Raw genomic sequence first — 114,792 nt, forward strand, 5'->3', positions numbered from 1 at the left:
TATGTGCTTAAGACCAACACAATACATTCTAACTGATTTTCCAGTTTAAATGACGGCCATTTTCCAAGATGGCCGCCAAAAAATACCATAGAAATGGATTTGTTGCACAGAATTGATCAAGCAAGTTATTATACAAGCATGAATTTTGGCATGAATGTGCTAAAAAAACAATACAATCAAATCTACCTGACTCGCCACTTGAAATGGAAGCCATTTTACAATATGGCCGCCAAAAGACTGAATTTAGCCCAGGAGTGAGCAAGAAAATGATGATACAAGTATGTAATTTTGTGTGTTTGTGCTAAAGAGCAATATAATCAAATCCACCTCATTTGCAACTTGAAAATGTAATATGGCAGCCATTTTTAAAGATGGCCACCAAATAAGACACTAGAACTTCATTAATTGCAATTAATTTAGCAGATGTGGCCCAAATCAATGTTAACATTCACTACATTTCTGTTTCCTTCTATGATGAAGTCATTGGAAATTCAATCAAGCAAAAAGGCACATAACTGAGATTCAGTGTTTCACAAATGAACTATGTACAAAGACTACAAACCCTGGAAGGGCTAAATTAATCTTAGAAATCTCACTGAGGGACAATAGAAGACAGCGTATGCAACAGCATCAGGACTGACAGAGCCATGCACCAACTTGCCTATCTAAAATACGACTGTACAACCAGAGCAGGCGATAACAGAGCATGAGCATTTTTTTGGTAACTGTAACAAGGCAAAGAACTCTATGCCAAGAAGAAAAATATGGCAGTAAGTATCTCAGCATGGAAAAATAACAGTCCATTTCACAGCAAATGTGGGCAATTTTTCAAATGTGTTTTTAAGAAAACACCATCAACATTTCACCCTTTGGAATTAATTGATGCATGGAACGGTTATTTAAATTTCAATTCGTTTTAGGCTGATTGGCAAAATGTGATTCAGAATTTAGTGTAGGTATTTTAACAGAAAGACGCACATGTATAAAAATGCTATTTGTTTTTCAACAATGTAAGCCTGTTTTAACAAAGCTGTGCAAACACATACAGCAGGTGGAGAAGAAGAAAATGCCTTTGATGAGTGGTGTGGCAGTATATCAATATCAATTGCTGATTATTCTGACCATGTCACAAGTAAGATGTAATATTTCTTTACCCACCCTCACCTTGAGCATGGAAAAGGGCAATGTTGCTACAGTTAGTCAAACCAAACTTTTTTTTGACGTTGCGGTCAGTCAGGCTTTCCGAGTGGTTACACAGAACACTTAAATGCTAGTATGCCTCATATATAATATTCCTGTCTGTTCTTACTGCCCTACTTTGTAGCCTACTCTCCTACTACAAATTACACTTTATATGCCGTTTTACATTTGAGTATATGTACTGTATATAACTCTCGATATCCTTACAATATTTAGACCAAAACTATCTGAATTAAACCAGCCACTGAGGTTATTCAGAATTAATTTTAGCCACTTACAGCGACATTGGACCACTGCTGATTGATTCACTCAGGTCACCTTGTTCTCTAACTCTGGGGCAATTGTGGGGACAGTCGCAGAGAGCACAAATTATAGTGAGCGGCACATTATTACCATATTATTACCGTTAGTACCATTAGCACGTTATTAGTGTTTTTAAACGCCCATATCGAGAAAATCATAAATTACCGTTATTAGCATATTATTACCACAATGGTATCGCATCACGCACCACCCTCCATTGACATCAAGAATTGTCATTATTAGCATGTTATCACCATGTTATCAATGTGTTATAAGGGGCTTATTTGTCGTTAATAACTGTTACCGCTGTTATTTGCATGTAAAACCAAATGCGACCGGAAAGACGGAAGTCATTATTTGTCGATGGAGGGTCGGCGAATAAAGCGACCAAAGTGAATTCGCCGGGAGCGCCCCATCTGGGCGACCAGAGCGATTAAGCGATTTAGCAATTAAAAGTCAGCTAATATGATGGTAATGAGCGGTTCGGCAAAAAAATTGGAATGCTCTTATCTTCGAATGTCCCAGGCTGACAAGCCAGAGCCGTTATGTAATTAGCTAAATCAAACATGTCAATGTCACGTCCAGAGCGAAAAAAGCGAATTCATGACAAAGCTTCTTCAACGACCTTGGCTACTTGGTAGCTGAGGTTGTTTCTGGTGTACACGCATCTTTTGTTTAACAGCAACATCGAGAAAACCATGAATTGCCGTTATTAGCATATTAGTGTCATTGTATTATTGGGGGGGTGGGGGGTGGCATCACGCAACGCCCTCCATTGACATTAAGAACTGGCATTATTAACATGTTATCCTCATGCTATTTGTGTGTCATAAGTGGCTTATTTGTCATTGTGGAACAATTTTAATATCTGTATCACTTCATCATCTATGGAAACATATTTAAGGAGCGTGAACAATTATTTACACCACATTTGCAATTTGTACATTTGAAATTTGCAAATTTCTTGGGTCTTTTTGGACGCCATCTTGGAAAATGGCCAGCATTTCAAGTAGCAAATCAAGTGGATTTGATTGTATTGGTCTTGATCACATCCATGCCAAATTTCATGCGTCCATCATAATTTGCTTTGACAATTCTGTGCAATAAATCAATTTCTAGGGTCTTTTTTGGCAGCCATCTTGGAAAATGACCACCATTTCAAGTGGCCAATCAGGTAGATTTCATTGTATTGCTCTTGAGCACATACATGTTGAGTTTCATGCTTGTATCATAATTTGCTAGGTCAATTCTATGCAACAAATCAATTTCTGGGGTCTTTTTTGGCGGCCATCTTGGAAAATGGCCACCATTTCAAGTGGCCAATCAGGTAGATTTGATTGTATTGGTCTTAAGCACATACATGTCGAATTTCATGCTTGTATCATAATTTGCTAGGTCAATTCTATGCAATAAATCAATTTCTGGAGTCTTTTTTGGCGGCCATCTTGGAAAATTGCTACCATTTCAAGTGGCCAATAAGGTAGATTTGATTGTATTGGTCATAAGCACATACCTACCAAGTTTCATGCTTGTATCATAATTTGCACGATTCTTGCCAAATTGGCCTTAGTTAGCCGCTCTACTAGAATAGAATTCACTTCTTATTGCACAAGGGTATGAATAGCATACACTGCTAATTGTACCAGGGGTGCAAATAGCCTTACCCAATAAAATAACATTAAGTAGGTTAACCATAGGTTCATAATGCATGAAAAAAATGGTGTTTTGATCGCAAGTGCCAACATTATCGGATTCCATTCCCCAGATTTCGCTCATAGCCATAGAAAGAAAGAAAGCCGTAAAAATGAACAAAATCTCTGTGGACCGACCTTAGTGTGCTTTTTTCCCCTAAACTTGATCATCAGACTCTGCCCCGCCTATTTGTCAACCAAGGAGCCGCTACTGGTTACCATAGCTGTCTTTTCTCTAGTCCTGGGCCTATCGGAAATTGCGACATAAGCTCATTGGTTTCTTTTTTCTTTCCTTTCTTGTTCGCGTGTTGAAGCGATAATGCATTTAAAGCAATGTAGGCCTACATCATGTGAGCCAGAGCCGATATGGCCAGAGCTGCTGCTCTGTAAAGGTATTTCTGTCCCACCCAAATTTGCTGAACTACTTGCGAAGTAGCCTATTCATCACAGACATCACACGAAAGAGCTTTTTTCTCAGCTTTTAAACAATGTTAGTGGTTAGTTGTGGTAAACGGTTCGCGAGAAAAGTAACTTTAATTTAATCATATTTTCTGCTCCCTACCCATTCATCTTGGTGGAATACTTCGCGAACATTTCCTCAACACATGACAAACCAAATATCAGAATAAACAGCAGACCTTACCGAACACAAAGGTGTAAAGCATTCCCCTGTACAGTTAGCCATTCCAGAGTAATCCGGTTTTAAATTTGCAGCAATGTCTATATGCATGTCTCCAACTTTGGGGTTCACAATGTGTTTAAATTGTTCAATAGGCCTACATGATTTTATAACAGGCCAAATACAAAATAAATGTTACAAATATCGCCTAGATATCTGTAAGCATTACAGTCAGAGGAGGATATACATATAGGCCTAGGGCAGACAGACGCTCATGAGTTCATGCTTTGTTTTATCGCTGGATTTTAGGATAGCCTATTATGGCAACCGATTGCATTCCGAGCTACAGTCAACTCTAGCAGGCATTAAATGACTGGAGACTTTGGGAATTTAAAGATATAATTGCTGTCTCTGCTATTGCTTTTGATTTATTTGCAATAAAAGTGGGCTGGACATAGCATCAAAGCATAAAGATTCCCCTTTCCGCCTTGACCCATTCACACTGGTGCCGGAACGAAAAAACTCGGCAAAATGTCTAGGGGGCTTGGTAGTAAATTTGGCAAGACACTTTGTCCCGCCGTTCCGCCTCGGTCTATGTGAAAGGGACAGTCGTTCCGCGATTCTGGTACATAAAATTGCGGCGATTTTGGCAGTGTGAAAAGGCCTTGTGAGGCTTGACCCTCCCAGCACAAACTCTACACCGTCTGTGGTCTACTTGAACAATCCCTATGTCAAGGCTGCTCTGCATCTCTCCCAAAGCCCTCAACTGGCAGATATGCAGGTGAATATAGAAGTTTTCAAGTAAAGGTTCAACCTGTGCTTCAACTAGCACTGTAGTGACCTGGGATGCTGGTAGTTTTGTACAGTAATAGAATCTATGAGGAACATACAAAGTTTCAGACCATGTAGGATGTTTCTACTTGCCAAAGAATTACATTCTTACATTACATTCTTACATTACATTTACCAATTCAAAAAAGTACTCATTGCAGCAAGAATGTTTTGACTTCTATTATGCTTGTTCACATTTTATTTATACTTTGTTTGCTTTTGCAGTGCTGAAGTGCACTACAACTACAAGTTCTTGTACATGGATGTGAAGAAACAGAGTAGGCTACCTTAAGCTTCTGAGGAAACGTGTGAGTTTTATGGGACAAGAACCAGACAAAGTAAGCTATGACCTATGGGGGACACACAGCTGCAACTGCCACATGAGTGCATATGGTATACCAAATGGTATGCAAATCTAATTGTGCTTCTGCCACCATGTACATCTGTACAGAAATACCGCATTCTGCTGTAAAATGGTGATGTCGACATGGTCTGCAGCTTCCTTGGTGCTGAGTGGTTTGTCGATTCCCTCCAACAACAGGCAAGCTTATCTCCCCTTAAGCAGTTTATGTCCAGGCCACCATGACTATGGTAACGTGTTTATTGTTGAAATATTATATAACCTAGGTGCAGGTGCAGCGACAGACCTGGAGCTACTTCAGTGGTGGTGGCCAACAGATTGTGGCTTCATCAAGGAGTTCTCCAACCTGGCCTTCCTCACAGTCAAGGTAGGACAAAGATGGTAGAAGCCTCACAATGGCATGACATGTTGATAGCTTTTGTTTTAGTTAATTGTCAGTGTTCAAAGTTGGCACCACACACAGATTCCCCTTTTGTGTAACCTACCCATTTTCAACTACTATTGTGTAGGTATCTTACCACCATTTTCCCTTCTTATGTTCCCAGGGAGCGGCGTCACAGTGTTCCTGCTAACAAACCCATTGCCGCTTACACAATGTTCTACCGGTTCATAACCAAACAGCCTTACTGAGAGGGGTCCTGCTCACTCGTCACCACTTCCACACTTGCATTACTTGCACAGCCTTTCTTTGCATAGGCTATGATTATAACACTGAAATACAATCAGCACTTGACCTACTGTATATGAATGTTTTAAGGAAAGATCTAATGATGAGGCTGATGACTGCCTGTACATTCCCTACCCAGGCTGTGCATCAGCTCTAGTATGTTCAGCATTAAACGGTACCCTTTTATCAACAGTTTGTGGGAATTTGTCTTTTATACACACCTCGAAGGGATTTTTTTTCTCATTGTCTGTGAAATGTTTACATGTTTTATGGTGTTCTGGGGAAAAAGGGGGGCTACATCGCATTTGGTCTGCTGCAACAATTAGCTTCCACTATGATCAATGGAATGTGATAGCGGTGCGTACGTTAAAAAATACACCAGTCTTGTTTTTATGCGCCGCGAATGGAACACTTCAGTTGCGTGCCTGGTGTAGCGTCCCCCCGTCCCCCCAGCTAAATGCACAAATACACAGCTAAATTTGGAAATCTTGCATCAGACGGTGTGTGAGTGTGTTCATTAGCCTTTTAATCATAACAGAAGACATCAATACATGACTTGCAATATCAAACACCCACAAGAAAAATGCTGTCTAATACAACTGTAATAATACTCACTCAGTAGCACATAACTCAATTGATTTATAACTGAATAATCATCTAAACATTTACCACATTGTCTACATAAGGAATTGTACAAATGTACTGCATACAATTAAGCCTACCACATTTTTGACAGGTTCTAAATACTGGTTTAGCTTACAATGTAATGTGAAGGGTTTTTTTCCCACTCAGTCTCTATTACTGTAGTGTGTTTGGTGTACAAAGTGAGGTATCCCATTTTAGGGTGAGCCAGTATTTTTTTCTGGAACAACCCGGAAACCTTTTACCACTGGAACAAATATTGCATCCTTAAATGTTTTACTTGGTGCAGTTATCTGAATAACTCCATTTAATTGTACTTGGAATACTTGCCAATGCAAACCAGCATCCTGGCATCAGATGCTGGCGTATGGTTTACTTATACCCTAACATGCAGGGGATCTGAGGAGGATCCACACAGTGCTCTATGCTTTTAACTTAAATAGCATAAGTTTCTAATATTGTACACATGAACACAACAGTAAACATTAGAGGGCTGAGAAAGCTGGAGTGAGATGGATCTCCACAGATCTACCCACTAGCTGGGTACTGTCCCCTTTACCTTGTCCAACCCCTTCAGGAGAATGTGTGTAACACTAAGGTTGCAAGTCTACACAAATTGGACGGTTGAACTCTAGGAAGAGAGCATATGTCTCTCTAGGGTTTAGCACCTACTCCACAGTCACCAGGAATGGACATCTAGACTGAGTTGTCGCGCTCTGCCACTTTGCTCTCAATGATTTCTCGTAGACCCTTGGTAAAGTGCAGGTTCGCTCCTATTACAATGTAACCCTGAAAGGTGAAAGGTGACAGATAAGAAAATAAATATTTAACAAAATGTGTGAGAACAAACTGGAGCATATGTGACAATTTATCTGTAGTAGGCCTATTTTCCAAACTGAAGGGAGAGTTATTACTCTTTTGGACGGATATCAGAAAAGATTATATAAAGCTTACATTGTAATAGTTCACCACTTCTTCAATGAAGTCCATTCCATCTGCCAATGGGATCTGCACACCTCTCTTGGTATAATCTATAGGATAAGTGGAAAAAAATAATACATACTTAATTATTAGCTAAATAATGCCAAATCATCTCACTATAATAACTGTTACACTGAAACCAACACAGTAAACATGGCAAGACCCCTGAGCCAGGCTTGTGCAAAATTCCAGAATTGAATTGAAACTGGCTCTTAAATTCCAATTCAATTCTTGAATTTTACTTGCATTTCAATTGAGGTAGCAAACAGGAAGCAGAATTGCAATTCAAATTGTGCACAACCCTGCCCTGAGCTTAAAGTATGAGTAAAGCAAGGTCACTTACTGTTAATAAGAGGCACCACAGAGATCTGAAGCATGGTTTTCAGTGGCCCTTGCAGGGGGATCAGCTGTACAGAAAGAGTTTGAATATACTTGTCAAATGTTTATCTTATCTGCCTGGGACACTGTACTTGTACAGCAGGACAAACATCTCAAAAACAACACGTCAGTAGCTCACCGCCAGTGATTCCAGAGCAGATTTGTTTGAGAAGATTTTAAACCTGGAAGAAAAAAAAAAGTTTGAGGTTTGAGTACATGAGGTAAATGGAACAGGTGGCATAGTCCCGAGAGGACTGATTTAGGTGCTATTACCTTCTCAAGTCCATATTTACGGTGAGTCTCTTCCCTTTCATCGACACCTTGGCATTAAATTTGTTCTCCTGCAATTACAACCAAGAAACCGACATGAAAGCTGACACGTATAAAAAGGGTTTGTGTAGAACAGTCGATTAACAAGCCCTTCCATGGCATAAACATGCTGGTCCAACTGTGGGGCCCTAACCATGGTCATGCTGCTTAGCTGGACAGGAGGCTGGCCCGGGGGCAGCACCAGGACGTTGACGATGGCATTGACCACCACGCTGGCTCCAGTGGATTTGATGGTACAACGGGGGGAAGCAGTGACCTCCAGCTCCAGAGCCAGCGGGGCCTCCATTAGGGCAGGGTTCTGATGGGACAGAGTGAGGAGGTCCTCAGTGGAAACTCCATAATAGCCATTTTAAGAACAGAGAAAAAAAAACAGTTCATGCTTATAAAAAAGGGGGCATGTTTATGGGAAAACACTCACAAGCATCATGAGGGTCCCAAAGTAGGTTGTTCTCAGAAGCATCTCCAAATCCTTTGACATCTGGAGATGCACAGGTTATCAGTTGTCAGTCAAGTTATCAGTTATCTGTGTTGGTTGAACGTTATTTGAAACAACTGTTGTTACATGCAGAAGTTTAGATATGTTTATTACATTCAACATTGGCTATACTTACCCGCCCATTTGAAATCTCTGTTTTAAACATTCCGGCTTTAAAGTAAGCATCCAAACCGCTGTCAAAGAAGTATTCTGACAACGCCAGGTAAACCATCTTATCATACTCTGTCATAATTGGAGTTGCGCCATTGTTCGGCAAGGTGTCATTCTCGTTCTGAAGTTCATAGAACATACCCTGCAGAGATAGAAGACAACAAGGATAAGAACATAAGATAGCTCTACCTTGGTGAACTATTGTTTGATGTTAGTGACAAAAGTATGCTGGTCACCCTGAAATCCATGTCTAGACTGCTGTCTGTCACCACCGGATCCTTCAGCAGGGAATAATCAATACCAATGTAACTGTCCACCTCTGAGCGCACTGAGGGCAAGAGTAACATCAAAACAAACATTTAAAAAACAAATAGGGCCTATATTGTAATCACTCTACACTGACTGGTGTATTTGGAAAAATCAGTAACCTACCTGGAATAGTCTCCAGTAAAGCATTAATCGAAACCAGACCTGCATGATCCAGGGAAGGACATATCTGAAAAGTATGATTCAACATATTTTTTATTCAGTCATCATAGGTCTACATAGGGTGGCTTGCCCCAATGAGGGACATTTTTGCTTTTCGGACTTCAGTAGTAGGTTTTACTGCTATAATGTGAGGGCAACACATTAAATCCACATCCAGTTTTGATCACAGGACCCTGCAGCTTTGGCTTTAGTCTGGAGAAGAGCTTAGGTGTCCCACATTAGGTAGTGTCCCACATAAGGACAATTTAGTGTACTGTACATGTTATTGAGATGAAAAGACAGCAATAGCGAGTTACTCCTAAAATTATCAAATTGGCGCATTTCCCTCTTCCATGATACAGAGTTTATATTTACAGAAAAAATAATGTTATTTTCTGTTCCCTCTGGACTCCTAGAAAGTACCAACATTACCTGTTGATTTAGGAGGAAGCGCATTCCAGTGGTCAAGAATGTCGCAACAAAGTCATATACTCTCCTGTGAGGAAGGAACGTTTCAGGTTTACAACCAGCATACAGAAGAGATGCAAAAATATGTCCTTTGTAATTCGCTCATTAATTTGTTTGTTTATTCATTCATTCACACATACAGTCACAGTTTGAATCACATGTTCATACATCCATTCACTGACTCAGCCAGGTACTTACCCAAGAGTGCCACTGAATTTGGCCTTCATCTTGGTAATGTAGGCATCACAGGTTATATTTGAGATCTTGAGGCGTCCCACTTCATCTCTGATCAGGTTCAGAGCTGTGTGGATATTAACACCCTCTGCAGATGCGTTAATAGTGCCCACATCATAACTGGGAAACAAAACCTTAACGTCACACAATGGATGTGTAATAAAATACTGCAGATATTATAATGGCATTAATAATAGCCGTTTTCAAATAAACCTTCTCTCATTCTTATGAGAATGATAGTAAGGTTTGTAATTAATTGAAGGAATATGTTCATAATTTGTGTGCAGGGCATTTCAAAATGGATTATCCACATGTTCATAGGGAATGGACACTTGTATGATTGAACCATGCAACACAGGTCAATAAAGGAATGCTATTTTGTGGACGTAAACATTTAAAATCTCTGTTAGGCCATACAAACCTGACAAGAGACCATTAAAACTTACAAGAACCAGTAGAGAATCCGTCTATGAAAGTTTAAGGTGATGGAGGAGTTCTCCACTTCAAAGAAAAGGCCCAGGTCTGGCTGGAAGCGCAGGTCAACATGCGTCAGATTCATTTGGGTGATCTTCACACTGAGAGAGGCGCAGAGTCAAGAGCTCAAAACTGAGTGAAGTGGGAATAGAATATACAGACTGCAGGTATATTTTTACAATGGAGACCTACAGGCTCTGACTAGTGACTCGAAAGGGCGATCATTATTGAGTTTCATCAACAGATCTGCCTTGAAGTCATACATCAAGCAAAGTATGCATACCAGTTGGTACTGTTACAGTATTCTGATAAACATATAGATAGTGCATTAACAACAGGATAAATAGACAGTTTGGATTGTCTTACTTGTTAATAGTGTACTGAAATCGCCCATCTTTTCCTTTCATTTCTGGCATGGTGATGTTGCTGAGTTCTTCCTCCACAAACCTCTGAGTTTCATATTTCACTAAAAAGTAATGCTTCAAGTTACAAACTGTTCTGTATTCTCAATAAAGCATTATGACAAATCAATTAACAAATAGGTAAGAAAAAGTGTGTTGCCAATATGATGCTACCTACTACCTAGTTGAAAAGTTTTAATGGGTTATGCTTAATTTAATTGGGCAGTACATTTCATAGTAAGACAACTGCAGCGTTTCAGTACATTTTGCTATTTCTTAAATAATCATGAGCAACTGTTGCCTTCAAAAAAGTGACCCCTGTGCTGCAGGCCCACTTAGTGGCTGCATCAAAAGCATGCCAGGAAATATTCTGTTATGCTACAGTACAGTAGGCCTACTTAAAGTACAGTATAAGTTCTGACCAGTACCTGGGATGGACAGGTACTGGTACTGACTGACCAGTACTCTGTACCATGATAAAGAGAACAGCCAGTCTCTGACAAAACAAATCTTGCTGGACTAAGATCTACAGGAAATTATATACACACTTACACATCTCAAGGCCCCTGGATGTGAAACGGATCTTGCAGCCAGGAGTTATGTCCGCCATGGCGAGGGGTAACAGGAAGAGGACAGACAGGACGAAGGCTGTCATGGTGCCTGAGGGAGCTGGATTTAACAGATACAGCAGCATTCAAGTGTACAGTCAGTATGACATAATCCGATAGATATGACTGAATATAAAAATATGGACCCTTATTGAATATTTATCTAATGGATGACAAATGGTAAATCCACAAAAGCATAGGGATGCTGCCACTGTACATTTTGAAGTTGTCAATGAAAGACATTGTCAGTATGACTGAGTATATGACATTTTCTTTTTTATTTCTCTATTATGAGTATAAATACAGTATAATTACAGACCTTTCTCTGCTGAAGGGTCTTAGCTATTACACTATCCTAATCTAGCTTGAATTTCCCCTTGGGGATCAATAAAGTATCTATCTATCTATCTATCTATCTATCTATCTCTAACCTTTGCACCTTTTGAGCGACTGACCCACAACAATCCTCCACAAGTATGATGTCTTTTTTGCCAAATATGAATCATTCAGAAAAAAACAGTTTATTCCAACTTCCCTCAGGGGTTCCCAATAAAACGTCCAAACAAAGTGCACTCCCAGACGGAGCATTAAAACTCCAGCCCAAACATCATTCCCTTAATAAATAAACCAAGCTCATATGATGCTTTTTAGCAGAGGAAATAATCATGGTCAAGCATTTTACTTAGAGCATAAAATAAAACAGTACAGCCTCCCATCATATCATTCTGGCCTGTGTATCTCTCATCACAGCCTGTTTGATGTGAAACGCACTTCCAAATCCTGCACCAAAATCCCCATCAGCCTAAAAGCAATAACATCTGTGCTAAAGCAGAGCATGAAGCTTAAAAAACACGACACAATGAGAATACCTTGCCTTTTGCCTGGGTATCTGAAGTAGTCTATCCAGTGCGAAGGTTGTAGTCCGAGTTTGTCTCTCACCGCTTGTGTTTGCCTGCTGTGTGAGTGGTTGAGTGTGCAAGTGAATGTGAATATGAGCGCGAGTGTGTGCGTTTGATAGGCGCGACATGCAATGTTCAGCTTTTTGTCTGCACGAACATTGGGGGGCAGCACTGATCACTATAGAAACCATTTAGACTGAGCTGTCCGAAAGGAGAGGGAGAGATTTATGTTCTGGCTTGTCGTCCTAACTGTTGAACATTTCGATGATCTTGCACAACATACGACTAAAATTAATTGACAGAAGTCACATTTTACCTCATCTTTCATGCTTATACAAAACAATAAAGATTTTGCATGACGCAGGTCTTTGCCTGGGGCAAAACAGAGGAAGATTGTCAGAGGGAGGGCACAGGGCCAGCGCGACTGAGAACGAGGGCTGAGGCGGGGACAGCTGTCTCCAGTCAGCCAGACACAACTTTAAGGACCATACAATCAAAACAACGTGGGCTATGAATAGGGTTACTGCTGGTCAGTGACCCACACCAGGCTAACTGTTCCACCTTTGTCCATGGGGAGACTCGTTCAGGAGAAAAAAGGAAATGTACAAGATGTCCCACTCTTTTCTGGGAAGTGCAGAGGTCAAAACCTTTCAGTTCTGATAAATATTCTTTACCAGAAACTGGTGATAAACAATCACAGTGTCTCCTGACCATCTGCTCTTCTTCATTAAATGGAAGCATATTGACAATTTTCTGAATTTCGAATACATTTCACCTATACTGTTGGCTAATCTTCATAATGGATTTTAACCAGTGGATTAAGGCTATGCATAACATTCACCATGCAATAATAGGTCTCCCTGGATGGTATTGCCTAAAATATGGCAAATGTCACTGGAAAGCCTGAACAATTCAGTGATATTATAGTAGGGGAGGGAGTAAAATGCTTACATTCATTAGTTATACAGGCCTACACATGTGTTTTGGCTAAAAGTTGTTTATTATTATTCTGCAAATATTGTTAATGTTTAATCTTTTGAATGTGATGAAATAACAGACTCGTATAGTTGTATAGCATCCATACCATTGTGTTCATATCTGGAGCCATTCCGGACCTCCTTAAGCGCTGTTTTGCAATGAGGAGTGGTCATTGCTGTTCAAAGCACACAAGTTTTCTACTTTCCAGGTCAATGCCCTGTGAAAACCTTCTGGCCAGTTTGCACTTAATGGGGGGAGGGCTCAAGCTTGAGTCAGTGTTTTGCTGGAGAGGACCATCTCCTTTGTGATGTCAAAAGGACAGGCAGCACAACATGCTTTCTGCCGACATGTGACACCAACTCTTAATTTTATAATCTTTTGGAAGAACCCTTCAAAACTTGATCCCACTAGAGTATGCAAAATATGTATAGACCCTTTCAAAAATAAAAACAAAAACAATGCTTGAACATTCTATTTGGTTCCCAATCTACTTCCTCTGCATTAAGATAACATATGGAATGTTAAAACGGAAGGCTTGTGGGGCCAACTATGATGCTGATAATAGAACTCTCTTGAAAGGGTCTATAGACCCTTTCAACAAGGTAAACAAAAACAATGCTTGAACATTCTATTTGGTTCCCAATCTACTTCCTCTGCATTAAGATAACATATGGAATGTTAAAAAGGAAGCCTTGTGGGGCCAACTATGATGCTGATAATGGAACTCTCTTGAAAGGGTCCATATAATTGCAGAGATATGCAGTGTATTCTTCACATTATGAGCAGAGTTCTGTTGACAAGCCAGATGTACTATGCCAAATGCACTAAATCTGTTAGAAAGATAACATGTGGAGAATTGTCTTTTTTAAACCTAAAAATGTAGACTTTTCCCAACAAGTCAAACAGTGTCAAATCAAACCCAATATATTGGCTATAGAACATGGGAATAATAAGACAAATGACGCTTGAAAATGAATAAGTGTATACCTACACTGAATGTCTGTAAAAGAAATAACACTAAAGCACTGACTCACTGGGATAATTGTAGGCTCCTCTTCACTTTGTCATATAGTTCAAAACAGTTTCAACTTGTTTCCTATTATAAAAACCCAACCCAAGTTATCTCTTACCTCTTCTTGTACCATTTTTCAGGCAGTTTTCGACCTTCCTCTTAGTACCAGAATTAAACCAAACTCTTAAACTTTGCACAGCATCATAGCATTTATGTCTTAACATCACTCCCCCAGGGATTGCACAATAAAAGTGGAATACTTACAACAGCGCCTTGGGTCCATGAATGACTGAGAGAGCTTGCCACTTCAGCTATGTCCCAGTACTATTTTTTTTGTCAGAAAAAATAAACAGGCAAAGTGTTCTGCTGTGCATAAGCCCCTTCTCAGTCTGACGCTCTGTGCATCTGTTCTCCCAGCATGCCTTCCCGTATTTATGCAGGCAGGTTGAGGGGAAAGGGGAGTGACCCAGCTCACCCCAGTCGCATGACTTTGTGGTTGATTTAATAACGGTTTTATTTCATAAACATATGCTTAACAGCACTGTCAGCCGTGCCCACAGATGAATGCTTACCATCTTAAAGGAGAGTTGATCCAGATAATAACAAAGACATGCTATTTGAAGGTGCTGCAGTTTTTGAGCGTCCTCAACACCCCCAATGTGCTCAGTTTAGTATATGTGAGGAAATATTTGTATTGCCATTTTAAAAACCGAATGGTGTATCTGGGTGTAAGGGCAACAAATACTGTATTTCCCTTTATGAACAACAGCTTATCCTAAAGAACTTGTTGATGTGCCCCAACATCTTGTAAGTTAAGAAAAGGTGCCTTGTGTTAATGGGATGTATTAAAGGCCATGCTAGAAATGTAAATTGCAATGGGCTAAAGCTGACAATCCATGAAAAAAGTCAACTGGCTATACCAACTTTGGCCACCCAGAAAAAATGTCTCTCTGGAACTGGATAAAGGTCACACACGCAAACTGCTATACTTGGCTGCTAAAAAGCGATGTTTCAGGCAAGCACTAAAAAAAAAAAAAAACAGTCTCCTGGAAAAAAAGTGAGCCAATAAGCAGAAAATTGCATGCTAGCAGTGAGCTAAGCTTTCCAATAAGGCAACCACTAATTATGATGTGTATGTTCTTTTTCTGGATTCAGAGACCTGGGGCCATCTAAGGCAGGGTCTTTTATTCATCACGGCCTGCCCTGCACTTTTCTGCTGAATCACATGTTCTGAGGGGTTAGGCCAGTGAAGAACACTAGAATGTAGATCCCAGCAGACGGCTAGCCACAGGGCGGGTCTTGGTGCTAAGCTGGCGCTGACACTGTTTAGGGCAGTTCCAAGACCGCAAAGCACCGGGGTGATGTCTCAGACCACCATCTCTGATCAATGTTGCTTTGATGTGCAGTGCATGTCAGAGTGAGAAGACTGACCAAAAAAAAAAGAACTTGTACATTGAAAGGAGGGGAAACACTGCACAAATGCAGAAATTGGGTTGATTTCAACAGTCATACTCTCTATTTAAGCTTATTGTAAGGGAGGAGTCATAAGAAACTTTCTTTTTCAAAATCAGACTTAGATGCGACCACTGGAAAGAAAATATCAAAGGAAAACATGAACCGAATTGTAGTTTAATTATTTATTCATTTTCTTTTACATTGAAAATCTCTGCCAGCAAAAGGACCAATCACATATGCAAATAAAGATGACAAATATATAATACATAAAAGTGTAAAGTGTAGTAAAGTTTTTTTTTTTTTTTTTTAAAGTGAAAATTCTAAACCTTGTATTTCTAAATGACAAATGTGTCCCACTCCCATCAAGTTACTTGATAAGTGAGCACAATTTCAGTCCATCACCAGACAAGAATCTGAGAGAAATGTGAGAAACGCTTCTGAACTGCATGTCATTCACATCCTCATCACTAGCAAGGCAAAATTATTTCTTCCAGTAGTCTATTCATCCCATCATGATCAATATGTGCACTATCCACAGTCTGAGGAGCCTGCATCTTTTGACATAACATCAGATGACAAAACAATAGAGAACATTTTGATTGCAATGCTGGAATTAAATGAGTATAGGCTAATCAACAGTTAGTTAAATAAATATGTAAGCAACGTTTTAAAAAACGGAATCAGAAAGGTCATACATGGAAATAGCTGTAAAGGGAAAACTGATGTTAAAATTAGGACACCATATGCCTTATTAATTTACCAAATCCATTTCCAACAATCCAACCTAACTTGGTCTGGATTCCTTCCAAAACAGACAGACAGACAGACATAACCATACGTATAGTAGCTCGCTTAGGCTATTACAGCTATGTAATGAAACTACTCGGCTACAAATCAAACTATTGCAAAAATGAATGGGTAGGAATTATTTTGCTACTTTTACGGAAATTCCATCATAAAATGTGTACCTTAGGGCACGCTAAAAAAATAAGTACATCAATACGGCAGCTACAGCATGAAAACAAGACTGCTCGACTACTGCCTCTCTACATATGGCTACCGCTCATTGACAAATACTGTACTAAACAGCGCTAAAATTAGCGCCTGCGCATTACCCAGGCCCGAGTCCCCGATACAAGATGGCGGAGACGGTGGGGAGGGAGAGGCGGAGGCGGGTCCGGATTGAATAGAGCAAAGCCTATACAGGATTCCCGACGAACCTCAATAAGGTAAGGGAATTAACTATGTGATTGGTCAAATAAGGGTATGTACATATGGCGGAATATACAGGGCATCATAATAATCTGTCAAACGTTGCACTTCGGTCCAATGCATAACAAAAATAAACAATATTCTGTGCAGGGGGCGCAGCAGCTTTCACTGGAGAGCGTGCGCCATCTTGTCTAGTGTTTCCAAACCAAAGTGCGCGCCTAAAATTGTGTATGCGTTAGCTCGGAAAGAGGGCTCCAATTGTACTTCCTGAAATACGATTTCAAAATTTGACCGGACATTAATGTTCTCCTGTTGTTTTCGATCATTTCTATGTAAAATTATCCAAGACTTAACCAGTAACTTTTCGTAATTTACCTGATATTCTGCATATCCCCTGCCCGGGATCGACGTTGCTGCTGGTTGCTTTGTTGTGTAGCGCAGCTACCCGACGTTTTCCCCTCCTCCTTCGTGTTTGTTTTCGGGCGGCTCGATCTGGGGTGGGCGGTATAGCAGGCGCATGCGTGTCCTGCGCTCATTTGAGATGTTAACGACGACAAAGATAGAAAACATTCACAGCAGATGTCGATTTCGATCATAATGCTCTTCGTGTATCCAGAAATAGCAATATAATTTCCCACACCTTACTGTTCATATTACATGATATGACGGAGCAGTTTAAATCGCCCACAATAATTTTATGTTGCCTGCTTGTTAGCAAGCTAACTAGCGAGCTACATTAACGTTTGTTTTGCTAGCTTGCTGTGTAATCCCCTGTCTGATGTTAAACATTAGCTAGCCAACCGTTTTGAAGGACAGCTGCTTCATTCAAACAGCAACGTTAGGTTCCACTGTCATTTTAGTGTTGGTTTTCCTGGTATAAATCACGTTATTATGAGCGTGTTATTAACACGTTCAGCTGATAGATGGAACTCTGATGATATCGCACCTTGCACTTTTTGATTTATTCCACATACGAGCACATGACGCCATAAGGAATTAAGTTAGTTTCCTGAATGAAGCAACACTACCTGCCTGGCGTTAAAGAAGGCGAAGGCTATCGGCAATGGGCCTCTAGATTACCACTTTGTGCGAATACATAATGCAGCAAACATGTGCGCAATACATTTTATGTTGTTTACCCCCTATAATGTTGGAACATACACTTTTCTAATATTGCCCATGTCAAAGCGCGTCTTTAAGATAAGGTATGTAATTTCAGGGCAGGACAGATGAGGAGAAATGACAAGTGAAAATCACGGCACAGTGAAGGGGGAGTCAGCAGTGATGTCTCCTACCGGGTCCTCATCCCAGGGGCCACCACTTCTGCCCTCAACCAGCAAACCAACCCAAGAGCTACCTGGTATGTTGGTGCAGAATCACGATGAAGCACAAGTTTTTAAATAAAACTCCATGTCTTATTTGAGATGCTATGGTTGTTTTTGTTGGTTATTGTCTGTTAAATCTCTAATGTAGTTTCAATAAAATAAACTTTACTGTGGTTGTAGCTCTCCTCACCTACTTGTTCAGACAATAATTGTGTGTTCTGCGAATCAGAAGTCATTACTTAACAATGTCTAATGTGATTTTTGTAGTGAAGAAAGCATAGGAATAGTATTACTGTTTAGTATTAGTGTTTACTTTTCTAAAGTTAGTGTAAATGACATTAAAACATGATTATCTTCTTAGATGAACTGATTCAGGCTGGCTGGACAAAATGTTGGAGCAAGAGAGAAAACCGGCCATATTACTTCAATCGTTTCACCAACCAGTCATTGTGGGAGGTGCCTGTTCTTGGGCAGCATGATGTTATTGTGAGTGAAGGAGCTTTTTGCCCATCTCCCCCAACATGTTGTTTTCTCTAGTGAATCCTCTTGAGCTAATTTTCTGGCCTGACCTATTTTTTGTGATTTATATTAATTAGAACAGACAAAATAATTTAATTGTTTAATGTATGTCTATGTAGTCTGACCCTCTGGGTTTGAATGCGGCCCCGGTCGGTGGGGAGGCTCCGGGTGCTGCTGGAGGGGCTGGCGATGCAAACATGGGTAATGGCCAGCGCAAGAGACGCCCTTCAGAGGAGGCTGCTTTTGGGGGTCCCAACAGCTTTAAGAGGCCCAAGGTGAGGCTCAGTATTATGGTTGTTTTTGTTGTTGTTGTTGGTGGTGCTGTTTTATTTCCATTCATTGATTCACCCAACTCTCTTAAAGGCCAATAGTGTGAATGGAACTTGCTTTTTTTACAATTTTCAGGTGGATATACCTGTAACTCCCACCACGCCTACAATTCCCATATCACCCAGCACCCCAGGTGCCAAACCATGGAATTCCTCTTCAGAGGACAAGCAGGCACAGCCTACTACACCTACTCCCACCCCGGCGTCTGCATCTGCGCCTGCCCCCACACCTGCTCCCGCTCCCGCTCCCGCTCCATACCGTCCTTCTGTGTAAGTACCTCCACCACCTCAGCCACACCCACTTTGCAGTAGCACCACTCCTAATACATTTGAATGCCACACATGTTCATCAAAACCTACCTTACTCATTTTCATCTATGAAACATCTTTCAAGGTCCTCCTTTGTTAGATGTGTTGAGCTGCTGCTCAGTAGGTTTGTCTAATTACTGTCAGGAGTACAAACATTGCTCTTCAGCAAGCAATTTAATCGGTATGATACCTATGTGCAGAGTGTATTGGGACCTGGACATCCAGACCAACGCAGTAATCCGAGAACGGCAACCGGCTGACCACCTGCCACCCCATCCGGAGATTGAGATGCAGCGTGCCCAGCTCACTACAAAGCTCCGGCAGCACTATCATGAGCTCTGCTCTCAGCGGGAAGGTATTGTCACAGTTCTCCTTCTGTAAAGTCAACAAGCTTGTGCAAAGATTACTGTGTTATCTGATCACTTATTTTGCATAACATTTTTCCAAAGATACAAGTTGTCACTGTAATGGAATACCTGTCAGACAAGTTTATGTAATGCTGAAACCTACAATGATTAATTTAAACAGGCAATGGCATTTAGATTCAAGGTTGTCATATGCTCCGTTTCTCAGTTGTTACTGCCGTTTAACCCTTGTAAGACGTAACATATTTTTGTTACTTGACGAATGTTCCCAGGTCTGGTGGATCCACCACATTATTAGGCTTTTAAATCAATACAGCCATAACCATTTATGTAAAAATACTTATCAGATGTTTACTTAGCTCAATTACCAATGATATAGACATCATATATGGTTAATATGATATGATATGAATGGTTTTGGTTTTGTGAGAAAATGAGGAAATTCAATTACAAACAAGGTGTATGGGTGGAAAAAACAAATAGAATCATCATTATTGATGCCTATTTCTTAGAACTTAATCAGAACAGGTGCAAGTGCTTGAAATATGACAAACATTATTACACCCAATCACCACTTATGTAATATGTACATGTGCATAATTGAACGCAAGTTATTTTCACAGAAAATGAGCCAAGGCCAGTGAGTTTGAGTTTGAAGAAATGATAAATAGCATAATTCTTCTTTTAGCAAACATTGAAAATGGGTCCCACAGACCTGAACACCTCACAAGGGTTAAATGGTGCTGATTTATCATTAGTGCACAAATTGCCATGATGATCCAAAGTTCTGTAGAAAAAAAGATCCAAACGTCCCAGAACAACAGCACTCAGGAAAAATGCCCCGCAACATTGCTGAAATAGTTGCCTCGTGTATCGTTAGCCGCTCAGGGGATGGCCGCTCAACTGCATATTCCCAGCTTCTATCCATAGAGTAATAAAGTAATAAAACAAAACAAACTCCAGAGTTCTGATGAGGTCTTGTGTTTGGCACAGGTATTGAGCCTCCCCGTGAGTCTTTCAACCGGTGGCTTTTAGAACGGAAGGTGGGGGACAAAGGTGTCGATCCCCTGCTGCCGAGTGAGTGTGATCCTGTCATCTCGCCGTCCATGTTCCGGGAAATCATGAATGACATCCCCATTAGGTGAGAGCTTGCCGTCTCTACACAGGGCAGATTAATCTGTCTGAACAAACTTCTGGAATGATAAGGCCAACAATCCTGCTGAATTCCTCAGTCACCAGTGAATGCTCTTCACAGTAGTCTACAGACAAATCGGTGTGTTGGATTGTTAATGCGCTGAGAATTACTAGACGATATTTTGTCCAATGGTTATCAAGAACAAATTTGTTAATTTCAAAATTAACAATATGCTTCATTGCTTCAAGGTACAAATTTAGCAGATGTTAGGTTTTTCATCCATGTTTTGTGTGCTTCATGCTATGTTTTTGCTGTATTTGCAGTATAATATGACAGAAACGCGTTGAGGTGGATCTGTGTGTTGTAGCATAACAGTAATCAAATACAACTCTCTGAACTATCTGTCTCACTGTGTGGTCAACAGGCTATCGCGCATCAAATACAAAGAAGAGGCACGGAAGCTCTTGTTCAAGTATGCAGAAGCTGCGAAGAAAATGATAGACTCAAGGTATGTTAACAGTGCCCCCGCACCTTTAAATTACTAAGGGCTAGTCCACACGTACGAAACCGATCTTTTTTTCCTCCGTCTTCCCTGAAACCGCATCAAGAATATTTGCGTCCAAACGGATCCATCTCAACACGACTCAACACGTTACTTCATACCCCAGGCCTATAGGTGGCACTGTTTCTTTACAGAAATTGACCAAAGTTTGTGCTTTACAAACAGACAGAATAGGCTATGACAAAATGGCTAGTGCAAGGAAACCAGAATTGTTTGTGTGGACTGATGGTGAACTGTCAACTGTAGTCAACTGTAAAACTAATAAACTTTATTTTACGGTTTGTGAAGGATGCAGTCCCGTCCTTTATTTGGCTAACGCAGGTAGGCCTACTAATCACCTTTACTTTCTTTGGTTGTAGGATAGTCCGTGATTCACATTAGTTTTGGCTATCACTGCAATTAGGCTACTAACGCAAGGCTTACCCAAGTTCTAGGCTATTTTGTCGCCACATTTATAATATTGCTATAAAACCTTCGTTAGTAACAGTCAATACGTTTGCCTGCATCAAATCAAATCGCGCATTTGCATTCAGTGTGCTACCATCGGCTTAACATGAGTTCTAAGCGTCTTTGTATGCTTATATCTGATTTCACTCGACTGTGAATGCATGTATATATGTATAAGACATGTAAAATAAATGAATGACACTGGCACTACGCACAAATTAATGTAGCCTAAACTTACACCGCACTTTCCTAATAACTTAAGTTCTCTCGCGTCACTGACAGTAGCTAGAATGCATTAAAAAATACCGTGAAAAAACAGTGTTCAGTCCACCAAGTCATAAGCTATCGGCGCTGCGCAGCACCAGTTGTGATATTTATCTTACGGAGTGTAATCGTAGGTAATGTCATGTATGAAAACTAGTATTGTTAGGCAATACTATAAGTGCAAGTCCAGGGCAGCTGAGGTGTGGCGATGACAGCATCGATACGCAAGCAGTATGTGCGGTTTTGCTGTCTAAACGAATTCAAACGGGCTACGGTTTCAGATTTCTCCACTCTGGGACCAGGTTTCAGAAAAGTGCGGTTTCGGGCCAAGACGAAGCAAAACCTCTGCGTTTAACCTAAAAAGCGTCTCCGTGTGGACAGGCCCTAAGTCTGTAGAAATGAATGGGAAGATGTTATCGTTTTTGACAAAATAATAAAAAAAGAAATTTAAATACATTCTGGAAAGTCAGTTAAACCCCACAGCTTAGTTAATTTTCAGCACAGCAGCACAGCTCTGATTTTCACTTGATGCTTAAATACTTGTAGATGCAGTAGACGCTGTCTGATCAGTCTTTTAGTCTGAAGTATACTCTCGGGCTGTGTCCTGTGTACACACCCAGGGTATGCCCTGAAGCCCTATGTAAAGCCCTCTGTAAAGAACCTGGGTGTGATCATGGACAGAGAACTTACCTTTGACAAACAGATTAAGTCCGTAGTCAAAGCTAGTTTCTTTCAGTTAGAGCGTAACTTTCTGCAAAATGCATCCTAGGGTGTTTTTGTGAATGTACCCGAGTCAAACTTTCATTTAAAAGCATAATTACGTCCGAAGCACCACTTTTAAGCTTGTCCTTGTTGTCGTTTTCAGGTCAAATGGCCTTTTGAATAGGAATCGTAAGGGCACTACTATTTTGATACATGATCGCGTCAAAATCGCTATTTTTAAAAAACTAAGAAGGCTCGACACAACATGAAACTTTGATCGAAGAGTCATCAGTTTCTACACATGAACTTGAGCATTGAGAACATTGTTTGTGTACACAGAGTTTACTAAAGGAAAGGTTTTGAACTACTCACTTTTTCTGCTTGCCGCCATCTTGCCAGTCAAGAAGTGAGTTGTCCAAAACCTTTCTTTTTAGTAAACTATGTGTACACGGACAATGTTCTCAATGCTCAAGTTCTTTCTTAAGTAATTTTGTGTGAACGGGCCATTGAAAGACCAGGCTGCACAAAACTTGTTGGGCATGCCCCACAAAAAGATCCAAACGTCCCAGAACAACAGCACTCATGAAAAATGCCCCGCAACATTGCTGAAATAGTTGCCTCGTGTAGCAGGCAGCCCCACAAGGATGACACGGAACCATTGTTTTTCGTTTTAATCTTTCGTTTTAACACACACAGACATGCACAAGCATGCACACCCCATTATCCCCACATACACACTCACAAGCGAAAACACTCAGAAGCACACATATACACAAAAACAAACAAACTCATAAATACACAAAAGTTGCACAAGTACGGGCTGGAGTAAGAGATGGAGACAAATTGTGCGTGATTTATTTTTGCGTAGAGAATGTGCAGGACTGAGCACCGGTCATATTTTGTACAGCTTTGCGGTACATCTAGTTTTAATTTAGGATCTACTTTGTTTTGCTATTACCATTATTATTATTATTTTACAGCACTTTGGTAAATTGTTGTTGTTTTTTAAATGTGCTATATAAAGAAAGACATTGACTTAAAGGTGTCACTTTGCTAAATTAATTAATTTAAAAATGCACTGTACTGCTGTACAAATTTGTGTTGTCACTTTCTTTTTTCATACACAAGGATTAAAGTTCTCCGTCATAGGATGGATTTCCGTCAATTTGATTTTAGAAATGTCATATTTGAGATCGATGCAGATCCGATAAGAAAAAAATAGGAGGGGGGGGGGATTATCACCGTTGCTTTTCCAAAGAACACGTATGGAGGACTAGATAGATAGATAGATGGATACTTTATTGATCCTCGAGGGGAAATTCAGGACTATAACGGTCTAAAAGTTGGATTATAGTGACACATTAGATACAGCTGATGAGGTTGGCCAATCCGTTTTTGGATATGATATTGTGAGCTCTGTGCGAATTCGGAGAAGCGTGCCGTGACCATACATTTTGGTAGGGCAGAAAGTCTGACTTTTTTTAATAGCCTATCATTTTGAGCTACATTAAAATGACATATTTTACTGGACTTTGCTGTATGCTTAAATCATGTCACAGTCAGAATTGTAGATCAGTAACACATCAGTTAAGTTTGCACCGTTCTCATCACGTTAAACCAGCGAAGCATAACAAAACTTTTTTTGTTTTGTTCTGTCTGGCCTGCTGCTAACTATCTAATATTTTTAAGTAGTTGGGTTTTATAACTGCAACTCAAGACAGTTGGGTGTTATGGATAATTGTCTGACCACTCGTTGTAGAAACTAGGTTATATTATAGGATATACCTCATTCTCTGCAGCAACCTATGCCATACCTTTGAACACCGTTGCCTTCTCGTTTTTGCGCTGTCAAAAGATGCTATTAAATCCACTAGAAGCTAAACCAAGGAAGACACCAGGGTTAGCTAACATATCTTCTAATTTAAACCTAATTTAACAGAAACTCAACACGGTTAACAGGTGCAACACTACTCGCCATTTCTGCATCTTGAAATGAAACGATAGGCCTAATTTATAACTGGCGGAATAATTTGAGTAGTTCTAGAATATGACCATGGGGCAGACTACTTTACGACCATACAGGCGTCTTTTAGCGCGGATTGCAATCCTCTTTAAAGCCGCCAGGGTTATGCGATAAATTATTGAGGAACGCGATCGTCGAGGTGCCCTGCCCCAACATTGCATGACACATTACACTCAACGAGAATCGCCATCATCATCCAAAAGTTGATGTCAATAGACCAGAAATAGTTGGAAAGCCTACAGAAACTATAGATAATTAATGTGACAATCACATTATTAAAAGTAGACTTGGAGCAATGATTTACTGAAGAACTATTTTTTGTGGAGGATGCTTCAGGTAGTTCACTGCCCCACCTGCCCATATGGACCGCACGCTCCTAGAAGCGTAGGCTGTGTTCTTTCCGTGCATCAATGTAGACAATTTCTTACTATCGCGAACTCTTGTCAGGGGAGGTCATTCATTTTGGGTGTCACCTATGACTTAAACAGATAGCCTTCTATGCCACCCGATGTAGGCTACTATTATTGTTACAGTTTTTAATCAATGCAACTAACATTATGTGTAAAGCGACGCAATATAAACCGTAGCCTATGCAATTTATTATCCCGTCTGTTATGACATGTACAACAATGTTTTTCACAATTTGCGACGGAAGGTTTTGACTGGGCGTGTTGGCATAAAAAAAAATAATATCACTGTCATCATTGCGAACTGTTGAGTAAGGGGGTCAGTCTGTTTGTGACGCACAGACAGCCTTTTAGCCTATTTTGCTTAGGCCTCACTTTTAACGACAGTAGGTTGTGAGTGTATGTTGACAAAAAATAACCATACAATTAAAATAGTCAACTTAAAACTTTCTATAAAATATTATTAATTTATAGCACAAAACCATAACCAATAGGCCTACCAGAACCTTGCATATTAGCGTCATGATTTGTGTGCGTCTATTTGGCAAGGCCACTAGCTGTCATGGATGCGTTGTTGCTAAAGGAAGGCAGGTGTCAAAAGTTAAAAAATAAATGGAGATGGGCAGCTGTTGGAAATGGGGGAGAACTAACAAGCCATGGTGTAAAGAAATTAAAGTGCCAGGGGTTTGCTTTTGCGCGGTTCGCTGCAAGAAAATTGTTTATGGATGCAATAGGAAAACGTTTTAGCACGCCACCAATCAGAAAACCGCCATAAGGTTAACGTTTGTGCACTTCAGGACATCTTACCTACCTGGTGCAACTAGCCACCACGACAGAGGTAGGCTACGTTTATCTATGGCTGACCGTTTTTACGTTTAGAAAGTAGGCTACGCATGTCTTTCATAGCGCAACACGACCTGTCCCTCACCATATCGCAACCTCTTGTCAACCTTATACAATCTGTTGCTGAAGACAAAAGCACCGTCTCCAGATTGTCGTTATCTTGGAAAACTGAGTTGTCAAAAACTGAGTTGTCAAAATTACCATGTTTTCATTAAATGCGGATGAGGCAACAAATGGAAATATGAACAATATAGTGCTCGCACTCCCGCTTTCACGTTGACTCAAAGTCAAAGTCAGCTTTATTGTCAATTTCTTCACATGTTCCAGACATACAAAGAGATCGAAATTACGTTTCTCACTATCCCACGGTGAAGACAAGACATATTTTACCAATTTAAGTCCACAGACAAACATAACATTCAAGTAAACAAAAAAGTAAGTAAATAAGTAAATAAGAGGGCACATATAATAATGAAAAAATAAGAGCAGCAAAATTTGGTTGAAATTGTGCATAGACAGTCAATGAAATACTAGTGCAAAGTCAGGCCAATAAAAGGCTTGGGTAGTTCTGTTTGACCTAAGTAAGAAAGAAAGTGGCATAGTGGTACAAGTTCTGTAAGAGCAGCAGAAGTGTTGTGTTTTCAGGACAACAACACCAAGTTGTAAAGTGTACAAGTGTGCAAGTGTGCAAGTGGAGTAGTGCAGGCGGCCATTTGTGGGTCCAATGTCCAGGATGTTATGTAGCTGAGGGTGGAGGGGGGAGAGGAGGGAGAGAGTTCAGCATCCTTACAGCTTGGTGTATGAAGCTGTTGGTGAGTCTGGTAGTGCGGGAGCACAGGCTTCTGTACCTCTTCCCAGAGTCTAGATATATCTAGAATGTTCTGGTTCGTTACTTTGATGAGGAAATGGGAAGTCTTCCAAACTTGATTTTATAGATTTTACTTGGTGTTGAATTGCATATTAACAAGAAAAAAATCTCCCCTTTAAACACTTTTGGCCTGAAGTAATTAAATAAGAGTGCGTTAAAGCCTTTCTACAATATTGCTGCAGTAGAAAAGAACAGCAATGGCTAATCAGCAATGGTCAGGGATGGTACTAAAATATATTTTTGTTCATCAGGAAAACTCTGTCTCAATCAAGAACACTCTCAATTTGCCTTATTCACATGGCGGCCATTGGCGGCTAAAACGAGGCTACAGGGTACACAAACCATAGGATTGTTATGTTCTATGCATTCACCTGTAGGTGGCATTAATTATATAGTAAGTGTACCCTGTAGCCTCGTTTTGGTTTAAACAATGGCCGCCGTGTGAATAAGGCGAATACTCCCTTTACTTTGCTGTTTGCATGTTTTTGTACATTAAAAACCAATAGGTCGCGATCGCAAAAGGGGTGCTATCTCTATAGGTAGATAAGAACAACGTATGACTTATGGCCTGAAAAAAGTTCAGTCAAATGATTTTTTTTCACTTTAATCCCTGCATACATACTCCATACATGTTGGACTTTTGTTCCTCTTACCTTATTGTTCCTTCAGGAATGCCACACCAGACAGCAGGAAAGTGGTGAAATGGAATGTGGAGGACACCATGAACTGGCTGAGGAAAGACATGTCAGCAAGCAAAGAAGACTACATGGTACCTCAAGCATGGCCTTTTTACGCTACACTAGTTATTACATACTAGTCCGTATGTGTGAACCATACTGCAGAAGTTTATTTATTTCCTCCGCAATTAAAAATTAATTTTTAAAACATTTCAGGACCGCCTCGAGCACTTAAGGAAACAGTGTGGGCCCCATGTGACAGCAGTTGCCAAGGACTCGGTGGAGGGGATCTGCACCAAGATCTACCACATCTCAGCCGAGTATGTGCGCCGCATCCGCCAGATTCACCTCAACCTCCTCAAAGACTGCAACATCACAGGTTGGTAGAAACCATTTGGTGAATTTTCTACATCATTTATTTCTGTAGCCTCAAAGATTAAAAGTTGTTGTTACCTGAAGCAGAGACTTTCTAATGAGGAGACACAGCACTCAAAAAATCCTCCATAGAAATGCATGGGGCTAGTTTGTAACCGTTGTCTACACATATCACACCCCTTCCTCGGCAAAACGTCGACATGTGAATACATTGAGCCAACCATGTGGTGTGATGTGAATACATTGAGCCAACCATGTGGTGTGATGTGAATACATTGAGCCAATCATATGGTGTGTTGTGAAGACATCGTGCCAATCATGTGTTGTGAACTCGCCGCTGGAGCAAGATTGGTGTCGTGAAACCTTGCGCACGCGCATTTCTGCCGAAGAGGGTGCCCGATGAGTGGCCAAAAAGCGTTGCTATATGGCCGCCGAGTGGAGGGACTTGCCTAAAAGGACTTTGCCTGAAGTACAACAGCATATCAGTGTGACAATTGTTGTGAGTCTGACTGACTGTGATCAAATATCATAAATATCAAATATCATGTCATAAAACACAGTTGGATTTCTACAGATCATTAAGACAGGGTGGAGTAGGCGACAGAATATACAGAAACACAACATGCATTTGTATTTCCTTGTCAGCATCACATTTATGTATGCTTTATGTAACCTAATATATTTACAACTACAGCTGGTGATGCTGCCTGGGAAATACAACCATGAATTTGGTGCCTGAGACCAGTTGATTTTTGGGGCTTGTTTCAGTTGGACCACTGCTGCCACTATTGCTTCTGTCATACTGTGATTCAACTACAACAACAACAACAACTTGCATTTATATAGCACTTTATTGAGGCACCCAAAGTGCTTTACAGTGAAGGGGAACCTCAATAACTACCACCAATGTGTAGCACCCAGTGGGTGATGTGGAGAGTGAGAGAATTACACTGTGGGATGATTAGGGAGCCAGATGGAATAAGCCAGGTTTGGGACTCACCCACTGCTTTGCTTTCCCTCCAGTGGACAGTGCAGAGACTCCAGACGTGCAGGACAGGCTGGTCTACTGCTACCCCATCAGATTGAACATTGCCTCGCCTCCCCAGCCCCGTGTAGAGCTGCACTTTGAGAATGATGTCGCCTGCCTTCGCTTCAAGGGTGAAATGGTGAAAGTCAGCCGCAGCTACTTCAGCAAACTGGTGAGGATGTCATCTGAAATGGGCATAGAAAGATGTAGACATGTTTGGCTTGGCTCCATGTCATAAAATGATCTACCTAGTGCTTGTATTCGTAATTAGTTTTAAATTTGACATTGTTTTGTGGTCATTTTGTGGTTCTGCTTTTAGGAGCTTCTTTACCGGTATAGCTGCATCGATGACCCGAGGTTTGAGAAGTTCCTTTCGCGTGTGTGGTGCCTTATAAAGAGATACCAGGTAAGCAGCACCCACCCCACGTCCTTTATAATAATGTGGAGTGTGACTAGTTGCAAAAGTTTACACTGTTTTAGCTCCATTGTCAATTTTTGACCTGCTAATTGCAATTAAAAAAAAACATGACCTGAATGGATCTCCCTTACACATGAACCTCCCTGTTGCAGGTGATGTTTGGCTCTGGTGTGAATGAGGGCACTGGTCTACAGGGGGCTCTCCCCGTTCCTGTGTTTGAGGCTCTCCACAAGCAGTTTGGAGTCACTTTCGAGTGTTTTGCATCGCCGCTCAACTGTTACTTCAAACAGTTCTGCTCTGCTTTCCCTGACACCGATGGTTTCTTTGGATCCAGGGGGTAGGTGTATTAGTTACATTTGTTTGCAGACTAAAGCTATAACTGGCAGATGATGTAACTAAAGCTGTATATGCCTTTCAGACCTTTCCTAAGCTTCTCTCCAGCCAGTGGATCATTTGAGGCAAACCCCCCTTTCTGTGAGGAGTTGATGGACGCAATGGTTACTCACTTTGAGGCAAGATGGACCATCTTTTCTTGCACTTCTTTTTAGCTTGTTGATGGAAAATCTATCCAACACTTGCTTTGTTCAAAAAGTTTATCATTCTCTGGCTCACTTCTGCTGTCTAAAGGATCTGCTGGAGCGCTCCAGTGAGCCTTTGTCTTTCATCATCTTTGTGCCGGAGTGGCGAGACCCGCCGACCCCTGCTCTAACACGCATGGAAGCCAGCCGGTTTCGCCGGCACCAGCTGATTGTTTCTGCTTTCGAGCACGAGTACCGGAGTGGCTCCCAACACATCTGCAAGAAGTAAGTGTACTCACTGTTGAAAGTGATCAATCCTGACAACATACAAACAAAACCAGCTTTGGGACACCAGGGTGTGATTGGGCAAGGTCTTCTTGGGTGTTTTTCAACCAACAGAGGAAGCTCAAATTTTTTGAACCTTGGTGCTATCTAGTGAACCAGCCTGCATTTCCAGTTCCAGTTTGAACGGTTGATGCGTCATCAACAGAGGGTGTTGCATGCATAAACAAGAGATAATGATATGCATAAACAGGATAATCTTGGGTTGTCCCATTGTACTGAGTGGTTTCAGTTATTGACATCAGTGTTTTCATATTGGGGTATACATAGTAAAATCTGTTGTTTTGTGATTCGCTAAAATTTTTAGATTTGCATACATCTGTTCTTGTCACTGTTTTGGTTCAATGTTATTAATGTGTTTGTGCATCTAATTGTATTGCAGGGAAGAGATGTACTACAAGGCCATCCACGGAACAGCGGTGCTTTTTCTCCAGAATGCGGCCGGCTTTGCCAAGTGGGAGCCCAACGCAGAGCGCATTCAGGAACTCCTGACGGCCTACAAAGTCTTCGGCCGCTCCCTGGCCTCCCCAGGAACCTCGTCGTCGTCCTCCTCTTCTTCCTCCTCAACCGGAGGTGGCGCTGGAGACAAAGACTCCAAGGCAGGGCCTGAGCGTTCTGCAAGCCTAGACACGGCAGGCAGCCAAGACTTAAATAGTCCAGGAGAGAAGACCACACCAGATGCAGCAAGTGTTTAAACAGAGGAGGTAGTGAAGAAATGTGTGTTGGGATGTGTGTGTGTGCGTGTATGTATGTGTGTATGCATGCAAGACGCAACTCTGAAGTGCTGCTGAAGGAGTTCGTTATTGGGATAGAGTCTCAGTTAATTAGCACTATGGGGAGGTCTATGATACATGTTTACTTTCTCGCCTCTACTATTTAATATTAGTTGGTTTGAGTTGTCATTACAGTTTTTTTTTATCATTGTTGTCTTTTTTTAATTACATAGTTGTCGAGGGTGTCGATTGGCATTGCAGTTGTTCTAGACTTTGATCTGTCATTCAAGTCATTGTTCTTGCTTGCTGACAGTGCAAGTTTCACTGTCTAAAATTAGGTGAAGAAAATCCTTCTGTAGAAGGAAGTGTTTTTTTTCCCCTTTTTTTTTTCTGTGAGTGTGCAACAGAAGGGAGACGTACAATCCCTCGATTTTTGGCAGCTATGTTTTTGTAAACCCCCCCTCTCCAAAGTGTGGAGGAGAAACATCATCAGTAAAGCCTTGTACATACCACATCCCCATAGTATAATAGATTCTTACATTGTGCATTACTTGGCCTGTCTACGTGCAACAGACATTATACGTCACTTAGCCTGTCTACATGCAAGGTCGTCCTCTCTGTCCCTGTCTTCAATGAAGAACTGGACTTGATCTTGTTTGAAGAGTTTATTTTCTTTTTGTGGACAAGCCGCTTGAGACAAGAAGTCCTTTTCAGTGCATCTCTTGGTGGTTTCAGGAGGGCCGCCACCGTTGCATGAGGTCCAGATTCACAGAGCTCAGTGGCATACATGCGCGTCAAAGTGTTGTGTTTTTTCCCCCCTGCCCACCTCCACCCCTACCTGCCTTGTCGTATCAGCTTCCTGTTTTTCTTATGTTCCCTTGGTGGAGAAGGAGCTTTCTCAGACAGAGATGATCTGTCGACGGAATGCTTGTGTTTCTTTCTGATGCAGACCCTCTTGTTCCCTTTGCCAGTATATCCACCATGCCCCCTTCCCCCCAAGCTCCTTTTGGGACATTGTAAGCCCCGTTGAAATATATCAAATGCCTGGATCCATGTGAGAGAACAATCATGCATAATTATTAAGACATATATCATAAAGACAGGATACACAGACAAACTAAAGAGTCAGTTTGTTTTGGTTTGAATAACCAAATCTATCGTTTATCGTCTCTGCTCATAACCTTTTGTCTGATTTAGCGGTCACTGGCTAAAGCAAGGTGCAGATATTAATTGTCATTCATATAGCCTTCTTGTCAATATCAGACTATGATAAAGATGTGCCTGTAAACATATTGGAATGAAGATCAAATCACCAAATCAGGTTTATTTGATCATTTCTAAATTATCCCTACTGCAATTTCAGAGAAGTAAATATCGCCACCTTATGGACAAGAAAGTGAGAAGAAAATGTTACTGTTCAATATAGTATGTAATGGTAACTGAGAGGCATGTACCCCTGCCACCCCCCAGCCCTTTCCCATTTGGTATGGGAATACAGTTTTCCTTATTACCTTGCCCTTTACCAAAACCCTCCTTTTTTAAAAATGTTTAAAGTCATAATATGTACGTTTGTCTGTAATATTGAATATAGATGAGTACATACAGACAAGAGTCCTATAGGATGGTGTTAAAGGTGTTTTTTGTTGTTTTATTATTTTAAATTTAAATAACTAGTGGCATAACTAGTGAAAACCCTATAAAAATACATGCCTAAAAACCCTATAAAAATACAAATTTGCCTGTTACCGCGAACCACTTGCTGAATGGACTTGCTCTCAAGTGTAATTCTTGCCTGCTGTTGCATTACAAAGTTGTTTATAAAACATTTGCAGATTCATCCCTAAAAATAGGCTGCAGTTGGCAAACTAATATGTTTGTGTGATCCATTGAGTCTACCTCTTGGTGAATCTTAGTGGTCGAAACGGGACAGGATATCCTGTTAGACGTTGTTTAAAAATATATTGCATATTAGAGTTACACATTAATGGCTGTCTGATCATTAGGCCTATAGTTTTGTCCTATTTTGAAGATGATTTATCTTCATTTTTTCACAGTGGCGTACATTTATGCTTAAAATTATTTATAACCTGATAATTTTGTCTTTTTTTTTTTATTATTTTATTTGAAATGTTTACACCTGTTTGAGATTAGATTGCATCACTAGGCAGCGTAATGAATGTAAAATTTAAAAAAGAAAAAAAGAAAAGCAGAAGTCATACTGTATAAAGGATTTGAAAAAATATACAGTATATAAAAATATACACAGACACACTTATTCTGTTAGGCGCAATATAAAGTGTTCTTGTAGATTTTCTTCTTGATGTTCAGTTTGGCTTTGTTATTGTAATTAGTGTTGACACTACAATAACTGTCTCATGGTTGCCGAAACACCCATAGAATGAGCTTAGATCTGTAGCCTCACAATGTCCCATCCACACCCTTTGTATATAATCACAGTAAAGGTCTCCTTCTCTTAGTTTTCCTCCACAGATAAATGTCATGGTCTCAATAAGCCAAAGGCTTTGGCATAGGCCAACTTGTCCATGCAGTTGACATTGTGCTATTCTTGTTTGACTTTTGAACAGAAATTGTAATTGTAACCTCTGACTCTTGAGGACAGAAACTTCAGTCATCAAGATTCTTTGTTTGAGCGTTGAGCACCTGTTGGATGAAGGTCCCTGCGTGCTTCTGTCACCAGCAAAAAGAGACTGTAGATATTGTACAGGAAATTGGTATGAAGTATGTGTTATATTTCTCTATGCCACACAGTTGTATTGAGCTCTTTTGAAAATTTAAATGTATTTTTGTCTCGTCTCCATGCTTTTTTATTTGATTTAATTTTTTCATTTGTTTCTTTTTTTAAAACAAAAATCTGTTTGTAAATTATACAGTTTATGAAACAGAGGACATTTTAATCTAAACCAAAGTGTTATTAAGAAGAATTTATCTTGTAAGTACACGTAGAATTATGTATGATTTGCATCAGTAATGCACAAGGTGTAACCAGCAAAATTACCCCTTGAGTTTATTTTTGTATTTCTTTTGTGTTCTATCAAAATTTATGTTCGGAATTTATTGTGCATGAACTGATATTTTCACAATCTAAAAATATTAAATGTATGTATTAAATTAGCTCATTGACTTTGTTCTACTTAGTCATTTTTATTAAGAATTTTATTTTCATACATTTTCCGATGTTCAATCTTTGAATTTACCTGATTTGTTTACCCTTAAGTTCGTTCAGTGTGTAGATCTGTATACTAAGAATGTTTTTATTAATGTACTTCCTATGGGCAAATATAAGGTGAATGTAGATTATGCATATTGGTGTTCCAATTGTTCTTAAAAAAAAAAACAAAGTTTCATTTTATTGCATTTGTTTCGTAGACAAACAATGTTTCAATGATTCTTCTGATCTGAAATCAAGACACATACCTCCACATTCACCTAGTTAAATGTGCGTACCATGTAGGCTTACCCTCTGCTTAAATAAACTCATCTGCAATAATTGAGTTCTCAAGCCTGTCATGCAAAGCTATGCGAAACATTTTCTGTGTATATTTAAAAATCATATTATGGTGAAAAATTACCAAATTTAATAAGTACAACAATAAAAACCCCACAAATAAAATTCCTTCCAAATTTTGAATTGATGAGCAAGACACTACAAAGATGGCCGCTTGGCCTGTCTGCATAAACACGTCATCTCGACACGCCCAACTTCTACGATTTCGATGTGGTAACCCATGTTCATACTCCGTAACACAAGGTGGCGTTGTAAATATCATTGAATAATGTTAACAATCTGCAACATCGGGCAATCTAGACGGCTAAATGTGAAATTCTCCACCCCCAACAAGTTGACAGTGTGATGCGGAGGTGGATTACTTTTTGTGTTGAATTTTTGGGTCGGGAAAGAAGTAGCATCGTTTGTACGACAGACATAGAGGAAGTTGATATTTTACAGAAAACGTGCTGAAATTGTGAAATCATTTGGGTTCAACGACTGCATAAGTTCAAGCAATCGTACCTGTTTAGCTGTAGTGCTAGGCTAGATAACGTCACATACGTTAACGTTAGCCAACCTCGGGTAGAAGCTAGGTAACGTGAGGCGTCAAATCGATCGAGTTTTTAGACCTAAACCAACGATAACGTTAGTCCTGTGAATACAGAAAAAAGTATCTGTAACTTTGTCCATTTGTGTGGTTATCAAGTCAATTTCGATTTTGAGATGGGTGCTCATCGAAGTGAAGGTCGCAGCAGAGACTGGCTTCAACAAGATGCCACGGAGCATCAGGTACAATCAATGGTATGTGTCCATTGTCAAAAAGCTTTTGCTCGATGACAACTGCTTGCTATCAAAGAAAGCTGAAACCTACAGAAAAAGGTTGTAGATAGGCTTTGGGCAATGGCAGTTAACTCTTAGCTTGCAACCCAGTTAAAGTCCTGAGGTGGTCTTCCTATCAATTGTATCGCCTGGGCGCGTTAGCGCTTTCTTATCCGATAATTTGTGCTAGGTTTTTGTTGCCTTGGAAAATGTCGTTTTCCTACTTCCTATATGGTGTATATATATAAAACTATAAAATGATAAAGTATAATCTCTACCTGTAATGTTTTCTGAATAAGATGGTACCCGTGGGTAACGTTAGGCTACAGATGATGTAGTGCCACTGACTGGAGCTAGTTCTACCCGTTTGTGTGTGCCGTAGGAACTAGTGAAGTCAACTGACAAATGCGTGTCAACAGATACATGTAGCTTATGATTGATTTGTCTATCTTTGTGACTTTTTTGTGTGTTTTAGAATCCATGGAACATAATGATAAAACACAGACAGGTTCACCGTAGAGGTCGACGATCACAGATGACTGTAAGGTAAGTTTACAAAATTATTTTAACTACATAGGACTGCAGCTATCGATTCCTTCGAGTAATCGGATAAAACATAATTTTGCAATTTATTAATATGCACAACAAATGTCATGCTGTAAACTAGTCCTAGTCACTTCAAAGTAAATTAATTTCTGTTTTATGTATATTTGTGCATCTGCAGCATTTACCATTACTACCAAATAACCTCGCTTACAAAATAAATAATGCAGTTTTTCGAAGTATACTACATACTACAGTACAGTGCAGTACAGTAGTATTTTCATGACCAAAATACTTCATTCCTCAGTACAGTAGGCAATCACCCAGATAGCAAAATCAGATTGGCAGATAGTGGACCGCTGGTGGTATGCTGCCAGTGGCATGCCACTTGTGGTTTGCCGTTGGACCACCATCTCTTTAAATTTAAGTTGTCATGAATATTAAGAAAAGTTAATAAAATGGTATATGGAATATAACTGAACAAATGAAAAGGTTTTTAGACCAACAGTGGCAAAATATTGGGCAATTTGTCTGCAACCCGCCAGCGGACTGCCAAATCTGCCCCCAGTGGGCAGACAGGTGGTCCGCCAGCTCTTTGCTATCTGGGTATGTCCAAAATACTGCAAATATATCCTCCAAAACAGCAGTTTTGACACTGAAGTACTGCAGTTATTTTATTTGAGAGAGAGACTGGATGAGTGTGTGTGTTTTTTTTGGTGTATTGCTCACTTGCAATTTTACATGAGTTAGTTTACTACTTAAAGTTTCCACAACTTAACATCATATCTACTCATGACATTAGGCTACAGCCGCTACAAATACTGTACGTTCTAACTAGCTAAAACATTAAATAAACTAACATCAATGTTTACGTTGCCTTGTGTCGGCTACACTTGGTGGGCTGGTGAACTGGCTCAGATGTTGAATCATCGTTGACGTGCTGTTGTATGCCAGTTCTGCTTTGCAGTGAACACATTGCACCTTGTCTTCTTTTCTAAGTTTGGAATGATCCCAAAATCATTCCCTGCCTTTTACGGACGATTTCTTGGCTCTCCATCATCGCGCCAACTTGGTAATAACAATCTGTGTGAAACAATAATTCCTGAGCTAATAGCTAATAGGAATTAAACAAAGCTTCGAGGCAGAGAATTTTCCTCAATCGTTTTTTGTAATCGAATTGTTCGAGTTACTGAAACGGTTACTCAAGTAATCGTTTCTGCCCTAGAACATTAGTAGAACAATGGTAGGGTGGCTGTGCACCATTGAAGGATAAAGGAACCTTCCCTAGCATTTGGCCCTATGGTTTAAGGGTTGATTCCTGAATAAGGTTTCAGACTTTGCACATAAAAAAAAAAAAACAAGCCAACCCATTGTAGCAATAAAGGCCTTATAAGCCCAGCCCAGTGAATCTTCGAAGATGTCATACATGGTGTATCACATCCCACTATTCACATGCTTTGTATGTCCTCGCTTCGGTTCACCACCTTGTGAACATTCATCTTAATTATTTAATTAGTTGACCCTTCTGTCCATTGTACATCCTAGTCTCTCTCGCTAAATAAAATGTGAAGGAGAATAAGATGGAATACAACAACAATGGAGGAATCAAGGAACATATCACATCAACTTTGAAAGTTACGGTCAGACGCGTAGTGTTTGATTTTTCAAACATATGAAGATCTTTTCCTGGTCTTTGAGCTGGCTGTTGACATATGTGAAGTAAGGAGAGGGGGATTTTCACCTTGGACCACTACGTAGTGCATTACAGAAAACACTTTTGTGCAGGATCCTTCTCTGCTTTCTCACCCATCAGTCCTCTCTCTTCACTCCTAGTTCCTTATCTCCTTTGGCAGCAATTAGACAAACGAGACATCCTCCTTGAACGATTTCCAGGCCCAAACTGGAGAGAGGACCCTTGCAAGAGAATGCACCTCTCGTGTTCAGAAATTGTAAGAGATGTAGGGTTGGGTATCGTTTGGGTTTTATCCGATACTGGTGCTAAATCGATACTTTTAAAACGGTGCCTGAACCGGTACTTTGTTTTTAAAATGTTTTAAATTAAAATGGTCTAAAGCATGAATTGCTTTTTTTATTATTGATAAGACAAATTTGAACATGAAATTGAACTGTTATATTCAATTTACTATCAATATCTCATTGCTCCTACGAATAATACATTTAAATGTTAAAACAGCTTGCCATGCATGCACACACAATGGTAAGCTCTGCTTTCAAGTTTACCCAGTGTAGGCGATTTGTCATAAGGTATGTTAAAACCGCTTGCCATAAAACTGCCAGGTCATGGACAACGGCATTTGCAAGCAAGCTAATCTAACAGGGACTCTGCTTTCCAGTTAATTCAGTGTGTTCCCAAATGCATGTCTTAACCCACGCAGTGGTTTTGAACATGTTGGGCTACATGTCGGTGTTGAAGTGTTTAGATTCCCAGCGCTAGCCTAGTAGGCATTTTAACAGCAACTATGGCTATACGCTAACACCAGTCAGCTGAGTTTAATTAGCGATAACGTACGGAGATGGTTTCGTAGCCTCTTTGACAGCTCAGTGACATCAGGTATGTAACCTACATATTTATGTTTTTGCCAGCTAACTTTTAACATGATCTTCATATTCTATTCCTTGTGATGCTATATGGGCCTCATGCACATGAAAGATTAATATCATGCCATTATGTTGTTTAACACACCGTGAAATAAAGTTTTCACCTTACAATTTAGCTGATAACATTTCAAATAAATGTCAGTTAGCGCTAGCCTAGAAATCTAGACGCACCCTAGCGGTGGCAAATTAATTTGCTCAGCCTGTACGTCTAGTATCAAACCATAGGGATTTCTATTGGCTGACGCCATGGACTTCATCCAATCACAGCGCTCTATTTTGTTAGAGAGTCTTAAGGCGGGCTTAACAGGATAACCACAGTCCTGTGACGGTGAACAACAAGGAAGGTGGACGAAGAGCGGTTGTTTGAATCGGCGTTGGCGTCAACTTTGGAGGAGTTGGACTTGTGCTTTTCTTTGAAAGTTGAGCAACACAATGCACTTAAGTAATTCCTTTCGAAGAAGGATGTATTTGCCGTTTTGCCGACCGGATACGGATATGGTCGTAGCGCTGGCCTATTGCATGCCTAGGCAGTTTGAAAGACAATTCTCTGCCCGCCCCTTGGATTAAGCGAGGTAAATGGTTCGATTCCAGACTATACATTTCAATGATATAGGATGACCCGCCAGGCTAAGTTAGCGCATTAGCAAGGATATTGTGTAACGTGTAGGCTAGCCTACTGTTGATGTTGTTTCATAGCCTTTTGCTTGTGTGTAGTTAGGCCCACTGCTAGATTTTGACAGGAGCTCGCGATATCGCTTTAAAGTAAGCTACTTGGGCTCACGCAAGCTGTCAAACACTGTCCACTCGCCTATGTGGTTCACCCCTCTGGTTTATACATCCAGTGTTTATCATATGTTAGCTAACTGTATCTGGATGTGTTGCTATCAGAGCAAGACGAAAGAGATGGCGCATGACATGCAGTGATGCCTCATATAATTTTTTTTTTTTTTTTTTTTTAAACGCTATTTAAGCACCGAAATGAGGCACCGAAATCCACGTTGTTATTCGATGCAGTTACTACCGTTTGCGTCGGCACCGGTGCCATATTAGAACCGTGTTTCGGTGCCCAACCCTAAAAAGATGTGACGTCATCATGTACCAGGATGTCCCATTTTTCTAATTGACCCTTTGCGAAGTTACTGTTGCTAGTTCGAAAACCGGACCAGAGTTAGGTAGATTCTAGCTGTAGTGTGTCTGTAAAAATTACATCCCAAGAGGCTCTTTAGGAGAGCCACAAACCTGATTTCATTTAGAATCCGTCGAAAGACTCCAGTATGACATGGAAAAACATGCATAAAAAATCATATCTGGCTTTGTTGGGTGACAGATTTTGACAGGAAGCGAGTGTGATTCACTGATATTAATATTAGCTGTGCTAGATAGACTTGCATGCATACTACAAGGGCACTGGGTCATGTCGTGTAAGGAACATGGTACTGCAAATAAACAGAAACATAGCCTACATTGCAGAGCTACTTCCACTTTATTAATTCATGGTGAATAAATGTTACACTACCGTGAACAGCCCTATGCTTTTCTGACGTGATGATGCTAGCACATTAGCAGTGATTAGCTAAGTATGCTAACGTTACTTATCTACAAGTCTCCTCAAAGTGACAACCATATTATACATAATGCTGGCAATGCTGAGAACAATAAACATCCTTGTTTGTCTTACTTACATTGAGTTAGCTGTGTAGCCTAATCTACAGTTTGCTAAGGAGTAAGTTAACCCTTTGCTTAAAATGGGGAGAGCTGGGAGGATAGAATTTAATTCTAATTTAATATAATTACAGAAAGCATAATCAAGATTGAAAGCCATTATTCTGTGTATTGGTGTTGCCTTAATCCCATACACGTCATTTAGCCGTCCTTTTCAACTCGCATCAATAAATATAAATATAAAATCCCATAAAACATGACAAAAATCAGCTGCTCCCAATGCATTTCTATGGAGCCGTAAGTTGAAGCTGTCGGAGTGTGTCTGCCTGCACGGAGCTACTGTCTGTGTTCGATGGGCAGGGCTTGTGATCGTCAATTGCTGGCATAAGAGACTAGAAACGAGGAGGCAGGACCAATGAACCAATGAAGCACAGGAGTGTCCTATGTGAACATGTGAGCATCTTTTGAGAGATGGGTCGGGTATCTGTGCATGTTTGTTTGGAGCCTGTGGGCAAAGGTAGCAGAATGCGTGAGGTTTTGTATATCCCAAGGTGAACAGTTCCCTCCCCTTTCTTCCTGTTCATTTAAAATAAGACATAGTGGCAGAGGCTTTCTAATGAGGAGACACAACACTCAAAGAATCTCCCATAGAAATGTATGGGGTTAGTTCGTAATGCAAACATGGCAGTCCTCTATACATTTTCCTCCCCTTCTGCCGCCAAAAGTTGACGTGAATACATTGTGCCAATCATGTGGTATGTTGTGAATACATCGTGCCAATCATGTGTTTTGATCTCGCCGATGGAGCGAGGTTGGTGTGTCGTGATTTGTGGAGCATTGCACACGCACAGTTGTACCCAAAATAGATGCCTGATAAGTGGCCAAAAAGCGTTGCAATATGGCCGCCGAGTGGAGGGACTTGCCTAAAAGGACTTTGATAGCGGTTTATAAATCAAAATAAATGATCAGGCAAAAAATGACTTAATGTAATGCTACAGCTGCAAGGTACGCTACTTGTGGCTATTGTTACATTAAGTGTCCTCATGGGCCCAGACTTGACATAGCTGCAAATCTCAGGGCACCTTGTGTAAATGTCAGTAGCAGAATGGTTACTGTGTGCCTACAGCCAGGGATAGAATTTAGACTTTTCAAATAGCATTCATACACAGTTAAGCTAAAGGTTCCTTTGGTTGTCCATCGTTGAAATATCGGTTTACAGTAGAGGACGGCGCCTTTAACCAGTTAGAACCTCTGTTCTATGCTGTAGGAAAACAATGCACTTATAATACAATGAAAATAATTGTTGTGCTGTTCCACTCCTGTAGTTACACTGATCCAGTTATATCCATGGATCTCCTGAGAACTGTTCTGCAGCCCAGCTTCAATGAGGACATTTTGGCGGTCTTCAGGAAATATATGAAGGTCAGTGGATGTTTAAGTAACCTGAATTTCAGACAGGTATGGTGTTTAATTTATTGTGCTATAAGAAGGGGATTTCCCACAGTGGCCAATCAAGCCTATTTCACATTACACAGCATGACTCGAAAAAATGTTAACGGTGGTGTATGTTACATGGCCCAACCCATCATGAGTTTGGAGGGGTCTAGGATGCCAAACAGAGACATCAACCAGAACCACCTTAGAAACACAGCAACAAGATTTCACATATATCTGAGTCAAAATGGGTCATAACAATGACCTCAAGTACTCTGTGCTCCTCAGCTATAACCACTGGCTTGCATTTTCAACAGTCTTAGACAAGTCCTTTACAGCTCTTTTTAGTAATCGTCCTCAGAAACTAAAAACTAACACCTGACACCTATCTCCACTGGTCGTGTGTGTGCTTGCCTGCCTTCTTTCCATGGCTCTGCTACCAGTTCTGCATACTACTGCAAACTTATTAACCATCTCTGATCTCATAGTAGTTACAGCAATTCACTGTGTCAACTTAGAATTGACCCTTCCAAAGCCACGCCCCAAAACCGCCACAGGCCAATCGGGGCTTAGCAATCCGTAACTAGGCATGGGAGGCCTGGCAAGCGAGTTTTGCCATGTTAACCTATCAAAACTGACTGCCTGTGGGTCATTAAGGGCACTTATTTGGATGTGTGGTGCCCTAAACCATGTAAAAACACAGTGAAATAGCATGTTGCACTATAGAAACATGATATAATTTGGAACAGGTATTGTTCTAACTATTAAAAATGGCATATTGTATGATATTTCCATAACCGCCAGATACACGCTTCATGATGACGGCAAAAAGTTGTTAACAGACATTCACCAAGACGTATAGCCTGTCAGTAATCTATCTAATATAACACCTATTTCAAGTACCAATCATGATATGTTGTCAAATATTGAAGTTGTGGGAAGTACATAGCTTAAACTGTATGTTCCTTTCGTCCCCTATTACGTTTCATTCATACTGGTCAGGAGAGACGAAAACAACATGCACATTCATCTTCTGCTTAAATAACGGTTTTGTTCAGAGCTGAAAATGCAACTGTATTTGACAGATGTAGGTTGCTAGTAGTGTTGCACGGTGTATCGATACTGAAAAGGTATCACGATGCCTTCACGCAAAAAACGATACGATTTCCGACGTTTTTAGAATCGATACTTTGTTAAAATAATAACGTTCTGTGTCTGTGAACTGCTGCTCTCACTGCTCCTTGCACGCATCTAGGCAAGTGGGCGTGTCAAGCAGGCAGCTCTGAGTGAGTGAGTGCGCAGGCAACGTCAACATAGTCTTTCCCGACAGTCCTCGGCCTTGTGGATAGAACAAAAGGTGAAATCTGGAACTATGTCGGATACATCACGAATAGTGAATTCAAGCCATCAGGTACACAGAGGCCTGTTTGTAAAATATGTTTCAAAGTCATTTAAAAGCAGTAGGCTACACATGGAACTTGGCTAAACACCTCGCAGACATATCCCAAAAATTTTAAAGAGTTCAAAGAACGACAGGTTAACGAATATAGAAAACACGACTATATGGTTAGTGCCAAGTTCTTCTCTTCTGTTTTAGTCTAGCCTAAGTGAAACGAGTATGGTTCTCTGGGATAAATTGAACCATCCTTCATCAATGAATTTTGACGTGACAAAAAGAGCTGTAATCATTTTGACGAGACATAACGAGCTGTAATTATGCTAACGTGATGAAAGCGCAATGTTCACGCCAGAATAACATTACCATAACTTGTAAACAATCTATTTCATGTTCGGTCAGTACTATTAGTAATATTTGTCATGGCATGTAGACTGCAATTTGTTGCGTGTTGAGTCCTAATAATAATAGCGGGTTATTGTTACGTGAGCAAATCATGTTATCAAAGAAACAACTTTCTGGTCACGGTCCGAACACATCCGGATGTAACTCGGCGGAAATACTCGAAAATGTAGTCAGATTGTAGTTTCTAAGAAGACTGCAAAACGGACTCCGACTTGGCTTTTTTGCTGTTGAAATTGTAAGTAGCCTACCCTTGGGTGAACTTCGTTTTTGTAATGTGATTTGATAGTTTCTTGAACAATGTGTTTGCTCGACCGTTTTATTGTGAGCTACCAAAGCTGCAGGGGGAGCTATGTCGTGAAAAATGCGAGCCCAAATCAGGCGAAAACCCAGAAACAGCGAAGGAATAACCAGACCTGCATAGGGCTTCTTTAAAGCTACTTTATTGCCAAAACACAACACAATGTAAATGAACTATAACAAACAATAAAGGACTTAGTCATACAAAGTAGGCCTACTATTTTACTGACTATAAAAAATAACAATTATGTAGAAAGTTTAGAAGTTTAGAACCCAGAATTGACCTGCAAACTACAAAAGTGCACCGAATTCAACACAAATGACTCAATACACTTGGAGGAGGTATGAGTCCTTTTTTTTCCAGATATCTTTTTTTTTTTCCAGATATATCAGTAGTATCGTTTCAGTATCGAGCATCGTGATATTTATGGCAGGTATCGTATCGAAGTCATAATTTTGGTATCGTGACAACACTAGTTGCTAGTGACAAAATATTAGCTTTCAGTGTGGCACGATGTCTTGACATTTCACAAGTCCCGGTTCTCCCCCTATGTAATAGACGTGCAGGGTGCGAAAGCATAGCAATAGTGACTAAGGAGGGCGGGACTTCTGGAAGAGTCAATTGCATTTCGACATCCAGTTTCTAGTTCTTTGCTGTGTCACATCTTTCTGTAATGCTTGTACAGTATTCGTCTGATGTTCACTTTTCTTATTCTTTTTTTTAAGTTGGTTTTCAGCCATAGGAACCATAAATAGACATGGATAATACAATGTTCTGGTGTGACCATCCTAAAAATACTGTATATGTAGGCCTTTGTGTTGGCAAGAATCTGGCAATGGTCCACATATCTACATGATTACAATTCAGAGTATTGCAATAGTATGAGCAAGGCAGTGTACTGTATTAGGAAAACTATCATGAAGAATGAAGAACTCACTACTATATGCATAACACTAAGAAATAGTAAGAACAGGTTTTTTTCAGTGCAACCTGTTTTTGTGCAGTCAGGGCATGAATGGGATCTGTATTTGGAGAGAAGGAATGATAACAGATAGATAACTGCTGGTAAAGCACTGCTGTCTACAGGTTGAGGGTTTCAGCAACACAAAGTCAGCCACTGTCTGCCACAAATTTTTGCATGTAACTAAAAATGATTAGTGTTTTAGAAAATTTAAACTTACAAAACATAACATTATGATGTTCTGATGTATTGATATGTATTATACATTCCCAAAATAAGTGTCATCTATTGAATTTAGTGGGCAGTTTGAGACTTTGAGACACATAAAGGTTCACCTGGATTCAAGTGGTTCTGTAGCTCTTTGCTTTTCTCTGAACCGAGAAATATGGTAAAAGTTTCACATGAGATTAAAAAGCAAGTGCACCATAGCGACGCAGGTTATTTGCTATTCCCAATTTTGGCAAACTATGGTATGTGTCAAATACAGAGGATGATGATAAATATTGTTTTGTCTGGTCACTATGCATTGGTGTTTTTGGCTAACAAAAGAACTCTGTGTGTCTCATTAGTTCTTTGAAAAGGGTGCTGTTAATGTAAAAGAAAACATTGGTGAAGAGGTCCAGACTGATCAGCTGATCAAGGAGGCTTGCAGAAATTGTCTCGAACACGTAAGAGTTGCACTTGTATAACTCTTTGAAAAGGGAATGATGCATTTGAATTTGAATGTCATGTGAACAGAAGTCGTTACTTATGCTCTGACTCTCTATATAGGCAAAGCGTCTCTTTCCTGAAGGAGAGAAAACGACCAATAGACCAGGTGTCGAGCCCCCTGTCAAGGTGATCTTTGAGGATGATGACTTGAAAAACTTCAGATTTCAGAGTCTGCTTTGACTTTTTACAGGGATACAATTGTTGTATAATTGTGTTTTGCAATTCCTGGTAATTAGCTATTACTATTAATTAACTGTTTATAGTTATTTGAGATTAAGATCCTAAATCAAAGGGAAACTCTTTGCAAACACTGCTCTGGGTTTACTAAACATATACTATATCAATTTCCAATTCTATATAGAGAGCTAGACAGATGGAGGATGATTCTAGTCAGAGGGGAAGCCCTGTGCCAAAAAAGGTAAAATTATCTCACTATCCAGATTTCCATACTATACTGGTGCTTGTATTGGTGTCTTTATCTATCATGTTGACATTTTTGTTTGCAGCGGAAAGGGCGACCCCCAGGACCTGCCATCCCCTATGACAGACCAGTCCAATTCAGCACCCCGTGAGTGTGACCATTATGCCTGTTGCCCTGAAAAACCACTGGCTATTTTAACAGCAAACTAATGGGACATGACATCTGTTTTGTTTTAGGGCAAAACCTAAGGCTTCTGAGGCTGTCAAGCGGGAAGGACCAAAGGTCACTTTTCAGTCACTTTTTATAAATGATCTATGTTGTAATAACTATATTTCTTGCTGTCTGATTATAACATCTTCATTCCTAACATTTACAGTGGGATCCTTCCAGACTTAACGAGAAGAGCACATTTGTATTGGGGTCAAGGGCAAACAAGTAGGTTCAAATTGACAAATTTACACCACCTCCTCAATTTTATAGTTTCATTTTTGTGTGATCGAGACTGCTTAAAGGTGCTGTCAGCGATTGCGCATGACTTTACGTTTGTCTATGTTCATGTTGATATTTAAATATCTTTGCAGACACTTTTGTCCAATACAACATGTACATTGTATGTTAGCCAAGGATCAAACAAAACACACCAGAGAGATAGCTCACCCCTCCCATCAGTATTCCCAGAGAAACTCCACACAGTGTTTTGTTTTTGTTTGGGGGACAGGCGGCCCCCACTTTGTTTCCAGTTTTCAATCCTGGGCTGCCTACAGAGACTAGGTTTTTTACATTGTACTCACAGGATGGGTAGCTAGCGGATCAAGAGATGTTCACTGAATGTGACCAAAAAAAATTTATAGGCTTGAAATCGTGTGTGATCGCTGACTGCACATTTAACTATGTTTTTCTCCAGGGCTTTAGGAATGGGAGGCACAAGAGGAAGGATTTACATCAAACATGCAGACCTCTTTAAGGTACAAATGCAATGTCATCAAACATCACAAAATATAGTCAGCCATTCAGCTAAGACGAAGCCAATGCTTCAGTCCAAATCAATGCCAACTTATGACTGAACACGCGCATTTCCTTGCAGTATGCTGCTGATGCCCAAGATAAGCACTGGCTTGCAGAGAAACAGCATATGAAGGCAACTGGTGGAAAAATGGTGAGACAGTCTTATGAGGTTATTGTGTGTGTGTGTCTGTGTGTTTTAGATTTGTAAATTGTAAACCTCTCATTCATTTCATTCTTGTTTTATTTTTGAAGGCCTACCTCCTTATTGAAGAGGATGTTCAAGATCTTGCCATCAGTGACGACTATAAGTATGCAAAGTTTAACACTTCTGATAATTGTTTTATAAATGTTTTTGGGGGAATTTACCAAGAGCTATTCAACTATCTCAGTAGTGCTTATTAATGTTGTCTGTCACTCCTTAGAGATTGTCCTGACCTAAAGATGGATGAGTTGAAGCCATTTGTGGTGCCAATATGGATGATTGAAAAGATGCAGAAAGCAATGGACTCCCAGAGGTCAGAGAAGGACTAATATCGAGGACTGGGCTAAAGGTCACAAAGTCAAAAGAAAAAGCTTGACAACTAGTTTTCACATGTATTCCAATCATAGCAGTAAATTTTCCCAAAGCAGGGGAAACATTTCACAGCCTTAATGTCCAAGGCTCTCCTTTTCAGTCAGCCTGCGTACTGACTGATGCCTCGAGACTTTTTAAAAACAATAAATGTGTGCGGTGTTTGTTTTCCATTGGTCTCGTTGCTGTAATAATTGCTATGATGTAGTTTCAGACACAGATTTTGACACATAATATTGACACATTTTCATATGTGCTTTATTAGGAAATACACAAAAAGGCACCTTTTTTATAATCAACATTAGATCATAGTTCCTCAGGTACCATGTCAAATTATAGTTTATCTTTTATAAAAAATTATTGATTGGAATCGAATCAGGCAGCCACTTGTGAACTTCCAAAGATGCCTTACACAAGTCCTGTAAATGGAGAGTGTGAGGGTGCTTGTGTGTTATTTTGCTTGCCAGTGCTTTATACAGCCTGTGTACATAATTAGTTTTTACAAACATCTGGTGCCACCGGGTGTAACACCTTACTGTGTTTAGTTTAATATTGAATATGTTAAGGAAAATATTTTTTTGAACTATATTTTGCTCACACAGGTGTGTATGTCAATTCACTCTGTAAGTTATTTTATTTGTGTATGTGTCACTCATGAATGAAAAGGGAATTTTATACTTGCAACTGTCCCTAGCTAATGTCTAAATGTCAGTAACTGATGTTATAAAATGACTGATAACAGTTTTTTTTCCCTCACACAATGTTTCAGTAGTGTAGTCTGTTTTGTGTTTTGAAATATAATGTGAGAACTGCTTCATAGTTTTATGAATATCTTTACAAATGCAAATTGTAAAAAGAAAAAAAAAAAAACAAAGAAATGTGAACGATTTTGCAATACTATTAAATATTTTGTTTTATATTGCTGGCAGTCGTTCTATTTTTATTATTTTGGATGAAAATGTATTTTAATTTATTTTTCTTGTGCTGGTTTAACTTCCTGAATTTAAAAGTGCTCGTTCAACTTCCTGAATTTGAAAGTGACGTTTTCTGGTGACGTATAAACTAACGGTTAAAGACACGCCCAACTTAAGCAAGTCATCCAATTAAATCAAAGTTTCATTGGATGCGCATCTTTCAATGGTTGTCAAGAGTTCTCAGTGTTTTCCAATCATGATCCATGATTGGCTGCCAGAGTAGCTAAGGCTGGGAAGCTGTGTAAAGGAAAAGAATTTAAACAGAGGGGGCGGGATATAATTTGAAAATTTCACCGCATGAACTCATTTCAACATTTAAAGCCAAAAGGCAGTAACAGCAGGTAAGGATCGTGTGAATCTATCGTTTGTGTTTCAGTTATTACTGAAACATATAATTTAACTGATTACCCTTGTTATCATTGCTATGTTGATGTGTCTTTAACGTAGCTATTGCTAACTTACAACTTATCGATAGAATGCTAGCTTCTACACCAAGCCCACATTTGCAAACACTCAGACCGTTTCTGCGTAGCACTAACGTTAGAATGCTACAGTCAAACGTTACTTAGTCCTCTGTTTTAACACCGATGTCATTGTAGATTAAGTTAATTAGATCTATAATAGACATCAAGACTTAACCATAAATGGGTTTTAACGTTAACATTGGTTTATGCAACTGCTAGCAATTCTTTAGCTGAAGGTAGAGTGGCGTAACGTTAACGTTAGCTGAGTTATGTCTGATGGCATAGCATTTCTAGATAGCTGTCAGAGTGGCTGAAACGCACTGATATATTTCTCATTTAAGTTATCGATAAATTATATGCTAACTTACCCTAACTGTCTGTCCTTTGGTGCCGGCAGCAGAGAGATGTTCTCTATAACGTTAGCATACGTGGTTGTAAAGCACCCAATGATTTCTCTCCTTTGTCCTGTCATTTCTGTTAGTAACGTTTTAGTCAGATTATGTCAAAGTCTCTAGACTCTTAAGTGACTTAATGACTTTCTGTATGTGGTGCAATGTAACGATAATGCTATGACAATAACGTTACAACTATATCACAATAGATCAAGCAATGGCTTCTCAGAACAGGGATCCAGCCGCAGCCTCATCCGCAGCAGCATTGAAAGGCAACGAAACAAGCGTAAATGCACTAAAGGGCTCTGTTTCTAAAAGGTAATGTCGAGGTTTAATCCTTGTTCTATGAGTAGTTTTTGGCTAGCACTAAATGTAGGTGGATTTTAGTCCGTGGCACTTATGTTTATCAATGTAAAGGCCGATGAGATAAATAGATTCTTGTTTCCACCCCCACCTGTAGGCTTCAGCAGGAGTTGATGACATTAATGGTGAGTCTAAAGAGAGACACCATCAGCTGTGTGACTTCTGGAAGTTATTAGTCCTATAATGTCTCATTTCATGTACTATTTTTTTTTTTTTTTTTTTTTTTTTCTTTTTTTACTTTTAATCCTTTTGTCTGTAGATGTCTGGAGATAAGGGGATCTCTGCTTTTCCAGAGAGTGACAACCTTTTTAAATGGATTGGTACAATAGATGGCGCGCAAGGAACGGTGAGTTTAAACGTTATTTTCTCAGTTTTGTTTATAGTTTATTACATAACATTCAGGTTTTGGTCCCGAGTTGTAACGGTCATAGTTTTTTCCTGAAATATTGTATGTGCTGCTGAAACATTTTATAACCAGTTTTCATTATTGTATCCAACAAACAGGTTTATGAAGGTCTGAGATACAAGTTATCACTAGAGTTCCCCAGTGGTTATCCGTACAAAGCACCCACTGTAAAATTCGTCACGCCGTGTTTCCACCCAAACGTTGATGAAAATGGTTATATCTGTTTGGACATCCTGAAGGAGAAATGGTCGGCCTTGTATGATGTTCGATCCATACTGCTATCGATTCAGAGTTTGCTCGGAGGTTAGTTTGTGTGTGTGTGTGTGCGCACGCATGTGAGTCAAATAAATCTGTGTGCTACATTGTCTTCCCTACATCTCCTAAAATGTGTCCTTTTCCTCCCTACATCTCTAGAACCAAACAATGATAGTCCAATGAATGCTGTAGCAGCTGGGCTTTGGGCTGATCAGGAAGGTGAGTTTAGGGGTAGTTTGCTGTATTGGAGTTTATACTGTTGAATGAAAATAATTTTGTCTATATTTACAGAATGTCCCCCCCCCCCCTCTCTCTCATACTCTCTTTAGCATTCAAGACCCATTTACATTCGACCTACAAGAATTAACGACAATCTGGTTTCCTCATTTGTTTCCTGTATTATACTTCTGTCTGTCTTTCTTTTCTGTCTTGTCTTCTAATTATGTAAAGGAATTGTCGGGTGTTTTGTCTGTACTATACTTTTATGTTATTAAACTGTGAATAAAATTATTGGTTACATTTGGTTGCTTTTGTCAACTTATGTGGAGTGATAAGTAATTTATAAGAGGGGGCTGACCAACACTACTTAAGAATGTTTAAAACCTTGTATTTTTAAAACTTAAAAAAAATGTACCACCCTTCAAGTATAAATATGCATTAATCTTTTGTCCAAACATCTGCCATTATTTCATTCTGTTTTCTGTATTGTATATTCATTTTCTTTACTAAAATGTCTGGAACAAGCACTAAGCTGCTGATATACTGAATATATACAGTATTGTGCAGAAGTGGCACCCATTAGATTTGTTTAGCAATGTTATGATGACCATATACTGTATGTTTATTTCTCATTGTCTTTTTTTTTAGAATTCAACCAGAAAAAGAATGTAATATGAAAAACAAGGTTCTAGTCTTTTGCATCTATTTGATTGCTTGTTTTTGCAGTGTTATAATGACCAATCTCACAAGGGGGAAGCTGAAGCCAGTTGGTACTGGTTCTGGCTCTGAGACATTGGTATCAGAGGTGGGAAGGAGATGATGACACTTTGACAGCTCAAAGACCTTATTGAAAAGTTGGAAGAGTTCATTGCTTATCTAAAGTGTAAAAGGATTCTATTCAAAGAACCTTGATGAGGCAAGCTGACACCTGGGAATACAATGAGGAGGGTCACGGGAGATGTACAGTACTTTTCAGGTGGCTCCTCCACTTTGCATCCTGCCAAAATGCACCTGACACTGCAGCGTCAGTATTAGGGGGAGTCATGGTCAAGTCAGCAGCTGATCTTGAGATCCCCATCATGGTATCTACCAGCAGCTTCTGGCAGGCCAGACATGCCCATCAATGGCCTGTGTGGGGAACGACGGCTGCATCAAGAATTTTGCCCTTGGTTGATTGGTCATTATAACACTGCTAAAACAAAAAATCTAATGGTAGCTTGAGACTGAAATTGGACAGATACAGAACGAAAACGACATTTTATGTGTATTTCAATGGCCTACTCTACATATTTCTTGTGTTCTCTGGTCATATTTTAATTAAAGGAGTGAGAAATAAACAATATGGTCCTTGTAGCATTGCTGGAACAAAACATGTAAGGTGTCAGACTTTTGCACAGTACTGTATGCTTATAGTTTCTTGGTGTTTTAAGCCCCCAACGTTGTCGTCAAGGCAGCGCTGCCTGGAAGGCGCTATGGTTAGGCATAGGTTAGGATTAAGTGCCTTTAAGTCAACGGTGGCCATGCTGCCTGGAAGATGACATTGAGGGCTTAAAACACCATCAAGCATATTTATACACACACACACACTTGTCTATTTCAAGGCTAGGTTAACTAAGTAAACAGAGTAGGCAGCTTAACCTGCAGTTTAAATGGTGGCAGCAGCCTGTAACGCTGTCTTGTGATACCACCTCTACCTGCATCAAGTCCTCTAGCGTTTCATCCTCATCTTGCTCTTCCTTCTCAACCTCCACCCAGGCCTTCTGTGTGGCCTCCACTGTCCACACGGGCACATTGACCCTCTGCAGCATCTCCTGCAGCAGAGAGTCCATCCTTGAGATTTGTGTCTGCAGGTCGGGGCATGGTTCATCCTCTACACACACCCAGGGTGTCTGGACCGTAGCGGCGCGAGCCGCAACCTCAGATTCCCCAGAGTAGCCTGTCTTTACCAGGGCGCTACGGTCGCGACGCTGAGTAAGTGGGAACAGCTCTTGCAAGGAGCTTGTTTTGCGGAGGTCCTTCTGAAAGGTCTCTAGGCCAGACAGGAACAGTACCCAAAGGCGCTCCACCTGCTCTCTGTCCTCCTGGGCCTGCTCCGTTTCTGTCAGCAGTGCTATGAGTCTTCTATGCAACCCTGTGGTAAATGGGTGAAGAAGCATATGATATAGCCTATGAACAACATGAGGGGGAAGTAGGCAATATCAGTTTTCTCCTGGCTTAGTTGGTCATACGCTTAAACATGACACTACACATCATACATTTGCCACTTTAGTATAGGAAAGCAATGGCTATTTTCTTGCCATTAGTAAACGTTTATCATTTTGAAAGATTCCTTTTGAATCTAGATTGTTTTGTCTAAAACACCAGACTGCCTCTGATGCAGAATATTACACTGACTGTCCTCTATATAGACTCAGAGTATGTTTTGAGATGCCTGATACAGGTTACCCGTGTAGATCCGGTGAGCCATCGCTCTGATTTCTGCCAGTTCTTCCCTGAGGCCACTGCCGTCCGTATTACTCCCCAAGGAGGAGGCCATTTGCTGGAAGCAGGCAGTCACTTTGCTCAGGGCTGCCAGCGCCTGCTCACACTCGGTCACCTGCCGCCGCCTGGCTTGCAGCTCTCCTACTGATCGTCGCCAGTGATTCATTTGATATCGGGGTATACTTTCAACATTCAAATTACCTGTTAAAATGCATCAGAAATGGCCCAGAGCCTGGGTTTCAATTAACATGTATTTGTGTGTGTTCATTTGATATCAGGGTACACTAACATTCAAATGACGTGACAAAATGCATCAGAAATGGCACAGAGCCTGGATATCAATTCATAGTTTTTTTGAAACCTATTCAAACTGTCACCCTTACACATTTGTCATTTATCTCATCAACCTTAAGGATCTTTCCATCACAAAGTAGGCCTACAGTAGACGTTCTCAAATGCAGAGTATATAAAAAAGATTTTGGATCGTATTTGTTGAGGTAGGCCTAACTTTACATGGATATTGATCACAATATATGTGAATTGATTCACATCTGTGCAAACCCTATTATTCTGGGGAGAAAAAAGTGATTACAAGTGATTTGTCCTTCATGTGTCACATTCGGTGTTGCCAGCCTGTTTTCATCTCTATAAAACATTTCTATTATATTCCCAGTATAAATGGACACATGCATGCACTGAAATATCCAAAATTGTTTTGAATAAATATAATCACATACCTCGGTTTATGCTGGTGTATCTAATATCTTGTGGCGTCTGTGAAACTGACAATCCCTCGCATGGACAACTCTGAAGCTCCCCACTCTGAACACTTTCCGCTGCTTTCCACACACCCTCCAATATTCCCTTCTGATGTATGGGTAGGAGTCACTCCTCTGGGAGCTGGGTTTCAATTAGGCCAGTCAAGACAGCTGATGCCTCTGAGCCTCTGAGCATGACACTAATAGGGGGCTGAAATATCCATGGCTTTTCTCAGAAGTGCAGAAGATTGAATCACTATAGTGCTCCCTTGGAATATTCTGATTTAACTGTGTGTGTGTGTGGTGTTCAGCCGTTTATGAGGGAGATATGGTCCCCTGGGAGCACAGTGGACAGATCCTTCGTTGAACCCTTGTGCTTGTTTGAAAGCCACATGTCACTTCTATCCATGATGCAACAGGTGTGCTCCCGTGTGTAGTGTCTCCAGCGCAACCACTCTAATATTAGCATATTAACACAGCAAACATCAGCACTCACGCTGGCTCTGGATGTACGACCCAAGTCCCTGGGATCATATTGCTATTCAATTTTAAGTGTGATTACATTTATCTTATGGCACATTTATAATGCTTAAATATGCCTTGAAAAGTTGTGAGAGGTGGAGAATAGTTTGTCACATTACAAACTTGTAAAAAAGTAAAATCAATGCCTGGCTTATCAGTAAATATACTTTAAGCTTGTCCATAGGGCCTACATAACTTGTTCAATGAAATTGTCAAATGACAAATTGTGTGATAAGACTCTATAGGGAATATATATGGATATGTTTTGGGAATGCCCGCTCATTTTAAGGTTTTGGAAGTATATGGCTACAACACTTTCAACATTTTTGATGGTTGATATCCCTTTATGTCCAGGTTTATTTTTATTAGCGAATTACTGACATTATGCCTAATTTAAAAGAATGTTAATGGCGACATTGACTGCCTCAAAAAAGATCATTTTGAAAGGTCGGTTTGGACCAAATATTCATTTGTCTTTTGCCTGGCATTCTTTGGATATATTCATTTTAGAACGTGCACCTACAGCCAGATTTCATGATTCTCTAACTGATCAGTAACATTATCTTGGACGCAATTTATAAGGTTACATAAATGAAACCGTGATTTTTGGAGCATACCTTTTCACATTAAACACTGCATTTGCTCTGAGACATTTCGAAACATCTTTCAAGTCCTGTCTCCCAAAACATTGAGGTGTGTTAACTTTCTTTTTCTATGTGTCACTGAAGATTTTTGAATGTTCTACAACAGTACACCATAGAACAGATGGTTAAGTTTCTCGGAAGCTGAAATTGTTTATTTCATTTTTATTTTTTTTCACTATCTTGAGATAAAGATGACCCTATATTGTGTTAATCTAAAATGAAAAAAAATATATAGATTTTTTTAAATTATTATTCTCAATGTCAATGTCAGTTTATTTACACAGCACTTTTAAAAACAACAGCAGTTGACCAAAATGCTGTAAATTAAAAAAAATAAAATCATAACTATTATCATAAAGACACAACACATAATCAGAAAATACATAATAATACATAATATATGTAGGCCTATTATATAATATAAATATAATTACATAATAATACAAAATAACATAATAAGTAAGTCAAGTAAATAATACTTCTACTAATAATAATGAGATAAAAAAAATAAAAAGAGGCCAACAAGAAGATAACAGGGCCAACTCTTAAAATAGATTCAAAGCTTAAGAATAAAAATGATTTTTTTGTGGGACTTAAAGGAATTATCCGGAGTAAAATGCACTTTAGATCAATTTACGGAAGATTGAGAGTACATACGTTGAGTTGACATCAAAATCATTTCATTCGGATGTGTTTTGAGAAAGTTCGATTTTACCGTTTTTAGTCAAAACTCGTTAGCCTGGAAGTGACCAGGGCATGTCATTTTGCCGCTACAAAACGCTATTTTTATACCTCTTCTACAGTTCCAAACAACATTACACTTACGTGGTAGTGAGTAGAGGGTCCCTAAAGCCAAACCGAAGTATCCCGAGGTCTTTATGTGGTCGGATAGAGAGTCCAGAATGAATTTCATCAAGCCAGTACCTTTCCGGAAATGTTGCTGCTGCAGCTGGCATCTTTAGGGGAAAGTCCATAGGAGTCGATTGCATCACGTGGTTGCACGACATCATGTCACGTGACATTTCAAAATTCCAACCTGTTAATAAACTAGGGTTTGCTGTTGCATACAACTTCATTTCAATTTCGAAAGAAATACTGGAGTATGTTTTTTTTTTTTTTTTTTTTAACTCCACACTCGGCAATTGACTCCTACAGACTTTCCCCTAAAGATGCCAGCTGCAGCAGCAACATTTCCAGAAAGGTACTGGTTTGATGAAATTCATTCTGGACTCTCTATCCGACCACATAAAGACCTCGGGATACTTCGGTTTGGCTTTAGGGACCCTCTACTCACTACCACGTAAGTGTAATGTTGTTTGGAACTGTAGAAGAGGTATAAAAATACCGTTTTGTGGCGGCGAAATGACATGTCCTGGTCGCTTCCAGGCTAACGAGTTTTGACTAAAAACGGTAAAATCGAACTTTCTCAAAACACATCCGAATGACATTATTTTGATGTCAACTCAACGTATGTACTCCCAATCATCCGTAAATTGATCTAAAGTGCATTTTACTCCGGATAATTCCTTTAATATTGGTCAAAGTGGGCCAATCTGAAGGGGCAGATTATTCCAAAGTTTGGAGAAGCTGAAAAAGCACAATGTCAATATTTTGGTTTTGGGGACAGTGAAAATAAATTGATTAGAGAATCTGATTGGTCTTGCTGGGGTATACCTTAACAGGTCTAAGAGATAGGTGGTGTCTTGACCTTCCAAACATTTATAAATTAACAGAAATATCTTGAAGTTAATCCTATAATGTACAGGAAGCCAGTGAAGTGAGGTTAATGGGGAGATGTGTTCATGACATATGGACTCAAAAAGCTATCTATCTAAGCAGCATTATTCCTAATATTAGGATTTCAGTCTTAAGGGGTTAAAAGAGTTAGGCCTAATAGAACTAAAAAGTACATGAGGTTTATAACAGTTTTTTTTTTAAATGATCTTTATATATATACACCAGCTGTGTCATAAGACACTTAATTGCAGTTTGTCTTTTTTCCACTTGTGTTCAGCCTTCTCGCCTAGCCACACAACTCCAAGTAATGTCATTTAATCACAGTTCAGAATTAGAATTAGTTCTCATGGTTTTCAGCATCCAAGATGTTTTTGGAAGTTGAATAAAGAAGTGAGGTTAATTCCTCAGTACAGTCAGGGGCGGGCAATGAGTCTCAATAGCATGTTGGAAAGCATCTGAGAATTGGGTAGCAGAGGACTGCTTAAATGTGTGTCAATGACAAGTTAAAGCACATGGTTTCACACAACAAGGGAGGGCAATCTCAAATAAAACAGACATGTGATAAGAGAAAACTGCATTGCACACATCAATCCTTAAGTATGTCAGGACCACATGATAATAGAAAATCTAATGTTTGTCCATGCTTATGTGTAAGACCTTCACCCGCTACAGATTGTACAACATTAAAAAAGTCAATACACTTTAAACTCTCCTATTAGTGTCAAACGTCTTAAAACCATCAGCTTAGAAGGACAGCAAGCATGTTAAACTCTCCTACAATTAAAACCCTGTCATATTTTGGCATAATTCCAGCTAAAAAATCAGAAAAGTCAATAATGAAGTATGTTATATTTTGGTGGTTGGCAGATCACAGCAAACAACAATGGGTGAGCTCGATCAAACACAAACATTCAGTTTAAAACTGGAATTGAACATCGATGACAATTGCATACAATTACAACTTTTCTTGAAAATAGTTTGCACTCCTCCCCCTCCTCACCCAGTTGTCCTTGGGGAGTTGAAGTAGCCTAAGTGCAATGTGGTGGCAAGAGCTAAGAGAACAAGACTCAACAACATTCAGCCAAGTCGCCATAATAAACAACATATCAAGTTTAGGTGAGGTGAACAAATCATTCAGAATAAATATGTTATTTGCTAGAGATCTAGCATTTATCATGGCCACTTTGATTAAATCCAGGCCTGTTCTGTCACCTCTTGTTGATGTTGAACTTTCCAGCATAGTAGTCTTTTGGTGGATGGGATTCACTTCTCTGCAGGACAGTGGAGAGTCGAAAGCAGACTGGAAGCCACACTGCATTGTGATGGACAGGCATCATGCATAGAAGACCATGGTGTGGATGTGCGGTTGTCTGTAGCCAGGTGGATATCGAAGGTGAGGCCGAAGCAGACTGGTAGCCTAACTGTGCTGTCAGCTGTTGTGATGGACAGACACCATGGATAGCAGACCAAAGGATGTCAACACTGCAGCCGGACCCTCAGTAGACATACCCTCTCTGGCGTAATATCCCCGCTGCCCAGCAGAGATGGACAACCTAATCACTGGGAGGAGCATTGGTGGAGGAGAACTTCAGGAGTTTGAGGGGAGTGTAGTGTGAATGGCCCACAAAGGCTAATCAGCAACACTCCCCGTCACACACTAAAGGTACAGTCTCACACCTGCGACACCAGAAAGCGTCCTCTCAGTGAAAAGGCTAAAAGCCGATAGTCAACCGACTAAGCATCTCAGCCAAGGTCCACGCTGGGCATAGATAGACATCTGAGGGCAGCAAAAGAGACTGTAGAAGCAACATCTAAAGAGACAGGAGCAACGCAGGCCAGTTTGGAAAAGTTAGTATTGCAGTTACTGTGAAAAGTACTGAGTGACAGATATATTTTAGGAGGTTCACATTGTTTTGCTTCAATTTCTTGAAGCTGTGTGCAGCTTCACAAGGACCGTTCACTGACTTACAATATCTGTGGAACAACCTCGACGCTTCCCTACTCCCTGATCTCGTTACCTAACATGGCACTTGTTTTGATTTTATAATGAATCACATAAGATTTTCCATAAGAACAGATACCACTGAGAACACTGTGCTCTCAGTGTCTAGTGAGATCTGTCTAACATTGAAATGGCGTTACGTGCCTAAGTTCACCAAAGTGATATCAGCAAATTTAACACACTGTTTTGATTCTTTATTGAATATCTAGTAACAGTTTAGGCGGTTTGAAGGTATTATTTGTCCATTCCATTTGCAATGACGTACACATTTTTAACACAACATTAAAAGTACAAGTACTTGGGCATAGACATGCCTTACAAAGGCAACTAGAAACGTCAAATGCATACAAGGTGATTATGCTTTAGCACATCCTTATACTATGTATTTCCATAAAGTAATTTGACCAAAAGTAGACAGTAATTCTACCAAGGAAATATTTAATATACTACATTTAACTGCCAGTATGTGATAAGACCATGTTCTCTTCAACAACAGCTGAGCACTCACAGTTATAGCCCATAGTGGTGAGCTGTTACAAACACAAAAATGACAGCTGTCTGATACAGGTTGAGCTCTATATAAAACCATTAGTCATGGTCGTCCTTTCACAGGTTATCCCAACTGTCACAGTCCACTGTGAATAGCCCTGCATACAAAGTGGATTATGAAGAATTTTCTGTTCAGTGCTGGTATACTCTGGATTAACAGGAGAGGGGCATTGGGGATGGGATAAGGGGGCAGATATGCATCAGTGATTTGGCTTAGTCTTTACAGGTCTCGCTATGAGTCACTACGACAGACACCGACTCCCCGACGAGTGACTCTTCACATTATGTAGCAATAGCCTCCATGATTTCATGGCACAGGCACTGGCAGAAGCCGTAGAAGACACACAGGACCAGCGTGGAGGGCACGAGGCTGACCAGGATCACCCCGAGCGTGAGCTGCTGGATCATCAGCAGGTAGATGCCCAGCGGCAGCGAGCTGAAGTAGATCAGGCAGAGGAAACCGATGAGGAAGCGGGGGATGGTGCGTGACGTCCACATACGGCACTTCTGGATGGGCAGGTGGCAAGGCAACGAGTCCAGGCTGGGCGGGCGGTATAGGCGCACCATGTTGAGCATACTCATGGTGTCCGAAGACTGTGACTCGCCCGGCACCTCCATGATGGTGATGACCAGGCAGTCGGACGAGCTGTGCGACTGGTCCCCCCCGCCTCCGCCGCCACCGCAGCCGCCCCCACTCAGGCTGTTGGGGGTGAGGAGCACCTCGCCGGGAGTGACCGAGCCGCTTTTCCTGGCCTGGTCCTGGTAGGCGAGGATGGCCAGAATGTTGCTGTCGTCCTTCAGGAGCCAGATCTCCTCGTCTGGGACGTGGGTCTCGTGGCGGCAGAACGGGCAGCTGATGATGCTTGGGGAGGACTCGCCAGTCTCTACAATTTTTTTTAGGCATTTGGCACAGACGCGGTGCGTGCAACTCAGCACCTTGGGCTTGCGAGTGCGGGTGTCGTAGCGGTTGTAGCAGATCTTGCATTCAAGCTCCTCCAAGGTGTAGATGAGAGGCTGTGGGCTCTCCACCTCGAGATCCAGCTTTTGGCTCATCCTGAGACAGTGGGTGGTGGCTGGGAGGATTGGGGGGGGGGGGGGGGGGGGGATTAATGGTGAGCTAATGGAATGTAGCCACCAGGCCACAAACAAATATGGCAATACCAAAAAAAAAACTCTTTCCCTGGAAGTTATTCCCTGATGCACAATTAGTTTGGAGAGATTTCAAGTCTTGACATGATCTTTTAAAAACAAACACAGCCTGAACAATTTACATCAACAGTTTAAGAGGAGGAGACAGTCTTGACAAATTATGGCACTCAAAGACTTTTCTAACAAGGCCCTGATATGTTGCCAGTGGTCAACAATACCCTGAAATGAACATTGATATTCTGATTGATATACTGATATTCAGGAATATGCACAGTGAAGCATGCGTCCGTGTTCCGATTAAATTTACATTTATCAGGAAGACAGTGAATACCTAATCAGCATTCAGAAACATCTGAAACTCTATCACAGGTAACATTACTGTCAGTCTATGGTAGGTTGCCTTCTTAATAACACATTGGCTGGTAACCTGTTACTTCTAATTCTCATTGTTTTGAAATCAGTAGCTGAGCCACTGATAAGGCTGTATCCAGATTTAGTCTTCATTGACGGCTGCATTTACTTGACATGAACTTGGTAAGTTTTACATTAAGTTGATAAGTTTGCTTACATCTCATGTTAAAATGAAACCTGTGTTCAATCTTAAAAAAGTCCAGCTCATATTCAGATGTCCGGTTGAGTTGTGACCCCAAGACCTTCAGGATGAGTGGGATTAATCCTCTCTAAAAGAAAAAGAAAATACAGTGGGAAAAAAAAACATCATTTAGGATGACCACAGAAACATGCAGCAATGGAATTATTATTAGAAATTCATTGAAAACCTAGAAAACATTGAAATCTATCCTCCTTCCACTGAAATGACCTTTAGGAGAATATTCTATTTCTCAGTTATTCATTTCAGTCGCATTGCTCGTAAAATGATAAGAACGGACATCGCACACTTGATCTGTCTGAGCCCTTTGCGTGCGTATCTCACAATTCCACATAAATCTGGAATACCTTTCCTGTTCTCCTTGGACCTCTGTCCTCTCCATCCATCACTTAAAAGCCCCCCCCCCCCCCCCCTTCAGGGACAAGCTGCCTGTAATGTCATACAAGGAAACTGTGGTCCTCCATGTAAGAAAAGAGTTGTGGAATTTATGGTTGTAAAAAGCGCACACACATGCCAGTATCAACAAATCCTCCATCAATTATTTGTTCTTGACAGAAGACAAGACAAGCAGTGTGCACCCATGCTGATAATAAAGCTGGAGACACTGGACACAACAAGATGACACGGTTCGGTATGTAATATTGCTCGGCTGTGGTGATACCATTCAATCTCAATGGATGTGTGTATCACTATCACTCTGAATTAGTCATGCTCCATTGAGAGGAATTAATCAAAGCACAATGTCACATAGCGGCAGACAGAAAAACAAAACAAAAGACAGATGACGGGTGAGGGGTGACACGGAATTCACTACAAATAAAGAGTTCTGATTATTTGCCTTTCTGTTTAAGTATTATGCAACACTTTCTTCTCCTCTCCTCCTCCGTCTTTCTTCCTCTGTCTCACTGAGCGCAGGTTGTTAGAATTTGAACTGAGTCTATAAATAGCAGGCTTGTGGGGCTGGATACACAGCAAGCTTTATATAACACATCCTCTCTCTTACACACACACACACAGAGAGAGAGAGAGAGAGAGAGAGAGAGAAAGTCAAACTCCTTCCCACAAGATGTGTTTAGACAATCTCAAGACAATGATTAGACATACAAGCCCTCACACAACACGCATATCCACAATTGTAGCATTTTCAGATAGGAGAGGAACACCACAGACCCGATGACTGTGACTGTCACCTCACATTGGAGCCTGTCTCCAAGGGCCTTCAATGAGAAGGATGGAGATATATAAATAGGACGAGACAATTTGGTTGAGGGTACACCAGTGGGTCATTTTTTGATGTAGGAAGAAGGACTGGACAAAGCGTGTGAGAAAGGCCAGTGTCTAATTCATTATCTATTAAAAATGCATTGCTTTGTGTCGTTTCAAGAGCATAGCTTAAACCTACACGCATGACATGATTTCTGCATGGCATGACAACTGACTAGCCATGGAAATATTTATGAAACTGCTTTTTAAATGTCCACTGTACATTATCTAGATGAGGTCAGCAAGACTTAAGAAGTAATTTGAAGGAAAACATGGCAATATTATTCCCCAACAATGCATCCATCCACTTGAGCTTATTTGCTTCCAAATCCACTCATGTGCATCAGGTAGGCAGGAAGCACCATCATGCCAACTGACCCACTAGCCAAAAGAGATGTTTTTCAATCCCCACAGCCAAACAACAACCAAACCATTCATCTGTACTTTCTAACATAGGGGAATGTAAATTAATGCTCTGCACTAAAAGGCTATTATTATGGGGTTTTACTGAGGCCTTTTCATGTAGTGTGCGGAGAGAGCACCTGTAGCACCCAGTCTAGCATGGTGCCTCAGCCACTGAGGTGGAGGTACAGTTATGCCAGCTGGATGGCAGAAAAACAAGCAAACACCATCTGTGTCCCTGTCCTGTGGTAAGCAAAAATGACATCAGCCACCTCCTCGTGCGAAGGACTATTCTGAGGTGTGATTCTTTTAAAGAGGCAGGGCAACACATATGCAGTCTGATTATGATCAAAATGATCTGCCTTACTTGCAGAATGCAAGCCAGCTTGTTCATTTCCTTTTCATTCATCTGAGCATCTGACTACAAAAATGACAAAATGTTTGGATTTTGTTATTCATAGAGTTTCAAAATTAAAGTTCAATTCATGAATCAAGAGGATTTTTATTTTAGGATTCAAGAGCTGATACAATCTTTTTGTTCACTTGAATAGACAAGTAGATTAAAAAAGTGATTACAGATTCTTGATTGTAGCATGCGGGCTACCTAATTCATTATTTACAAGCAGGCAAGCATTTGATTTGCAGCATTGCCAGTATAACTTCATGTCACCACACATTTTCCTAATGGCTTAAAATATAAAGCCTACAGACAAGACAATTACCACCACAGTGCTGGGATTTAATTTCACCACAGCATTCATTTCAGGCAGAAATACATGGTTCAAGATGACTTACCGAAACAATAACCTCTCTTGACACAATTACGATAATGTCTTGATCGTAAGACTGGCCAATCCATTTTGGACTAGGGCTGGAAGGCCATTGAGAGCAATTACTGAAGCTGTGTTAGGTGATCTATCATGTAAGGCACACATGAAATATCCAAAGACTCAGAATATGAAACGAGTTCACCAAAGAAAGAGCAAAAATATTATGACAGACAGAATTCTGGGCCATTAATTTCTTTTGCTTTTGACATTGGGATAGGGACCGATTGAAGCCTGCTGTTTAAGAAGCTCGTTGCCCCACATTACAAAATAATCACTAATAACAAAAGGACTAATGAATGACTACACTGCATGCTTTAGGATTTTGTTGAGAGCTTTAATGTAATTGCACACTGGCTTTGCCTGTGTGAATCAATATAAAATCCTTAGAAAAAAATCAGGCTTACTCTGTCTTATATGCCCTTCATTCATTCTGATATTTTCCTACATGAAGGGTTTTAAAAGGTTAAGTGTCATTGTCATATTCAAGTGTACAAAGAGCATCTTCACTCATAATAATGGATTATGTCAATCGATCTACACTGGGAGGAAGTCACTTATTTCTATAAGCTTTATAGGACAGGTTGACACTAATTCTATCTCAGAGTATACAAAGAGGCATTTATACTCCTCTTCTTTTGAAACACACAAGGTCATCACTAAAGATCTAGACAAAATAAAGGACTTGGACAAACTTTATGCATTTCTTTTAGCAAATGTGTGCAATATTGTAATAGCTGGCTGATGCTGTGGCTTGGAGAATCATAAGCTAAACTTTTCTGTAATTATTTAATTGTAAAAGAAAAAAAATACATGACTGATTCTATCCATATTTCTACTTCTTTCATGTATTTCTATTCTGACTTTCAACCATACAATTAATTTGATATAGTTATTGATATAATTGCTATAATGAACACACTGAGTCTGACATGTAATTCAGATCTTGAAACTGTCAAATAACCTCAGCCTCAACATTGCCAGACATAGAGTATTTTTTGGTTGCATTCTTTAGTTGCACAATTTGTGTCAAGGTTAAATGTCAAGTGTAGGCTATATCATATCAATCTTACTATCAAATGAAGATATAATCCTTCATTACTGCACAAAGGTTTCAGCCCAACACATGGGATTTCCATTAGGCATATGAATTCAGTTTAGACTGGACTTTGAGGCTGGTTTCAAATTCCATGGCTATAGTTTTAAGTCCCATATATTAGGCCTAAAGGATTTCTTGTTGGTTAGAGCTGTTGAAAAAAACATAAACATTTAGAAATAAATAAGCCTAAAGTTCAGTACTCCCATATACCCTATTTCCCCAAATGTTAGATTGAGCGTATAAGCTACATTAGTCAAGGAACATTTTAACGCAGCCACAGGTTACTGCTACAATTAGCTCTACACTGCAGTTGTTGTTGACAAAGATTTTATCTAGTCTCTGGGGGGTTGCGCGAATGCCATCAAAAATGGACTCCCCGGGTAGCCTATCCTACATGTTGGGAAGCCTGTTGGTCGCACCTTTCATGCATCAGTAACATATCTAAGCCCGTTATTTGGTCGTTCTGAAACAAACAAATATTTTATCAGACGCTGCGTTAGGAGGCAACACACATTGCCAAATAAATAAAATCAGTCAGCTAATTTGTTGTAAAGAAAAACTCAGGGACATCATAGTAGAATAAAATGAAATTTTGTTAAAACGTTCACATAGCCTATAGTGTAGACTACACTTTGCTTTTTTTTTTTTTTTACAGTAGCCTAAGCTATACCGTTAAGGAACCAGTCGATGGCGTTTTAACAATGCGAAATTGCCAGAATGATGACCATGACTTAATGATTATTTAATGTAATTAATTCTGAATTCACATTACCCTTTGGCTGCAGCATATACTGGACCCAATATTCGATGCACGAGCCAATATTCGCCGCAGTTTTGTGCACTCACCCTTAGTTCTCGTATGTAGGTCGACACTCTTCCTTATGCTTGTGTCTTTTGTCAAGGTCCGAAGTAACTGCACCTTATCGCTCCATTATTTTTATCCCGTTCTGTCGCTTGCTGTCGGTGAGTCACTGGCGGTCTTGAGGTCCCATCTGCCCGAATGGAACTGCTATCCCTCCATCCCCCTCAATGCGGTAGTGCTGGAGCATCACAACCTGCACTGATTTCTCCTCTGGTTGCTGTGGCAACAGGACCTAGTGCATGCAGCCCCCTAGAAGACTTGACTGACAGTCAGTGTATTCTTTGACCACATAAACTAATCAAAACACTTCTTAAAGTTTGGGAGATGGCAAAATGAGAATAGACATAAAATGCTGCAATGTTTTTGCTGTAAAATTATACAGGCTAAAGATTGCTTGAGACACCTTGATTAGACCATCAAATGAGAGCATAGCCACTACTGAACAATGGATGCATTTTTTTAGGAAAATCATTGGCCCTGTTTACATCTTTGATGTTTACTGTAGTTCACAAGTGGATAACTGAGACATGCTGTTAGCCTTGGTACAATGGCCATAGCTAAACATGCAACTCTGGGGCCTCCCATGTCCTACCTCCCTCCATTACTCACAAATGTACATAAATAAATCACACATTTTCTTTCTTGAATGCCTGCTGCTGCATGTATGAAATGTGCCATAGGCAAATGTCCAATATGAACTTCCCTTGCATAATCCACTAACTGTCACTGCCATCAAACGAACAGTCAGGAAAGTCTGGCTGTTGAAATGCTGTTCTGATTTTTTCACTCACTTGAATTCTTGAAAGCTTTGCTTTGTGGAAGTTTATGTCTGTTTTTCCTTTTTGTTTGTATAGAGCCAATGGTTGTCCCTGATTTTGGAGTGAAAGTTGCATGTCTTTAGTTCAATGCACACTGTGCAATGCTCAGTTACAGGGCTGATCTTGAGTTCATTTAAGTTTTTCAAATGTCTACTTTTGCCTCATGCCCATACACCAGCTGATTGCAAAGTAAAGCCTTAACCCCCTTTTGTTGTGCTGCACTGTGACCTCTCTTGGGCAAATAAAGTGCTCTGCCTCTGAAGCAAAGTAGTAAAAGCCTCCAAATTATTGCTCTTCAAACTTAAAAACTACAAGCACTTGACAACTAAGCACCCTGGCCTGAGGATGTACAAGGCTCAGAGATGTATGAAAAGGTCTGTCAGTCAGTATTTGGCTAATTTAACATTTACAATAGCTTGACAATATATAATTCAAACACCTGTGTTTTTTATACAGATTTTTAAATGAAATATTGCTCACTGGAGGTTAAACTGCTACGGTTATTCTGCAGTTGTGGAATCATTTTGTGGCACACCGCACCATGCAGCAGGCTGTAGTCCCAGGTAAAAACTTCACTGCTCTAGAGCATCCACCCACCAATTCTGAGCATCGTCATCCTTCATGTATAAGGTATGACCTGTCAAACTGGCATAATGCAGGACATCTTCAGAACTGTGCTGTTGGTGCTAGGGTCCTCATGCATATTTTATGAATCTGTGACTATGATAAGTCAATGTGAAAGTAATGCTGTAAATGTTATACTGGCCATTGATACACTCTCAAAACACAGATCTGGTAACAGTGGCTGTAGAGTCAAAGCCAATATGGTCAGTTTTAGATTTTATTCATATAACGTAAACTGAGGCAAGTTCCAAATGCTGATCAAGACATTTTATTCCTGGAGTAGCATAGATGGTATTTGTACAACCCATTCACCCACTGTCTGGTACTGACTAGCATACATGCCAGCTAGTTTCTAGCCCACTGTGTTCCACTCTTCACACAATGCAATAGCAATAAACTTGAACCATATTTGTGGTTTCTTGGTAATAGAGTGAGATACCAAATATTACTAGAGCAGGGGTATTTGTTCTTATTTTCAAGGAACTCTTGATCTTACAATTACCTTCTTTCCACATCTCTGACACCCATCGCAACATCGCAACTGTTAGTTTGTTTTTTCAGATTGATTGTACTTTGCGTTAAAATAGGTGCTGCCTTTCTTAGCCAGGGCTCACTTGGAAAAGACTAGAATATGTAACAGATATTCAATACTCTCCTTAGTATAATAACTAATTCAATTGATGGCGTTACCAAAATCTTATACAAATGTTACACATTACTAGATGCAAGCTTTAATTTCGTTTCAGTTTTGGGATAACTGAACACACACACACACATTCATAAACTGAACAAAAACACACGCATGAACATGCGCACATCAGGAGCGAACACACAAACACACTCAGGAGTGAACACACACACACTCTCTCTCTCTCTCTCTCTCACACACATACATACACACCATTTCATCACTCTGGCACTAGTGTTTTTCTGTTCCAACATAACTTGTCATTACTTCTGGTGCTTTGTCTAATTGAAGACTTGCTCATGTAGCCTAAAATGTAGCCTATGTCTGCCCAATAGACAGGCCTAACAAAAAATGGCAGAAACATTAAGAAATTTACGTCAGAAATCAAAAACCTGTGTCTGTCATTTAGACCTTAAGTTAATGGAAAGCAATCTTTTGCTTATTATTAATTTCTTGACCAGCTTATTTGCAGGAGTTTAATCAAGATTTGCTTCTATTTAAAATGAAGACATTTCTTGTGCAGGCTTTAGACCTTCTAACTCATCTCACAGGGATACACAGATCTCATCTCATCCCATTTAATCTTACAAAGTGACTTTAACTTTTTTAGCATTTTCATATAGAACTAGGCCTAGGCAAAGCATACTTTCAGTAATAGTTCTACAAAGCCTAGCCTACTGGTGGTAGAGGATCTCTCGTCTCGGGAAAACAGGATGGAACAAAGTATCTACTGTGATATTCCGGACGAGCTTAATTTGTCGGACCATCACTTCCGTTTGTTCAACGATAAAGGGGGACCCGGCGGAATATTCTTCGCGGGTCAATTTTTAGATTTCTCTGGTGTAATCCGATCTAAATCGGGACCATCAGAATCGCAACCATGGTGAGAATCTATGTTTATACTTATTTGATTATGTTTAGGCGAAATAGTTAACGTATTTTCATGGTACTTATGGGAGAAATTGGATTTATGTTCTGAATTTGAATTAGCTAGATTGCTAACAGCTAGCTACGACACACTAACGTCGCGGGTCTGTAACGTAGTTAGCTGAAGCATTTACAACTTTAGTTTAGCTCAGGAAGTGCATTAACTCTACATGGAATTTGAGAATTTGACCATTGTTACAAATGGACAGGAGTGGTGTACTTGGTCGTCACCCTTTAGCGGTGCTTCATTTATTCTCTTAGAAGTTGTGCTTTGCAGTTGGAGTGCTTGGCTAACATAAGCTAACCATGCAAACTATCAAAGACCCCATAACATTTGCTATTCCGAATGAATAAGAGCGATTCTGAATAAATGTGTTGGAGTATATTGGTCCTATGTAATCATGAACGGTATGTAAAGTCAGCTCTCTAAAAGATGTTTCCAGCTGCAAAATTGCTAAGCTTCCTCCTTACAACGTTACGTTTACGTTGGGTGTTAGTTACTTGTAGGTATGTGTTTGAGTTTGTTTTGCTGGTATTGAAAAAGGCCTAAATCCTCGTTAAATTAACGTTATCATTTAATTCTATGTATGTTTATGTACATTCATGCATTCTGTTTTCAGACGGTTGGCAAAAGCAGTAAAATGTTGCAACACATCGACTATAGAATGCGGTGTATATTGCAAGACGGACGGATATTCATCGGGACATTCAAGGCTTTCGACAAACACATGAACCTAATCTTGTGCGACTGCGACGAATTCAGGAAGATAAAGTAAGTAGGGACAAAATGGACCACACCTATGTGATAAGATTTTTACATCCATCAGTCCTTAACCGCTGCTTTTCTGTTTTCAGGCCCAAGAACTCCAAACAGCCTGAACGCGAAGAGAAGAGGGTACTGGGTCTTGTGCTGCTCAGAGGAGAGAATTTGGTCTCCATGACTGTGGAAGGACCCCCTCCCAAAGATGTAGGTGTTTGGTAGTATTTGAATGGCTGAGCCTTGATTTAATTAAATGCTGTTTACTGTGTGTTAAACTTGTCTGGTTCTCTTTCAGACCGGCATTGCTCGTGTCCCTCTGGCTGGTGTGGCCGGAGGTCCCGGTGTTGGTAGGGCCGCAGGCCGTGGAGTACCCGCTGGAGCTCCAATGCCTCAGGCTCCTGCTGGCTTGGCTGGTCCAGTTCGAGGTGTTGGTGGCCCATCACAACAAGTAAGCATGGGTTTATGTGCTGCATAAGTCATTATCCTTCCTGTTATCATTGTAGCTGCACAACAGGGCAAGCTGCTTGATGCAACCTCAGGACTGAGCTCCAGTTTCAAAATGTGTATACAGCCTTTTACTTTTGCCATTTCAGCTGTATTGTCTTCCAGCCTAAGATGTCATTTTTCACCTCAGGTGATGACTCCTCAAGGTCGTGGCACGGTTGCAGCAGCTGCGGCTGGTGCCAGCATTGCAGGTGCCCCCACACAATATCCACCTGGCCGAGGAGGACCTCCGCCACCCATGGGAAGAGGAGCACCTCCCCCTGGTAGGCATTTTGCTGTTTGCTGGAGAGCTATTAGTCGTCTGTCTTATTTAACCATCGTTTCACCTAAATGCAAGGTTGTCATGTGGCTTTGGTCTTCCATATCCTGTTCATTGTTTAGTGAACTGGACAGTGAATTGGCACTCTTGAAGTAAAAAGATAACGGTCCTTTGTCCACAGGTATGATGGGTCCTCCCCCTGGCATGCGCCCACCCATGGGCCCTCCGATGGGAATGCCTCCAGGCCGTGGTGCTCCCATGGGCATGCCCCCTCCTGGCATGAGGCCCCCTCCCCCTGGCATGAGAGGTAAGGCCAATTTTGGATGAACTCTAAAATAAGAGTATTTCCCCTGTGTTTGTGTAAATGTGATGTGTGTAGTAATGCAATGGTTTAGGTGTTTAAATAAAAAAAATAATAAAAAAAACCTTTCAAGACTTCTGAAACTCAAGTCCCCCCCCCCCCCCCCCTCCTTCTCTTCTCACTTTAGGACCTCCCCCACCAGGAATGCGTCCTCCCAGACCCTGAGCAAACTCAACCGGGAAGTCATCATGATCCATTTTACTTGGCCGAGAATGGGAATCTTGAATAAGACTGTTGTATAGTTTGATTTGTTTTTTTTGTTTTGTAATTTGTGTTTTTTAAATAAAAGTGTCTGAAGGACAAATTGGTTTGTGAATGTTCCAGGTTTGTTTTGCAACACTACTGAATTGATTTATACAGTGACTTTAATGGCAACGAAAGGACTGTAGAATGACTTAGTATTTTGATTCGAGTACTTTGCCTTCCAACATGATTTTAGTTTTGAGTTAATGTTTACATGTCTGACCTGTTTTTGACCAGATTAAAACCTTTTTTTCTTTTTTCTAACCCTTGTATAGTTATTTAAACTTTTATCATAGGGTCTTGGTAAAAACGGCAGATTCTCTAATTGGTTTATTTCAGCTCTCTTTTGCATGAGAATCTTATTTGTAATACACTTTTCCTTCAGATGGCACCAGGCGCAGGTGTGCATACTTAAGACCAAACTTGAAGAATATTAATGTTTGAAATATTTTCAACAAACATGTACACCGTTAAACATTTGAGCATCTAGTGGTGAAACCAGGCTAGTGGTTTCTGAAAGGAGCCGTGTTATAGCGAAGGCTGTAGTGGAAGGTAAACACGGTTTATCCACCTATCAAAAAAAAAAAATCACACTGTCTAACTATCAAGAGTTTATCAAGATTGCAACTTTTAACATAAAATCACACATTATTATCCACATCCACAATATGTACACTATATACCATTTAATACCACTGGTATGGTCATAAACATTGGACGATAACCTCCACTATCATGAACCATATTCTGAATACCTTTTTAAAAAATCCGATACCGCTTTACGCAGTCCACCTTACCGTGATCACAGAATTCATAATTTACCCACCTCTGATTTTAGCGCTACACCGCTGGTTATAGCTAGGCCTATTCAAAACGGTGAACAGTGTAGCCTACGATCAACTGCGTTTCCTAAGTGAAACCAACGTGGTAAACATTTTAGTGAGCATCATGTCTCGTCATTGATTTTACTTGACATAGATGCTTGTTTTTTATGTTGTTGCACCACTTATTTTGAGCTTATTTTGAAATACATTTGAAACATATTTCTGTAACTTGATCAAATTCAATGAGGGAATGTTTCTCGTAGTAGGGAGTGCAAAAAGGCGCATATCGCATTCGCAGAATCCTCCGAAGCGATAGAGGGCAGTAGACAAAATACAGAGTCTCAGAAGACACGGCGAAGTGTGTAGCACACGTGTGCCACCAGAAATGTTGTGAAGGTACCTTTTTTATTCGGGATTTACAAATGGTTTACGCTGCTTTTTTTTAAAAGTAACAAACAATTTTAAAACGGCAAGGCATATTTCACTGAAGATACGCTGCGTCATTTGTTAATTCCCAAGCAGACTTGGAACAGCTAACGTTAGCTATTTAACTTATCGTTAGTTCCATACCTGGTACATCCAACGTTATCGTTGGTTCCCTAAACACAAAATGTTATCGGACTTTGGGTTTATTGGTACTATACACGACGACGATGAGATTCCAGAAGATCCAGATTCGGAATCTGACGGGGAAACTGTGAGTAACGTTAAAGTTTATGTGATGAAATGTGGCGTTTTTGAAAATGTTAAATGGCCCCTTCAGGTGGTTAACAGGACGAAGTCGCCATGAAATGCCATTGTTTTTAAGCTCAATGTGATTGATAACCTGTGCAAACATCCTACGTATTTTCCCAGGAACAGCCTATTGTTTTAGGACGCGAGAAGAAAGCTTTGAAAGGACGTAGCAATGTCTTCAGTGCCGACTTCGAGTTTGGAGAACGAGATGGATTGTACAGTGAGGACTGGGCTATGGCAGACGTTATGGCTCAGATAAAAAAGAGGGTTAGTTTACTTCTTGTTCTTGTGTCATTTTAACTGCTATAGATGATTGTGTCAGGCAGGCACATGTGTCAGATTTCTGCCTGGCAGATCCATCAGCAGAAAGATGTCGGTGGAAGTAATACTGACTGGTTCCTCAGTTTTAAGTTTTAAGACCACTAAACTCATTTGCCCTGATCGCTCATGTCTGTCGTCTTTCAGAAAGCACCTACCACCCTTGATGAGAAAATTGAAAAAGTGCGCAAAAAAAGGAAAACTGAGGTGAATCTTTTCACTATTTCTGGGTAGCCTTTCATTGTTTTTCTTCTGAATAATGCCGTCTTGACTGAGAAATACTAACTGACATGCTTTTCTCAGGAAAAAGCTTTGAAGGAGGGAAAAACATTACAGAGCTCTGACAAAACCAAACTATCAGAGGATGGAGATGGTGATATTAAAGAAGAGGAGGATGAGGATGATGAAGATGCAGGCGAGGATGATGATGGCGGCGAGGAGGAGGAGGAGGATGATGATGATGATGATGATAAGGAAGGTGGTGGTGATGATGCTGAAGCATCAGGGGATGAAGAAGATGATGACGAAGAAGAGTTCTCCTCAGCAGATGAAGAGGTTCTCAAAAAAGCAGGTGATTACTTTCACAGTATTCAGATGTTATCCGAATGCTCTTGTGCCCTAGAAAAAAATATTACAGTGAGAAATGTGTATTTGACACTTATTAACCTGTGCCCCCTGACCAGTGATGTTTATACACACTGAATCAGCACTGTTATAATATTTGTCAGTGCTGTTTCTCCATACAGAAGAATTGTTTTTGATATAACCATATTATGTGGTAACATTGATGTTGATTTTATTCAATGTAGATACTCTAAGGGAGAAGAAAGGCAAGAAGAAGGCAGGAGCTGAGGTTGGTCACTCATGTCTTTGGCTGTATCAAACGTTGGTTTTACCACAACCACTAATTTGATATTAATGAAGTAATTCAGTATTATAGGACACTGTTATACTGTATGGTTGTTTTGGTCTGCAATAGTTGTCTAATGTAGTTAAGGTTATTAAGCAATGTGATCTAATTGTCTCATTTCCTTGATGATGACAGCCCCCCGAAGCATTTTTTGAGGATGCTTCCAACTATGATGACAGTCTAACCTTCCAGGACATGAACCTCTCCAGACCAATACTGAAGGTAGGCTTTCTTACTCGATCACAATATCTGCTCTGCCACAAATTGACCCAATTCAACCCACACAGGTAGCTCATATCATTTGAAATGAAATGTATTGACTCTTAAGATGCAACTATGTACTTGCCACTATGCTTTAGATCTGAGGGCAGGACAAAACAATTAGCATATTACATACTTTACATTTGCCCAGCTTAGGCCTTCTGTTACTTTTGTTCACATATTTTCAGCCCTCACAAATGTAAACAAACATTAGTCAGTATTCATCAGTTAAAGATCTGACTCTCTTTGTCTAAGTGAGAGCAATCTGAAGATGAGCAACGCGCTTGGGTCACACTCATTCAATTATTAACGGTATCTGTTTTGATGTGCGAGTTGTGTTTCTAATTTCTCTCTCTTTGTCTGTAGGCCATCACAACGATGGGCTTCAAGCAGCCCACCCCCATCCAGAAGGCCTGTGTCCCCATTGGGCTGATGGGGAAGGACATCTGTGCCTGTGCTGCCACTGGCACTGGTAAGAGCAACTCCGTCTCTTTCCATTTAGAAATTCATTCCAGGGCTTAGCTGCCAAGCTGGTGTTGAACATGCGGTCAGTACAGTGTTTGTATCCAGTGAACATCTGAAGGGTTTTGGAGTCGGCATATTGTTTGATGTTTGTAATGGAATTTGTGAGGCTTTGGGACAGCAGACTGATTCTGCACTCTGAGGTAATGAGCCACGTGGCCATTTTCCCCTTCCGTAGTCTTGACGGAAGGTTTGAATGCTTGGACATCATACCTCTGTGGTCAGTATTAATTTACACTTGTGATGTTTATTTACACTAATTTAACCCCCCCCCCCCAAATCAGGTAAGACCGCAGCATTCATGCTGCCCGTTCTGGAGCGACTCCTGTACAAGCCCAAGCAGACCCAGGTGACTCGCGTCCTAGTCCTTGTGCCAACCAGAGAGCTGGGCATCCAGGTCCACACTGTGGCACGCCAGTTGGCACAGTTCACCAATGTCTCCACCTGCCTTGCTGTGGGTAAGCAACTCTCCATCCAGCCAGTCTAGAGACTATGGAGTATGGCCAAAATGACTGGGCTAGCTTCTAACAGCTTCTAATCATTATAGACGCCATTTTACAGGCTTACACGAGGCTCACTTAATGCAGTGAAATATTGTTGAGGTCTTTTTAAGATCTTGAATAATCTGTCAAGAGATCTCAATGAATTTTTTAATTTTAATTGGCAGCAATCTTTTTTTTTCTCGCCATAATCCTCTTTGTATACTGCTCACCATAGAGATGTTTTGGTTGTTCTATTGAACACACTTTCTCCTAAAAATCTAGATGTAGAAGTTGCCTCTCGTAAGTGTTAAAGGTGGCAATGAATTGTCTGAAAAGGTACACAAACTTTGACTTTGATGTTTGATTTTGCCTTTCCAATACACTCATTGATTGTACTTGTGTAAAACACTGCGTCTAGGCACTAGAAGTTTGAGCAGTGGACTTGGCTTATTGTACCCCACTCTCTCTGCTCTAGGTGGCCTGGATCTGAAGTCCCAGGAGGCCGCGCTGCGAGCCGGACCCGATGTCCTCATCGCCACGCCGGGCCGCTTGATCGACCACTTGCACAACACGCCCTCGTTTGAGCTCAGCCAGATCGAGATCCTCATCCTGGACGAAGCTGACAGGTCAGACAGATAGTGGCGTGCGAGCCTACGTATTGGAAAACGGCACCTGAGAACTCTTTTCTGCGTCTTTGCTGAGCTCTTAATCTGTGGGGCTTTTGTTACTTCTCGCCCAGCTGCTGAGTCACCAACTGAGGCTGCGTCTTGCACCGGCCGGATGAATAATTTAGGCCCCGGGCACTGAGAATAGGACGGCCAGGGCATGTCATCCAGATCAAAGGGGCTCATGTGTCTCTCTCTCTGTGTTTTGTTGTGATTGCCCTTCAGGATGCTGGATGAGTACTTTGAGGAGCAGATGAAGGAGATCATCAGAATGTGCTCTTACCAGAGACAGACCATGCTCTTCTCAGCCACCATGAATGAAGAGGTTTGTAGGGCTCATTGCTTATTGGCCCAAGTTAGCTAAATGTACACACTTTTTACGCATGTTTGTGGGACATGTCATTTGTTTATTAATATCAGATATTTATATATAGGCACATTGTTGTTATACAGCTCTGGAAGAAATTAAGAGACCACTACACATTTTTCTGATGTCATACGGTTGCTGAGTGACATTGGAATGAGTTGACGGTCATATTCAAATTTGCAGTGGTCTCTTAATTTTGAATCACCGTCAACTCATTCCAATGTCACTCAGCAACCGTAGGATGACATCAGAAAAATTTGCAGTGGTCTCTTCATTTTTTCCAGAGCTGTATATATCGCTCATATGTAGGCACATTGTCATTTTTACATTAAAAGTGTATTTGAAACCTCGAGGTGAAAAAAGAAACAAGGCAGAAACGGTTACCGTGCCCTTATTGGTTGAATTGAACAGTTATTTGTCCGCCACTCACCGGCGCCTTAATGCAGGTGGAGCCCCCCCCCCCCCCCCCCCGTATTCTTTTCTGAAGTGTAACAAAATGTTAGCCTAGAAATCTAGACGCACCCTAGCGGCGGCAAATTAATTTGCTCAGCCTGTACGTCTAGTATCAAACCATAGGAATTTCTATATTTTCTCGAGTCTTAAGCCAAGGAAGGTGGCTATGGCGAACGAAGAGCGGTTGTTTGAATCGGCGTTGGCGTCAACTTTGGAGGAGTTGGACTTGTGCTTTTCTTTGAAAGTTGAGCAACACAATGCACTTAAGTCATTCCTTTTGAAGAAGGATGTATTTGCCGTTTTGCCGACCGGATACGGATATGGTCGCAGCGCTGGCCTATTGCATGCCTAGGCAGTTTGAAAGACAATTCTCTTCCCTCCCCTTGGATTAAGCGAGGTGAATGGGTCGATTCCAGACTATACATTTCAATGATATAGGATGGCCCGCCAGGCTAACATAATGTAGCGAAATCCTAATAAATCCAAACGGGTCTAGAGGAGAGGCTGAGACTGACTGACAAACTGAACCACGTGGATTCCTGTAACTGTCCATGAAAACAAGCCATAGTAGGTAAATATCATAGCAAATAGCCTAAGGCATTGAAACGGCTTTAAACACATTTCTTTCACTCATCTCGCTGAAGTGAATGCAGAACATGGGCTGTTGCGCAAAGAAATTAATTAGTGATTTGCATCTCCTTTCACCAAAAGTTGTTAAAGTTGTTTGTGTGGTATTTGATAAGCGATGTCATGGGTAGGCTGACGTGATGAAGGAGGGCTTTCTGTTCCTGTTTATGTACAGGTTTTACATAGGCTCAATAAGCTACAGTGCATGTTAAGCTACATTAACCAAAAGTGCACATTTTTGTAAATAAGCAGGTCGGGTATCGTTTTGTCATAATTAATATTTGCGGTTTGGGGAGTGGGGGCTCAAAAACCTCTTTAGCCCAGAGACCTCGGTATTAAGATGCCCTTGCCTCCCCTGCCCCTCGTGCGAAACTTTCACTGCTCCTAGCTGGAACACCATTCCTCTAGCCTGGACAAAGCAATAACTGTACGTACACACCGCCGCCGAAGATTCAGGAAGTCATGCATTTTCAATGGAAGCCGGCTTCTCTCAGCTGCCAGAAGCGGAAGCGGCAAATCCGTCAGCGTCGTGTTTTGGGCGTCTTGAGCGTCAAGCAGAAAGTTAAGTCAGTCAACTTTATGGTAATGAGCTATGACGCGGTTCAGCGACCAACGACTAGCAACCAATCAAATAGAATAAAGTATTAAGATAGAACATGATCGAACGTAAAATGCTGTCACGTCAGAGCGGCCAAAGCGTCCAAAGCTTCCCTATACTTTTTTGACAAGCGTCCTTGACAGGGCAACCAGAGCTTCTTTGGAAGCTCAATTCGGCGGCGGTGTGTACGTACAGTAATGAAGACTTGTATCCATGTCTTACTTATCACTGGGATTAATGCCTTCAAATGAGTGGCTTTGGAAAGCCTGTCAGTCTGTTGCATTTGGCCTGTCAGTCAGCGAGCAGTTGTTCACATGATGACATGGAGTACATGCTCTCATTTAAATACCATTGAAGTGCCAGCAATGCTTCTGTCGGCAGATGCCCCATTTGAATTCGTTGTCTCAGACTCAGAAGAGTGACTGTTGGCATTCTGGCACCATGTATTCTTCAGCCATCTGTGGCTGAATACTTGCTAACACTCAACTGTGTCTCTCTAGGTGAAAGACCTGGCCACAGTCTCCCTGAAGCAGCCGGTGAGGATCTTTGTGAACAGTAACACGGACGTGGCGACCCTACTCAGGCAGGAGTTTGTGAGGATTCGGCCCGCCAGAGAAGGTGACCGGGAGGCCATTGTGGCAGGTGAGACTGATGCACGCCCATCGGGACACTATTTCACCAGTCTCCCACTGAGGTATTATTCAAACCAACGCCACAAGGAGCAGTTGTGCTAATCCTAAATTAAGGAATTATACTGCTGGAAACCGAAGTTCTTTACCCCTCACACTTCCATTAAGTGCCCAGCCCCCCCATCATCCTCAGAGATGTTCTATCGCTAAAATGACTGTCCTTATGGTGTTTCTGTCCGTAACGATTACTGATGCTGCTGGTTCAGCAGAAGTCTCTGGATATATACCTGGCAGCAGGACGCTCTAATGCGTATGCATACTCCCATCTACATCTGTGCGGGAACAAATGCAACCAGAGACATACCTAGAACCAGCTGACAGTTGTAGTAGCAGTGTGTTTTGCCGTAGGTTGTTATGCAAATGTATGGAATTACCTAAGTTTCAACTGCCCACCTTAGTAAAATCCCTCGTGCCGAAATACAGTCAAACAACTCAAATACTGTAGATATTGTCAACAGAGACACACACACACACACACACACACATCTCCGGAAAAAAATTAAAGACCACTGCACATTTTTTGATGTCATCCTGCGGTTGCTGAGTGACATTCGAATGAGTTGACGGTCACATTCAAATTTGCAGTGGTCTCTTCATTTTGATGACCGTCAACTCATTTGAATGTCACTCAGCAACCGTAGGATGACATCAGAAAAATGTGTAGTGGTCTCTTAATTTTTTCCAGATCTATCTATATATATATATATATATATATATATATATATATATATATATATATATATATCCTTCAAAACCGCTGTACTGGCTTATACTAACAGCAGGTGGCATGACTCCACTTACTGTTGTCTAATTTTATCTCTAAATAATGTTTCTGTATAGCTTTGTCTTTGCAAAACATAATAGCATTATAGAAACAACTATAGAAAAATTGCTTTGCAATTGAATAGTTCATAGAAATGCTGCTGTGTCGTCCAGCAATTACAGAATGAAAAACATTTAGCAAAATTATTCACCAAAAGTACGTAATGGCAAGTGATTAGTCTGTTGGTAAAATTTCAATAAGAGTTACTATTCCCAATGCACATTTTAGGCATTTCAGTGATCCTCTCATCTTTGGCCCCTGTGCAGATTTCTTTGTCTCAGTTTTTCTGTTCATCTAGTTCTCTTCACTATTGTAATAAAGCTTTACTAAGATCAGATTAACACATTCACATAGACCTTGAGAGCCTTACAATAGCATATTTGATTCAGCATGGTTTAATGTTCTGACTACAACAATGCCCATGAATTGGATGCTATTAAAGTATAACTTGATTTCTGGTACGGTTCATTTAATCCAACTCTATCCAATATTCAATGATTTTCCTTTAAATTGTGCAGCTATAGGATTTTTGTATGTTGTTGCCTGTTACATGTGAAGTGGTAATTTCTAAAGGGACTAATTTCTCAAGACTTGTACACATGAATGATGGCCATAAGAGATGCTAACTGCTACTTTGTCATTCCAACGGCATGTGTAGCCCTGCTGACCAGGACCTTCCAAGACCATGTGATGCTCTTCACGCAGACCAAGAAGCAGGCCCACCGCATGCACATCCTGCTGGGCCTGATGGGCCTTAAGGTGGGCGAGCTCCACGGCAACCTCTCTCAGGCCCAGAGATTGGAGAGTCTCAGGTACCGTCTCATGAAGTAGCTTGGATCTCAGTGTAATATGCGTGGTTGTATTCACACCTAAGGGACGTAATAACGGTAGTATTATTGTTGTCTGCAGACGGTTTAAAGATGAGCAGATTGATATCCTTGTGGCCACAGATGTAGCCGCCAGAGGTCTGGACATTGATGGTGTCAAAACAGTAAGTTATTTGGAAATGTCCACTTAACCTTATGCGTTATGTAATAGAGCCATGGTGTTCTGTCAGATGGATGAGTAAATGAGAGCATTTTATGCTTATAAAGGATTACCTAAAAGAGGCCATTTGTAAGCAGATAACATTAGGAATTCTTGTAAAAATTTCCTTTAAATAAAACAGCGAGGCTCTCTTTACATGTTACAGTAATTTTCTCTGCCCCAAAGAAATCATTCTTAACATGAGATATTCTAATTGTCTTCACAAAATGGGAAGGAAAAGAGTGTTGGCGAGCCATGTTCTTACGTATAGAACATACTATTTTACCGGGAACTGGGGAAAAGTGCTTGAACGTTTTTCTCCAAGGTCATTTTAAAATGTGTGATTTCAGGAAGCTAATGAACCAATTTGACCGTGTTCCCATCAATTTTCCCCCTCTAGAAATGATCTAAACATTTCTTGGACATCCGTGTCGTAATCTCTCTAAGCCTTTGACACATGCTTCATCCAACCAGTCTTGTCCTTCTCTCCATAGGTCATAAATTTCACAATGCCCAACACGGTCAAGCACTACGTGCACAGAGTGGGCCGGACGGCGCGAGCGGGCAAAGTGGGCCGCTCCGTGTCCCTGGTGGGCGAAACCGAGAGGAAGATGCTGAAGGACATCGTCAAGAAGGCCAAAACGGCCGTCAAGGCCCGCGTACTTCCTCAAGGTAAACCACGCATTCTGTAGCACTTTTTTTTTTTTTTTTATGAGTCATCACCACGTCTTAGCATTTCTAGCAGTTTTCAAGCTGAATGGTCTGCTGTGATGACATGGTAACGCACTGTTTCTTGGCAAGAAAAGTTGCTGCAGTATGTTCATGTTTTACATGAACTCTTTAGATTTTTACCTGTCAACATCAAGACTTAAAACGTTACAAGACCAGGCCCAAAATGGGTCACTATCTCTTTGCTGGCTATGAACACGAGTTATCGGGATGCATTAATAAAATGTCCTGCCTGCTCCCAGAGGTGATCCTGAAGTTCAGGGATCTGATTGACAAGCTGGAGAAGGATGTGTACGCCGTTATGCGTCTGGAGAAGGAGGAACGAGAGATGTCCCACTCAGAGGCACAGGTAACGACCCGACCTGCCTGGTCAGACGGCTGACCAACAAAAACAATACCACCTTGATGTACGGTATCTGTTGCCTTTGGGTTTGGGTTTCTGAGCTTTGGTGGTTTTGTGTGTCCCTAGATCAGCTCGGCCCAGAAGAAGCTGACGCAGAGTGCTGATGAGAAGGATATGCCCAGAAGTTGGTTCCAGACCAACCAGGAGAGGAAGCAGGATCGCAGTGAGTATTCAGGCACAGAGAGGGGGCAGAAATGTAAGCCCGCGCATGTTGTTAAACTTAGAACCCTGCTCTTTTTTCCACTCAAAAGTGGAAGTATAGCCTCAAAAAGCTGTTTGATGTAAAGGGAAAAAGTGTAGCCTTTGTGCTGTCATGTAGTGCGACCCAATATGAATGAGTGATGAGCAAGGCTATTGCTAATGAGCTCATACAGCACTACAGCGGTGGAGCTGGCATTTCCTCTTCATGCCTGCGCAGTAGCTCTACTTTTATGCTCGGCCTAGTGTCTCGGAACAGTCAGGGTGACCCATTTTATTTCCCGTGTGGCACAGCGCAGCCTGAACTCGCTCATCTCTTTTCTTGCTCAGTGACGAAAGCTCTGCAGGAGTTCGACTTGGCCCTGAGGGGGAAGAAGAAACGGGTGCAGTTCCTGAAAGATGGCAAGAAGAAAGAAATGACGGTAAAGAATGTCAACGTGGCCTTTGAGTTTGTTTTCAACGCTGTGGCTGCCAGCACTGGATGGCACTAGGCAGTGTTATCATTGAAACTTTAGCAAAAACAGTGAAGTTGGTGTTATATTAAGGAAATAGCCTTGAAATATTGAATTCAAGTCATATTTGATGTCACTTTCGTCCTATGTTGGCCTCTCCCAGGCAGAGGACCGGGCTCAGTTTGAGATGCTGAAGTCCCAGATGTACGCAGAGAGGGCTGCCAAACGGGACCGCAGACCCAAGCGAGCCCGTGCCTGTCCAGAAGACGAACCTGTCCAGAAAGGTACACCTGATGAGCGTGTGTGTGTTTGTGTGTGTGACAAAGCAGAATTTCCAGTACTGGCCAGTTCTGATGACACTGCTCAAAGTAGTCAGCTACGGTTTTACTTGCCTCATGGGCCAGTAGTCCGGTGAATGAGATTGTTGGACGTAAATGCAAGGGGATCTTCCCTCAGCAGTATCTTACCTGATGCCAAAGTATGAAACTGCTAACATTATGTAGGCATGCACAACAGATATTTTTCTTCTGTAAAAAATAGGATCAGTCCCTGTTTACTTGTGGAATGTTGAAACTACTCTACTATTTAATTGCACTCTGAGAGATTGACGATTGCTGTTAGTGAGGTTATATTTCTTCTATGTTAACTCCAGCAAAAAAGAAGGGTGGTGGAAAACCTGGAATGAAGTCAGTGTTTGATAAGGAGCTGACCAACACAAGCAAAAAGGCACTGAAGCAGTACAGAGCTGGGTAAGTTTCTACAGGTTTCTGCACTACATTGATGTGATGTTACCATGTAATTTATTTTCTGTGTAAATCAAATGTCTAAAGCTGATGATGCATGAGGAAACCTTTTGAGCAATGTTGCTGGGCAGTGTTCCACATTATTGTGGTTCTAGCATGTTCCAGTGGATATTGGGCAACAATTTATTTTCTGGAGAACTTTAATCATCAATAGAGAAATAGTCATGATCATTCAATCAGAATAATGCAGTATTCAATGGATTATGGTTATGTGGTTTCCCAGCAACATTGGTCAAAAAGTTGCCCCAGTGTATCATCACCTTAAGGCCAGGGCTACGCCGGGTCTGCAACTGAAGCACTCCGTTTGCGTACCATAAAAAGAGACTGGGCTAATTTTTTCGAACGTATGTGCCACCATCACGCCTGGTGTAGTCGGTTCCACTGACTATAGTGGAAGGGAATTGTTGCAAGACGCTCCATGAACGGAGTGCTTCAATTACGCACACAGCGTAGCCTCCCTGTAAAGTAGAAAGACATTATGAATTGAATGGTCCTGTCATCTTAGACAGGATTGGCTCATGTGTGGACAGATTGTGTTCCTGTTCTTTTTAAAACTTATTTATTTATTTTTCAACCAGGCCATCGTTTGAAGACAAAAAGAGACTGGGACTCTCCACAAAGAAAGGGGGAAGTTTCAAATCCAAAACCAGGTGATTATAATTGTTCTGCTTATAAAAGGACTACTTGTGTCCCCCCCAACACACACACCAAGACCCCTGGCAGTTGGGTTAGCCCCTTGAGCCGTGGATCTGCCCAAGGTTTCTTCCTTGCTAAGGGAGTTTTTCCTTGCCCCTGTTGCTCTTGGGTGCTCCTTGTTGGTGCCCCCCCCCCCCCCCCCCCAATCCCAATCCTCCCCCACCTTTCTTATGCAGCCCTTGCTACTTAATGTACTAAACCCCTCTTCTACTGCACTTTTTACCCCCCCCCCCCCCAATAAATGCACAAATAGGCTGACACCAGACATAATTTCACTGCATTTCTTACTTCCAGTAACTATATGCATGTGACAATAAACGTCCTTGTATCCTTGTACTTCTACTTACTTGTTCTTGATGTACATTTGTATCAGAAAAACACATCTCATATGGTTGTCTTTCTTTTTTTCTTGCCTGTAGATACAAGAGAAAGTAGAGCTATTCTTCTAGTCAACGTGGAAGAGAACAAAATGGAAACTGAAAGTGGACAAGACTTGACACATTTGTGGTTAACAGTTTTTTTTATTTTTTTTTTATTGCAATAACAAAAACATTTTTCCTCACTTTGTGAATATACCATGATGATGATAGCACCATTATTATGACTTGTATGATGCATAAAACCGTATTTATATGGTTGACAAGTTTGACAACCCAGTTACCTGTCGCTCTTTGACTCTAATGCAATTGTTCAGTGTATTTTTTGACAGACAGAGTGTACTATTAGTCAAAAAGGCATGTAAATAAACAAGAACAGTAACAGATTATGTAAGTGAACGTTTTTTTGTGCTCACTTAAAAAAATAAAACACTTGGGTGTACTTCCTCTATAATTAAACAACCCTCATCTACATGATTGTTATATGATACATGGTTTCCTTTCTGATGACACCACACTGAAACACTGAATCAAAAACGAAACCAAGCAATAAGGATGTCAAACAAACGCAACTAGAGTCAGTGTTTAAGTCAGAGGACGTCCCGACTTGACACAGCCGGTTCGGTCATGAGAAGCAAGCCAACAAGCAACCAAACAAAAAGGTAAGACTGAAGTAGTAGCGTAACATGAAATTCATTGTGTTTCTAGTAGATCATGCAGTTACGTACTATGGGATATTAACATCGTTGAAAGAGCATGGATCAGGAAGTAGTATAATGGCAACCATTTATTTTTAAGTACTTACATACACCGGCAAAATGTCCTGTATCATCGCTAGGGTGTGAGACCAAATATTAGATGTTAGGGCTGTCACATTTTGAACAATTGTATAGTTTAGCCTAGCAGTGCTACAACAACAAACCCCAATGGCTAGTTATTAGTCCTTTCATGACTCGTTCAGTTGTGGATTATTCGAATTTCGAAAATGGCATTACTTACAACATACATTATAATATACATCAGATTAGTGTTGAATAATCATTAAGAGATGATTAACCTTGTTGTGGTTTCGTGATGAATCATCAGTTGCTTGGAAATGAAACTAGGCCGAGTTTTTTTTATTATTATTTCAGAGCGTCCACCAGGTGGCGGATTTTATCTATCTAAAAAGTAACATTGTAGTTTTCGGAGTAACAATTTACAGTTTTTCCTCAGTTGCTTTGGTGCTTTTCTCAGATCAGACTGAAAATTCTCATAACTATTAGTTCAACCTCCACAACATTTAGTCATTTGTGCACATCATAGTAGCAATTTCTCCTTCCTCTGAACAAATTGCAACTGCTTTTGAACATGTATCAGTTGCTTTGTCATGTCAGTCAAAATGAACTATGGATGCTGAATAGTCGTTCCCAATAAAACTAATAGTCTTCATTTCATTGCTTGAGTCATTACATACAAAATTGGTGAACTAGTTATCAAATTCTGTCACAATGCTGTAGAATTGCAAATAGCATATACAGTAAAACTATGAAACGTACATATTCAGTGTCTTACTCACTTACTCCCCTAACTACAGCAATTTGTAACTTTACTGTAGTTTTCAAATGGCTATACAAGTACTGTATAATGCTGTCTTGAGCATTTTCAGGTAGTGTCACCGAGTTCTGACTTTTTTTGCATGGGAAAACACTGAGAGCTAATTGTCGTAATGAAAACATGACAAAGCCATTTGACTATCTTGTTCATAAGCGATGGTGTCAAGACTTCTCATTTTGATGACACAGGCAGTTTCATTGACATAAATACTTGCTTTTGAGGAATGGACTATCCATTGTGAGCAAGTGACGTGCTTTTGCAGGTTATCCACTAGGATTTGCAGTTTGCACTAATTGTTTTGAGAAATGCACTGACTGCTGTGTAAATGTTAATAGTGATGTGAGAAAAGCACCAAAGCGATTGAGAAAAACTGTAAAGAGTACAGATGTGTTTTGCAACTGTAAGGAGTCTGACTAGGATTGCATAACAATTTTCTAATACTAGTTGAAACAAATCTACATAAACATGATGACCATGAGCTGTTTGCTTGTGATAATTAGTTAAATAATACATGAGATATCTGACTGGACTATGAAGAAGGTAGGATCCTAACCTTTTTAAATGTATTAGCAAACATATTTTTGGGAAGTAACCCTACAAGATTGTACTCCATCATCTGTCCATAGTTGAAACTCTAGGCTACAAAAAGCACATCCTTAGAGGACGTACGGATAGAAAATGGAGAACCGAAACAGAGGGGAAAGGGCAAGACCAAGACCAAACGCTGGGCAAAGAGGAGGTAATATCAACCATCCCAAACATTTCGACCTCATATGCTCTTCGTTTTGCATAACTCATTTAATATAATAAATCTGCGGGGGGATTCTCTATTAATTTTTTGTCTTTGTCGGTTGCAGAGCTTGGAAATAGACAGGCCAATGGTGCACCAAATTGGGAAAGACGAGGTGGTGGAGCTGGAAGAGGTGGAGGACGTGGCAGAGGAAGAGGTGGGGCAGGAAGGGGAGCAGCAAGAGGGCGTGGAGGAGGGCCCATGAGAGATGCCATATTCAACAGAGACGACCATCAGGAGAACAGGAGGGCCGAGGGTCAGGCTCAGAGAGGAGGTGGGGGTGATGAGGCCCAGAGAGGAAGAGGAGGGAGAAATGGCGTCAGAGGCCGATGGGCAGGGGCGGGCAGGGGCACTGGGAGAGACGGCACACCTCCGGTGCGAAAAATAAGTTTAAAATATTTGGAGGAACTTATGGAAAAGGAGGCTTCTGAGGTTGCCATTACACTGTCCACCAACAGTGGTCTACAGGTTCTGCTGGAGGAGAGAACAATGGGTCATGATCTGGTCCAGCTGCTTTGCGAGATTTTATGCAAAGCCTTCCAGTCTAAACATGACCGCAAGACTGTCCAGCACTTGGCCAGAGTGATAAAAGATTCCGGGTTTATGCGCACGATACTGCCACATTATGTGACTGGAATGATGTCAGACCACCTCCCAGCTCGGCGAGAAAGATACCCGCAGAATTTGGACACCATCATAAGTCTGCTAAACAACGTGTTCAGCATCTACCCCGCCAGTTCGGTCGGCGTGGTGTCCACCCTGGTGCTGCTCCTGAAGCCGGCCATCAACCAGCTGCGAGCCTCGGGTCTGGACATCCTGGATGAGACCGAGGAGAGCCTGGACAAGGTCCAAGAGCTGGTGGGTCACCAGCAGCAGAAGGCCCGCGAAGGCACGCTGCGCTCGGACAACTACTCCTTCCTGGCGGCCGACGAGGACGCACCTCCGGGGGAGGAGGACTTCCGCACCATGACCATCTACCCCACGCCCGAGGAGTTCCACCAGGATGAGAAGCCCTTTCTGAGGCCCAACATCACGTCGCAGCGCTACCCTAGTGGTCACGTCTACCTGGACACACACTTCCGTCTGCTGCGGGAGGACTTTGTGCGGCCCCTGCGCGAGGGCATCCGGCAGCTGCTCCAGACGCAGGCTGACCAGTCCCTGGATGGCACGCCCATGAAAAAGAGGCGTTTTGATGACATCCGGATCTACTTTGACACCCGGCTGGTCGTCCCACTGTGCACTTCCACGGGCGTTGCCTACAAAGTGCAGTTTGACCCGCGTCCTCTTCAAGTGAGTACACGAGATGGACATTTAAGGACAGCAAGCTGTTACATCAGTTCACAAAACTGTTTTGAAAGCTACTTCAAAAGATGAAAATCACTTCATTATTTCAGTATTTTTTTTTTGCCTGACTGAAGTAAAAATTCCCCAGTGAGTCTTGTGAATTGTGTGGTTTCTCAGGTGTCTGGAGTTTTGCTTTGAGCTAATGCATTTTTATTAATATATACTTCCTGCTGGTCTGCTGGCTCTTTGTAGTTTGTCCGCTGGCAGAATTCCAAGCGGCTGATCTACGGCTCTCTCGTCTGCCTGTCTATGGACAACTTTGATACCTTCCTATTTGCCACGGTGACTGACCGGAAGGTGGAGGACCTCCAGCAGGGGCAGGTCCTTCTCAGCTTCTCTCGGGACAGCCGCCCAGCACTGGCCCGAGTGCAGCCCTCCGACTCTTTCCTGATGGTGGAGACCACAGCATACTTTGAGGCCTATCGTTATGTCTTAGAGGGCCTTCAAGAGCAACTGGTGGAAGACCTTCCCTTCCAGAGGTTTGTCTCTAAAACATAGAAAAGAATACAGATTGATTTATATGTGTCTTATCAATCTGCATATCTGTATGTTATTCTATATAGATATCCTGAACTCTGCACAGTATGGAATACAAATAGTTACTTATGTAAACATCATTGCAGGTATATTGTAGAATGCAACCCAGATATACATCCCCCTGCCTATCTTCGTACGGAGCCAAGGCAGTACAATCTGTCCAGCATCGCAGCTGAGGGCTTTAAGGACAGTGTGCAACCTTTCAACCCCCTGACCGCTGACGCGTGGCCCAGTGAGGAGCAGTTGGGGCTGGACGAAAGCCAGATCAGAGCCCTCAAACTGGCCCTCACCAAGGAGCTGGCCATCATACAGGGACCACCAGGCACAGGTGACACAGATAAACAAGCTACCACAGAAATGAACAAAAATAAGCAAGAAAATGCAAACAAATATGAATAAAAATGATGTACAATTTTAGTGTAATAGTATAAATATTGAGACCCGAGTTGACCTGTGATCCAGATTGGTGCTGCTGCATAATCGTTAGATTTGACTACATTGTAGAAAATATGCTTGGCCTCAATGTTGCTGAGTCAGTGTTCTTGCTGAGGAGGAATGTTTTCTCCCCTGCTCCTCCAGGAAAGACTCATGTTGGACTGAAAATTGCCCACGCCCTTCTGGATAATCATGGAGCCTGGGGCTATGGCTCTCCCATGCTGGTAGTGTGCTACACTAATCATGCACTGGACCAGTTCCTGGAAGGTAGGTGACCCTCTTTGATCTGTGGCAGTGAAAGATTAATTTATGATAACGAATGCCACTGTTCTCTGGTTATCTGGGGCTGCTGTAGAACAGCTACTGTGCACAATGCCTCGTGCTGCTTTAAAAGTTGAATTATTTTCTGCAAGATGTGTTGGTTGAAAAAACATGGAGGCATTGAAATGAATGGCAGCAGTGTTGAAGTGGGATCTGTTTGGGCTCGGTGGACAAGCCTTGGTTGTTGACCTTCACATTTATCATTAGCCTTTCTCTTCCAGTGACCATTGCCTCTCTCTCTCTCTCTCTCTCTCTCTCTCTCTCTCTCTCTCTCTCTCTGCACTTCAGGAATTCACAAGTTTTTGGAAAAGGGCATTGTGCGGGTCGGAGGGCGAAGCAACAGCGAGGTGCTTAAGCGCTTCGCCCTCAGGGAGCTGACTCGCTCACCGCAATTTCGCCGTGAACTTCCCCAGCATCTCCGCCGTGCCTACTTTGAGGTGAGCACCAGGAGACCCCCATCCACCCCCAACCTCACACGTCAACACAGTGGACACCCCCACACAGATGTCCATCCTGCTGATCACATATCTTGAGAGAGATCTTGAGAGACTCAAACCGAGTCCACTAAATTGAGTTCATATATTTTTTGGCTCATTAATGCTTGCACCCTTTTAGTGCTGTGTCCTCTGAAGCCTCTGTCTGTCCTTGCTGGACTCTGATGCCTTTTTTTTTTTTTACGAAAGTCGGACCATGATCATCGCTAAATGATGATGAGATGAGGGAGCTTAAATTTGATCACTCTCTCTTTGCCGTTTATGAAGATCCCAGAGCTCTGATGCCTCTGAGACACTAGGGCCCCCTGTCTCTCCGAGCTTCAGTCAGTGAATCAAAAAAGCTCTCTCCATCTCCCTCTCCCTCTTCCTCTCTCTCTTTTTATGCCAGTCTTTCTTATCTCTTATTAATCTGTCGGCATGGGGCTCTCCCTCAGATCCATAAGGAGCTGGCGGAAGCCGAGCAGCTGATTAAAAGGCAGGCCGCCCAGCTGGAGTGCAGTCTGCGTGGAGTCATCCACGAGCAGTTCCTGGAAAGGTACATCTCCGAAGTGCACTGGGACAGCCTGTGTGTGCAGCCGGTGAGTCATGCTGTCGCCTCAACAGTTTTTTTTTTTGTCTTCTTCTTCTTATACTTTTTGTGCGTTGGTGTGGTTTTGAAGTGATTAGACAGGGTTGGAACATTTTAGATTCAGAAAAACAAAAAAGGCCTGTGTGCATTTTTTTTTGCTGAAACGCACTGTAATGAACTTTCGGATTCTACTCATTGCTTCTTTATCCAAACAGGTGCTAATTGGCAAATTCATTGAACAAAAAAAAACTGGCAAGGACTCTCACAAGACTCTCCACCTGTTTAATTCACAACAGATTTATTTTTGTCCTTCCTGTTCTTCTTGTGGGCTTTATTTATTTGTGTGTGTGTGTGTGTGTGTGTCTGTGTGTCTGTATTTGTATGTGTTTCAATTATTTTATTATTTATTTTCCTTAACTGTGGCTTGATTAAAATTTAAGCAGCCCTGTGAATTTCTCACCTTGAGGTAGTGCAGAAAAACACACAGCTGACAGGCCCCATGCAGCATTGCATGTTGTATGAGAGTCGATCTCAGGAAGTACCAAACGGATTTCAAAGTTTCCTCGAGAGCCATGTGTATGGGGCTGGCGGTGGGGTGGAAGTCACAGGGTGATGGGTAGTGGGCGTCGTGAGATTGATTGGTGTGAAATTGCCTGATGATAAGCCGAGATGCATTCAGATAGTCCTCCCCAAAACCGCTTCTGATTAGCGGCGCTGTGGATTTCATGAAATGTTTACCTTCAGCTTGCAGATGGGTTCCAGAGTGTCGGCGAACGGCAATCCATGATCCTGGAGTGGTTGGGCTTCGGATCCACCCATTTCCAGTACCGGCCCAACGGGAACCACGGTGAGCGCCGTGAGCAGCCCGTTTTGAAATACTTGAAATACTCATTTTTCATCTGTGATTTACACCACTGTGACAATCGCCGCCATAATAACCACCATCGTCACCATCATCATTAGCTGTAAATGGGATCAGACGTCCCAGACCGCCACAGAGCTATACATCACCATTGTCCCCTTCACTCCCCATCTCCCCTCTCTCTGCTTCTCTCCCTCCATCCGTCCGTCCAGACGAGGAGGAGGATGGCGTGGAGCCGGTGGACGTTGACCTGATCGAGGTGGACGAGGAGGCCGATCTGATCCAGGCAGAGCGTGTCCTGGACGACGCCATCCATCGAGACCAGGACCGCGACCAGGAGCGAGAGCGCAAGAAGAGGAAGGACGAGGAGAACGTGGAGGAGCTGGCTCATCTGATGCTGGCCATGAACGTGGGCAGGGCCCGGGCAGAGGAGGAGCAGCAGCCTCCAGGCCAGAGCCAAGCCGGGGAAGAGTGGGAGGTAATTAGGCAACGGAGTAGCAGCGGAGGGGGTGGGTGGGGGTGATAATTACCCATCACTCCTCTGCTCACTGAGGCTGCATTAATTAACTAATGGAGTGCTTTAGTGTTGGAAATGAGTCTGTTTTGTGTGTGTGTGTGTGTGTGTGTGTGTGTGTGTGTGTGTGTGTGTGTGTGTGTGTGTGCGTGCGCTGGGGTCCAGATGCAAAAGCAGCAGAAGAGGAAGTTGAAGCAGACCATGCGCGCCGAGCTGAAGAAGAGCTCGGCCATGACCGAAGCCGAGGAGGCGAGAGTGACCAACATCTGGACTCTTCCGCCAAAAGAGAAGTGGAAGCTGTACCGGTAAGCCCCCTGACTCTTGTCAAGCGCTTGCAGTGGCCACACCACCTGTTAGATGGCAGTGTTGGACAGGATACTCATGCTGGCCCGACTGTATTCAATGCATGGGGAGGCAATGCAAATGAACAAAGGCTTTAAGATCAAAGGATTCAAAATCAAGATTCCATCTGGAAAGAATTCAAAGTGAAATTAAAAATTAATGTCAGGTTGTGTCATGTCTTTTTGACCCATTCAATGGGGCAATAGTGGCACCCTTTTAAGCTGGGTCTTGATCAGGGTTTCCGTGTTCCTTGTTCCGGAGTGTTTCATTGCCACCATTGCTTGGGTGCTTACTCTGGGGGTGGTTCCGGCTTCTGGACTTCTGGACTCTGGAAATCACCTTGATACAATATCAATTACACTACTGTATTATCTAATTAAATTGATTAAATTAATCAAATCAAGCTGAATCAGATCCTCTTCTCTCCGTCAGCCTGTGGATCTACCGGTTCCAGACGGAGCAGCGCACGCGGGTCCTGCAGACCGAGCAAGTGTACCAGGACGCGGCCGAGCGGCTGGCCGAGATCCGCATGCGGGAGGACCTGTGCGTGCTGCGCGACGCCAAGGTCATCGGCATGACCACGACCGGGGCAGCCAAGTACAGGCAGGCCCTGCAGGAAGTGCGCCCCCGCCTGGTGATCGTGGAGGAGGCGGCCGAGGTGCTGGAGGCCCACACCATCACCACGCTCAGCAGGGCCTGTCAGCACCTCATCCTCATTGGGGACCACCAGCAGGTACAGCACCTGCAGCTCCACACACACACACACACACACACACACACACACAGATACAGATATAGACATAGACACACACTGAGGCTGGCAAATGTTCACACACACACACACACACACACACACACACATATTACATGAACACACTTCTGCTTTTTCTCTTGAGGCAGAAGACCATTTTAATTGTTAAGGATCTTATTTAACTAAACCCGACATGGGTTGATTGTCATCAAATCTCATCACACACATCCGCTTAACACTGAAATGGAAACGCATTGGATTTCCAGGAGGAAAGATAACTGCTTGGTCATCAGTATTTGACATCTGAAATTACTTTCTGGGATGTGTGTGTGTGTGTGTGTGCGTGCGTGCGTGCCTTGTTGTCTTAACAGCTTAGACCCAGTGCCACGGTTTATGAACTGGCCAGAAACTTCAATCTGGAGGTGTCCATGTTCGAGCGCCTTGTGACCGTAGACTTCCCTTACGTCCGCCTCAACTACCAGGTCTGTGAGGTTGAAGGGTCACTCACACACATTTTCACCCTTCTAGACTTTTCACACACTATATGTTATATATATGCACACTACTGCAAGAGAGATTGGACCCAAAAGCTTCGGGGGCCAGTTTTCATTTGAGTTTGCTGCCACTGAAATGGAATTTCCTCTCCTGCAAATAAAAAAAAAACACTTCACAATATCTCCAGGTTTCATATTTTTATGCGCTGAAAGCGAACGGATTTGGTAACCCGTCTGTGTTTGTATTTGTGTCTCATCCAGCACCGAATGCGTCCTGAAATCGCCCGTCTGCTCACTCCCCATATATACTCGGAGCTTGAGAACCACCCCTCTGTGCTGGATTATGAGAATGTTAAGGTTTGTGCCGTAAACTGTCTGCTGATGTTGAAGTGGGATTGTATATGACGTCTTAAATACCACATGATTTATGAATGACATTTTCAGTATCACACAGCTGTCTGCAATGCAGAAATGGACTGTGAACGTAACGTCTTTGCTGGATATATCCTTTCTTTATTGCTCTTCATCTCTCTTCATTACTTTGGCAGGGGGTGCTTACCAACCTGTTCTTCGTGGAGCATCAGGCGCCAGAAGAGGAGATCAAGGATGGCCGCAGCCACCAGAACATGCACGAGGCCACTTTTGTGGTGGCGCTGTGCCGCTATCTGCTCCACCAGGGATACCAGCCCTCGCAGATCACCATCCTCACCACGTACACAGGCCAGCTCTACTGCCTGCGCAAACTCATGCCCTCCAAGGAGTTCGCCGGGGTCAAAGTGCACGTGGTGGACAAGTACCAGGGCGAGGAGAACGACATTGTCATCCTGTCGTTGGTGAGGAGCAACCGGGAGGGGCGCGTGGGTTTCCTACAGATCCCCAACCGCGTGTGCGTGGCGCTGTCGCGTGCCAAGCAGGGCCTGTACTGCCTGGGCGACATGGGCATGTTGAGCCGGGTCAAGCTGTGGAGCGCCATCCTGCACACGCTGCGCGAGCACGGGCAGGTGGGGCGGGCGCTGGCGCTGAGCTGCCAGAACCACCCGGAGCGCCGCACGGCGGTGGCGTCGGCGGCCGACTTCGCCGGCGTGCCCGAGGGCGGCTGCAGCCAGCCGTGCGAGTTCCGGCTGGCGTGCGGCCACGTGTGCACGCGCGCCTGCCACCCGTACGACGCCGAGCACAAGGAGTTCCTCTGCGTCAAGGAATGCCCGCGGGTGCTGTGCGAGCTCGGCCACCGCTGCCCACGCCTCTGCCACCAGAAGTGCGGCAAGTGCAGCCTGCCCGTCAAGAAGGTGATCCCGCACTGCCAGCACGAGCAGATGGTGCCCTGCCATGAAGACGCCTGCCACTTCGTCTGCCAGGTGCCCTGCGAGAAAGCCCTTAAGTGTGGTCACGTGTGTGACGCCAAATGCGGGGAGCCGTGCACGGACCGCTGTATGGTGAAGGTCACCATGACGCTCAAGTGCGGTCACACCCAGAAAGTGCACTGTTATCAGGTGAGAGAGCCAGAGGAGCCGACCTGCCAGACCAAGTGCGGCACCACGCTCAAATGCGGCCACCCGTGCCCGGGCACCTGCCATGGGTGCAAGCGCGGGCGCCTCCACCGTCCGTGCAACAAGAAGTGCCAGCACGTGCTGGTGTGCTCGCACCAGTGCCACGAGCCGTGCACGCGCGACTGCCCGCCCTGCAGCCGGCCCTGCCAGAACCGCTGCGTTCACAGCGCCTGCCGCAGGTCATGCGGGCAGCCTTGCGCCCCTTGTGCTGAGCCCTGTACGTGGAGTTGCCCGCACCGCCGCTGTGGCAAGCTCTGCCACGAGCCTTGTGACCGAGAGCCCTGCGACGAGCCCTGCGATAAGCGCCTGCCCTGCGGCCACCCTTGCATCGGCCTTTGCGGCGACCCGTGCCCCAGCAAGTGCCGCGTGTGCCACCGCGACGAGGTGTCCGAGATCTTCTTCGGTACGGAGGACGAGCCCGGCGCTCGCTTCGTCCAGCTGGAGCACTGCAAGCACCTGTTCGAGGTGTCCTCCATGGACACCTACATGGCCCAGGACGAGGACCAGAAGGCCGGCTTGGACCAGCTGGTCATCAAGCTGAAGGAGTGCCCCAAGTGCCGCGCGCCCATTCGCAGGAACCTGCGCTACGGGGCTCACATCAACCGCAGTCTGGCCCAAATCGAGCAGGTCAAGGAGAAGATCAACGGGAATCCGAATGACATTAAGCAGAAGCAGAACGCCCTCAAAACCCTCCTGAGAGAACAGGACAACCTGAGAGACTTCCTCCAGGCGGAGTATGGGCAGGTCCGAGACAAGCTGGACAAGTCCATCCTCTCCCTGCGGGAACTGTGCCACCAGGAGAACCTCATCATGTTCCTGGAGCGCCTGGGGAAGCTGCTGAAGACCCAGAAAGAGCGCATGTCCGGCGTGCCGGCCGAAGTCTTCTCCGTGCGTCTGGGCCAGTGCCTGCGGTTCCTGGAGGGCCACGGTCAGCGCTTCTCCGAGCAGCAGGTCTGGGATCTGGAGCGCGAGCTGCAGAGGCTCTCCTACCTGGCCGAGCTCAATAGCCGCTGTGGGAAGACCAGTCTGATGATGCTGGGTGTCCGGGTGAACGAGGAGGTGGACGCCCTCAGGCAGGTGCTGGAAGACACACGCCCGTTCACGGAGGCGGATGAGCATCGGGTCAAGCAGGCGCTGGCTGACCTGGACGCCAAGCTGCCCCGTAGCGGGCTGGGCATCGACGATCAGGAGAGGGTGATGATCGTCAAAGCTATGGGTCTGCCCCAAGGCCACTGGTATAAGTGTCCTAACGGTCATGTCTATGCTATTGGAGACTGCGGGGGAGCCACGGAAAGTCGGAGGTGCCCAGATTGCAATGCCGTGATCGGGGGTGCCAACCACAACCTTACAGCTGGTAACGAGGTAGCATCTGAGATGGATGGCGCTCGACATGCTGCGTGGTCTGACGCTGCAAACTTGTTAAACTTCCGCCTTGATGACCTGTGAGTGATTTCATCACTTTGTCAGCTTGTGAAATATCATTGATTCATGTGTGTTTTTTAAAAACTGCTTTTATTGTTTTCAATTTCAACATTTTTCCATATTAGTGTGATCTCAGTATGAATTGTGACATGCATTAATACTTATTATGCAGGGCTATGAATGTAGAATGATTTGATATCTGTAAAATGAATGCACAGTGATTTTACCTTTAAATAAAGATTTTAAATATATTTTATTTCATGCTGGAAAACTACCTGAAAATGATTATAATGATATATTATGAATTACGAACTGTACTCCTGTCCATATACACTGGAACTCCATGTGAACCAAACAATGTAGATTTTTCATGACTTGGTTAATAAAAAAAATATTATATTTTAAACAGATGAGGAGCATTTGTTTTGGTGTGTTTTTCATTCAGATCAATAGGTGGCAGGAGTGTATCCTCCTTTCAATGGGAGCGATGATCAAAGCTTTTAGAGATTAAAAAACACCAAGTTGAAGATGGAAAAAACCCAGTGATAACGTTGTGTGTTTGCTCATGATCTTTTGTCAGATAGGAAGTGTTCTCATTTTTTCACCTTCTATCTGATTTGGCTCTATCAGACACGGGTCCTCTTCCATGTATGCCTCCATATAGAGAAAAAGCATAAATGAAATAGATCTACTTCCCCCCCGACCGCTGAAAGTGCATTTGTGTATAATACTTAGATGCTTTCAGTGTTAGTTTGTTTTAAACCGCACTCTGAAATGCACACACACACACACACACACACACACACACACACACACACACACACACACACAATCCCTCTGCTGAACAGATAACTGCCTAATAGTAAAACATTACCAGGATTTGCAATCCAAATTGCTGGCAGTCATGCGTAGGTTCACACAACAGCAGCTCTTTTCCAATCTGGGGGATGCAGTGACGGCTTCCATTTAGTACTGTTTTGCAGCAGCTTGCATTAGTTTATTACATGATGAATGTAGCCTTGTCAGCGTCTAAACCCGAATGCGAACTCTTGGGTTCTCAGCTGGGGGAACAGAAAACTGTGGTGTCAGGATGCGTAAAAACAAGCAAACCTAGACGGATGCCACTCTGTTGTGTTCATGGTGTGCGTTTTTCGGGAGCGGTCAGGAGTAAAGAAAAATTGTAATATCCTCTAGGGTGCACTGCATCATCGATCACGTCAGCTCCCTCTTAAAGGTATTCCTCAATCACTCCAGTGAGTTTGGGGGGCAAGAAGGGCAGAGATAGGGCCTTTCTGCCCGCTTCTGTGCCTGGAATGATTTTGCATGCAACTTTTGCCGGGTTCCAATTGCTCCCCCACCGTTTCATTTCTTAACCCAAGGACAGTAGATTATGGGGACACTGAGGCGTAGCCCGAGTTTGAGGAGCGAGAACGGGTAATTTTCATAACGATGAATCACTGTCATTGTGCTTAATGGGGAGAAGAAGATCACTTAAGTGCCACAGATTGAGCGCAGGACTTGGAGATGGACGGGTACACACGCACACACACACACACACACACACACACACATACACACTAATGCTTTGCAGCACCAAGGAGTGTTGACAAAATTAAGGGTGAGTAACGGCTGGATGAGAAGACCGGAGCAACAAATAGCAGAGTAACTCGCGTGGACAAAGAAAGACAGTGAAGCTGTGCTTGGGCTGACGTAAGTCTGTGGCATGAAGAGTATGGGAAATAGCAGGGCATGAGAGAAAGAGAGAGAGAGAGAGAGAGAGTAAGCAGAGAAATTCCACACACTCTCCCAGATGGCTGAGCCCACATGGACATTCTCACAAACCCATCATGCAGACCCAAGTGTGAGAATAACAACAACACACGCTTCCAATCTAGAGGTTGTTTGAGGATGTGATAACAGTCACAGCGAGAGCTTCTTGTCCAATTAAAAGACTTGAGTGGAATAATTTGTTGTTTACATCACAAAACACAAACACTAAAATGTGCAGTTGGGTGCATTTTTTTCTTGGCCTCAACAATGCACTGGTGATAATCCTACATTTCTCTTTTGAAACTGGATAACTCATTGTTTTTCACTCGAGAATGGTCAAATACTGGCATAATCACATTTTAATACTTTTTCAAAAGCGTACAAAATACACAGTGACATCCCTTATCCTACAATTATGATGGCAGTCCATCATGATGTAGTTAGGGGCAAAGATTAGAGCAGTGGATGGTTGACTTATGTCTTGCCATCACATGTTATCTGTTGGCTGTATGGCACAGAGAGTTGAATAAATATCCCATGATTGCCATGAGATTATATAGCCTCCTGAGGTTTGCTGCTTTAATGAAACCTTTGGGGTTTTGGTATGCAGTGGGTTCAAAAGGGCTATGGAACTGAACTTCAAATGACACAGTAGGATCTAAGATCATAATCTAGCTCTGTTATATTGACTTACGATAGTAGATAAATGGGGAGATACTGGCTACCTGGCTTATTTATTAATAGTGTCGGGGGAACCTGTATGGAACACACATTTATACATAGTATGCGCACATATATTGATGTCATGATGAGACTGATGATGCTACAGTATGGCTTTGAAACCCTTTCAAATGTATTCTGATGTATGGCTACAATGTATGGCTTTTATGTGTGCATGAGCTGTGAAGCGCAGTATAGTGCAAGGCTCCTATAAGCCACATTTATCATGGCAGCTTGCTTGACTATTGATGGAGGGATGGGAACTGTTTGAATATTTTATACAGCTTAGTGGTTGTAGCTTCTTTTTGTTGCCATGGCATATGTGCATTTAGTACATATACGCAGGTACATCAGAGGTTTTAAGGTATGGCCGTTTGACGATAGTTTCTGGTTTTAACACACCCCCCCCCCCACCCCCCCGACGTTCTCTGGACGCTCTGCGTAGTCCCTTCTCATATGTGCACCCCCCCCCCCCCCATCTGCTATCGTCTTGCTGTTACCTAAAAGGGAAGTTGGAGTTAATGATGGATTACAGTCACTTTGAAGTATCATAGTGTTATGTTCAAAAAGACCCTGAGACACTGTAGAATGGAAGTGTAATCCATAGCACTGTGTCGGGATTAGTCATCAATAATGGACTATTTCAGCGTGACTTCTCATTCCCTTGCTTTTGGCTAATGAGCCCCTTTAAGTAACACAGAGTGAATATAGACAGTATGGGGCTCTCCTGGAGCACCTCACAGTTAAACTGTGTGTAAGCCGTAAGTGAGGAAGCAATGCTTTTTGTCTAAAAGACGTCCATAAAGCAGAAAGGATTACATTTAAAAAGACTGCCTCAATTAACACCGTCTCCTCAGTGAAAAAAAGGAGTTGAAAACGAACCCCAAATCGTCCTAATCCACGCGTTAGTCATTGTCAGTGACATTGACCATGCACCGCCGTCATACGAGTGGGGGTGCAACTGCACAATTTAGGAGTTTAATTGTAGGGCAGACAGGGGTTAATGAAATCTTGTATTGTGTATTTTCAGTGGTTCCTTGTTCTATTAGCCTCGAGCCGATCTACCGCCTCTGTGCTCTCAAGTGTTTTCAGAGCTGGGAGAGATACTAATAAGGCCAGTGACATGGCAACCAAATGTTGACCCAGGCAGTGTTTGCAGATATGGGTGAGACTGTGTTAATATGGAAATTATTCTTTTAAAAAAGCTTTGTTTATGAGTGAAAAGATGAACTGTGGTAACTCATGGATGCAGTAGGTTTCAAAACACATATCACACCTCCAACACTTTGTGATGGTGTCGCTGGAAAGATATTCTTTAATGTTCCTGACAGTCTTACCTACAAACAGTAAAAAACGCATTTTAAAAACACATTTTACTGTAATTATTCCCATGTTCACACTCCAAAACTGATAAGTACCACTTGGCTCTGGTAAAGAGAACTGCTCACTTTTAATACCACCAAGGCACTAATCTGTGTGTGCTTGCAAACAGTGGGAATCCACCTTTTTCTTTCTTTCTTTCTTTCTTTCTTTCTTCTCCCTCTCTTTCGCAAGCTGTTGGGTGGCCAAGCCTCTCCTTCTCCCTGTGACTTTGACTCTCTGCTTGGTATGCAGCTTTGCTTCCAGGGGAGTTACTCGCAGGACTTCTGAGTGGAGAAGGAGTGGACCGCTGTCAGGGCCTTAATCAACCATCATTCCCCTACCTCCTGGGCTTACCTTTGCATCAGGACAGCGCTCCAATACTCCCCTTTTTTCACAGTCTGACCCTCGCTCCAGTGCCTCTACTGAGCGAGTCCATTTTTGTTGTTTTTGTTGTTGTTTGTGTGTGTGTTTGTGTCTGTGTGTGTCAGGTTTAATTGAGCATTGCCATGTCCTCTGCCCGCTTGTCTTGTAGCTGTTTGTTTTCTTGTTATTCGGACCATTAGCTGGTCAGCGCAGATCAACCTCAACAATCGAGTCAACAACGAGCCTTGATTGAAAGCAAAGAGCATCCAATAACATACTCACTGTTTTTGCTGGACAAATAGTATAGTATATATACTCTTTTGATCCCGTGAGAGAAATTTGGTCTCTGCATTTATCCCAATCCGTGAATTAGTAAAACACACTCAGCACACAGTGAGGTGGGTTACAAATAAATAACAGTGATACACATTAAAATCTATCAATTAAAGGCAAAAAACTTTGAGATTCGAGGTGAACACATTCTCCAGTATTCCTTACCAAACACACAACAGAGAGAATTGTTGTTTTTCCCTTCTGTTTAAACAATTGACTCCTATTTTGTCCTGCACTCACACCACTCACACCAATGCACCTTTGAACAGATTCAATACATACCTCCTCTAACACACATACAATTATAGTCACTGCACCTGCACATTACTAACGATGGCTCGGGATGTCAGCATGTTAGGGAGGGCACAGTCAGTTTAGTTGACCGTGGCTTCAAAAACACCTCATTAAACTCTGCAGTGATGACAGGCAAACTCATCCAATCAGCTCATCCCACTACAGATGGCTGACAGATGTGCTGCCGAGGTGTTAACTTGTGTACCACGGGCACTCTTAAACCAACTAATTCTCTCTCATCACACCGTCAAGTGCCCCTTGATAGCTTCGAGTTTATGTTTATCTCTCTGGATGTGAACCCCCCCCCCCCCCCCCACTCCCCCCAGGCTTGGCCCCATGTGGCTGTGAGGGTATCTAGTTACAGAGCTCACAGGAACTGAGCATCCATGTTTTACATCGCCATACGGGTAAGCCAAATGCATCATTCCAACCCTGATTCTTTTGGGGCCGCAGCCCCAAAGATGTGTAGTAATTGATTCAGGAAGGAGAGATACTAGCGCAACACTGACTTCATGTTTGATAGCTGGCTAATTAAAGCTAGGTCAGCATATTAGCTACTGATTGCTTTCCAGGTCCCTTGAGATATATACCTCACACCTTTCAGAGTGCGATGTCACATCGCATAAAAACCATGATTAAGGCAGACTGAAACACAGGCCCAAAGCAAGTTTAGCTTCTCATTGCATTTCTAGAGCATATTAAATGTGAATGAATTTATAAATCAACTTTCAATATATCTCATGGCATTTGAAAAACAATTCTAGTGGTCCTGGTAAGCATATTTACTCTGGTTTGATTTTAAACTAACTTGAATAAATCTATAAGACTCACTTTAGTCTAATTGGGCTTTTGTGAGCACCTGTGTGTGGATTACCAAGTGACATCAAATTGTTTTGCTGCAATGGGGCTTGAAGTGCTTTGTAACTTTGTATTTATTAAAATATTTTTTAATGAAACACCATATGTGCTTTGCAGAATTTGCAATGTGTTTGCCAAGGGATTAAAACTTAAATATGTAAAGAACCACATGAAACAAGGAGTCCACAAGCCACCCCACAAAACAGATATAGAACAGGCAATGCCCCCCCCACCCCCATCCCATTATGTTGACATTATGATTATGATTTCTTCAATGCATCAACCTAAGATCTATCCAAGCTTTTCTGGACTATGACTCAATGCCATCCAAAGCCATCAACCAAACTTCCTGCCTGTCCAACATAGGTAGTTTCACAATTAGGGTAAGCACTTTGTTTCACAAGGCCTGATAATTTAACTTTCTTGAAATGTATGTTTTTTTGTTGTTGTTCATGTTGTTGTTTTTTTGTTGTTGTTCTACATCCGTTTAATCTACATTCAAAAATTAAGGCACCTGGTCATTGACACACTAGAAATGTATACTTCCAATGTTAAATGTGGGTTAGAGTGGACGTGTGGACCTGAAAAATATGTTGTTTCTTCATCAGAATAAGGTTAAATATTTGCATACAATATTTGTAGTGTTTATTATTTGGGTTGGGTTTGGGTGTTGGAGTGGACAAAATCTGGTTGACGGAAAACTTTAGTAGTTAGGTTTTACAACTACATCAGTTATTATGATTTGTTGGTAGGCTGTTACATGGTTGGATGCATATCCAAAGTATTTCTTCTGCTAAATATGCTCAACCAGGTCAGTATGTGAAAGTATGTGAACCCTTTGAACAGTTTGGAGTTTTCATGATTTTCTTATTTGATCATCACCAGTTTTTAAATATGAACTGTCAGGTGTGTACATTTTTCAAATGCATGGACTTGTTTAGAGGGGATTGCATGAGAAGCCAAAAAATCATGAACCATGGAATTAATGCATGTAAAATAATGTAAAACATATTTGGGTGCTGAAATAATCAATTACGCATACTAATCTTCGGAAAGGGTTTGAGCAGCCATGATTAAAAGAGAGAGGAATTTCACCAAACCACTGTAGTGCCAAGGTATACCCACAGGGATCAACAATGCCAAGAGGAAAATAGATATCTGAGGACATGAGGAAGAGAGTAATGACAGCCCATCAGTCTGGGGAAAGCTACCCTCTCTAAAAGATTCCAGCTCCATTTATCCACTGTAGGACAAATTGTTTGCAAATGGAGGGTATTCAACATCACAGCAACATTTCCTAGAAGATGATGCCCATCAAAAGTATGACAAAGATGCACCAAAAAGATAATAAAAGGCCCTTTCACACTGGCAAAATTGCCGCGATTTTATGTACCAGAATCGCGGAACGACTGTCCCTTTCACATAGACCGAGGCGGAACGGCGGGACAAAGTGTCTCGCCAAATTTACTACCTAGCCCCCTAGACATTTTGCCGAGTTTTTTCGTTCCGCCACCAGTGTGAATGGGTCAAGGCGGAAAGGGGAATCTGGGCGGGCATTTCAATGCTATGTCCAGCCCACCACAGGAGATTGCAAATAAATCTAACTGATCAAAAGCAGCAATAGCAGAGACAGCACATTATGTCAGTCTATAAATTCACAAAGTCTCCAGTCATTCAATGCCTGCTAGAGTTGACTGTAGCTTGGAATGCAATCCATAATAGGCTATCCTAAAATCCAGCGATAAAACAATTGCATGAACTCATGAGCGTCTGTCTGCCCTATATGTATATCCTCTGATTGTAATGCTTACAGATATCTAGGCGATATTTGTAACATTTATTTTGTATTTGGCCTGTTATAAAATCATGTAGACTTATTGAACAATTTAAACACATTAGGAACTGCAAAGTTGGAGATATGCATAAAGACATTGCTGCAAATTTAAAAACGGATTACTCTGGAATGGCTAACTGTGCAGGGGAATACTTTAGGCTACACCTTTATGTTTGGTAAGGTCTGCTGTTTATTCTGATATATGGTTTGTCATGTGTTGAGGGAAAGTTCGCGAAGTATTCCACCAAGATAAATGGGTAGGGAGACGGGCGCAAAAAATATGATTAAATTAAAGTTACTTTTCTCGCGAACCGTTTACCACAACAACTAACCACTAACATCGTTTAAAGGCTGAGAAAAAGCTCTTTCGTGTGATACATGTGATGTCTGTGATGAATAGGCTACTTCGCAAGTAGTTCAGCAAATTTGGGTGGGACAGAAATACCTTTACAGAGCAGCAGTTCTGGCCATATCGGCTCTGTCTCACAAGATGTAGCCTACTGCTTTAAATGCATTATCGCTTCACTACCCAACACGCGAACAAGAAAGAAAATAAAACAGAAACCAATGTGCTTATGTCGCGATTTCCGATAGGCCCAGGCCTAGAGAAAAGACAGCTATGGTAACCTAACAATTAGGATTTGCTTTGCCTACACTGCTGTTTGGTTGTCCCAAACTTTGAGACTGATCCAACTGAATCTTATCAACCCGAACTACGATGTTCAGTGACAGGATGCAATGCCTAATAATCTCACTGCCTTTGGCATAACTGCTAACAGTGCGCCTAGGCCTACTGTTAAACACCTGGAACATATTAAGCTTCTGTTTTCTTTTCATGAAGAGCACTAGGCCTGGCCTACGCTTGAATGATTTGACTGAATGGAACGTTGCGTTTTTAAAGAACTGCTTATTACGTTGAGTGACAAAGTTTACACTAATCATCATCTTCTAATGTATCCTTATGTTGAGATGTCCATTCTCTTTGCCCTAGGCTATAATTTGTGCGCGAAGCATGTTTCAATTAAGACAGTACACAAGCTATTAATAATTGTTGTAATATTGAATTATTTCATGAATAAATTGTACGCACAGTACATTGTACGGCCAACGCAAGGGGCAACTGTTATCTTCAATTTCCCTTCCAAATTACGTTTTATTGTCTGAAGACATCTATTGCAAGAATTTAACATTCTAACAGCATCAGCAAAGCAAATGCAAGCTGACCAAAGTGCAGTCGGTTCTCCCGCCATGGTTTTTGAAATCACACACCTGCTGTATCTAAAGGCCCACGCACATAAGGCCTGCTACGACTATCACTCTACACGCCCCCTGTTGCACGTCACAATTTAATTTACTATAGCTGATCCTGCCTCCTGGCTCCTCAAAATGCCGCATCATGTGAACAGATCAGCAGGCCGGCAAATTTTCACCTCGCTTTCAGACACAAAAAGACGGCAAAAAGATGTCCCCTCTTCCCGCAAATTTAGCGGGATCTCTGTGTGAAAAGGCCTAAATTGAGTAAAAGCCAATCCACACATCACCTCTAGAGAGTTACAGACCTTGTTGGCAGCATCTGGAATACATCTACATGTGTCTACATGTAGCCTCTGCTCTCAAAAAAGAACAAAACTGCCCAATTCAACTTTCAGAGGCCTTCTGGAAGTCCATTCTCTGGACAGGTGAGTCCAACATAGAATTATCTGGTCACAATACAAATCGTTATACAACCCAAAATCAGAAAAAGTTGTGACATTGTGTAAAATGCAAATAAAAACAGAATGTAATAATTGAATGTAATTGCTTGATAAGTTAGTTGCAAAAAGGACAGAGACAACATATCAAATGATGAAAATAACAAATTTGACTTTTTCATGGAAAATGTATATTCATTTTGAATTTGATACCAGCAACACGTTTTAAAAAAAGTTTGGATGGGGGGCAACAGAATGCTGGTTGTGTAACGATAAAGAAAACAAAAGGAGGAATGTTTCACAACTGTAACTGGCAACACGATTGGGTATGAAAAAGAGCATCCCAGAGAGGCAGAGTCTCTTAGAAGTAAAGATGTAGGGGTATTTATCACACTGTGTAAACCTGTGTGAACCAATGATGAAACAATTTTAATACTTCTGAAATTGTGAAGTATTTGGAGAGTTCATCATGTACAGCACATAATATCATGAAAATATTCAGAGAATCCAGAGAAAATTGGGCCATACTTCAAATAGCCTACCTGCCATTTCCATAAACATGATATTCTTTACTTTCTTCAGCATCACAATTGCATCAGCATCACAACATATTACAGAATGTCTTAGTGTGGTTCAGTTTTCTCAAAACTGAACCACACTAAGACATTCTATGTGAACGTATGTCTCATAGCTCATCTCGGCTTGTCCCCTGCACTCCGAAATCTGGCGGTAGTTAGCCGATGCTACCAACAGGTTTTCAAAGGGGGTGCCTCGGGCATCGGCCTAGCCATGCAAATAAATCATTGTTTTACACCATTTACGAGGCTCAAAGTAGCTCCACACTTCATTGGTAGACTTCCGAGGGCCCTGACATTTAAAACGAGACATTGAGAACTTTGAAAAAGCACTGGTAGTTTATTTACAAGACAATTTATACAGACAGTACCTTCAGGAAGTTTACCGTTCGCCGCCATCTTGAATTTAGTCACGATAAGTCGAGCGACGAGTACGAATGAACAGGTATGATAAGGGATCAAATTCCAAAAATAATTCTGTGGAAATGCATGGATTCTAGTTGTTTCCAGTAGCAGCAACTGGAATCCATGCATTTCTACGGAATTATTATAAAAGTCTGAGACAAGATGGAAGTTGACACCTAGAAGTATCATGCATGTTGACTGTTTACACCATGACTCTCTGCGACCCTGACACCCTGCTTTCTGTATGCCTTGGTGGCTATGTGATTTGTGCACCGCCAAACCCATCGATCCCCCTCCAAATTAGAACAATTACTGCCACCTCACTTCCTTTTTGCTGCCTTTCATTAAAAATGGCTCTGTCGATACCACTGTTTATGCCAAGATTAATGTGGTCTATGGCTGACAGGATGTCATTAGGTGATTATTTCATTGAACGCCAGCAAAAGGAGAGAGTAAGACAGGATTGAAAAGTTAGGGGGGGAAAAAGAACGCTTCACCTTGGTCAATTTGTCTTCGGCACACACGGCTCCGTGTCATTTAATTGTAATAACTGTATAAACAACAAGTGTGGCATCTCTCTCTGGAGTCTCCATCTTTCCAAGAACGCTGAATGAAAATGCTATAGGCCTACCAACTGCAATATTTATACAGTCTTACATTATAATAATGACTTGCCCCTGCATTCCTATACCTTTATATTCAGTCATGTGTACATATCCATGTGTACATTGGATATGGAAGAAAATAAAAAACAAAGTTGTCATCACAACTTTCACCACCTCTAACACAAAGAAGGAAATGAAAGTCAAACACAAAGTGTCAATGGTGAATACTAAGGAAAGGAACCCTTGGCTGGTGAGAGCTGTGGAAAGCATTTGGGAAAGGTTAAAGGAGTTTTGCCATTCTTCTGTCCCTCTCCACAACCTCTATGTAAAATAAGAAACATTTCGTTTTCATGCGGTTGACTCATCGAAACAATGTGTTACTTGGGCCAAGAGCTGTCCGACTGGCGTACCACAACGGTGTGTAGGACGTAACAAGAGACGACACACACAAGACCCCCTAATTTTGTCACAGCCCACTGCTCGTGGATCGCAGATCCTCTGGAGGAGAGAACCACCCCCCCCCCCCCCCCCCCAACCCACCAAAAATAAACTGAAAGAACTCTGTTCTGCACCCTGGGCACCCGGCAGCCGTAGAAAATGAATTTCGACAGCTGCACAGGCACAGATAGTCACATTGTGCCACGACAGCAAAAGAGCCACGGGCAACTGGATGCAGGAGGGCAGAGGGGGTAGGGTGAGGACAGGGGCTGAAGCGAGGGGTGGGTGGCGCGGGGCGGGCAGGGGGGGGAGTCCTCTGTCAGACCCTTTTCTCCTCCGCATTGTTCTCGTCTGTCTGCCCTGGACCGGTGCCCTGTCAGGGCCCTGTCATGGGGGCATCGGCGTGTCAACAACATCTGCTAACGATCGGTGAACAATTAGCCAGTCGCCGAGGTTGGTTTAGCTGAAGGGCGCAGCCTCCAAGCCGGGGAGTCCTCCCTGCCTCCACCTGACACATGTGCCAACGAGTCGGATGTGTGGCGATTATTTAAACAACCCCAAACAAACAAACAAACAAACAAACAAACAAACAAAAACCCCAGCTGCATCATAGACGGTTCCGTGTGATACGGATACACGGAGAACCATGCTGCCACTTTGCTGATTTGGTTGGTGAGTTGAGCCCTTGTGTCTGGGACAGCTGAGCTTGGCCGGTACTCCTCACTGACTGTGTCAGAGATAAAAGCATGAGTGAGGTGCAGGATTATGACATGTCCTCACAGAAGGCAAATGCGGGATGGCAGTGTGCCTTCTCGGCAGTATTTCATCAAATACTGTCTCTGAAAATGGCATCTAAAACAGGAGCAAATCCCAAATATGAACAACGGTAGCACCGGGCTGTTTTTGTAAGCAAAAGGTGCTGTGTGTAGAGTCCTTGTGCTTGTCATAAAAAGTGATGGATCTGTGAATACATCCTCATCCCTCCCTTGCTTTGATGTTATTCAGGGGCCAATGAGACATTTGAGGGTTGACCTTGGGCTGTTTGCCAACCGCTTCAATTTCAGTGGCTCCAGGCTTCGTTTTAGACATAAGCAGTTCTGATTTACAGGTGGAAAGGGCAGCGCCACTGGGATTAATTTGAATGACAGAAATTAAATCACCTCTATATACAAAAAACGCCCCAACTTTTTTCCCCCCACCAAACTCTTTTTGATCAAAGACTGCGTGTGTATGATGGAGGGTAGGAAGGTTATTCTACAATAATAATTGTGAAAAAAAGCGTTGCCTATTATGAGGCTTATAACTGCAAACACACAAGAAGCAATTTGCCTGCTTGTTTAAAGTATTTCCCCCTCTCTCAATCTATAATTCTTTTAGTGGCTTGGGGATATATATGTGCATAAATCTCCCCTCAGCAAGAGGGAGACCACAAACCTCTTTCACCACATGAACATTAAAAGGAGTGGTGGTTGTCAGAGACGTACTCCTGCGTGGAGCCGGATGAGGGAAATGACTTTTTGGACTTGCATTCTCCGCCTGCCGTATGACCTCGACGCGGGCTGAGGTTAATTGGAATGTGCTTTAGGAAAAAGGGACAGGTTTGCCTGGTGTCAGAGACGGGAAAGAAGTGAAGGGCTTTGTGTTGCACGCAGCCCACTGCAATTCGGCTTCTGACTAATCTCCCTCTCAAAGAGATGGACCCCTCGTAATCTGCACTTGTGCGAAGTCCGCCACATTTTAATTGCCTCTAATTTTGTTTCATTTATTAATATATTATTTTTTCATTTATTTATTTATTTATTTGCTTCTACTGAGGCATATTCCACGTGTACCACTCGTCACTTGTTTGGATGAATTGTTGGTTACATTGGTTGTGTCTTCAGGTCACAGTGGTGGATTTCTCTCTTTGTTCCTGCTACTGTGCTTCGTGAAACAGACCACCCGATGAATATTCAGAATTTCAGTCTCTCTCTCTCTCTCTGAGTGACACTGTCCAATTAAAGGGGATGCTAATTTGGCCCATCTTCATTTCGTAATTAACGAAGGCACAGGCATGCTCAAACTTATTTCTGCACTAATTGGTTTAAACTTGTCATTTGGTTTGCCTCGGCAAACATGTGTAAGCTAAGCCTCTCTCCCAAGTAAATTATTTCTGATTGGACATGCTTCTTGTGGTGCACACTTTGCACTGGGGGTGGGGGGTGGTGGCATAGAGTGGGCGGAGATTCTGTCATCTCAATGTCGTTGTCAGGAGTACCAAGTAGTTCTGTCTGTGCTTTATCCTGTGTTCATATGAAGATGAATGCAACACAATGTGCTTTATCACACTGGTATAGCTGACACTCCATTCCATTTAGGTATTTTATTGAGCTTCTATTTACCTTGTGTGTTTGTTTTTATGTACATTGATTTAGCAATTCAAATATATCATGAATGAATAAATAAATGAATGAATGAATGAATGAATGAATGAACACCATTTTCCTCTTCACTAACTAAATGAGAAAAGCATGAGTGGAGCATTGCATTGTTGACTTTGTGTGAAACCAGTATGACAAGTAGTTCATATACTGCGCCAGATAACACTCCACAATGACAGACAGTGTATAGATGCAGTGTGAAGCACAGAGATTTTTGTTTGCATATGTCGTCTACCTCTGCCTTTGTTCTCGGCTGAGGGCAGGAGTGCAGGGCTGGACGACAGGGATAGAAAAGGAGAGCCCAGGGGTGTCCTTCAGGGCCTAGAGGTACAGCAGCTCAGAAGCTGCTTAGGAGAGGCCTGCCATGCTTGATTGGGTAAATCCACCCAAACTCCTTTTGATGCCCACAGCTGAAGTTTGACGCGTCTGCGCTGTCCGTGGTCCTAAATTGGCTTTTTTGCCTGTGAGAGCAACATTAGACCGTGCCGATGGGTATGTGGGACAAGGGCTTTCTTCTGTGTAGTGCCTTGGTGCCTGTTTGTAAAAGTCTTATCAGAGAATTGAGGACATTACCTCTTTTATACACTAGAACATGGACTCCTAATGGTTATAGATACATTATGCTGACCAGGAGAGTGTTATTTTGATGAGCACATTGGCTATAGGACCATGACTAAGCTTTGATGAATTTGAATCCATTTTACATATTGCTCACCCCATTCACTCTTGTTTACCTGCTTTCATGTTGATGATAGCTCTGTGGCACGGGTACACTTGGTTGTGCCGCACTTTCAAGTTTCCTCCCACCCCAAGGGCCCATTATGTGACATGAGTGGCTGGTGGATCTCGAGGAGCACTGTGCTGTCTCAGCTGCACATTATGATTAGGATTCAAAAGAGCTTTTTTTCTTGAACACCCTTGAAAGGCCTGGTGTGAGCTTTTGAGGGGCTTGCCATTGTAAACTGCAGTATACCCGTCCACTGCCACTCTGCCACTTTTGTTCCAGATAGTCCGAGTCCTCGTGTCAACAGAGCAAGATGGAGTGGGCCATTGCGGTGGGTTTCACTCTGAAACACTGTGCCTGTTTTCAGCTGCATATCACTCACAGTTGGTTTTTGGCTATTTGACCTTGTGCTTCTGTTACTTGTTAGTTGGCTAAGCAAGCTACATAGTTGCTCAGTTGAGGCTGAGTGTGTGTGTGTGTGTGTGTGTGTGTGTGTGTGTATGTGTGCGTGTATGTGTTTGTGTGTGTATGTGTGTGTGTGTGTGTGTGTGTGTGTGTGTGTGTGTGTGTGTGAGAGGATTCACATTATCGGTGTGATTTCAGTGTTTAGTCTGAGGCCAGTGGGTCCACTCCTCAGTGTGTGTGTGTGTGTCTGTGTGTTGATTTTCACAGGCATTGCTGAGCCGGCCTCTCATCTAATCTGACACCAGTGTGATGTTGTGCCCAAAATCCAGATTTGCACTCTCTAATCTCTAATGTGAACTCAACTCAACAAACTCTTCCTCACCCCTCTTTTCCCCTTATGTTGACAAATCAGTTTTCTCAGAATTCCAATTGAAAAAGAGCTGCCCCCCCCCCCCGACGCCCCTCTTCTTCACGGAGGCAGACAGTGTTGTTGAAAATCACCCTCACTTTCCTCACGCTTCATGGAAAGTTTTTGATTGTGTCTGACGCATACTGAGTGGATCATGAAGTGCTGTCTGTCTGTTTGTTTAGCTATTTCCAGCTTATCCTTTATTTGTTTGTTCGTGGCAGGGGATGATGTTTGCAGTGTCGTGCAGAGCTGGTCGTTGCCGGTCAGACATGATCTAAGACCATCACACATCACCAAAGCAAAAACAAACAAAAAGCCCCAACAGCTTTTTCATCAGTTACAAAAAATAGGGAGCATTCTGTAAGCTTGCGAGTGGCAGTGATATGATGTTTGCTGATGCCCTTCTGTGACTGTTGTTCAAAAGGAGACGACCCACCAGACCTTCGCTGAGTCAGCGCAAAATTGCCCGGGTGTGAAGCGAGAGAGAGAGAGAGAGAGAGAGAGAGAGAGGGAGAGAGAGAGAGAGGAAGACCAAGGAGAGGAGAGGGAGAGAAAAAAAGTTAAGCATGCAACAGATTAAAACCTGCAGCTGGGAAGTTTTTCATTTTATTTTTCATTTTCATTATCTGTCGGTGAAAGTATAAATGCCACGAGGATTAGAGAAATTACATGGGCTTGCGCTCTCCTGCCCTGGCGCTTATCCCCTCTCTCCTAGCCTCCTCTCCCTCGGCTCCCCACTAACTCCCGCTAGCATTCCCCTCACGCCGGATGGGCGCTCCGTGTGCTCAATGCCCCTAGCCCGGCTGGCCCTCGAGCGCAGCGCAGTGTCTTAAGAATTTCTATAATCCCAGAGATCTATTACAGATAGCTGCCCTGACACAGGCGACAGAGATTAGAAGCGGCAGATACTGACTGTATTGATTGGCCTCTCATCCCCGTCCAGCTCGGCTGCACGGCCGTGTAATGGAACGCCGTAATGAATTTCAGCAGCCAGTCATGGCGAGCAGTGTCTAAGTGAGTTAGAAGTGTGTGTGAGAGAGAGAAGGTGAGGCGAGAGAGAGAGAGATAGAGAGAGAGAGACAAAGAGAGAGAAGAAGAGAGGGTGGAGGGAGAAAGAGAGAGAGAGAGAGAGAAAGAGAGAGAGATAAAGAGAAAAAGAGGGAGAGGGAGGGGGGAGAAAGAGAGGGAGAGAGAGTTGGATGTTGAAAGCTGGGGTATATGACTTAAAAGGGGATTAACCTCTCTTAAATGTTTGTTGGTTTGTTTTTCCTCTTTTTCCTTTTTTGTGCTTCACTTCCTGACTTTATTTGAGAGGGAAGGGGTCTTTAATACTCAGAATGGGTCTTCTGGATTATACTTAAATCTATGCATTATCCAAAATCAGCATGGTATGTATTTTTGGGGTTTTAAAGCTGACACTATGGCACTCCCACTGTGGCTATTATGTTGTCAAACTAGCACATGTGTCTCTGACCTTTGAAAGGAAAGACTGGCAGCAACAGTTACATTAATAACAGGGTAAGAGAGTTCCAAACACATTCTCAGCCACTTTGAATATGATGATGGCAACGTCACGGCTGACAAGTGAATTTTTAGCTTGTGCCATTTTGTCAAAACATCCATAATTATGAGAGAAAAAGCTTCTAGAAAAGTGGAAAACAATTTACATGAGACTTTTGTTTTAAAGCTCTTAAAAAAAGGCTGTAGGATTAACAGCATTTTTTTGCCACACAGGAAATGAAGATGAGGGCAGCATGGCATTTTGTTTGGATGACCTCCAAAAACTAGATGACGGCGATGATGACGACGACAACGATGATGATGATGATGATGATGATGATGGTGGTGGTGATGACCAGTGGTATATTAATCCCAGAGATAAAGCAGTCCCACTTTACACCTGGCCTCTCTCCTCTCCACCCGTAAGCCACACAACCTCCACAACAGGTCTGGAAAAGCTGAGCTGGTCGCGCTCCCCCCTCCTGTGTTAGCTATGCAACATGCGTCTCAGAAACACTTCAATTACAGTTAACCTGACTTGGAAATACACCAATGTGGAGTCTTTAATGGCAGGGATTGTTAAGATCCTCCAAGTCCTGCTCCCTCTCATTTAGCCATGTGCTTGTGATATCCAAGAGCTTTGGCACTGATACAATAGATTGCCAACAACACACAATGGCTACAAGGCTTTTGCTAATCGCAGTATCGATCCCCTAATTCTCCCTATTTTAAACTCTTTAGCGAGGTGGGCGGCATCGGATGAATTAAGTTGGGCTGGAGCATTGCTGTGCGGATCCCGAGGGAGAGCGCGATTGAGACCTGAATATTGCCTTAGATCAGAGCGCCATGCTCCTCAGTATTCACGCCTAGCCCTTCCCAGGATCTCCCACATTGATGAACAAACAGTGGATCGACCTTGCTGTGCCTGATGTTCTAGCTCAGTGGGGAAAGTCGGCGGTGTGCACGCTTGTGTTATTTTCTGTTCAAACTCCCCTAGTTCCCTGAGTTGCGACTTGCATTTGGAACAATGGATTAGGCTGTTTTTTAAGAGAAGCAGACATCTCAAATAACAGCATTGATACTGAAAAGGAGATATTGCATACTCTTTTCTGTCATTTGGTGGTTTGCAATTTTCTGTCTTTCGGAGTACTAAAATGCCATGTGCCTCTGCCAGCCATTATTACTTTGGATATACAGTACAGTTCACTAAATTTAGAAAAACAAATATTGCTGTGGCCCTTTATTTTGAAGCTGCATGTGTGTAACAATACTGCACTTACACCATGAGCAAATGCGGAACAAAAAACCTTTGCCTTTTAACATTCTTCTATTTGTCAAGTCAATATGCTAGGTGTGCTGCCAATTTTCGGCCAGCACGTTTCGTTTCCTGTGTACTCACCATTTTTCACAACAACGTTTTATGGCACCGAGAGCAAGCTCAGCATTGTAACTCCTCTAAAAAAAGAGAGAATTTATGACGACCCATGTGTGCACCCTGCAATAAGGCAGATGGTGCCAGTCTGCTAATGGCGAGTCGGCTATCGCTCGCTGTGTGCATCTTGTAATTGACCCTTTTAGATCTGTGAAGCGGGAATGCAGAGGCGCAACGCGCATGCCTTCTTAATGGAATATTTTCTCCTCTGCCTTTTAATTACAAGACCCAGCTAATAGAGATGGAGCTCACACAAAGAGACTCAGAACTTTCTTAAGAGGTGTTCGGGCCAAGGCAAAAATGTACTGCATAAAGTGGCACACCAAAACCTGGGATGACTGCATGATTTGATTAACTGGTCCAAAAAGGCTTTGAATTTTTGGACAGCATTCAACTAATATAAAAGGCTGAAGAATATTTATATGGGGAGCTGAAGGTGTAACCAGAGGGTGCACAGAAGATGTTCTTCCAATAGGAATACATAATACAGTATATTATACTCTGTTTCTGGCACATAATAAATTGTACCTGCTGCGACAGTTGGTGTTGAAAGCTTCCAAAAATACTCCATCAATGCATTTATCCATCTGTGTCCTGTAAAATACATCTACAAGATACTTATTTAGAATTACTGTCAGTTGTAGACTAATTGCTGTACACGTGTACTGTTAGACTTAACCCCCACATCATTCATTCTTGAAAAGCATTGACTGTTCCCCCCTCCTTTACCCAAACAGGAACACGCCGCACACAATGTGACTGCGTGGCCCATTAGAGTCATCTCCAAGCAATAACTCTTGATCCATGCAGAGGGAAAGCAGTCGATGCCTGATAAGGGTAATCCGGCCTTGTTAGGCAGCTTTAGGGGGAGCAGCGAGTCGGGATGAGCGGCCGCCAATCTGGCTCCGACTGCCACAAATTACCCAGCCTTTCCCGGCTCACTCACTGGATTTACTGGGATCCAGTACAATGTGCTGCTCTTTCTTTTCCCCCTCCCTCTCTGTACACACACACACACACACACACACATGCACACACACAAACACACACACACTCACACATGTACACACACACCCACACCGTCCAAGGAGCTGAGCGCCCTGAGCTATAGCAGAGCTGCTGACAGTGTGTTCATGGA

General features: G+C 42.0%; 10 protein-coding genes and 1 long non-coding RNA gene across 23 annotated transcripts; 7 read left to right on the forward strand and 4 right to left on the reverse strand.

Moving 5' to 3' along the window:
- Positions 1-6,181: 6,181 nt before the first annotated feature.
- LOC121706595 (phospholipid transfer protein) lies at positions 6,182-17,307 on the reverse strand. Of its 5 annotated transcripts, none has more exons than XM_042088481.1 (16): positions 17,234-17,307; positions 11,247-11,363; positions 10,660-10,759; positions 10,266-10,394; positions 9,784-9,939; positions 9,550-9,613; positions 9,082-9,145; positions 8,886-8,977; positions 8,615-8,791; positions 8,422-8,481; positions 8,137-8,301; positions 7,947-8,014; positions 7,813-7,855; positions 7,639-7,702; positions 7,269-7,345; positions 6,182-7,103 (listed from the first exon to the last, which is right to left on the reverse strand). In XM_042088481.1, the coding sequence occupies exons 2-16, from the start codon at positions 11,347-11,349 to the stop codon at positions 7,011-7,013; spliced, it is 1,455 nt and encodes a 484-aa protein (XP_041944415.1). In that variant the 5' UTR covers positions 11,350-11,363; positions 17,234-17,307; the 3' UTR covers positions 6,182-7,010. The 5 variants fall into 5 exon arrangements, with proteins under 5 accessions (XP_041944415.1, XP_041944412.1, XP_041944411.1 ...); XM_042088478.1 differs by lacking the exon at positions 17,234-17,307 and adding an exon at positions 14,456-14,965; XM_042088477.1 differs by lacking the exon at positions 17,234-17,307 and adding an exon at positions 14,310-14,442.
- Positions 16,751-34,538, forward strand: pcif1 (phosphorylated CTD interacting factor 1). Of its 2 annotated transcripts, none has more exons than XM_042088462.1 (16): positions 16,751-16,875; positions 18,078-18,218; positions 18,545-18,669; positions 18,822-18,977; positions 19,108-19,301; positions 19,541-19,695; positions 20,699-20,846; positions 21,265-21,348; positions 27,626-27,725; positions 27,850-28,012; positions 29,032-29,207; positions 29,355-29,441; positions 29,606-29,790; positions 29,872-29,965; positions 30,081-30,256; positions 30,696-34,538. In XM_042088462.1, exons 2-16 carry the CDS (start codon positions 18,098-18,100, stop codon positions 31,006-31,008), a joined length of 2,277 nt encoding a protein of 758 aa, XP_041944396.1. In that variant the 5' UTR covers positions 16,751-16,875; positions 18,078-18,097; the 3' UTR covers positions 31,009-34,538. The 2 variants fall into 2 exon arrangements, with proteins under 2 accessions (XP_041944396.1, XP_041944395.1); XM_042088461.1 differs by lacking the exon at positions 16,751-16,875 and adding an exon at positions 17,293-17,970.
- Positions 34,539-34,832: 294 nt separating this feature from the next.
- On the forward strand, positions 34,833-48,303 carry LOC121706606 (deoxynucleotidyltransferase terminal-interacting protein 1). Its single transcript, XM_042088499.1, has 13 exons — positions 34,833-35,335; positions 35,829-35,899; positions 41,503-41,599; positions 45,241-45,339; positions 45,443-45,508; positions 45,744-45,800; positions 45,889-45,950; positions 46,040-46,085; positions 46,180-46,238; positions 46,708-46,768; positions 46,888-46,959; positions 47,061-47,116; positions 47,231-48,303. The coding sequence occupies exons 1-13, from the start codon at positions 35,258-35,260 to the stop codon at positions 47,337-47,339; spliced, it is 933 nt and encodes a 310-aa protein (XP_041944433.1). The 5' UTR covers positions 34,833-35,257; the 3' UTR covers positions 47,340-48,303.
- A 233-nt stretch (positions 48,304-48,536) lies between these two features.
- On the forward strand, positions 48,537-50,752 carry ube2c (ubiquitin-conjugating enzyme E2C). Its single transcript, XM_042088508.1, has 7 exons — positions 48,537-48,694; positions 49,419-49,527; positions 49,670-49,697; positions 49,832-49,918; positions 50,077-50,281; positions 50,393-50,452; positions 50,563-50,752. Exons 2-7 carry the CDS (start codon positions 49,427-49,429, stop codon positions 50,598-50,600), a joined length of 519 nt encoding a protein of 172 aa, XP_041944442.1. The 5' UTR covers positions 48,537-48,694; positions 49,419-49,426; the 3' UTR covers positions 50,601-50,752.
- Positions 50,753-52,059: 1,307 nt separating this feature from the next.
- Positions 52,060-53,805, reverse strand: zgc:109913 (regulator of G-protein signaling 9-binding protein). The gene is made up of 3 exons (XM_042088505.1): positions 53,671-53,805; positions 52,898-53,134; positions 52,060-52,583 (listed from the first exon to the last, which is right to left on the reverse strand). The coding sequence occupies exons 2-3, from the start codon at positions 53,097-53,099 to the stop codon at positions 52,060-52,062; spliced, it is 726 nt and encodes a 241-aa protein (XP_041944439.1). The 5' UTR covers positions 53,100-53,134; positions 53,671-53,805.
- Positions 53,806-56,328: 2,523 nt separating this feature from the next.
- LOC121706603 (E3 ubiquitin-protein ligase RNF182) lies at positions 56,329-65,525 on the reverse strand. Of its 6 annotated transcripts, XM_042088496.1 has the most exons (4): positions 65,342-65,525; positions 60,863-60,974; positions 60,315-60,383; positions 58,776-60,218 (listed from the first exon to the last, which is right to left on the reverse strand). In XM_042088496.1, exon 4 carries the CDS (start codon positions 60,196-60,198, stop codon positions 59,428-59,430), a length of 771 nt encoding a protein of 256 aa, XP_041944430.1. In that variant the 5' UTR covers positions 60,199-60,218; positions 60,315-60,383; positions 60,863-60,974; positions 65,342-65,525; the 3' UTR covers positions 58,776-59,427. The 6 variants fall into 6 exon arrangements, 5 of the variants coding, with proteins under 5 accessions (XP_041944430.1, XP_041944428.1, XP_041944429.1 ...); XR_006031082.1 differs by lacking the exons at positions 58,776-60,218; positions 60,315-60,383 and adding an exon at positions 56,329-58,405; XM_042088494.1 differs by lacking the exon at positions 60,315-60,383.
- Positions 65,526-68,215: 2,690 nt separating this feature from the next.
- snrpb (small nuclear ribonucleoprotein polypeptides B and B1) lies at positions 68,216-70,602 on the forward strand. Its single transcript, XM_042088506.1, has 7 exons — positions 68,216-68,370; positions 69,035-69,186; positions 69,270-69,381; positions 69,470-69,622; positions 69,809-69,941; positions 70,119-70,244; positions 70,426-70,602. Exons 1-7 carry the CDS (start codon positions 68,368-68,370, stop codon positions 70,461-70,463), a joined length of 717 nt encoding a protein of 238 aa, XP_041944440.1. The 5' UTR covers positions 68,216-68,367; the 3' UTR covers positions 70,464-70,602.
- A 1,096-nt stretch (positions 70,603-71,698) lies between these two features.
- On the forward strand, positions 71,699-83,888 carry ddx27 (DEAD (Asp-Glu-Ala-Asp) box polypeptide 27). Its single transcript, XM_042088460.1, has 21 exons — positions 71,699-72,062; positions 72,221-72,367; positions 72,566-72,625; positions 72,722-72,989; positions 73,228-73,271; positions 73,464-73,550; positions 73,956-74,061; positions 74,396-74,569; positions 75,069-75,219; positions 75,484-75,583; positions 77,804-77,945; positions 79,474-79,627; positions 79,725-79,806; positions 80,336-80,513; positions 80,813-80,919; positions 81,040-81,136; positions 81,502-81,593; positions 81,787-81,907; positions 82,276-82,372; positions 83,005-83,076; positions 83,542-83,888. The coding sequence occupies exons 1-21, from the start codon at positions 71,976-71,978 to the stop codon at positions 83,555-83,557; spliced, it is 2,382 nt and encodes a 793-aa protein (XP_041944394.1). The 5' UTR covers positions 71,699-71,975; the 3' UTR covers positions 83,558-83,888.
- Positions 79,608-84,703, reverse strand: LOC121706620. The gene is made up of 3 exons (XR_006031084.1): positions 84,305-84,703; positions 83,470-83,535; positions 79,608-79,684 (listed from the first exon to the last, which is right to left on the reverse strand). It is a non-coding gene; the product is annotated as an uncharacterized LOC121706620 (long non-coding RNA).
- On the forward strand, positions 83,961-95,924 carry znfx1 (zinc finger, NFX1-type containing 1). The gene is made up of 15 exons (XM_042088448.1): positions 83,961-84,161; positions 85,722-85,834; positions 85,953-87,175; positions 87,422-87,708; positions 87,853-88,094; positions 88,346-88,468; positions 88,811-88,959; positions 89,451-89,594; positions 90,329-90,431; positions 90,659-90,924; positions 91,126-91,265; positions 91,735-92,035; positions 92,425-92,535; positions 92,809-92,904; positions 93,096-95,924. The coding sequence occupies exons 2-15, from the start codon at positions 85,774-85,776 to the stop codon at positions 95,538-95,540; spliced, it is 5,691 nt and encodes a 1,896-aa protein (XP_041944382.1). The 5' UTR covers positions 83,961-84,161; positions 85,722-85,773; the 3' UTR covers positions 95,541-95,924.
- Positions 95,925-104,455: 8,531 nt separating this feature from the next.
- LOC121706617 (ATPase family AAA domain-containing protein 2-like) lies at positions 104,456-114,476 on the forward strand. 3 transcript variants are annotated; one of them, XM_042088517.1, is made up of 3 exons: positions 104,456-104,729; positions 112,457-112,669; positions 114,392-114,476. In XM_042088517.1, exons 1-3 carry the CDS (start codon positions 104,639-104,641, stop codon positions 114,427-114,429), a joined length of 342 nt encoding a protein of 113 aa, XP_041944451.1. In that variant the 5' UTR covers positions 104,456-104,638; the 3' UTR covers positions 114,430-114,476. The 3 variants fall into 3 exon arrangements, with proteins under 3 accessions (XP_041944451.1, XP_041944452.1, XP_041944450.1); XM_042088518.1 differs by having other exon boundaries at positions 112,457-112,644; positions 114,392-114,456; XM_042088516.1 differs by lacking the exon at positions 114,392-114,476 and having other exon boundaries at positions 112,457-112,813.
- The last annotated feature ends 316 nt before the right edge of the window (positions 114,477-114,792 follow it).

The sequence above is a fragment of the Alosa sapidissima genome, chromosome 4 (assembly GCF_018492685.1).
Source record: "Alosa sapidissima isolate fAloSap1 chromosome 4, fAloSap1.pri, whole genome shotgun sequence".
Classification (NCBI taxonomy): Eukaryota; Metazoa; Chordata; class Actinopteri; order Clupeiformes; family Clupeidae; genus Alosa; species Alosa sapidissima.

Bases quoted from the DNA above. Each gene is read 5' to 3' on its own strand.
- LOC121706595 (XM_042088477.1), bottom strand. From the start codon at position 14,415: ATGTTAAGACATAAATGCTATGATGCTGTGCAAAGTTTAAGAGTTTGG. The intron at 8,302-8,421 runs GTGAGTGTTTTC...CTGTCCCATCAG, and splicing joins TTGGGACCCTCATGATGCTT to AACCCTGCCCTAATGGAGGC. The intron at 7,346-7,638 runs GTAAGTGACCTT...CTTATCCTATAG, and splicing joins TGTGGTGCCTCTTATTAACA to ATTATACCAAGAGAGGTGTG.
- pcif1 (XM_042088462.1), top strand. From the start codon at position 18,098: ATGACAAGTGAAAATCACGGCACAGTGAAGGGGGAGTCAGCAGTGATG. The intron at 27,726-27,849 runs GTACCTCAAGCA...AAAACATTTCAG, and splicing joins CAAGCAAAGAAGACTACATG to GACCGCCTCGAGCACTTAAG. The intron at 29,442-29,605 runs GTAAGCAGCACC...TCCCTGTTGCAG, and splicing joins GCCTTATAAAGAGATACCAG to GTGATGTTTGGCTCTGGTGT.
- LOC121706606 (XM_042088499.1), top strand. From the start codon at position 35,258: ATGGGTGCTCATCGAAGTGAAGGTCGCAGCAGAGACTGGCTTCAACAA. The intron at 45,340-45,442 runs GTAAGAGTTGCA...CTCTCTATATAG, and splicing joins GCAGAAATTGTCTCGAACAC to GCAAAGCGTCTCTTTCCTGA. The intron at 46,086-46,179 runs GTCACTTTTCAG...TAACATTTACAG, and splicing joins TCAAGCGGGAAGGACCAAAG to TGGGATCCTTCCAGACTTAA.
- ube2c (XM_042088508.1), top strand. From the start codon at position 49,427: ATGGCTTCTCAGAACAGGGATCCAGCCGCAGCCTCATCCGCAGCAGCA. The intron at 49,698-49,831 runs GTGAGTCTAAAG...TTTTGTCTGTAG, and splicing joins AGGAGTTGATGACATTAATG to ATGTCTGGAGATAAGGGGAT. The intron at 50,453-50,562 runs GTGAGTTTAGGG...TACTCTCTTTAG, and splicing joins GCTTTGGGCTGATCAGGAAG to CATTCAAGACCCATTTACAT.
- zgc:109913 (XM_042088505.1), bottom strand. From the start codon at position 53,099: ATGAATCACTGGCGACGATCAGTAGGAGAGCTGCAAGCCAGGCGGCGG. The intron at 52,584-52,897 runs GTAACCTGTATC...CATTTACCACAG, and splicing joins GGCTCACCGGATCTACACGG to GGTTGCATAGAAGACTCATA.
- LOC121706603 (XM_042088492.1), bottom strand. From the start codon at position 62,978: ATGAATGAAAAGGAAATGAACAAGCTGGCTTGCATTCTGCAA. The intron at 60,975-62,936 runs GTAAGGCAGATC...TTTTTCTTTTAG, and splicing joins AGCTGGCTTGCATTCTGCAA to AGAGGATTAATCCCACTCAT. The intron at 60,219-60,862 runs GTAAGCAAACTT...CAATCCTCCCAG, and splicing joins GTTTCATTTTAACATGAGAT to CCACCACCCACTGTCTCAGG.
- snrpb (XM_042088506.1), top strand. The intron at 69,623-69,808 runs GTAAGCATGGGT...TTTTCACCTCAG, and splicing joins TTGGTGGCCCATCACAACAA to GTGATGACTCCTCAAGGTCG. The intron at 70,245-70,425 runs GTAAGGCCAATT...TTCTCACTTTAG, and splicing joins CCCTCCCCCTGGCATGAGAG to GACCTCCCCCACCAGGAATG.
- ddx27 (XM_042088460.1), top strand. From the start codon at position 71,976: ATGTTATCGGACTTTGGGTTTATTGGTACTATACACGACGACGATGAG. The intron at 72,063-72,220 runs GTGAGTAACGTT...GTATTTTCCCAG, and splicing joins CGGAATCTGACGGGGAAACT to GAACAGCCTATTGTTTTAGG. The intron at 79,807-80,335 runs GTAAGTTATTTG...TTCTCTCCATAG, and splicing joins ACATTGATGGTGTCAAAACA to GTCATAAATTTCACAATGCC.
- znfx1 (XM_042088448.1), top strand. From the start codon at position 85,774: ATGGAGAACCGAAACAGAGGGGAAAGGGCAAGACCAAGACCAAACGCT. The intron at 88,095-88,345 runs GTGACACAGATA...CTGCTCCTCCAG, and splicing joins ACAGGGACCACCAGGCACAG to GAAAGACTCATGTTGGACTG. The intron at 92,536-92,808 runs GTCTGTGAGGTT...TGTCTCATCCAG, and splicing joins ACGTCCGCCTCAACTACCAG to CACCGAATGCGTCCTGAAAT.
- LOC121706617 (XM_042088516.1), top strand. From the start codon at position 104,639: ATGTGTCTACATGTAGCCTCTGCTCTCAAAAAAGAACAAAACTGCCCA. The intron at 104,730-112,456 runs GTGAGTCCAACA...TTTGCCACACAG, and splicing joins GAAGTCCATTCTCTGGACAG to GAAATGAAGATGAGGGCAGC.